Below are 112,663 nucleotides of genomic sequence, written 5' to 3' on the forward strand. Positions count from 1 at the left end.
TCAAGCAGCCCCCCCCCCTACACACACACACTTCAGTCAGGTATTGTGAGACTTTAAGTGGGCATCCCTGTTAAGGACAGGGCATAGGGCCAGGTGTGGACTCAGTTCCCTGCGGGGTCAGGGGCTACCTATCCATCATCCTTGCTCTCGCTCACATTCGCGCGGCCCTGCTGCCAGGGTATTCTTACAGTTTTTCTCTCACTGTCACAGACAGTAAATCCAAGAGACCTAAGGACCGCCGCTTCTCCCCTGACCCCCCAGGGCTAGGGGCGAGCGATCGGATTAAAAGCGACTGGCACGCCCGCGGTTCGCAGACACCCAGGGGGATGGGCAACCCCCATTGAACCCATTTCGGAGATGGAGAGCTCGAGGAGGCTGCTTGGGTGCCTGGGTTTAGAGTCGCCAGGCCCCGGCGCGGGGGGCGGAGCGCTCCGTCCCGCCGGGCGCGGGGACAAAGGCCCGCGGGCGGACGTGGCCAGGCCCGGCCGGGCGGGCCTTTAAGCCCGGTGGGCGGGCGGCGCGGGGCGGGCAGGGCGGGGCGCGGAGGGCGGTGGCGGCGGCCGCAAGTGCTCGGCGGCAGGATCGCTTTGGCCCGGCCTGGCCCGCACGGCGCTGGGCGCGGAGAACCGCCATGCCGCCGCGGCGCAGTATCGTGGAGGTGAAGGTGCTGGACGTGCAGAAGAGGCGCGTGCCCAACAAGCATTATGTGAGTCGGCGTCCGCGCCACGCGGCGACCCCAGCCCCGCGCAGAACTTGTGCCCCGCGCCCTCACCGCCATCTCCCCACGCGCCCCGGGTCCCCGCGCTCTCCCTGCGGTCTGTCTCCCCACGCGCCCATGCTCCCTGCGCCTTCCCCGCCATCTCCTCACTCGCCCCCTGGTCCCCGCCATCTCCTCGCGAGCTCTCGCCTTGCCCACCCGTGCAAAAGTCTGGCCCCAGCCGCTGCTGGAGACGAAGACAGAAACCAGGAGAGAAACCCACGGAGGCGTGGGTCTCAGGCCACCGTCCTACCCAGAGGCGCCCAGCCTCATAAGACCAGCCAACCAAGCCCCTCATCCTTCTGGGTATGGGTCATTTGAGCGCCCCTTTCCTGTAACTTCCGCTTAACAATGTGGGAAAGTTTCCCAGGAGTAACCCCCCTCTGTGAAATGAGAATTTTGTTTGGAGCTGCCAAGGTGTGGAGAAAAATGGGTCCTGACATCCTTTTGCAGATGGGAAGGTTGAGGCCCAGAGGCTGAGGGTTCTAAAATGTGGAAGGTGAGCCTGGGGCCCACGGTGACCCTCAGGTGGGAAGTGGCCTCCCAGGCTGCTTGGGGACGTCGTCTGAGGTTGAGGTAGCTCTAGTTCCACCCCAGAGGTTCTGGGTTGTAGGACAGTGGATTTAGAAGAGGCCCTGGGGACTTCGCTCCAGGCGTAAGGAGGGGGATGGTATCCCTGGCTGGAAGAAGCTGGCTGTGGCAATCTTGGAGAAGTTAACCAGGAAGGAAAAAAAAAGCAAGAGGGAGGGAAAAAAAAAAACCTAACAAAGAAGTGTGGAACAATGACTTGAAAGGGCGTTGGCTGGAGGAAGGCTGGCCAGGGGCTTCTCTGGAAGCCCCTTTCGGATCTATTTGTTTAAGAGAACTATCCTTACAAGGCAGACCGCTATACATGCCTGCCCTGAGTCGCCCATAAAATTCTGGAAGGAGATGGCCGTGTATCCACTGCACTCTACAAGAAAGGGTGTGCTGTGTTCCAATGTATTGTTATTGGCTAGGCCTTCGGTAACTCAGCCCTGGGCCAGCCAGCGGGGGCTGCTTCCTGGACCTGTGGTATCTTTAAATAGAGCTAAGTTTTCCTTGCTTCGGAGCTCAGCTAAATTGTCTTGGTTTCCCCACACCCCGCCCCCTTTTTCCCCCCTTAAGTATTTCAAATGCTGCCAAGTCTGGTTTCTTGTTGGAGCCTGTTGAGTTGCTTCTTGGGTATGGGACAGTTTTCAGCAACACCCCAACTGGAAGAAGTCTGAAATTCTCCTTGCAGCCTTCCGACACCAGATGCACCAAACCAGAGTAGAATGAGCCACCAAGGACTGGGCACCATCTTCCACTCTCTTGTGGTGTCACACACGTTTAGTGGTGGTTTTCTCAAGTCTGGTTTAAGGATGAGACAGCTCGCAGTGAGGAGCAGGGCAGGCATGTACATCCAGGCCCGTTGGACCAAAGAAGTTGGTCCGTCAGGCCACGCCTCTTCCCACATCTCACACACCCACAAAGTGGACAAAGTGCTCTTAAAACCTGGGAATCTGCTCAGGTCCATCCTCCCTGGCAGACTTCTGCAGCTTTGACGGGGGTACCCCTGAGGTTCCAGCCAGTTGTTAGGGGTTCCCTGAGCCAGATCTGTGTAGCCTCCTAGCCTGGGGCTCAGCTCTGAGCTCCCAAGTTGCTGTTCCCTCTCTTGGTCTCTGTGTCCTCATTTGTAAGATGTGGTGATGATGCCTCCTCCCAGGGGGAGCAACCATGTGACTGACGTGGGGTTTCTTAACTGCAGCCCTGTGGTGTCCATGCCTCTCTGATTGAAAACGTGCCGACATCATGTGGGAGCCTGTTCCGAGAACTTGTTCCTCTGTTTGTGGGCTGAGTCACTGCTGTGACAAGGGGCCTTCTCCCTGACATCCAGCCTTTGGTTCCCCAAATTGGGGGAGGGGGAAGATGGATGAATGCAGCCTGAGTCATCCAGAGGAGCAGATAATTTGGTTCTCATAGTGGCATTGTCCCAAAGCCAACAGCAGCAGACTGGACTGCGGTACCTGTCGCCAAGCTCCGTACACGGAAAGGAGTGGGTGTGGAGACAGGTGTTGGAGGCCTGGCTGAAGTTACCTTGCTTCTGCCCTCTACCCAGCAACTTTCTTTTCCTCGGTTGTAACGACAAAAATACAGCCAGATATTGAGCGTGACATGTCCCCTTGGGGACCATCTTAGCCTGTTTGTTTGTTTGTTTGTTTGTTTTTTTAATTGTATAGTCTAGTAACTGAGGCTGGGTACTTTGTAAGATAAAATAAAAGCCACCTGGGAAGCCGGAAGCCCAAGGTTGGGCTGTCCCATCATCTTGGCCTCTAGAAAGGGTGTCTTGTCCACATCAGAGTTGTAGGTGACATCACGGTGGGAACATGTTTAGAGGGAAAGATTGTGAACTTCGAGACTAGAAGCCAGAAAGGTGGGGGAGGAGGGCACTTTGCTCTTTTGTAATACGAACCCTTTTGGAACTACCTAGGAGAGCTACCTTAATCTATTTTAAGACCATATAACCAATGACCTAACTACCTTCCCCTAGGCCCCGCCTCTTAGGTCCTGCCACTTCTCCCAGCATGACAATGGGAGCAAGCTTCTACCACATAATAACCCTTGGGTGTGGACAGATCCTATGCAGTCCTTAACAGGGGTGACAGCATGTGCTTCTGCCCCAGTCACGGCACCACAGTGCAGTGTGCACCTCCGTTTGGAGCTGCTGTGCCATCCCCCTCCCCGATTCCATGCCTGGAAGGGAATCCAAGTCACAGCTTCTGAGGCTGCAGTTAGACAGCCTGGGGTGCCTGGGGCTCAGGGCTGGGTCCCCTGCTCCACCTCCATGTCAAATTAGCAGTCTCTTCTCAAAGGCCACCTTCTCCTGTGGACAAGGCTGGTGTTGTCACTGTGCAGCCTCTGCTGTGCCTGTCCCACTCAGAGTCTGGGCTTCAGAATGGATGTGAAGGGAGCTTCTCAAGGTGACACGTCAGGACCACCCTCCCTAACTGGAGTGTTTTCTAGCAACCTGTCTGCTCTGGGAGTCTTGTCGGTTGCCCTCCCCTGTACTAACAAAGAGTGGTACCCTGAACAGGGTCTGATGAGGCAGCTGTCAGGGTCAAAGGCACTTGTTTTGTTCTCTGAGACAGGGTTTCTCTGTGTAATACTCCTCCTGGCTCTTCTGGCACTCACTCTGTAGACTAGGCTGGCCTCGAACTCATAGATTTGCCTGTCTCTGCCCCCCAAATACCGGGATAAAAGGCATGCTCTGTCACACCCCAGCTGTCACGACCGCTCTTTAAGGGTGGTAGACTCCCATCATGTGACGCCAGTGTTCAGGGAGACAGAGACTAAAGACCATCCCTGTCCATAGACTTCTACTCCTGTCAGGCTCTACTTCTGTATGTGCTTCAGAGCTTTTCTGTCTTTATATTGAAAATAAATCACAGGTGCAGAGTGCCCTGGATCTCGTCCCAGTCACATCTTTCCCCAACCCACTGCCCAGCCTTTGTTATCTTTCACAACACACACACACACACACACACACACACACACACACACACACACACACACATATACAGGCACACAGTTATCACAAACACTCATACACATATACAGGCACGCACACGGGCACACACACTCATACACAGACACAGACACAGACACACACGCACACACACACACACATGCTTGTTTTGTTCGTGGAGACTAGGTCTCACTATGTAGCCTAGGCTGACCTTGAACTCACGGAGATCTATCTGCCTCTACCTCCAGAGTGCTAGGATTAAAGACCCCGGTGCTTGGACCTCACTCACTTTTAAATACTGATTCACAGGCTGGAGAATGGCTCAGCGGTTAAGAGCCAGTTTTGCTCTTGCAGAGGACCTGGGTTTGATCCCCAGTACCCATGGAGTCCTTTACAACCAGGGGATCTGGTGTCCTCTTCTGACCTCCACAGGCACCAGGCACATGTGGTACACATACATTCAGGCAAAACCCACATAAAATAAAATATGGGTTAGTAGGATAATTTTTTTTTTATTTAGCTGCCTTCCCCAGGTGTCATTTACACACCACCATGGTGACCCATTATAACCGCAGAGGTCACTGGCATTTGTAGTAATTGAATAAGGCTGAAAGCCCTCACCCTAGTCCAGTTTTATTACCCTTCTATTACCCCATTTGCCATCAGTGTCCTCCACTCCTTTCCCTTCACATGTTTTACCTGATAACCCTCCCCCTCAGTCCGGTCTTCAATGTTTCGAAACTATAAAAATCTTGCCACGTTCAGATCTATGTTAATACCAAAGCCCCAGTCCATTTTAACTGCCGCATAGTATTCCATTCGAGCCACTTTCCCTCCGTCATCTGTAAAGTCCTCTCTTACTGGGGACTCGGGGCTGCTTTTCCCATAGTTAACCTGGCAGGAACTGTTCCTGTGTATAGCCCCAAGAAGGATATGTTGGGTCTTGGAGTGCATGTTCAGCCCTGACGTTACCCTAGGAGCTGTGTCCCTGGGCTCCCTCTGCTCTCAGTCAGTCACTCTATTATCAGACTTTCTACTTGATGTCAGTCTGCGTGCTGCACAGCAGTGTCCCTGACGGTTGTTAGCCCTTCCCTGCTTGCTAAGGAGGCCGGGTGGCCTTTTGTGCCTTCGTTGGCCAGCTGAGATTCCCCCTCTGAATTGCCTGTGTATCATTTGCTCCTGGCCCAGTGTGCTTTGCCTTTTTTCTTCCCTTGCTGTGGAAAGTTTATACGCTTGGAAAGCTAATCTTTCGGGTAGTTAGATTAGTGTCCTCCGTTTCCCTTCGAGGAGACTGTAGGCTCAGAGAATCCCAAGGATGTGCGTGAGGTCACACAGCCCGGAGACGCCGCATGGGTGCTTGTCCAAGTGATACAGGCAGCCTTGTGATCCCACCCCGAAGCTGGGTGACCTCAGGTGACTCACCGATGTCCCCCTTTCTGAGATGCCAGGCTCATCCTAGGCCCTCTGTTCATTCAGTCCGCCGCCATTGAGCCATCAACCCTGGTTGCTTACTCCGAAGAAGCGCCAAGTGGATCGCCCTTAGAATGAGAGGTTGGCAGGGCTTCCCTCCTGAACTGATCAGGTGCCAGGAGCCCGGGAGGGACCGTGCCCGCTGAGTCAGTGTGGATCGTGCCCATATCCTGTGAAGTTAGAGCTGTCCTCTGTGTTGTGTGGTGGTTTCCAGACACTGAGCTGTGCAGATTGGAGACCTGCTACCGATGTACCTCCACAGCCACGTCCCTCCTCCGTCACCCCTGGCAGCCCTTTAATGGAAACCCTCAGAGGAGGGCAGCCAGTGTGTGTGTTAGAAAGAAACCAACCTGTGCACATGCAAGCTCTGTGTGGCAGTGGGCCACCCTGCCTGATGCTGGCTTCTAGCTTTGTGAGCGAGGCAGCTCGTCCTCCTGAGAAGACAGTGTGAGAATTCAAAGGCGCTAGGATTCTACTGGAGGAAACAGCCAGCGACTAGCACATTTCTTACCGACTTATCCCTGCCTCGGTTCAGACAAAGCCTGGCTTTGAAGCTCGTTCCCTGCTCGGCTTGGGGACTTGGTGGTGGCACTTCCTGTGGCATCTGAACGACGTGGGTCTCAGGCCTGACCCTCAGTGCTGAGCTTGCTGACATGGTGGCCACGAAGACCCACAGCATGTGGTTTGGAACCGCTGTCGCTCTGAGGATGTGCTGTGCCTGCCTTAACTCTTCTACCCTGTCCTGCGCCACCTGCCCAGGCTGCGGCCTGAAGAGCCACTCCAGTCTCCTTCCTCTACAGACGGCTCTGCACTTCGCCATGTCTGTTGCACACCTTACAGAATTTTTAAGAAGATACTTCTCTTTTTAAATCTATTTTCTGTTTCTATTTTTATCTATGCGTGCAAGTGCGTGTCTGTGTGAGCGAATGTGCTGGTGCCCTCGGGGGACCAGAAGAGGGTGTTCGGGCCTCTGGGACTAGAGTTACTAACAGTTTTGAACCTGGGTCCTGGGAACTGAGCTTGGGTCATCTGGAAGGGCAACAAATGCTCTTAGATAACGAACCATCTCTCCAGCCCCTGAGTAGGACTTAAAAAAAAAAAAAAAAAAAAAAGTCTGTTGCTTTCTTGAGGCCGAAAGAAAAATGTAGCTGGATGCCCGTCATACAAGCAAGCATGCCAAGGAGGAGGCAAGCAAGAGGGCTTCAGGATGTCCTGCTGGGGAGCTTGACAGCTGTGCTCACCAGTCCAGTTCCCTCACTCCCCGGAGCGGGCACTAGGCCCTCCCCTCACAGACAGGCCTGCTCCAAGGGAAGTATTTCTGCTACTCCTTTTACACTCTGGGTCCTGCAGGTAGAAGGAGGCTGCTCTAGCCTAGGTCTGAATGATTTCAACACCCACTGGGTGCAGACTTTGAATCTGTGCCCTTCTAGGCCTCTAGTGAGTGGAGAAAGTCCGCCAGGCAGGTGGGTTCAGATTTCTGCTGTTATTTCCCTCTCTGTGCTCAGTGCCCATGGGGTTGTTAGTGGTTTCAGTTTGAGGAGGTCAGTATGAGGATTATAGGGGACTCAGGCCCTGGTCCAGGCCTGACCACAGCAAGCCTCACTAGAAGCATCCGTGTATACTGTCACCACAGTTGTATGCTGGAGGCCGCTTCCATGCCCATCAGTAGAGAACAGGATCCAGACGACACACGCGCATGCAGAATTCCAGGAGGGTCATACACATGTGCCCAGCCTCTGCCAGGGCGTCCCAGTCACGCTGGCTCCGAGCACATGCTCAGGCCTTTCTCAGCAGATTGCCGGTGGAAGTGGCCCTCCACAGAGACCCAGAAATAGAGCTGATAAAATATGTTGCACTTTTTTTTTTTGCTTGTCTGTGCTTTTTTTCTGTTTTCCAAATATTCTGCAGAGTACACATAGCCCTGTTTTTAGTGAAAATAAAAACCAGCGACTGCTCATTCCAAAAAAGAGGCTGTGCCAAACTGAGGTGGCTCCAGCAAGGTCCCCACATCCTGCTGTCGGCCTCCGGAGTCGCCCTGGATTCCCCTGATAGCAGGGCCTTCTCAGATGGGCTTCTGCTGGCCCCAGACACCCCCTCCCATTCCTGCCACACAAGAAGGGCTGGCACGTGGCTTTCCAAACCATGAGCTCAAGAAGCAGCAGCAACCAGTGTGGCATCCCACCGGGTGGTCAGGGCTGTGCTTTCCTGGCTACGGTGTGCCTTGCCCAGGGAGTCCAGTCCCTCACGGTGTCTGCAGCTAAGGAGGGGCTCAGAACCATGCAGCCGAGTAGACCCTCTGGGGTGATCCCAGAGGTCATAGGGTACTGGAAAAGTCCTTCAGCTAGAGGCGTACCCCAATTCCCACTCCTGAGGTGTTTCATACATCTGAGGGCTCGGCACCCCAGGTGCCCACACTGAGTAAGTGGCACAGTTGCTGCACTAAAAGTGACCAACTGGGGACACTCCTGTTGAGCTACGTATCCCATGCCTGGACTCTGCTTGCAAATACTCCTCTGCCTTAGTTAGGGTCATTATTGCTGTGATGAAACACCATGACCAAAGCAACTTGGGGAAGAAAATGCTGTATTTGGCTCACATAACCTGAGTCACAGTCCACCGAGTAAAGCCAAGGCAGGAACTCAAACAGGGCAAGAACCTGGAGGCAGGAGCTGATGTAATGGCCATGGAGGGGTGCTGCTTACTGGCCTGGTCCCCACAGCTTGATCAGCCTGCTTTCCTTTAGAATTCAGGACCACCAGCCCAGGGATGGCCCCATCCACAACGGGCTGGACCCTCCCCCATCAATCACTAATTAATTAAATGATAGCCAGATCTTATGGAAGCATTTTCTCGATTGAGTTTCCTTCCTCTCCGATGACTTCAGCTTGTGTCAAGCTCGGCTGACATAAATTAGCCAATGGAGCCTCCTTTTTCCCGGGAGGAAAACTGATGAGTGGTTCTTCCTTCTCAAGACTCAGTTGCCCCCTTCCCTTTCACAGTCGTCCCTGGGTAGCCCGTGTGTCGGTGGGTATTGGTAGTAAGGCAGATGACAGGAAACGAGGCTTGTTCAGACGGCCGCAAGTGGCATCTAGAACTGGGCTTTGGTCTGGTGCTGTCCTTTGCTACCGCTGCCCGAAAGATGTCTCTTCTTTAAAGCTGGTTGCTTTGCCAGGATTCAAAAGCTTTAGTGCAGAGTCCCTTGGAACACAAGATGCTGGGATGTTTGTCCTTGGTGTTTTCCTATCCTTGGAGCAGTGTCCCCAAACCCAGCCTCTGTGGTCCCTTTTCTAGAACCCAGAGTGGTAAAGTTGTCCAGGCTTTGCACCAAGTTGGCGTTCCTTATCTCCTGGCTGATCTTGGTAGCTCAGTGGCTCAGCAGTGGCTCAGCAGTGGTACCACGGATGGCACTCTGTCCCTTCCAGGCTCATGCAAGCTGAGTTTCACTAGAAGCTGCGGTCGCTCTCCACCATGCTTGAGCTGCAAGGCTCTTCCCTCTTGTTTGCTGGCCCAAGCCTTCTTCTCGTGCTACAGGGAGAAGGGTGTGGAGGGAATGGACTCCACCATCAGTGCCTGCAGCCCTGTCTTGGCCCATCCTGATTGAGCAAGTGAAAACCCAGTACACCCAGTACAATGTGAATTCCAATAAATACGCAGTATCTGGGCTGTACTGGTACTCACCCCTGATTCATCACCTAGAGGAAATTAAGTTTTACTGAACACCGTGCTTCATACACCCGACTCTGAAAACACAGCGCTCCGGAACCTTCCTTACTGGGAAGTCCGATGTGTCTTGAGAATTCATGGACAAGACACCCAGGGGCCAGGAACTCTAAAACTCAAGGACAAGGTTCAGATAAACAAAGGGGCCTCCAGGAAAGAGGGCAGGCACACAGGTCATCTTGGGTTACTTCTGGAACCTGGCCCTGGACTCCCAAGGAGGCCAGCATTGAGGAGGTAATCTGAGGCTGAGCACCCAGCATGGTGAGAGTGTGCCCAGAGGTCAAGGGTAAGAAACGGTAAGCAGAGAAGAGGACGGAGACTGGTCGAACAGAAGAGATGTGAGGAGTGGAGCCATAGAGAGGAGGAAACAAGGAGACCTAGGCTTCTGGGACCACAGATGTGCCTGGGGCCAGGACTTTGCAGAGACCATGTGCACAGTGGAAGAAGCCACTGAGCAGAGAGTAGCTGATCCTAGGAGAGAAGCTGATCTTTGGACCTCCTGCTTGCATCCCCGGAGCAGGACGAGCATAAAGCCCACGTGGACAGAGGAGTCAAAGCTTGCTCTTCAGGGGACACAGTGTGCAAGCCCCTGAGATTCTGACGTTTGAGCTGTGTGCTAATAACCGATCCTGTTTTGCTTTCAGAGTCTAATGATATTTGTCGCTAATTATTATCAGACACTAGCTGTCATTGATCTGAGTGCTTTCTCACGTGCTTCTGGATCTCACACCAAATACCATGGCTGCATGGCACTGTTCTGGAATAAAGAGCCAATCCTATGCATTATTGGGTCGCAGGTGATAGGGGAAAAGAAACCGACCAACTTCAGCCAGAGAGACATCTACAGAACCAGAGGGATCCCATTTCCCCCCATCTCTGACTGAATAGGAAGTGACATTAGCACCCCGCCAGAAGCATCTGTTTCCACAGCTTTAAGTGGGATTCCAATTGGCCAGATCACCTGTCCGTCGGCCAGCTGGAGGTGGGATATCCTGCGTGACAGTCCCACTCTTATTTCAAGCAGTGGGCAGTAAAGGTCAAAGGGCGCTGGGGGGTTGGAAGGAGGAGGCACGGACTGGGGAGGCAACACAACACATGAGCGACGTGTGGGTACTGCCCTAACCCACTTCACACGTGTGGAAACTGAGGCAGTTTACCCAGCATCACACTTGGCTGAAACTATGGGTACCAACAGCTTTTCGCCCTCGCTGGAGGGAGCTGCCCCTAAGGCACAGCGGGTTGGTGTGTTCAGTTCTGCTTAATTAAGCAGAATCGCACGGACCTCCGCCCACAGCTGGCCCACCAGCCAGAACCCACGAGGTAGCGTCACTGTTTCCTCCTCTCCGGCCAAGGTGTGAATCAGCAACTGTGGCTTTGGGCCACCCTTGGCTTCCAGTCAGTTCCACAGATGTGGTTTTAATGTCTGCCCTGGGCCAGCTGTGGCTCAAGGCCAGAGAGAGAGGCAGCAATGAGCGGACACAGAACAGTCCTGGAAGAGGTCACCTCTACCGAAGTGCATCTGTGAGGCAGAGGGGACAGGGCTGGGATCAGAGCCCCAGGCATCCGGTTCTCTGTGAGGGAGGCCAAATGGGACTGGGCGCTTGGAGACTGACGAGCCTATGCCGTCTGGATGAGGGTCTTCAGCATGGGCTAGATCTCAGTCTTCACAGCTCAGATAGTCTTCCATTCTGTCACGACGGGGTGACTGTATATCCGATTAAATTCACTGTACTTCCGTTATACTTTTAATAATCCCCTGCTCTTCATTGTTGCTTGAAATCACGGTATCACCTATTGGTAGATTTTTTTTAAAAAATCAGTAAACACATGTCTATTCACAATTTTGCTTTTTATTGTAATAAGTAACATTTAACTCCATTCATTTGGAATTGTATGTGTTTTGTTGATTTCTAAATCATCTCAAGATGGAGCTGTAAATTTCCTGAGTTTGCCAAACGAGCTCCCCAGAAGGACGAACAGTCCCTGGTAGAATCCTCAGAGGTCGAGAGCCAGGTGGTCTGGACTTCATCCGGCTCTGTGACCCAGCGTCAGTGGCTTAGCCTCTCTGTTCCCTCTTCTGGGAAATGGGAGTAGGATAACGTCTGAGGTAGCTTAGTCACGGAAAGGGTTTAGATCACTTCCTGGCATATAGAAGTACTGAAGAAACGGTTCCCTGTTTTCTTTTTAAGGATAAACAGTTTGAGAACACAGTGTGAGGGAGGCGGGCTGGGGAGTGAGTGGAGAGAGTCCTGCCTGCAGCCAGTTCCCTTTTATGCCTTCACCAACACGGCCAGCCTTCTGACCAGGGATGTGTTTTTCCCTTTGTTTGTTTGTTTCTTTTTAGACAGGGTCTCACTCTGTAGCCTGGCTGTCGGCCTCCCAAGTGCTGGGATTAAAGGCTTGGGTTTTTTAGTCGGCAGCCCCAAGGACACAGCCAGTCTAGAAAGACCACACAGGGGTCCATGCTCTGGACAGAGAGAGGGTGCAGTTCACTGAAGTCCAGATTGACCAGCGTCCGAGAGGCCTGCCAGGCTCAGACATTCAACTTTAAAGCGGTTTGAAATAGCTTAAGTATCTGCCCCTATATACCGTGCCGCTGCGGACTAAGGAACTTTTAAAAGGGGGTTGTCTGGAGCATGTTTAACAAAACGGAATGGGGCTAGCCCTCATACATGGTTTTTCTCACGAATTAAACACATAAGTTGTCCACTTGGCCTCTGCCCACAGTTCTGTCCACAAGCTGGAACCAACCATAGTTTGAAAATATTGAGGGGGGAAGAAAGAAAAGAAAGAAAGAAAGAAAGAAAGAAAGAAAGAAAAAAGAAAGAAAAAAAGAAAGAAAGAAAGAAAGAATTGGGGAGGGAGGGAGGAGGGAGGAGGGAGGGAGGAGGAGGGAATATTGGTGATGGGGGTGGAGGGTTGTTGCAGAAGTTTTCTGTGTGGCTGCTGGTTGCATCTGTATTGAAGGTGTACGACCACTGTTTACACAGTGTTCGTGTCAGATTAGGTGTCCACGTCACCTAGAGATGCTCTGAAGTGGAGGGGAGGGTTGGAGGGAGCCCAGAGCCACACCTTGAAGATAGTGAGGGATGGCCACGTACGGCGTGATCTTCATTAGCAAAGCATTTTGGGCAGGGATAGGGTCTGGGGAGTGTGCCAAGAGTGTTGTCTCAGTGGGCGGGAATGTGGTGGTTTTAAGGCCCCAGCCCGACTCTGCAGCTACTAGGCCTGCTTATTGCCGGCTCGAAGGAGTGAGTTCTTTCGCTGCCCGCATATCCTCGCTATGAAGTAGAACCTGCAGCCTGTACACCTCCCTGCAGGGCCAAGCAGTAGTGACGGACTCTGGCATATGGTCAGCAGTGCGATGACATTGTCTGGTTTTGTATATTACCCAGTTTTCCCTAGAGAGGGGAGGACAGGGTAGGATGGCATAGGAGTCCACACAGACCCCTAACTGGGATGGGAGCCCTTTGTGTCCACCGGGTTACAAGCGGGCAAGGCTGGGTATGAGTGACCAGTTGTACTCGCAGAGCCTGGCCTTTGAGAGCCACATACACTTACTTGATACAGGAAAGGAGGTTTCCTAGGACGGCTGAGATGGACGCTCATTGTGTATCTCTTCATTCAGCACAGGATCTGACTAACCCTAGAGTCTTGTTCATTGAATATGAACCCGTGGTGTTTAATGTTGGGTTTTGCTTTTTAAAGGAGCCATGCAGGGTCCCTACAGAAGAGAGAAACTAGCTTAGGTGCTGTATGTATTAGTTTTCTGTTTCTATGACAAAATGCCAGAGTCTGAGTAACTTAAAAAGAAAAAAAGTTTCTTTAGTTCACAGGTATGAAAACAGAAAAAGTACAGATAGTATTGGCAGCCCTGTCAAGAGCCCTCAGCTGTCCCTCCCTACTGTCCTGACAGTAGATGCCAGGAGCTGTCATGGGTACAGGACAGGATGCCTGAGAACAGGGATTGTTCTTTTTTAACTGTTTGTTCTTATAGAATTAATGGAGTCCTGGCAGAACCAGTAAATCCCGTAGAGACTTGGAACTGGGCCCCAGCTCCAAAAGGTCTCATAGTGGCAAATTGGTGAGCATACTTCTAACATAGGAACCCTCGGGGGACAAACCACAGCTCTGTTTTAGAAAGGCCTCTGCCTGGATGACCGCTGGTGGACATCAGGCTGGTCCTAAGTAAGGCCAGGTGGAGGGGATGGCCAAGTAGGCCATGAGCAGCAGGCTTTGCTGTCTCCCTGCCACCCCAGCCTGCATCTCCCCAGTGATATCCTTGTCAGGTCCCATTGCCCTTCTTGTTTTGGGAGATGCCAGGCGCCTGGCAGGATGGGGACCTCTGAGCTCAGTTCTGTGGATTTCCAGGCCACTCTGGTAGCTGAGTGGAACGGAGCAATGGAATTGAGCGCTCCCTGTGTGCTGGTCGCTGGCACCATGCATACGGAAGGCTAGACATCATCTTGTGTTACAGAGGTGGAACCAAGACTGAGGTAGGACTTGCCCAAGGCAAGAGGGCAGCCAGAGGGCAGGATTTGGACTTACATGGTGAGGGGGGCTGGCAACTGTAGAGTTCTGGTGTCTTAAGCACAGCCATGTTACCTGAGCAGTCATTTTTGACACACTTTATAGCTCAGGTTAGCCTGAAACTCACTGCCTAGCCTCGTCTGGCCTTGAATTAGTTATCCTCCTGCTTCAGCCTCCCAGATGCTGGAATTAGAGGCACATACCAGCATGCCCCACTCTGACGGGTCACTTTTGACAGTAAGGATGGTCAGACCGTGGCCGGCTCGTTTTCTCTGGACATTAATCCTACAGGCCATGCCTGTTCACCAGCGCTGCGCCCAGCTGTCCACGGTGATGTTGGTCACCTCTCCCACACCATCTGGCCACACGTGTTCGTGGGGCACATGTGGACATCTGAACATGCATGCGTGTGATGACCAGGTCAGGGTGCTACTATGCCCATCACTTCAGTCATCATTGCTTTGTGGGAATGTTCCAAATCCTTCCCAGTAGCTTCTTCCAAGTGTACAATTAACTGCCACCCACCATGGTTGCCCTGTGGCATTGTAGAACATTGGACACCCTTCCTCCTGTCCAGTGCTCTTCAGGAACCATCCTGTCTCTACCCATCCCAGCCTCTGAGAAGAGGGAACCTCAATTGAGAAAAGCCTCCATGAGGTCTGGCCGTGGAGACAACCCTGTGGAGGTCATTTTCTTTTTTTTTTTTCTTAATCTTGTCTCAAGTTTATTTTAACAGGACTGGACCTGCAGACTGTGTGTGGGTGGGGTGCCATCCAGTCCGTCTGTCCTCAGTTCTATAAGGGGCCTGGGCAAAGCCTGGGCTGGAGAAGCCTGGGCCTTGGGGGCTTTGGCCTCAGCCACAGGGAGTCAAGCCAGTAAGCAGCACTGGCTGAGTCTCCTGGGGCCCTGGCATCTTGGCCTCTGAGGCTCACGAGGGGCCCAGCTGCCTGCCTCCAGGTTCCTTACCTTGTTTGAGTTCCTGCCCTGTGCCATTTGGGACTGGTTGTGTGTGGTGTCCATGTCTTCAGGGAAGCGCCTGGGCTGTTACCAGGGGTGGACCCAGACCGTGGTGGGTGCCATCCGTCCCTAAGGCTGAAGTAAACCCTGGCCTCCTTCTCAAGGTTTACCCTGTTTGGTTCCTTACTTCCTTCAGGGTAACTCACCACAGTGATGGTAAGCCTTTGGTTAGGTAACTCACCACACCCTAGCCAAGACACCTGCCAAAAACATGGCATGTACCTGGCTGTGCCTGACTCAGTCCCCACGACATAATGTCATCCATCCGGCTCCACCGAGGCCGTCATGTGCACAGCCCCGTTTTCTCACCCATTCGTTCGTCTGCTGCAGTGCTGTTTCCTGGCCACCGTGAATAGTGCTGCAGAGAGCACGGGGGTCCCGCTGTTTCTTCAACACACTGATTTCACCTCTGGAGACACTTCCAGGAGCAGGCTTCTGGGTCACAGAGTAGTTCTATTTCTGGAGTGTGGGGGAACCACCGTAGTATTTTCCACAATCTTGCACTGGTTTACGTCCCCACAAGCCAGGCAGGAACCGTCTCCTTCCGCATCTGGCCAGCGTTTTTTATCTCTTGGTAGTCGCCTGGCTGGCTGGGGCGAGATGGTACCTCACTGCGATGTGACTTTGCTTTTCTGTTTTGAAGGAATCCAGACCCTGGCCTCTGACAGCTCCCTAATCATCAGTTCCTGTGTGACTTTGGACAAGTGGTGCTGTCACCTCTCTGAATGCCATGTTTGTCTACTAGGAATGTGGCAGATAATATACATGTACCACCCCACAGGGTTGGTTTCCTAGGAAGATCGATTGTTAGTGTGGTTGACAGATAGAAGACCCTATCACCCCTTAAGAACTAGAGCAATTGTTTCTGACCTGGGAAGGGTCCCCAGGTGCCATTAGCAGAACTAGCTCCCCTGTGCTCTGCAGAGTACCCAGATGGCCTGTGGTCTCTGAAGGAGCCCTACTAACGCCTTCTCTATTAGACAACCGTTGCACTCTAGATATTGTGCTAGGCCCTTTATGTGTCTGACTGCATCCTAAAGATGTTGTTTCCTGTATTACACAAGGCTGAGCACCATTCCCAGATCTGTCACATGTGGCTGTATGGCTGTGGGCAAACTAGTTACCCTCTCTTGAGTCCAAAGCCAGTGGCATATCATAAAGGAAATGGTTGTGTGGTACACTTAGTGGGTGTTGTCAGCAGCTCCATTGCTCCGGGCAGCCCTGTCAACACGGGGCAGCCCCAACTGTCTTCAGCCTCTCTCACACGGCCCAGGCACCTGGGCAGTCTTCAAGATCTCAGCAAGGCCCGCGTGCCCGCCCTGGAGTTGTTCCTAGAAAGCTAGCCTGCAGGTCGGTGTCTTGAGCCTGGGCTTTGGCGTCAGCCTCACTGCTGGCCATTGGAAAGTTCCTACGGCGCTCCGGCCAGATGTGTGCAGGGATGTGTGAGTTGGCAGCCGAGGCCCGGCTGGAGCCGCAGGCCCAGGCCAGCGGTGTTTCCAGCCTTCAGTACCGTGGCAAGTTAAGTGCTTTGCCTGGCCAGTCCAGTAGCAGCCCCAGCCCTGGGCCCTGAATGTCCCCATGACACGAAAGGACACACATCCAAGTGTGAATAGCCCCAGGTGTGTCCATCCTGCACAAAGACCCGTGGGCTGGCTTCCCGGCTCGCCAGTGCTGCCGCTGCTCCTGCTAGCATGACTTTCAGCACAGGGTCCAAGTGTGTCCGAGGGAAGGGACAGGCCATGCTGTGAGCTCCAGCCTTGGGGTGTTATTACCAGGCCTGTGCACTAACTTGTGACCAGACAGAGCACGGGTACCTCTAACCCTTAATCTTCAACCCAGCACTCAGAAGAGTAGAGGACGAAGGGGGAATCAGGGGTTGAAAGCCAGCCTGGGCTGCTTGAGATCCCCATCTCAAAACAACACAAAACAGAACAGGTGACTTTTTAAAATCTATGTTCCTTTTTGAGATAGGGTCTCACCATACATCCTTCGGTAGCCTGAAACTAGCCACATAGACCATGCTGGCCTTGAACTTACAGGGATCCACCTGCCTCTGCCTTCTGAGTTCTGGGATCAAAATACACCACCACACCTGATTGATCTAACGTTCTGTGACCACGGTTCTCAACCTCTGGGTTGTGACCTCTTTGGGAGTTGAATGACCCTTTCACAAGGATCACCTAAGACTGTCGGAAAACACAGAGTTACCCTGTTGTTCGTAACAGCAGCAAAATCACAGTTACAAAAATAGCGAGGAAATAATTCTATGGTTGGGGTCACCACAACATGAGGGGCTGTGTTCAAGGGTCACAGCCATCAGGAAGGTTGAGAAATGCTAGTCTATGCGTTCTTATAATGGCTGCCACAGTCAGGACACTGGATAGTTCATCTCTCCCAAGGAATGCCCGAGTCCTCTCGGACAGCAATGGGATGAAGCTCTTGTGCAGTTTCTATGTCTCAGGGATAATGTTCATCCACTGGTGCTCAGAGCAGCCATGAGAGCACTGCTCTCAACCAGCCTCAGCCCAGGGCTGCATTCTTCTTATCACAAAGCAGTTCTGTTCTGACTGCCCTTGACAGCCGAGCTACTCACTCGACCATTGCAGGAGCCTTGTGACTGTCCAGGCCCAGAGCCTGAGAAAGGCCACTGTGATCTTTGACCGTGGAGCCCTCTTTGGGCTTTTCATCTCTCTTCTATTGAATGTTCTTAAAAGCTCACAGTTCCCAGGCCCTGGCAGAACAGTGGTAAAACAGACTAGACCCTGCTGCTGGAGGGTCCTGTGAGAATGAGTGACAGCCATTCACATGGCTTGGGGCTCTCTGGTGCCTTGCTGAGATGGTGGCCCTGACATCTAGGGAACCCAGAGAATTGAGACTGACACAGGCTATCTGTTGAGGCTCCAGTGGGAGGGAGGGGACTTAATGACTAAGCGTGAGAGGTCGGCGAAAGTGTTCCCAAGAGAGACAGTCACATGTGCTCCTGGGGAGGAGGGATGGATGGCTGAGGTCCTACACCCTCACCATCATGTGACATTCTCTGGTCTGCATGGCCATGTCCCCAGTCGCCACATAGCAGGTCTGTGTGTATCTGCCTCGTGACCAGATGACGCTCAGTAGCATGTTGGGCAAAGGACTGAGCTTTCCCTTTAGAGTGCTCCCCACCTCCTGCACACAGGTGTAACCACAGCCCTCAGTCACCAGCCGCTGCCCCACAGGCTGCTGAGCAGACAAAGAACAGCTGGGAGGAACCTAGCCTCAAATCTGGAGCGTCCTAACTGGTTCAGGGCACTGTGGGCTCTGTGTCTGGGCCCCATTCCAGCCATTCACTTAATTGAAAAAAATGGAAAAGAGAGGGAGGGAGGGAGGGAGGGAGGGAGGGAGGGAGGGAGGCAGAGGGAATGGCAGCCTGCCATCTCCAGTGTCTCTATGCAGATGCCACCAAGAGTTGACTGCTACTGACTTCAGGACAGAAATGCTCTGACCTGCAGAACTGGGAGCAAGGACTTCAGAGGCAGGCGGGCTGGGATGGAGCTCACCTCCCTCCCCACTGGTTGACCTCAAGTATGTGTGGTTTCCTCCCTACCCTGCCTCACCCCAAGGTGACCCCGCTTTCCTGCCAGGTGATCTGTGAGGGCTGGGCCTGGTGGTTCCTGACGGTAAATGGGCCCAGATCCAGCTCGGCTCCTACCTGTCCTGCATGCACCTTGACCTGCCTACCTCTTAGCACCCAGCTTCCCCTCTGAGCACCCAGAGTTTTCTCCCAGCACTCAGTACTTTCTCGTAGTACTCGGTACTCCCTCCTAGCACCCAGCACTACCCTCTAGCACCCAGCGTTCCCTCCTGGCATCACGAAGCGTGACAGCATTCCTATCCAGGAGTAAATGGAACGTGTTTTTATTTAAGAGAAATCCACATTTTTCAGCACTTCCTGTGGCAGTCCCGCCGTGGGGGCGCCGGGAAATCAAACAAACTGCATCGTATTGCAGTTTCAGAAAGAGGCCGGAGGCGCTGACCTACATAGGCCAGATGTTGGGCAGACAGCTGGAGAGAGTTGGCAGATCGGAACCAAAGGGAACCCAGGGTCTCCAGGAATCATGTTTCCTATTAGCTCAGGCCCAGATGAGGCCAGCTGCAGCTACCTCACCCCGCTGGTCCTCCACCCGCACCCCGCTGGTCCTCCACCCAGGCTTCTCCCAGCCCCACTCTTTCTCCTTGCCCTCTCTCTCCCTCTCTTTCCTCCTCTATCCCATTTCTTCTCTCTCCCACACTTTCTCTTCACTTTCTGACACCTGTCCCCCCCTAACTCTGCTATCCACATTGGGATACCCTCTTGGCAAGGGTAGAGCACACTGCCTGATGCAGGAGCCCAAACTGGCTCCTCCCTGGACCTCTCAACCTGGAAACACAGCCAGGGTGGGAGCTTTAAGGGGAACCCACCTCCATTTTAGACGTGATTGTCAAGACAGGATTTCTGTATATAGTGCTGGCTATCTTGAAACTTACTGTGTAGACCATGCCGGCCTCGAACTCAGAGATCCACCTATCTCTGCCCCCCCACGTGCTGGGACTGAAGGTGTGGGCTACATCTAAGCACAGCTAGAAATGATTTTTGATGGCTGAGGTCCGTGAACTCCTTAAACACAACACTAGATGCTCCTAACAGGAAGTGGCTTGTTTGGATCACTTTAAGCTGCTTTCGCATACTTTATAGAGTACGCTGTGATATTTGGGTGCATGTTTCATGATCCCATTGGTCAGTGGGGTGTCCACTGCCTTAAATGGTTCCTCTCCATTTTCATTCCCAGTCCTTCTTCTCACTGTTTTAAAATACATGACAACTTGCTGTTAACCACAGCCATCCTGCCACGCGGTAGAAACCCAGACTTCCTCCTCCCATCTCACTGCACCGACGTCCCTTTGGTTAAATCCTCCCTTCCCTATGCTTCCTTCCTTCTGCCTGGGATGGCTCATGGGCTTCCTGGGATGAGGGCTCCCTGGACTATGGCAGAAGCCATAGCCTCTCAATGATGCTCTTTGGGCCCTCTGCACTGTACTCTTCCCTGGGGCCAAGCACAGCATTCCAGAGGAAGACTCCAGCCCTAGACCCTCCCAAGGGGAGCCCTGGCTTCCGGTTCCAACTCTCCTCTTCATAGACTACGTGGCCCTGGACAGGTCCCTTCAACTTTCCCTAGCCATAAAATAAAGGGCAGCCTAAAGCAGGGATTTCCTATACTAAAGTCTTGGAAGCCCCTACAGTCTGCCAAGAGCTCAGGCCTTGGCTGCAGGCTTCAGGATGGCTATCCGTGGCACCACGGACCCACAGTGTCTAACAATTTAGTCTGCGGGCTGCTGGTTACACCCTTCCTACATATAGAAGAGCTAAAAGCAGCCTGTGCTATGGAAACCAGAGCAGACAGCCCAGAGACCCACCCACTTGGCCTCTGCAGAATCCTGGGGCTTCTCACAGGCTGGTTTGACAGCTGGCCTGAGAGTTCTCTTCCCTGAGTAAGCCATTGGGGTGGGGGGTCCAAAGGTTATCACAGAGAACTTGTGAGAAAAGTCCATGTACTGGAAGTAGGAAGAGCCCGCAGCTGAAGTGTGAACCTGAAGACGTTGATCTCTGCATTAGTGTGAGGGCTGAGCCTCTCGGTGAAGTCTGGACCGTAGCGTGCGTTTCACCGTTCAGCCTGCCTTCGTGGCAGACATTGTTAATGAAGAACAGCACCATCTCGCTGCTGTGTCGCCCTCAAACCTCCTGTAGGGAAGCCGCCTCAGTTCCACGTGGCCCTCTTCTTTAGATTTTTCTTCAATCACCCCGGGTCACTGCAGACCACCCACTGACTGGCACAGAAAAGGCAGGGATGTGCCTAACTTCAGAAATGTGTCCGCTGCAGTATGGGCAACAGAACTCCAGCTCCAGAGAGAACGGCACGGAACCCTGGGAACTCAGGACCAGCCTCGTTCTCAGCTCTCCCGACACCCTCAGAGTTTGCTGTGCCCACAGACTGCCTTACTCGCTGCATATTCTTAGCACAGCCTGGCTCCTCAGACGCACTCACTTAAGACAATTGGGCTACTTTTAAAGGGAAACTGTAGCTTCTACCATAAATGGGAAACCAGCAACACTGCTAGAAATAGGACTAAGAAACTCCTGGCCAGTGTGGCCTACTCCTAGAGTGTTGGGTCTGACTGATAGGAGACCAGAACGTGCTGAGGAGTGTGAGGAAGGTCATTAGGCATCCACCTCTGGCCCCCTGCACACCCCAGTGTGGTGACTGTCCTGTGACCAGCACAGTGGCACCACCCAGTCATTGCTCTCAGCCTGGAGTTGGAGCCAGTCCCAGAATCCCCTAGAAAAGCCACCAACAGATCTGCTATTGGAAGCTGCCCAGCGCCTCCAAGGAACAACAGCCTGTGTTTGCAGTTCAGATGCTGAAACCCTTTGACATCCCAGCACCATGTGGGCCAAGTAGCAGTTGCCGGCCATCGAACTGTCCTAGGGAATGGCCTGTCCGTGTGTCCTGGGGCCCTTCCAGGTGCTGCAGCTAGGTGTGGGCTAAGCCAATGGGCAAGCAGAAATGAGGCATGACCATTCATTGACCCGAGCCTCTGGGGTCCCACAGGAATGACTTGACTACCTCTGTCCTAATGCCTACTATTTCCCAAGGGGATACAAGCTGGATGCAGGCTTTAGTCTTTATTCTTGGAAGAACAAACCATTTGGTTTTGAACATTGGAAATGGGCCTAGGTTCCTACATGTTCTGTGGGGTCCTGCAAGGACTTGGTGCTCACAGCCCAGGTGTAGACTTGCCAAGAGTGGTAAGGGTGAAGGATTGAACAACAAACAACACTTAGAGAACATTTCCTGCAAATCCCAGCCCTGGGCTGAGATTTTATTCAGCATGTGTTTCATTTCTGGAGCTTTCCATTGGCTCAGGAGGTAAGAATGGCCAGCATCCTTGGCCCGTTTTGCAGAGAACGCAGAGGTTCCCGAGACAGATGTCACACCTGACCTCACACACTAAGTTCTGGATGCAGATTGCACAGCTCAATCTACCCAGGTCAACACCAGAACCTGCCATCCTGTCCTTGGCATCCCTGTGGCACTAGCCACACTTGGACACAGTGGCCTTGGGGACCAAGTGAGAAGATGCTAGCCTAGGGCTCAAAGCAGAAAGTGCTTTTCAGTCTTCCCAGGAAACAATGTCTTTTTTCTCTCTCTCTCAGACAACACAGAAGCCTCTGACTTGTAGCCGTTTAACTTGTGACTTTAAAGGGCACTTTGGTTTTGAGTTCAGCTCTTTGCCCAGGCCAATGCTGTTCAGTAAAATACTTTTGCGATGCCATGTCCTTATGAAGCCACGACTGCTGACCTATCACAGGGCTGAGGGAAGAGCTGACACCACACAGTGGCTGAGTGGGGTGCTGGGGAGGTCAAGTGCATTTTCTGCTTATGGTGTTTGACTTAGGGGGTTATCAAGATACAACCCACTGTAAATCGGGGAGCATTTGTACAGCGTAAAACATCTGGAAATACGAGAAGGCATTGTAAGCAGAGTTCTTAGACATCCTCCACACTCCTCCTAGCTCAGAGTAACCCCTGGCGTGTGTGTTTACATGAACAGATACACATTTATGTGTAGGTCTGACCTTATTTATATTTATGATTCTTGTGTACTCGATGACATTTATCTGCGGCCCAGATCAGCACTGGAGGCTTTGGGAGGTGTTTACAGGCTTGCCCCAGTGTCAAATTGACATCACCCAGGGACACATGGCATTCGTGACTGGGGTTGAGCAGGGTGACATTCAGATTTCTTATTTTTGCTCTCGCATCTGGAACAAGTGTCCTTTCCTCGCCTCCTTTATACTTTGTGCTTTATGTTGGTGGTTTTACTGTTTTAAATGGGCTCAGGTCTGGGGCTGAGCTACAGCCTGGGACCCTGGGTTGGAAAGGTTTGCTGGGCCTCATATGTGCACATGGGTTAGAAAGCTATGTTTAGGCTTGAGCGATGGCACTCCTGGCCATTGAGTTCAGTATAAATGAGCTGATTATACTTATTAATAAGGTGTCTGTAAACATGAGCATAGACAATGAACTTAGATATTGATCTTATGATAAAAAATACTTGAAAGCATGAAGGACCCTCCCTATCTGTTCCTCCAAGGAGTAACGCTTATGTATTGACTAAGTCACTGCTGCTGGTGACGGCGTAGAACAGAGCTATTGTAAGTGACAGGAAGTAGCTATCCATGTGTGTGAATATGGGTGATGTGGCATGTATGTGTGCACACACACACAGGCATGCATGCATACTCATGTATGACACATATGTGCATATATGGTCTTATGAACCTTGTAGTATAGTATGTATAGCCATCCCTTGCTATCCATGAGGGCTTGGTTGCAGCCCTTCTACCCCCATAGGTATCGAAATCTGTAGATTCGTATGCAAAACAGCACAATATTTACATATAACCTACACACATCCTCCCCTGAGCTTTCTGTATCTCTAGGTCGCTTACAATGCTGATACTTGGTCCCGGCGGAGAAGCCGTGTGAACAGCGTTAGATTGTATTGGTATGACTATGGTATTGGTAATGGCTAGAAGAAAAGATAAATATATATGTTAAGTGCAAACCCACATCATTTTACCATCTCCACCCACACAAACAGAACCTCGGGCACAGAGGCCAACTGTGACTCCCCCTGAAGCTAAGGGACTGACTTCAGTGTAACCATGGAGCTCTGTTAGTTGCACAGATCCCTTTGTCTTGCCAGAAGGGGAAGTGAGAGGGAAAGCCCAGGTCCTACTGTGCAGAGTAGAAGCCAGAGGCCGGGCCTGGAAGCAGGACCCTGAGCCCTGGCCAGATCAAGGTAGGCTCTCCCTCAGTCTCTGTGCTATAGCCACCATCACTGTGTCTCTCTGCAAAGCAGACGTCTGTCCTGTGTGTGGCAGTGCCTCCAGGCTTTGGCTCTTGTGGGGACTGGGCAGCTCAGGTGTTATTCCCTAGCGAGAGGACTGTCCCTGCGAGCCACTCAGCCCTGGCCATGGGGTCAGGCAGGATAGGTGGCCTTACAGGTTACACCTGCTAGAGGGCTGTTGCCACTTTCTTTCCTGCCTCACACAAGTGTTCCAAGTCGTTACAGGACAGGTGGGTAGTCCTCAGAGGAAGGGAGCCATTCTGGTCCAGGCCACAAAACACTTCACACCATACTTGAGCAGCCAGTGACCTCTCAGCGGTAGCTCCCCAGCAGGGTGGGGCTGACCCAGAGCTCCTGGGATGATCTCTAGCCCTACACAGAGGTAAAGCTCTCAGGGATGGGCATTTGGCTCAAGACTCCTTTTGATAAAAAAAATAAATAATTTATTTTATGTATATGAGTGCTCTAACTGCATTTGCACGCATGTGCCAGGAGAGGGCATCAGATCCCATTACAGATGGTTGTGAACCACCATGTGGTTGCTGGGAATTGAACTCAGGACCTCTGCAAGAGCAGCCAGTGCTGTTAACCACTGAGCCATCTCCCCAGCACCCAACTCAAGACTTCTTTCCAGGCAGACTAAGGTCCAGATGTGGGAGGTGTGGGGTGTTACGTCCTGTAAGCACCAGGAAGAAGGAACTGAGCCCAAACTCATTCAGCATCTAGGAACCTGTGCCGAGCCTTGGTGAGGTGTACCAGAGGGACCCACAGAAGCAACTCCCCAGTGGGGCGGGGCCAAAACAGACCTCCTGGGTTGAGAGTCCTGAGGAAGAGAGCAGTGTGATGAGGTGAGGTAGTCCTTTGGAGGGGCAGGCCCACTTGCTCTCACCATCTGTACCTATGCTCGCTATGATGACCAAGATGGCGCCCGTTCCTTGTAACCGTCAGCTTGAGCTATTGGATTGAGTAGCACCTAGGAGATCAGCATCACCTTTGGATGTTTGGATGCTGTTTCCATAGAGGACACTGGCCAAGGGGTGCATTACATCCGTTGATGGATTTACAATGCTGTGGTAATCTGAGGCGGGCCTATGTGAAAATGGGCCGTCATCTGTGTGCCTCAGAGGCTGCATTTGCTTTGAACCCTTCCTGTTGTCCCTTCTCTGCATCCTGCCACAGAGCAAGCTGCTCTGATCCTCTGTGTCCCCCTCCCTCTGTGAAAGGCTCACACCTCTGAAGCCTGAGTCCAGTCAGACATTCTGTCACAGGGATGGGAAAGCTGACACGGTGACAATTAGGATGGGGTCTCGTTCTGTAGCCCAGGCTGGCCGAATCTTCCTGCTTCACCTTGCAAGTGCTGGGATCAGACAGCACTGTCATGCCCGACATACAGCACTTCATCCATGCTGATCCATTCACGACCGTGCCTCTCTTCGGTTACTATGACCAAGTGCTGGGGGTAACTTACAGGAAGGGAAAGGTTCATGTTTTCAGAGGTCAAGAGTAGTCACCTCCTTTACATTCGTATCCATGACGACAACATATATCATGGCAGGAGTGTATGGTGGAACATGTCGACCATGAAACCCAAAGAAAGACAGGAAGAGACAGGGGTCCCAGCATGTGCTTCAAGGGCCTGCCCCAAAGACCTAACTGCCTCCTTCTGGTCTCCACCTACTGATGGTTTCACCGCAGGCTGGTGACCAGGCCTGTCACACATGGTCCCTGTGTGGGCGCTCACCAAACGGTAGCACTGTCTCTCATCACTGTTTAGTCTCCTTTTCTCCAAAGGCTGGTGGCACTGCTGCCTCCTCACTGGCTTTCCTGCCATCCATCTGTTTGCTCCAGTGATGCGTCCGGTCAGGGCTTTTACACGTCTTTGTAATTGAATTGTTTGTCTGCTGGTGAGTTTTGAGGCTTTTAAAAATGCATCCCGTATAGAACATCATGTCTTTGCTTGGCTTTCTTCCATACAGCAAGGGCTTATCATGGAGTAATTTCTTGCATGGTGTTCTCCCACCAGGGCATTTCAGAGGGAAAGAATCTTATGATGCCATCAGAGATCCTGAATCCTGTCAGCCTGGCTCGGCCCCCTTTTATGGCCAGGGCCAGGCAGTGCTGTATTTGAAAAGGTGTGGGAAACATGCCTCCCTGTAACAAAACAGTGAGAAAGGAGGGAGGTAATTGTCCAAGAGAAACTGGTACTGAAGCCAAAGAACGGGGGAAGGGTACCAGACGGGAGCATGGGGCCCACAGCACGGGAGGAGCTAACTGAGCGCTCCTAATGTGTGCCAGGAGCCAGACAAGGCCCATAGCTGTTGGCTGTCATGCTCGATCCCCAAGGAGGCTGCTGTGTCCATTCTAGAGTAAGGGCTAGCACCTGGTGAGCGTCCCATAGCTGCAGTGCTGGTGTGTGCCATCTTCCAATCCTGAGCCCTCAGGGCCAAGCGTAGGACAAGCCTGTGATGAGCGTGCGACAGAGTCTGGCCTGTGCCTACAAGCACTGCATCAGATACGCTCAGGGGTTCATTCCCATGAAGCAGTTTGGCCTGCCGCGGTCCAACAGCTTCAGAATGGGAGCAGGAGGCCAGGAGTGAGTTGTACGAGAGAAGGCTTTCCATGAGTGGGAAGCTGCTCTGTGTTGGTTTTAAGACAACAAAATATTTGGCGGTCTTTCTTAATATCTTTTCTTTTTCTTTTTTCTTTTATTTTCGGCGCTGGGGACCGAACCCAGGGCCTTGTGCTTACTAGGCAAGTGCTCTACCACTGAGCTAAATCCCCAACCCCTTCTTTTTCTTTTAAACTTCGATGGTCATGTCTTTCACATCCAGATGCTTGGGCATCTCCAGGGACAGGGGACCTTTGATGGCGTGTTTGTTCTCTCTAGGCCTCAGTTTACCCAACTTGAAGGTCAAGTCACTAGCTTATCCGAGTTCTACAGTTTCTTTCAGTTTCCAACCCTAGCACCATTATGTATGCATATGCGTGTATATATGTGTAGTATATAAGTATGCATATGCACATTTATTTATCATGTGTCTATCATATATATCAATCATATATCGCGCACACGTGGATTTTATCACTACACATGGTATGCATACATCAGATGATCATACCATTCCCCATAAATATGCATAAGTAAAAAATGATAATTAAGCTATTTTATTATAATTACACAGATTTATTATAATTATGCATAGCTCTCCGAGGACCACATGGTAATTATTGGCCCAGAAAGCAGGTGTCTGTAGACTTAGCTTCAAGCTGAAATAGATACGTCAGATCGTATCCTTAGTCTCCTGACGTGAAGGGTAAAGTCCCATGGCTGACTCTTACCGACCCCAATTGGCCCTGTTCAGTCACATGTCACCCCTTCTGGGTCACCATGGATTGTGCCTCCTCTGTTTCTAAGGGGCTATTCGGGATGGAGAAGAGATTCCCTGGAGAAAAGTCGAGGTGTTGTGGTAATCAATGCTAGCCAAAGCCAGCAGGGGCAACTGCAGTCCCCACTGAGGTATATGCCTGCCTGCCAGCAGGTACCTCAGTTTCCCCACACTGGTGATATGTGGCCAAGGTGAGAGACATGACCTTGATTTTGTTAGACGCTTGTATAGCCTGCGAAGCAGAGGAAGCAGGTGCTGTTCACCCAGTTTACAGATAGAGAAACTGAGACTCAAGGGAGTCCTCACTGGCGGAAACATCAGGATGGGGCAGCACTCGGGCCATAGAAGGGGTTGAGGATTCAGGCGCCCTGACTTCTCTGGAGAAATGGGAAGGTTTTAAGAATTACTCTGGCAAGAAGAGCCACATGGACAGCAGGCAGACATCTTTACAGTGCTGGGAGTAGCAGTGGCCGGAGCTGACCTGCCGTACCCTGACACAGCTCTGCAGGCAAGAGCTATTGTTCCCCTTCTATTGAGGAGGGAGGGAGCTACGGCTTCGAGACAGCAAGGGGCTGACTGGTCCAGCTGGTCTTTGGCCAAACTGAGATTGAAACACACGGGTTTTCTGGCTCAAACTCCTCCCCAGTCTCAGAGATGAAAGATTCCCTTAGTCTGCTTGGTGTTGCGATAATTGAGTGGCACAGGTGAATAATTGGTAAAGAATAGAGGTTTGTTTCTTAGAACTTGGAAGATCACAATCAAGGGGCTGGCATCTGGCAGGGGCCTTTAGAATGCTTAACTCAGGGCAGAAGAGGGAAGGTGGATAAGAGTGCAGGAGAGAAGATGGCTGGATTAAACTTGCTTTTCTAACAAACCCACTGGTCATCAGGAACCCACCCCTGAGCTACTACTGCTCATGACCCACTCAACACCCCTCAAAGGTTTGCCTCCCTGCTCTGTCCCATGGGGATGAAATTCCCGGAACCTGGGCTGGAGAGAGAGTGCTCCAACCATATTGTCCCCTGGTGGTTTAATACTTGTCTCCTTGCTCTCTCCCTGCAGGTCTACATCATCCGAGTCACGTGGTCCAGTGGCGCCACGGAGGCCATCTACCGGCGCTACAGCAAGTTCTTTGACCTCCAGGTAGGCATCTGTGGTGGGAGAGGAGGTTAATTGGACTTTTCATACATGTGACTTTAGAGCCTCGTCTTTCCATGTTCTAGACTTTAAAATGACATCCATGTTTAAGGTATAAGTAAGGTCTTGTCTGCCTTGTGCTTTGACCTATTTGAATCACGTCCTCTTCCTCCTTTATTTCCTTAATATTTTAATTCAAGGCCCAGCACATACCACTGTTCACTTAGTGATTGGTGCATGTTTGCATGTGTGAGTATGTGAATGAATGAATGGATGGTTGAATGGATGGATGGTGGAGGGATGAATGGATGAGTGGATGAATGGATGAATGAATGAACAGATGGATAGATGGATGAATGGATGGGTGAGTGGATGGCTGAATGAATGAATGAATGAATGAATATGTGGATGGATGAATGAATGAATGAATGAATGAATGAATGAGTGAACCAATGAACAAGCATGCACTGCCAGTTTCACTGTGAGCTGTGTAACTCAGCAGGAACTCGCAGCTAGGTAGGAACCATTTCCTTTGCTAATCCTGGGCTGATAACTTCATGTCAGTATCTCCAAAAGTAGGCAGCTCCAAGGAGACTGGAGAAGTCAATGTCCTTCAGGAGATGACCTGGCAAAGTTCTTTACATGACATCTGCCACAGACACTAAGGGACATTCCTGGCTTTCTGAACTCCCTACTGTGTAAGTGAGGTCTAGTGTGAGCCTCCATCCACGATGGCTGAGTGGCATCTGCCCTACTCGTGACAGGACCAACTCAGAATTCCTTGAGTATCCCAAGAGGAGAAGGCTCCCAGGCTTCCGGCACAAGGCAGTGCAAGCTTTTCATTCTGCCGTCTGCCCTGACTTCTCCTTCTATGTCCCCACAAGTGGTATTGGCTATATCCCTAGTCCCACTTGATTGCAGATGGCTCTGGCAACCCTGGGTTCACATTCTGAGTACCAATGACTTCTGTCTTATTACGTGCTTTGGAGAACCACCATGACCATGGCAACTCCTATAAAGAAAAGCATTTCATTGGGGCTGGCTTACAGGTTCATAGATTTAGTCCATTATGGTTATAGAGAGAAACACGGCAGTGTGCAGGCAGATGTGGTGCTGGAGGAGCTGAAAATTTTGTATCTTGATCAGCAATAGACTGTGTGTCACACTGGGCTTAGCTTGAGCATAGGAGATGTCTAAGCCCACTCCCTCAGTGATATTCTTCCTCTGACAAGACCACACCTCCTAATAGTGCTACTCCCTATGGGCCGAGCATTTAAATACATGAGTCTATGGAGGCCATACCTACTCAAACCTCCACAACTTCTTGTGTCCTGGCAGACGCTTTGCATGTCATAGGCTTAGCTCTGTGCCAATCACTATGACAGCCAATGAATGGGCTTCCCTGAGTTGCTCTTCCACCATGGTATCAAGGGCATTGGGGGCTGGGTAATGTTAACTGCAGGCTTCCTTGACTACATAAACCCAAGCACTTCCTGCCAATGTGAACAGGAGAATGTTCAGAGCCTGTGTACAGCCCACTGCTGTAAAGGAGGAGAGCAGACAGCAATAAGCTCCCAATTGATTTCTCTAGTGCAGTTAAAACAGTCTCTCATGCCTCCCCGACACACAGCCAGGAGTCGCGGCTTCGTGGAAAGCCATTGAGACACCAGTCACTTAATTATTTAAAACATAATGAGCTCATCTGGGACGCTTTGTGTTCCATAGCATGTGGCCGCATCGAGCAGTGTCACGTACACCTATAATCTTCTGCTGCTCTGCTGCAAACGAGCTGAGGATAAATAAACAGCAGGGCTCTCCGTAAAACATGCCGTGGGGTGGGATGCTGCCACGTGGGAAAGTGCGAGCCTCGCACACACAAGACCAGGAGGTTGAGCCCAGCCACGCGTAAGTAAGCGCTAGCCACCGTGTAGAATGAACAGACGGGGGAGAAGAGAACATGGGGGAAGGGGAGACACGGGGCAGCGGTGATACTGGAACCCTCCAGTGCCCTGAGCAAGTGACACACAGAAGCCCCGTGTGGGAGAGCATCCAGGGCTGCCCTGCCCTTTCACACGAATGAGTGATAATGTAGATGACCTACAGGTTTTGCCCATTGCTAGGTGCTGCTGTTCTAGGCAGTGGTGTCTACCTTGGGAGCTCTGCCTTGGCGTGTGTTCAGGGACTTCTTGCCAGCCTGGCACCTCCAACAAGGAACAGTGGGGCTAAGGAACAAGAACAATATGGTTGTCATCCAAGGTGTTATTCTCCTCTGCAGAGCAGAACCCACTCCACCAGTTGGCACACGAAGAGAGGACTTGGGTGGATTCACGGGCAGAGCACATTGTTCCCTAGAACCCAGAGCAAACACGGCTGTGGCCTTGAAAGGACCCAGTATCCACTGGCAGCTCCCGCCCATCTGTCTTGTGGCCTCGGGACCCCCTCACCAACCTGCTTTTTGTTCCCACGGATGCATTTAGAACAGCCTCTTCAACTGCCCATTGGCCAACACCCTAGGCGTCCTCAAGTCGGCCATTTTAGCCTCTGTCAGCTGTCTTTCCCTACTGTCAGCAACCGGAAGTCCCCGGGTGCCAGACTCTGGGGGAGAGACTCTAGTGATGGCCAAGATCCTGGGACAGACACCACAGCAGCCTGTCGGCTGCGGTGGGGAGCAGGTGATACTGGCCCAGCATACCAACTGGAGGAACTGCAAGAGAGCGGGGGGAGGGAGCCCTGTGAACGGGAACGTGTTGAATCGCTGGCGTGTTGGAGCGTGTGGCTAGACTGTTCCTTGAAGTCCTTATTCCAGCCTGGCCCAAGGATAAAGGCAAATCCAAGTTCAAGGCTCAGCCTTCTCTTTTCAGGCCTTAGCTGTCTGTCTGTCTGTTCTCTGTCTCTCTGTCTCTGTCTCTGTCTCTGTCTCTGTCTCTGTCTGTCTCTGTCTCTGTCTCTCTCTCTCTGTCTCTCTCTCTCTCTCTCTCTCTCTCTCCCTCTCCCTCTCTCTCCCTCTCTCTCCTCCTCTCTCTCTCTCCTCTCTTTCTTCTCTCATCTCCAAGTGCATCCCAACCCCGGACTTGTTAAGACTCTGAAATGAGGGGTTGGGATTTAGCTCAGTGGTAGAGCGCTTGCCTAGGGAAGGCAAAGGCCCTGGGTTGGGTCCCCAGTTCAAAAAAAAAGAAAAAAAAAAAAAAAAAAAACGAAATGAGAGGGACCTGGCTCAGTGTGTTAAGGGTGAGCTGTCTCTCTCCACAGACGTGTCAACCATGGTGACCTCCTTTGCAAAGTCCGGTCACAAGTCTTTTCCAGCCCAAATCCTGTGCTTATTACACTGTGTTCTTACTGACCTTGCTTCTACCATAGCTTAAGTTTTCTTCCCAGCTCTGTGTAGTAATGACCTGGGCTTTACCAGAACAGAATGGTCTGTTCCCGGTGGCCACCCCTGGCATGGTGAAGCTGTTCAGAGGCCCGGCCTCATCCAGTTCTAAGGAGTCCCAGATGGCATGGTGGCAGAGTGGGAAAGTCATGTGATTCCAGGGGTCTGGCTCAAGCTAGAAGTAGCCTTCTCTTCCCCATATTAACCTCAGAGGGGTAGGAGAGGTTGGGCGACCCAACTCAGCGGTCCCCAAGGACTGGGCAAGGAGACCAGCCCATGTGGGACTGTGACACCCCACATTAGATCATTTCATGATTTCCATGACCCATTTGGCACATGGCCTTGATTTTTTTTTGTTTTGTTTTGTTTATAGAAGTGACTTGGCTCACACTATGAGAGGAGGGCTCAGGCTTGGAGGAGGAGCAGCCGAACTGGTGTAGTGTAACAGAAAAAGCAGAGAGCTCAGAAGACCTGGACCCAGCCATGCTCAGCTGTGTGGCTTGGGCCCACTCCTTTAATCTTCTGTGTCTGAGCATTCTCATTGGTGATATGGGATCATGTCAGTAAAAGCAGCCAGCATTCCCGAGGCTCTGCTCGTGGTCAGTCTACTCATTTAATCATCACAAGCAGTTCATCTGATTACACAGGTGAAAGAGCCTAGGCTCAGAGAGGTTCGCTCATTTGCCTGAGTCACACAGCTTAGTCTGACAGTACTCAGATTGGAGGCTGTGGTCTATCGGAGTCCATGCTTTTAGCCACTCTGCTCTCTGATGCTGCTTTTGCTACCAGCCGCAAGTTAAAATGGAGCATGTGTCCAGAGAGAGCAGTCCCACAGGGCTTTGGGAAGTGGACAATGGGCAGATGGTGGTTGTAGGTGTTGGGTTTCTTTAGGGGGTAATGAAAAGGTTCTAGAACTAGGTAAATGGCCATGGTTGCTGACTGTGTAAATACACAGAAAACTGCTGAGTGGTACATTTTAGCTAGTGAATTTTGTGGTATGTGAGGTATAGCTTGCCTCCTTCCTTCCTTTCTTCCTTCCTTCCTTCCTTCCTTCCTTCCTTCCTTCCTTCCTTCCTTTCCTTCTTTCCTTTTTTTTTAAGGTGGAAACTGTGAGACCAGCCCTGGGCTGCTGACTGGTAGAATGACTGTCAGACCCAGGCTGCTTGGGATTAAGAAGAACATGGTTCCAGTTTCTCAAGATTCCAGACTTTGGGATCTGAGAGCTGGGGTTCAGTCTAGTTCTTCACTTTCTGGCTCAAGATCTAGTGTCTGTCCGACTGTCATAATTGCAGATAGAAGTCCAACTAGGTTGAATTTTCCCAGATTCACGTTCGTCAGCGGAATGGAGCCCTGAAGACCAGGGACTTTGGCTTTGGATGCAGCTAGAGCCAGGGCTGCCGAGTCAAAGACTTGTCTTTCTTCATGTCTGGGCCCCGTGGTGTGGTACATGGCAGCAGCTACTGCACCAGCCTGCATCTAGCACATCAGCATCATTACTTTGGAGGAAAAAAATTCCTCTGTGGCTGTCTTAGTTAGGGCTCTACTGCTGTGAACAGACACCATGACCAAGACAACTCTTAAAGGGACAACATTTAAGTGGGGCTGGCTTACAGGTTCAGAGGTTCAGTCCGTCATCATCAAGGCAGGAACATGGCAGCATCCAGGAAGGCATGGTACAGGAGGAACTGAGAGTTCCACATCTTGTTCTAAAGGCAAACAGAAGAAGCACTGGGTAGAGGTTCAAAGCCCATCGCCACAGTGACTCACTTCCTTCAATAAGGCCACACCTCCTAACAGTAGCACTCCCTGTGGGCCAAGCATATTCAAACCACCACAGTGGCTTAATTTCATCTTAGACCATAGGATGAGGTGTTCAAGGCACACAGGGACCTCTTTTCTGGAGGGAAACAGAAAAGTTTGGAGTAGGAACACCTGGTGGGAGGTCCTAACCCTTGGACAGGTCACTCAGCCTCCCTGAGCTTCACTTTCTACTTTAGCCTGAGTTAGTGCTGTAGAGTCAATCGGGATGTGATGGAAGGAATGGACATCCAAGCAAGGCCCTGGGGAAGAGTGACTGGGGTGCTCACAGCAGCACCCAGCCAAGAAATTTGGTAGAACTTTGAGATGCCTTTCTTAAATGCCATCTCACTAAACCCCCCTTTACCAGCATGAGGTCAGTATCATGGGCATTTCACAAGTGGAAACATTTAAGCTTAAAGAGGCAGTCACGTGCCCCAAACAGCAGGGATCCAACCACTACCTCCCTGGGACCCAGGTCTGAAGAGATGGACTTGCTCTCAGCATCCAATTCATGGGTTCATTTCCTCCCTACAGCTTGAGCACCACCCGAGCCCTTGACAAATAAGCCTCAGACATGGGTCCACTTCACACTGTGTTCTGCAGCCTTTGTACTCTGAATCCCCCAGGTTCAGTGTGTCCCCCCTGGAGGAGGGTCACAGCTGTCACCGGAGCTACCCAGAGACACCCTATCTCACAAAAACAAAAGACAAAACAAAACAGTTCTGATACTGGCTGTAGTATGATTGACCTGAACACCATGCTCTGAGTAGGATAAGGCCAGAGAGAAAAGGACAGATGTTTCACTCTCCCTGCGCAAGGTACCCAGAGTGATCAACTGAAGCAGATGGGGCATTCACCAGGGAGGGTGGATGAAGAGCTGTCTGGTGCTCTGGCTGATGAAAAGCTCAGAAGACGGTGAAGGAGATGGCTGTCTACATAGTGGGTGCGCAGTTAGACCATGGAACTGTGTACCCACATATGGTTGGAAGATGTATTGTATATTGTGTATGTGTAACACAGTTAAAGAAAAAAAACCTCACAGTCTGCCATGCTACTAAGTTACTCCCAAATCAGTTTCAAAGCAGTGTTACTCACAGTCTCCGACACAATGTCCCTCATTCCCTAAATGGCCATACCGGACAGATGATGGATGTTGCTGGTGGAACTTTCTGCCCCAAGGGGACTTATCTGAGGTTCGACAAGTGGTCTATGAACCACTGTGGACATTTGTTAGCTAATGGAAACATTCATTAGCCAATGTGGACACGCGTTAACAGTGTACTCATTAGCCAGTATGGACGCTGATTAGCCTGTATGGACATTCCTTAGCCCATGTGGATACACAGTAGCCAGTGTAGATACTTGCTAGCCAGTGTAGACATCCAAAGGGGATGCACCAAGGGAACAGAAGTAGCCTTGTCACTGTATTCTTTACAAGTGCTTCCCCTCGGTGATGTTTCAACTTTGTCCTAAAGTTGAGAAGGTAAAGGGGATAACATTAGTCAAACCTATAAACATCAGAGCCTGTGCGGCTAAGACTGATGAATTGCTTTTGAAAATGGAATGTTCTGTTCCTATGTGCACAGAATATTGAGCCTGCCTCGTCTCAAGCTGGTTTTCCATATCCACGTAACCCTGAATCCAGCTGAAGAACCATATTAGGAGAATGTGACTAGACGAAGGTGTTGGGACTGGTCATGCCCCTGCCCTTCTGTGTGGCCTAAGGCAAATTGCTTGTCCTCTCTGATCCCAAGTTCCCTCATCTGAGACTTGGAACTTGTAACATTTGTTTCACAGGTCACTGTAAAGATCTGATGAATTAGAAGACAGTTAACTGTCAACTGCCCTGCACTGTCAACATCGTCATCATTATTGTTGTTGTTGTGTTATATTAGTAATGTGACTGCTATTCTTTAGAGATTTTAACTGTCCTTTGAAGTGATCCCCTTTGTGGGGAGGGGTTCTCTGTTGAATCCACTGACACTTTTCATTAAACTTGTGTTTCCAGTAGTTTTAGCTTCAACATAAAATATCCTGGTGAGTCCAGAACACTCTTGGGTACCACCTGCAGTCCTCAGACTCCCTCACTGTTAGAATTCATTTTGCCAGTGTTTCTTGAAAGCTTGCTATGTGCTGGTATAGAAAAACTCTTCAGAAATGAACCCATCTTCCCAAGGAGGCCCACAGTGGCCTTGGCAGTCAGGACACTGGACCAAGTATTACTGTCCCAACGCAGGATGGAGTAGGGGCCAGTGATGAACAGCCACAAATAACACTGTGGATAATGGAACCCAGGCTACCCCAGTGCTTACAATTGTAGCTCTCTTACCTAGCATGTACAAAGCCCTTGGTTCCATCCCTAGTACTGCACATAATAATAAAGAAAATGCATGAGTGAAGCCTCTTCCCTGGGCTTCTGGAAGCTTACATACTCCAGCCGCCTTGCAAGCCCAGCCACCCTGAAGCCAGCCCACTCCCCATGGTATTGTATAAACTAGCACAGAAGAAGCCAGAAGCTCCAGGCTGATGCACATACCCCCTGCCCTCTCCAGTCTTGGTGGCATTACAGAGAGGAACTCTTGCAATGACAAAGTTCCACTGAACTGCAGGCTCTGGCCTTGCTACACGGCAGGCTGCAGGCACTGGGCCAGATTCTTTGCCTCTCAGACCTTGAGTGCTAATGTCTACAGTAAAGGCAGGGTAGGGATGGGGTGGGGTGGATCCTGCTGAGATGCAGTGCCTGCCTGCTCCTGGGCACGTTTTCTTCTTGTGTGCTTACTCCCTCCTGGTGCTTCATTCCTCCTGGACTTTTCCAAACTTCTTTCCTTCTACCAGAGAGTCTGTGGAATCAGGGTGATGTTTTCCCCCAAAGCATAGTGGTGGGGAGGCTTCTCACCTGTCAGCCATTTGTGGCAGACTCCTCTCTGTCTGCTCTGGCTTCCTGGCTACATGTGGATTAGGATGGGTCAGGATATGCTGCTATAACAAGTAACCTCTGTTAGGCTCCAGAGATGGCTCAGTGGCAGAGTGCTGATTTAGCATGTGGGGAAGCCTTGGGTTCAATCCCTAGCATGAGAGAAAGACACACACACACATACAGAGAGAGAGAGAGAGAGAGACAGAGAGACAGAGAGACAGAGAGACAGAGAGACAGAGAGACAGAGAGACAGAGACAGAGACAGAGACAGACAGAGACAGACAGAGACAGACAGAGATAGACAGAGACAGACAGAGAGACAGAGGGAGATAGATAGAGACAGAGGCCATGATTTACATAGTTGAGCCAGGCACGGTAGTGGCAGCACATGCCTTTAATTCCAGCACTCAGGAGGCAGAGGCAGGCAGATATCTATAAGTTCAAGGCCAGCTTGGTCTACATAGTGAGCTCCAGGATAACCAGAGCTTACACAGTGAGACTGCCTCAAAAACAACAATAAAACAACCCACCAGATAGCAGGGTAGCTTGATCATGGGCAACTAGGCCAAGGGCTGGACCGTGGGCAGGGTTGAAATGCTCTGTGCCCTCCTTCCAGGACTGCAGATGGCAGAGAAGTCGGTGTCAGGGAGTAGGTCCTTCACAACAGAGAGGGCAATAGACAACGGCAAACTATGATGCCGCTGTTAGCCTCTACCCTGAAACGATATGTGTTGCTGATCATTAGATGAGACCCACTTCAGAGGGGTGGAGCTCGTTACAGCAGCATATCCTGACCCATCCTAATGCACATGTGACCAGGAAGCCAGAGCAGACAGAGAGGAGTCCTGAGCCCAGCCCCGTTTTAGATATGCCACAATGCTGTTATTACGGGAACCGAAAGGGAAGACCCTTAAAATTACATCAGAACACACAAGAAGTGAGTGGCAGATTCCTGTGATTTTTGAGTACCAAGCCAGAGATTTCACATTAGTTTCTTCCTTTTTCTAAAATTAATATTTTTTTTTACAAGGTCTCAGTCTATATCCCTGGAACTATGGCCTGGAACTCATTATGTAGACCAGGCTAACCTTGAGCTAGATCCACCTACCCCTGGGATTAAAGATGTGCATCACCGTGTTCAGCCTCACTTTCCTTCTGAAGCTGTCAGAGTCACAGGCTGGTTATACTCGGCCCCCTGCTCCGTCCTCAAACCCTGCCTGTTTTGTGGTATCTGACACACTACTTCACAATCACCAGGCTGTTTTCCAGGCTCTTTTGAGACTACATGTCTTCATGGCTGGCTCATGCATACAACATAGGACCAGGCACTGGGCTCTGCTGGGCAGGTTTGGAGTTTCCGAGTGGATCAGGAATAGAATGATGTCGTAAGCCTAGGCTTAAAAGGTGAAGGGCATTTAAACACACCCATCACTTCCCAGAATGCAGAGCGACCTGGTGTCTGTAAACAGAAGTCCTTAGGCTATGGTTTACATTTCAAGTCCCACAGCTTAAACTCTAGGAGAACCAAGAGTGGTGGCCTGGAGCGACAGCTCCGTGATAAGAGCACGTACAGCTGTTGCTTGTAGAAGAACTATGTTTGGTTACTAATACCATCATCTGGCCAGTTACGACAGCCTGTAAATCCAGTTCCGGGAGCCCTAACATTTCTGGCCTCTGAGGGCACCAGCATGCATGTCGAACATGTACACGCAATTTTTAAAAAATCTTAAAAAAAAACAAACAAACCAGCTAAGAATGGTCTTTTGCAATGTTGAGCTTTCACGGTTTGGAAGCTGTGGATGTAAACAGTTGCCTTCACATAGGCCTCAGATCCAGACCCCATCTCCATAGGCTCAGGTTTCTGAAAAGCTGGACAAAGTGAACTTTTACTATGTCAAATCACAAGTTTCGTTCGGATGTCAGATAATGTGTGTTTTGTATTGTAAAAGGTTTTTGCTTTTATTCCCTCTTCATGTAGATGCAGATGTTGGACAAGTTCCCCGTGGAAGGGGGACAGAAGGACCCCAAGCAGAGGATCATCCCATTTCTGCCAGGTGGGTAAGGTGTACACTCTTTGGTAGGGTAAGCCTGGTCACTTGAAAAGCAGTTCCCAGTCCCCACAAGAGCACATGAGCTCATCCCCACATCACCGTTGGGGGAGGAGTGTTGTTTCTCTCCTGGTTAGCATCTGTTGCTAGGATGAACACCACTGCCAAAGGGGTTCACTTCATCGTCCATGTCTCCGTAACTATCATAGGGAAAGGTAAATTGAGAGCTGATGCTGACACCAAGGAAGAAGCTGGCTCACCCACCATGGCTTGCTCAGCTTGCTTTCTTATATAGTCAAGGACCTCCTGCCCAGAGGTGGCACCATTCACAGTGGGCTGAGCTCTTCCACAACAATTAGCAATTAATAACATCACACACACACACACACACACACACACACACACACACACACACACACACACATACACACGCCAGTCTGATGGAGGCATAGAAATTTTCTGACACTTCAGATCCTTCTAACGTCCCTGTCAGAGAATGCTGTCTGCTTAGAAGGGTCCCTGTGGTTTCCAGGCTGATCCTGGATAGTATAAGGCATGGACTAGCCTACTCTGCGGAGTACGGCAGGACAGGTTGGGATCGTGATTACTAAGCACCTCGAATACCAGCTGTTAAACCAGCTGCTGCAAAGGGTACAATGCAGTCTTGGCTCGCACTTGTGTGCACACCCAGCTCGCCCCACCCCCAGCCCCAGCCCTACCAAAGAATAACGTGAAGACTTTAGATGAAAAAGAGGAAGTATGCAGAACAGAACCTGCTCCAAGTTCCAACAACTGCTGCTTACAGCTGTCACTGGATGCTGGCACCACCAAGCGATTTGCATTACACCCCAGCTCCAGTTAGTTTCCCGCTCTACAGGTAGTCAGCTCCACGCTCCCGTCACAGAGGAGGAGCTAGGGCCCAGAGAAACTGCAAACATGTGCACAGATGGCAGATGTGGGATATAAACAGGGATGGTGGCTCTGACTACATGCCCAGAGTCACTTCCAACTTTGTCACCTTAGGCGCACACACACACCTCACCTCGGCAAATGATTCAGTAGTATTTGTTTGATTTCCTTTCTTGCAAATTGGGGGTGAGAATGGTTCTGTAAAGATGGCGCCGATGAAGACTGTGTAAGTGTCTGACGGGTCCCTGAGGCCGTCGCTCACTTGATGTTGTTACACATGTTTGACTGTCAGTATAGTCACCCCAGATATCCATGGCGTGGAGAGCTCACAATCTTCCTCCTTTCCTGGGTCCCTGTAAATGCACCTTTTATTCACCTGATGCAATTGTCATCTCTGAGGCTTACTACCTCAGTCTGCTAACCTAGGCCTAGCCCTGGGAGCCTCTAGCCTCCATACATTGTAATCTACGCCTAAAATGTTTTCAGCCTCTGAGGCTTACTGCTGAACCCTTTCTAGTTCTTTCTGGGTTCTGGATGGCTCAAACTCCTCTCTACACTGACTGACTCAATCTGGCTTCTCTTGGGTTCTCCTGAATTGCTCTGCTTGGCCTCTAACTTTGCCAACCTGTCCTAATCTTCTGGCTCCTTCTCGTTCTCTGGTTCATTCTGTCTTCACCCGTGTCTAGCTTGTTCTCTCTTGTACCTGCCGCCGTACAACTGTCCCAGCAAAACTGTCTCCTCCCTCTCTGTCCTGCTCTTAAGTAGCCTCCTCTTCCTCTCTCTTCCCCTGAGAGTTGCATCCTATTCAGTCAGATCTTTCTCTGATTACTTATTTTGTCTGCCACTGAATTAGACAACACTTTCAAACGTGAGTGCTTCCTTCTGCAAAATAACTTTACCTTCATTGTTTGGGGTTAAAGGTGTATCCTCCCAAGGGCTGAGCCACCACAACTAGAAACAGATTGTGTTTTTGTTTTTGTTTTGCTTTTTTTTCCCCAGTAAATAATCCAATCTCAGCTTTTACAGTGTGATCAAATATCCTGCAACAGGTCTCTGTCACACCCGTGCCCACCCGGTGTGTTCTCAGGCACTATCAGCCTGGCTCAGTTAGGCCCCCTCTGCTGAGAGAATCCTTTGCAAAACAAAAATCAAAAAAACAACAACAAAAAAAAAAAAAAAAACCTAATGATTTTTAGTCACTCCACTGGGAAAACCTCAGCCACACTGGAATTTTTCCCCCAGTGGAGAGAACCCCATGTGCCAGCTACAATAGCCAAAACCCAGGGCTGCAAAGCACACACTTTGGAGCCAGACCTCTTCAGCCCCGTGATTTTAATCACCACCCGAAGCCTCCCGCCCTCCCCTGCCCCTCTATTTCCACATCTGTTAAATAAGACAGTGACTCTGCTTCCCAAAGTTCAGTTCCTAGCACAGAATAGGCTCTCGGCAAAGGCAGCAAAAGAGGAGAGTTGGGGGGCTTCCTTTGGGGGTTCTCAGTTTTGTATTTTGAAGTCATTCTGGAATGAGCAGAATGTTCAAGTTCAGCCAGGTTCTAAAAAACAGGATTTCTTCAAGAGAGAGAGAGGGAGCAGTAAGATGTAGCCGTAGCTTTCTTCTGGATGAAAGAAAAGTCAGCTCTGGAAAACTTCCCAAGGCAGAGAACTTGAGCCCGACCCCTCTCCCCAGCTCTTAAAAGCCTTTGTGGTTACGTAATTCTTTTCCAGCAAGAATTCGAGAAAATGCTGCTCTCAGGACTTAGCTCCTTTGTCCCTGTGCCCACTTCCAGCCTAGGATTCCCAGGGGCTCCAGGACCTGTGACCCATCCCTTCTGAGCCCCACCTCTCAGCTATTCCCCAGGCCAAAGCAGTGGGCAGGAAGTGGGTCTCCTCTCCTGAGGTCAATTCTCTAGCCAGACTGCCTTGTCAGCAAGACAAAGGCAAGTTTCATGTTAGCACAAAGGCGGGGGAGGGGGCCAGCCTGCGCGGACTTTCCATCCCAGCAAGGGCTGGGGAGGCCAACTTGGCAGAGGATGGGACCTGAGAACTAAGAATTACAGTTTGGCCTTCTTCCCCTGTGGAAAACAAAAGCCGCCCGTTCCCACCAAAGCTGTTCTCCCTCCTGAACACCCTTTCCACTCCAGTATGGAGGTAGCCCCACTGTCCTTCCTCACCCTCCCATCCTCCCCCCACCCCCGGACTCACCGTCCCCACACTTCACCAGAGAGGCACCACTAACAAGTAGGGGCCACTGTGAGCGCTGGCCAGGCTGCCTCGAGCCTGGCCTGAGCGTAACCTGCCTCAGGGTTGGCTGGCCCCAGAGAGCTGCACATGGGAGAAAGGATTAGCGTGTTCTTAACTACAGTGTCACACGCATGCTGACGCTTGGGGGGCACACAGGAATTACTCCTTCATAAGATCTACCATGGGCCAGGTTCCAGGTATGTTGTGGAGGAGACCTCAAGACAACAAAACAAAGCCCTATTCTTCCTGGTCACGGGCTCCAGAGTTGATTGGCTGCTAGGCACACAGTAGGAGGCATTGGCCATAACCACCTAGTGAGCTTTCCTCCTGCCTCAGTGTCCCAAGGTCCCTCCAAGCCCAGGGAGGAGTTTCCGCCCACTAAGCTTCTGGGTGAAGCCTTGAGCTCCCTTTGCTTTCTATTACTATGTTGAAACACCGCGACCAAACATGAGTAGGAGAAAAAAGGGCTTGTTTGACTCACATGTCCATGTCACAGTCTACCGCCGAGGGAAGTTGAGGCAGCGCCATGGAGGAATGCAGCTCATTGGCTTGCTCCTGGCTCACCCGGCCACCTGACCCCGGGTGACTCCACCCACAGTGGATTGGACCCTCCCAAATTAATTGTTATCCAAGACAATACTGTAGGTTTGCCTACGGCCTGTCTTATGGAGACATTTTCTTAGGCGATGTTTCCTTTTAACTCAAGTTTGTATCAATTTGACCAAACAACAGAAACAATAACAATAGTAGTAAATTAACCAAAACAGACTGGCTGTGTGGTGGTTTTGAGACAAGTCTGTTCCTTGCAGTGTAAGTTGGCAATGGCTCCATGCTCGTTGTAAATACTTTGAACCCACTTACTTTTACAGTAAGAAACCTGTATACCGTATACTGCTCTCCTCCCTGATGTACAGAAGGACCTGCCACCAAAAGGGAACACGTTAGTTTTAGGGTTGGGGTAAGGGGACAGTTCTCTCCCACTTTGAGAAACGGATGAATGCAGAGAGAATTTGCTGCCCAGAGCTGCTCCTTCTTAATCATGGAGGCTCAGAGACTGTGACACTTCGGTGGAGTGTAGATTGCCAACAGCCTTACCTGCTGAGTGAGGCCCGCTAAAGTGAGAAGTGTGGCTATTTGATTGGCTGGGGCTGGGAAGGCCGCCAGCTTGATGTGGATTTGAATTGGTGATGTCAGCATCTTTGCAGGGTTGGGGACAGTCCTGCCCTGGGAAGGTTGCCCACCCAGATTCTCAGCAGGGTCTTTCCATATTAGGACAATCAGCAGAGCCTGCTGCCCCCACCTCCAGGTTCCCATGGGGACCCATTGAGGAAAACAGGCTCTCAACACCGGCTCCTCTTCTGTGGGAGAATGTCTTTATGTTTCTGAAAGCAGTAAATATGGGAAAGCTTAGAAGAAAAGAAGATGATCTGTCTCTCAGAAGACAAAGCTCTTCAAACCCTTTGATGTATCTGCTAGATCTTTCTTTTTAGCAAGCAGGGCTAGATCAGAAAGACACAGAATCATTAGTCAAATAGCACAAGAGTTTAGTGGACCCGTAGACAGGGTAGACAGGAGCAGAGACATGAATGAGGGGAGGGAGAGAGGGAGTCTGCGGCCCAGGATGAGCTTGGAGGAGCTCTTCCTGCAGGGACTCTTCCACCTGATTTCACAGAGATGCAGAAGCTAGAAAAGGGGCCTCATGAAAGGAACAAGGAGAAGCGTGGTCACCAGAGCCTGGTGGAAAATGTTGTAAGAGGATGGGGCAGGGGTTGGGGATTTAGCTCAGCGGTAGAGCGCTTGCCTAGTGAGCGCAAGGCCCTGGGTTCGGTCCCCAGCTCCAGAAAAAAAAAAAAAAAAAAAAAAAGAGGATGGGGCAGAATGGTTTAACAGCAGGTGAGAGAATGGCTTGCCAACACTACATCACAGTGTGCCCCTGCTCCTGGCTGCTACTAACTGGGTGTTTTAGAATAGCTGGTAGAGATGTGTCTTAGGGTTTTACTGCTGTGAACAGACACCATGACCAAGACAAGTCTTACAAAGAGAACATTTAATTGAGACTGGCCTACAGGTTCAGAGGTTCAGTCCATTATCATCAAGATGGGAACATGGCAGCATCCAGGCAGGCATGGTGCAGCAGGAGCTGAGAGTTCTGCATCTTCATCTGAAGGCTGCTAGCAGAATATTGACTTCCAGGCAGCTAGGATGATGGTCTTGAAGCCCACGTCCACAGTGACACACCTACTCCAAAAGGGCCACACCTAATAGTGCCGAGCACATACAATCATAAGAGGCTTGTGCATGTTTCCAACACATGAAATGCTGGAAGTGAGTCCCCATCAGTCGCATTAATTGCCCATATCGTACTTACACAGTGCAGCCCATATGTATGTATAGTGGCTGTAGTAGCTACCATGATTAACCTGCTCCTGGGTTGGCCGGTGTGTGATTCCATCACAGAGCATATGCATAGCATGAATAAGGCTGTGAGCTCGATCCTCATAAAACACTTACCCATTAGGTTCACTCTCCCCAGTCATGATGCTAGAGGGATGTGGCTTTGAGAAGTTTAGCTTGGGCGTGGCTACCTGTGTACCCAGGTCCAGCCTGGAAACACTGAGGGCAGCTAGGAACGTCGGTACCACTCAGGTCCACCCTCGGACAGCCACTGCAGGGGTTGGGGGGTGGGCCACCAGTCCCTGCTGTGCTGAGTGTGTTCTCATCCCCTGCAGGCAAAATCCTCTTTCGCCGCAGCCACATCCGGGATGTAGCCGTCAAACGCCTGATACCAATAGATGAGTATTGTAAGGTAAGCTGAGATGCCAACATCATCTTTCCTTGTGGGTGTTCTGTTTTGTTTTCCTTTCCGAGTGCCAAATGTTCACTCGAGGGTAGGAGACAAAACAGAGCAAAACATACAAATCCCCACCCCCATGGGACTATGGAATCAACCTGAACCCACTTTCAGTGGCTGTGTGGTGTTGCCCTGGGCATGAATGTTCCAGTCAGCATTCAGCTCCTGCTATTGATGGAGCAGCTGGCCTCTCGCCCCTTGAAAGTTCCAACAGAGGGAGGCCTGCCTGTGGGCGCTGTTTGATGGGACTGGTTGGGAAGGAAGCACGCCGTCACTTCTGTTATTGTCTCTGGTACGTGAGCATAGTAAGATCACAGGATGCAGGTGCCGTGTGTAGTCACCAGTTGTCTCTATATCCAGAAAGGAAATTAAGAACACACTTCCACTCGTGCTAAGAAGATGATCTGATCAATAAAGAGCTTGCCACACCTAGTAGAATGCACTGAGTGACTGTGAACCTAGAGTCTAGGAGTGCACACAGGAAGGTCTTGACAGTTCACTGCCTGACCAGTTCAGCCAGCCAGCAAGCTCTGGGTTCTGTAAGAGACCCTGTCTCAAAACACAGTGGAGAAAGGCTCCCAATACCAATGGCTGGCTTTTATCTGCGTCCATACACTTGTGTACCTAACATTACCACAGAGACAGAGACACACATAGAGACACAGAGAGAGACAGGAGAGTTCTTTCTACTCACACCAGCTCCAAAAAAAACCCACATAAAACCCTTAAAAACGTACTTAACCAAAAGTGCAGGACTTATACACTGGACCACAAAGCATGGTCAAGAGAAGTCCAGAGAGCTCTGGATAGGGCTGGCTGAGGTAGCGATTGCCTTCAGTCGCACTCTGGGGCAGACGTACAACTCTGTGAGTTTGAGGTGAACTTGATCTACACAATGAGTTCTAGGTAGCCAGGGTTACATATACGGTGAAACCCTATCTCAAAAACAAACTTAACTAAACTCTAAATAAATGACTATGGGCTTTGGTGGAGTTGCAGCGCCAGCAAAAAGAACATTTTTCTATGAATGGCAAAACAGACAAAAAAAAAAATCTTTTTCAGATATCTGGATTTAACTTCTTAATCCTATAGAAATCCAGTGGGCGAATTCTTTAATGGTGGGCCCTTTTGACAAAGATCTTTTTTTGGTCATATTGGAGCCAAGACTTGAAAGCAAGAACATTTTTTTCTAAAACAGAAAAAAAACTTTCTATCTGGATTTAATCCTAGAAATCCAGTGCTTCTCAATGTGCTGACAAGTGTGTGTGTGTGTGTGTGTGTGTGTGTGTGTGTGTGTGTGTCTACATCTGTGTCTGTGTCTGTGTCTGTGTCTGTGTAAATTCAAAGGACCTTAAAAGGTTAGTCTCACTTGCTATTTCCTGGACTCCCTACAAGGCTCCTTCCTCCCTCCTTATAGTAATTCAGACTCCGTAGTGCTATACTAGGACCCATGCACAGATCAGTGGACAATGTTATGAGCCAGGAGTAATGGCTTCCACATGCCAGGCTAACTGATGCTCACTGAGGTGCCAAACAGTTCAGCGAGGATTTTTTTCTTTGTATGAAAAATCAACTCAAAAGGGTTTTTAATAAACAGGTGGGACAGCTACTCACTGCCTAGTTCATCAGGGCCACAAATGACCACCGATTTGGTGATTTCCACAGCAGGACTTAGTTTTCTGTCACTTCTGGAAGCTAAAATGCAAGCAGCAGGGTCTTGGGCCTTCTCTGTGACTTTCAGTTAACTGTCTGTAAGTGTACAGGACATGATGTCTCTATGTGTCCATACCCTAATCCAAAAGGACGCCATTCGTGTTGATTAAGGCTCACCCCTGGTGATTTTCTTTAATCTTCAGTTACTGCTACAAAGACCCTTCTCTAGCTAGCTGTGCCCTGAGGGGTTAGAGCTAAACTGTGCTCTCCTTCACCTCAGATACACCACAGCATCGGTACACATGCCAAATGCAATGGACTTGAGTCCTTTTTTCACACTGTATGAAAATCAACTCAAAAGGGGTCACAGGAGCTGCGAGATGACTCAGTGGGGAATATGTTTTCTTCTGGAACATGAAAACCCGAGTTTGGATCCCACGTATATGGCCAGATGTGATAGCCCACATGTGTAATCCCTGTGCTGGGAGAAGGGGAGAAGAGAACCGCAGGGGTTCCGCGACCATCTAGTTTATCGGAATGACTGATACCTAGGTTCACTAAGACAGCGGCTCAACACATAGGGTAAATGGTGACAGAGGAAGGCAGCAGTGTAGGCGTCTCACCTCCACATATGCGCACATCTGTACACAGGAACATGTCGCGCACATCCTTACGCACACACGTGGACATGTATGTGCACACATATACAGACCGGGCCACAGCCCTAAATAAAAGAGCCAAAGCTGGAAAACTTTCAGAAGAAAATGTGGAGGAGACCTTCATGACCCTGGGTTAAACTATGAGGTTTTTACTGTGATACCAAAAGTGACAGTCCTTGAAAATATTTGGTCAAGTTCAGCTTCAGCAAGCCTACTTAGAAAGTTCTCTGCAAAAAAAACAAAACAAAAAAACAAAACAAAAAAAAAAAACCACTACACTAGGAAATGGGAAAGATAGGTCCCAGAGATTCACAGACGGGATAAAATATTTGTAAATAACGTTTTAAAGGACTTTCTAAGAAGGCATAAAGAACTCCTACCAGGTGCTGGCACACACCTTTAGTCCCAGCACTCAGGCAAGTAGATCTCTCTGAGTTTGAGGCCAGCCTGGTCTACAGAGTGAGTTCCAGGACAGCCAAGGCTACATAGTGAAACCTTGTCTTGAAAATAACAAAGCAAAAAAAGAAGAATTTCGACAACAACCTACACAACTCCAGAATTAAAAGACTTTAAGACAAGAAAAAAAAAACTGTAATAGCACCGTCACCCAAGAGGAGACTGGGTTTACAATAAACATGTCAGTGGGGCATGGTGGTGCCCACTTTAATTCCAACACTCAGGAGGTAGAGGCAGGATGAACCCTGTGATTTCAAGGCCAGCCTGGTCTGCAAATGGGTTCAAGACCAGCCAGGATTACACAGTGAGAGGTCTCTTTAAAAAAGAAATAACTAGAACAAACACATGAAGAAATGTTTAGCATTGTGAATCACTGGGGTCATGCAGATGGGGACTGAACATTGGTATTAATCATGGGACAGTTGTGCCAGATGTTAGTGAGGATCTGGCAAATACTGGGGCAGTTTCTGGAAGGCTGAGACACAAAGATCACAAAATTTCAGGCCAGTCTAGGTACATAGCAAGAACCTGTTTCGACACATCCCCTGAAGCTCATCACACAGTCAGCCATGGGTCTACACAAAGATGAAGCTATGTCCGCACAGAGGCTTGTGCAAACCTTCCTAGCAACAGTAAGTTATAACAGCCAAATGGAAGGGGCAGTCTACAGTGTGATGATACCAAGCGGTTAAATTTGGGTAAATTATATGACCCAGATGAATCAGAGAAACGTGATGCTAAGTGAAAGAAACCAGATGCAGGAGATGACCGGCCAGTGCAATGGCCAGACAGGGAGTTTACGAGCACAGAACACAGATGAGCTGTCTCCTGGTCCCTGGGACTCTGGGCAGGAAGATGGATTGCAAATTGGATGTTTGCATGATGGAAAAGTTCTAAAACTGAATTGTGGGGGTGAGGATAGAACTCTATAATTTACTAAATACTGAACTGGGTACTTGCAGTAAGTTTATGGCATATGGTATTGCAGTAAGTAAATTATACTGTAATCTGAATTTTTTTATATATACAAAAGGGGGCAGTGTTGGGACAAATGGCTCCTCTTGGTCAGAAGGCATCTAGGAAAGGCTGAAAATTGTTCCTTGATGGAGTCGTTTGCTCCTGGTCAGGCTGACCTCTTTGCATCCTTCCAGTGACTGTGGAAGGTGGATTTCTGTACTCCTACTGTGTAGAAGAGGTAATGAAGCCACACGGCTATTCATGACAACCCTCTCAGAGGGCTTGCAAGTTGAACCCAGACTCAACCATTTACCGCCATTTACTTCCTCCATAGAAATAAAAATGCAAGAGGTGCAGTGTGTGGGCCTGCACTTTGTCACAGTGCTATGGTCTGAATGTGGACGGAGACTGTCCCTCAAGAGGTTTTTATGTTGGATGTTTGACCTTCAGTGTGACAGAGTTCATCTTGCAGAACCAGCAAGACCTGGACTTAATGCTGGTCTCAAGTGACTGTTTTCTTGAGAGCTTGCTGTTATAAAAACCAAGGCTGTCCGGTGCTCTTGGCCTCTTCTGTATTTCTTCACCATGGTGTGACACAGTCATGAACTCTAGCCATCTAGTTGTGGGCCAAATAAAGCTTTATCTTATAAAGGGCCCAGCCTGGGTTTGCTTTGGTATAGCGACAGAAAACAGATTAACCCCTCCTCTCATCTTCAGAAGGGTTGAGGGCAGGGACAAGCTCTTGGCTACTACCTTCCAACTCCCAGAGGAAGGTTCTCCATCTCCCATGTCCCTTTTTAAAACTATAAGTCTTGAAATTGCTATTCCGAAGGTAGCATCCCTCTGTCCAGGCCCTGTTGGCAAGACCTTTAGGTCCGTAGGGTCACCTTGTCCTGCTGGACAATTCCACTGCCCACATCACTCCTGCCCTGTTTTCTCCATAGCACACCCAATTCTCTCCAGATCAGGCTACATTCATGTCGAGGGATTCCCCAACCTCCGGACATTTTATTCTGAAAAGGGGATTTTTAGAGCTTGGAGCTGTAAGAGACACCAGCTGCCTGCAGCTGCTTGCGAAACGGGATGTCACAGAGACGGTGAATTAACCGCAAGGAAGAAACTGCTTAGGTTAGGCCAGCCTTGCAATGAATCAGAACAAAGCCAGTCATTTGACACTTGGGTTGCCCAGGTTCCCTGGGTCAGTATCATAGGACCTATACTCCTCAAAGGAGAGCTTCAGTCCTAGATGCATAAGCTATCCCTAACATTTAGACGTCTGTTTAGGACATCGTAAACTAACTTAAGGCAATGGGTTCCTTCAGACTGAGCTGAATTCTAGTGGAAACTGGTAATCCCCAACAGGTAGAAATAGGCAAGGACTGGTCACACCCTGGCTGCCAGGTGTGTAGTAAAAAGCAAGAAAGGGCTCTGCCAGACCTAGAGTAAAGTTAGCAATTGGCACCGCATAGAAAAGCTATTGGAGAGCCCTGAAACAGACCCGTGCATATTGGACAGGTTGGCACTGACGGAAGCAGCCTTGCAGATCATCAGGAAAGATTGGCTTCCTGGGTAAAGGGTCTTCATGTGGGAAGGAGGTACGGGAGATGAGTAACCTCAGCCGCACAGCACAGTTCATCTCCAGGAACTTGAAAGCCGTTGCTGTAAGAGTCAGGGCTATAAAGATTTTAGAAAACAAAAGCTTCCTGTCTCTAGGAATGTAGGGACTATTAAAGACACAAAAAGTCCAGACCACAAAGAAGATGTGTTTATTTGGCCACAGTCCGTCTAAGAACTTCTGTTTCTAGGAAGACACAATGAGACACACGTGACTCCTGGACTGCCACCAAGATGAGTGTCTATTGTCACACAGCCTTATAAACAGCTACTCAGCTTGCTGTGGGGCTGCGGAGATACCAGCTGTCTTTCCGGCAGCACTTGGCACGAGCGCTGCCCGAAACAGATGCAGCACATTCTGGGGGAAGCCCAGATATGCCCAGCCATAAAACCCTCAGGGAGAGTCCCAGCCCATGGCACCACTGTGAAGGATGTGAGGGAGACATGGTCTCACTAGCTTCTGTTCACGCAGGGGCCAGAGGATCAGACTACCTCTAGAACATGCCTCACCTCATTTCTCCAGCAGAGAACAAAAAAGGATCATTTCTAAGAGCTGCCATGCTGCTGAGTTTCGGTACTGGGAGTTTTTGTTTAATTTGGTTTGGTGTTTTGCTTTGTTGTTTTCTAGACAGGGTCTTACTGTATAGCTCTGGATATCCTGGAACTCGCTATGTACATAAGGCTGGCCTCGAACTCACAGAGACCTGCCTGCTTCTGTGACTCACTGGTTCTGTGAATGAACCTCAGGGTCTCTTGGATGCTAAACAAGTGCTCTATCACTGAGCTATACCTCCAGCTCCAGGACATCTGAGTACAGCCTCAGCCAGCTCAGACAGCAGAATATGGTAGATAAAGATGGAATGAATGGAATTCACACAGTTACTGAAAACATCACTTTCCAAAATAGCATGTGTAATATGGGCTGGATTGTCTGCATAGGAACATGTAATGTTTACACGTATGCCAGCAGAATGTATTGTTGCCTTACATCTGGGAGTGTGTGTGTGTGTGTGTGTGTGTGTGTGTGTGTGTGTTTGTGTGTGTGTGTTTTATCCAAGTCAAAGCCATCAGCATTACAAGAAGCTTGTTAAAAATCCCTGGTTTCAGTCCTCACCAAAGGCCTGCTAAAGCTCCAGTCTATGCATTAGGAATGCCCCTGTACAATCCCGAGGTCTGCCTGAGTTTGAGAACGGCTGACAACAGTATTCTTGACACCCTCTCCTTCCTTGGACTCACCCCTGTCTCTGCTTTAGGCCCTGATCCAGCTGCCCCCCTACATCTCTCAGTGCGATGAGGTGCTGCAGTTTTTTGAGACAAGACCTGAGGACCTGAATCCCCCTAAAGAGTAAGTCGGTCTGTGGACTTCCCCAGGTGACAACTCCCTTCCTCATCCTCTCCTGCCATCCTTAGGGACCCACAGGGACCCAGAGTCAGCAAACTGCAGACTAATCCAGAGGTCATTGCCTCTGCCCTGCAAGGCCTCACTGCCTGTGGCTTCATAGTCACTGTAAGTGGGCAAGGCTGGTCCTATTTAACAGGCAATGGGACCTGACGAAGCGTGCCTAATCTGAAATTGTTTTACTTCCACCACGCTTATCAAAGACTGTGATAGCTGGGTAGACTGAGAATCTTTCCTTCAGTCTCCACCCCCCAAATGCATAGAAACCTTGATCCAAGGATCCAGAACACTTACCAGATAAAGGCACAACTGAAGGGGGGGCTCTTTTTTGGAAGAAGCCAGTGTTTCTGGAGTGGGCTTGGATCCATCCACTCCCTGAGGATGCTGTGGGGTGGAGACTGTCACTGTCCTAATGGGAACTTAACTCAATACTTAACAAGGACTGACTGGCTCTTTCTCACCTGTCTCCTACACAGGGAGCATATCGGGAAGAAGAAATCAGGTAAGCATACACTCCATTTTCTTCCTTTGGTTCCTGCCATGTGCCTGGGGACACAGCAGTGCAGTGGATGGATAGACAGAGGGATAGATGGACAGATGGATGGTGATTGGATATGTAGTTGGATGGATGAATGGATGGACAAACAGGCAGAGGGATGAGTGAGTGATGGATGAGTAGTTTCATGTGGCGATGATCAGCAGAATGAATGGATGAGCCAGTGATTGATTGATGGGGCCTATTTCATCCTTTGCCAAAACTACTATGAAGTGGATGAGATGAGAGTACCTTTGTGGGTGGGAAGACAGGCGTCTTCCTAACCGTGCCGCAGAGGGTTCTGGGTCTCCATGCCACTTTGTACAAAGCAACGTGGACACTCAGGGCCTTCTCCAGTTCTGTAAGGGTGAGAGGATGGAGGAGGGGTGAGATAGGGGCCCTGAGTCATGGGGACTGAGGATGCACTTTCCAAAGAGCGAAGGGAATGCCAGACTGAGAAGTCACCATTCACTCGGGTTGCAAGGTGGACTCAACTGCAGATCTGGGCCCCCCGTTCTTTGACAGCCTCAGGCCTGGCTAGCCTCTAAGCTTCCTTCAGCCTACTGTCGTGGGTCACAAGCCCTGCCGGGCTCCTTTCATACAGGAAGCTTGCTTCCACCAGCCTTTCTATTCTTGGGATGATGCCACTCTTCTAGCAGAGGTGGTCATGGAGAAGAGAAGGTGCGTTCTAAAGATAATGGTCACCAGTCCAGCTCTTCTCACTACCCATGCTCCTTCTGACCCCACAGCTTCTGGGGCCCTGGCCTCTACTCTCTTTGAACTCCAGGAAGTTTGAGGGGCTCCATGCATGAGGAGGAAAGGGCATAGGCAGGTGTGTGTGTGTGTATGTGGTGTGTGTATGGTGTATGTGTATGTGTGTATGTGATATCATGACGGTGCCTCAGTTTCCTCATGTGTGACATCCAGGTCTGGGGAGTGGATCAGTGGTAGAGCACTTACATAACAAGCACAAGGCCCTGGTTTCCATTTAAATACATGCTCACACATGCGCACATACACATACATACACACATACACACGCACACACATAAACATGCGCACACACACCATACACACACCATACCACACACACACACACACACACACACATACACACACATAAACATGCACACACACCACACACACACACACACACACATACACACACACACACACGCATGCATGAGATGTTTTATAAGATTGTCAGAGGTGCTCGCTTCGGCAGCACATATACTAAAATAAGATTGTCAGAGGGTCTACAATAGTAAAAGTAAAACCCTTCAATAGTAATATCTGGTTGATGCTGTTTGATTATCTCCCGTGACTCAAGCCTGTAGATGTCCCGATAGCACCGAGAACAGGTTCACACATCAGGCCTGTGATCTCCCTCTCCTCCTGGGAGCAAGCCTGGGTCAGTTTTACGGCCCTCTAGTCTGATCATGGCGGAAAGTGAGGACAGAAATCATACCTCATTCCTCTTTCCTCTGCCCCAGTCTGCTTTGCTTTGCTCTCTGACTACATCTGGCTCTCCTTTGGGGTTTAGTGGTCACTGGCCACACCGTGGCCTCCTGCTAAAGCTGCAAATGATCCTCAGCCAGGATAATGACCCATTTCTTTTCTTAGCAAAGATTAGTGAGCAGCTGCCTCTCAGGGCTGGTCACGGAGGTTCTGGCTTTGCTTATACAGAGTCTCCCCTGGAACGAGCTGAAGAGGAGAGTAGAGGGAAGAGACAGCCCTGGTTGGTGAAAATAAGAGTGTCCAGTTGGAACAGGCTTGATGAGGGACCTGTCTGGAAAAGAGAGCAGAGGCTCTAATTTGTGGTGACCATGGTTGACATCACTCACCTGCCGTGCTGGGGCCAGGTTTATTTATAGCCCCACTGGCTGGAACGCGGCACCTCTCTTTAGTCAGACTCCATGGACTCCTATTTATCTGACTGGTGGACACTGCTTTGATTTGAGAGCCGGTTTTCTTGACCGAATTTAAAGATATTTAAATTAAAAACAGACCTTACCCCTGCATTTTCTATGCCAAACCCTGGATGGGAGAAGGCTCGTCTGTCCCCAGCACCGCCCAGTCAGTCAGCTGGCTTCTGCAGACCTGGCTTATGAGGTTCCAAATTCTGCTCATCCCACAGGGGGAAAAACATCTCACCACAATTGAGAAGATTGTTGATGGCTTGCAAGAGCATTTATTCTTGAGTTTTGCTTATTTACAGATTCTTCCAAGACGCCTGGCAATTTAGTGAGCTTATGGAAGGAAAAGTCTCATTTTGGCGTTACTCATAATTTCAAAAAATTCAAGACATGTCATCAGGAAGAGAAAAACACCTAACTCAAAAGTTTCTCTGGTAGAGTAGGCAACTGTGTGGCTTGAGAATTCATTTTTAGCATTAATGACAAAAATAATTCTTCTACCATTCATTCCTTGTAGGACATGTAACATAGGGGTTTGGGTTGTTTTTGGGGGGGACACGGGGGGAGGATGGTGTTCATTTGTTTTGTAGTTTTTCAAAACAGGCTTTGTCTGTGTGGCCTGGCTGTCCTAGAACTCACTCTGTAGAGCAGGCTGGCCTTGAACTCAGAGATCTGCCTGCCTCTGTCTCTCAAGTGTTTGATTGCATCTGCAGCAACATCTAGAACCTATTTACCTCAATTATGAGGTTTCTGGGACCATGCGTTAATAGGACTTAGTTGCAATATCACACTCCACCAATAGGGGTCTCTACATGGCACCTGAATGGTCTGAAGCCTTTTTGTTTATTTTTATTTTATTTTTTATTTTATATATGTGAGTACACTGTTGCTCTCTTCAAACACACCAGAAGAAGACATTGGATTACAGATGGTTGTGAGCCACCATGTGGTTGTTGGGAATTGAACTCAGGACCTCTGGAAGAGCAGTCAGTGCTCTTAGCCACTGAGCCATCTCTCCAGCCCCTTGAAGCTGCATTTAAGTCTCCTTAAGGAGGAGGCTTAAATCTCATGCTATTCCTGTCTAATCACCTGAAACCGTACATTTTTGTCAGCAGTGTTGATAAGTGGGGTATTCCGGGGAAAAGGTAGACAACTTGCCCTGGAAGCAGCACTTGGAAGCCGTTCCCTGCTCTGGCCTCTGCACCATACCTTGGCGGGGGACTGCAGCCTGAAGCCCAAAACCAGAGCCATAAACCCCGCCCGTGCTCATGTAACCAAAGGCCAGCATTCTGCCCTCTGCTTGTGGCTTCCTATCTCATGGTTTCTTATTCTGTCACTCAGTATTTACTAAGCTTCTACTGTGTGTTTTGCATTGCTAGGCTCCCAGGCTGTATATGAGACAGGAAGTCCCTTAAATTTGTTTTACAATATTCTGTTTGGGTATTTATTGCGCTCCATTAGGTTCCACTCATGGTCTAGACTGTGAGGGGACATACTTTTTTTCTAATAATGTATAGATAATTTACACATTACAGGTCACATTGCAGTCTGTCGCTAACAATAATATTATAGTATTCCTCTGTCTCCTCCTCCTCTTCCTCTTTCTCCTTTCCTTCCTCCTTGTCCTCAAACACTTTTAAAACACTTCAAAGTAGATGGGACTGGAGAGATGGCTCGGCAGTTAGGAGCACCAAATGCTCTTGTAGAGGACCCAGTTGAGTTCCCAGGATCCACACCATGGTGCGGAACTGTCTGTAGCTCCAGTTCCAGGGGTCAGGTGCCCTCTTCTGACCTTCAGGCATTAGGCTGGCACTTGGTACACACACATATAGACAAAATACTCATACACGTAACAATAAATACATAAATAAATATTTTTAGAAGCCTGCAAACCAGAGACAAGTCCATGGATTCCTGCTAGAACATGGACATCTGAGCCAGAACAGGGGAACATACAAGGAGAGGCAAAGAGACGCATGGAATCGATGTTTTCTTCAGTAACCTGGAGGGGCCAGTGGGACGGCTCAGCAGTTAAGAGCACTGGTGCTCTTGCCGCAGGGCCAAGTTCAGTTCCAGCCCCCGTGCCAGGCTGCCCACAACCTGCATGTCGCTTCAGCTCTGGGCAGCCCTCTGACTTCCTCGGGAGCCTGCACATGTGTGCACATACCCACCCATTTACACATAACTCAAATTGATTCTTAAAATATTTTTTTAATTACAACACAAAATGGAAAGAAAGGAAAGTCAGTGGGGCAATGCCAGGCTGTCAGAGAGGTCACCACAGATGCCCTTGAGGAAGCCAGGGAGGCCAATGGCTGGTGGAAACTGTCTCTTACAAAGAGAACACCATGTGCTTTCAACTCTAAGAAATGGGGAGTACTAGGGCTGCTGGCTCTACATGGCTACATAGGGTGTACAAATGCGAGAGAGATTTGACTGCTGGCGGCAGAAACGTCTTAAGAATTTTAGTGGAACGATCCAATAGTGTTTCTTCTTTCTCAAAAGATAGCCAAGAGTAGTGTGGTGTTTGATGGTAAAAGATCGGAGGCCTGCCTTATGGCTTTGCCATTCAGGGCCAGTGTTCTCAAGGTTACCTTCTGGCCCAAGATGGCTGCCGGAGCACCAGCCATTACATCCCCATTTAAGCCAGGAGAGATGAACAGGTGAAACTGGGCAAGCCTCTTTCCATAAGGACACCAAGAAGTTGCACATACCTCTATTTAGACCCATTGAATCTATATCTCATGCTACTCCCAAGTGGAAAGGTGTCTTCCCAAAGGCTCAGCGCAGCCAGCCGCGAATCAGCAGTCTTGTTAGTGTAGACTAATAAGAACTGGAGATAAGTTGCCTTCTGGGGTGGGGCGGGGCGATGTGTTCTGATTGGTTACCAGGCAGATGGGGCAGAGCTTAGCATTCCTTACGGGAGGGGAGAGCCACAATAGCGGCAGCGCGTTGGCTGTGGAGGATGATGGAGCCAAGCGATCTTCGTCGTCTACCCGAAGAATCATGAACAACATGGTGGATTGAGGCTGGCAGCGGAGACCAGTCAGGGGACCAAGAGTAGGCGGCTCCCATTAGCACGAGAGAGGCCCCCAGGCAGGTTCCACTCAGTGTGGACTCTGGTTTGCGCTGTTGAACTTAAAAGAACCTTCGTTTCTAGTGGCCAGGAAGTCCAGGGAGCCAGTACCTTAGACTCACTGGTTCCTTGCATCGTCGGGTCCTGCAGGAGCAGAACTTGCCAGCTCAGCCTGGCGGGAGGGGAGGTTCTCTTCAGTAGGATCGGACCAGCCTTGTCTCAGTCCCCAGCCTATGTAGCTGTCTGGCTTTGGTGGACTGTTGACCTTTGAGGGGGAGTGGATGACAGAGAACTAGGAATAGTGATGATAACCTCTGCGAAATATAAAGAAAGGACACGTCACATTGTGACTGGATCCTGAGGCAGACCTAGGAACTGCCAAGGAAAGAAAACCAGAAGGCCCCAGACATGACTCTTCCCTATCTATCTATTGTCCACCGTCCATTGCCACGCCCGTAGCCAGCTATGTGGTAAAGAACACTTCACTTACTGTCCTCAGTGTATTTTTATATCTGTAACAGGCAGTGCCCACCTCAAGCACAATGATGCTGGAGAGGTTTGCAGCCCACGGGGGGTGGGGGGGGTCATTCTTTTCCACCCCCTCCACCCCCCATCCAGCCTTCTTTGGCATCTCCATCCTACATCCCTCCTCTCTCTCTCTCCTTCCCCTCCTGTTCTCTCCACTCAGGTGCAGGTGGTTAGGGTATACACTGCTCAGATGCCTTCCTAGAAGGGTCCACGACCAGAACCTGCCCACAGAGCCGAGAAGCAGCCCGCCTCCCCACGCACCACGCTGCCTCCTTCTCTTTGACGTCTCTGAATGGAGATGCTCCTTTTAAGTCTTTGTGGTGCATCTTTGTGAGCACTCCCATCTGTCTTGGTGGGTAGCAGGGCTTCACAGCTCCGGGGTGTGACGCACACACACACTGCTCACCAGGGAAGCCGCCTGCCTGGGCGCTCTTCCCACACTTTCCCCCTCCTGGGACCACTGCCCAGCTCCAGTGCCATGATCTCCTCTTGCCTAACAACTTCACACCCTCAGTCTGGGGTGCTCTCTCCCCTGCCAGCCTCTGTCTCGCTCCACATGGCAGCCAGAGACACTTGTCCAGCTGTGCATCTTCCCATTCCCTTCCTAGAAACCTTGAGTGACTCCTCAGGATGTAAAATTCCAAACTTACCAAGTCCTCAGCCTCAGACCAATGCTTTCCCTGGGGACGTCTCTCAGTACCATGGCTACCACCTGGCAGAAATCTGCCTCCCAACCTCATTCTACTCCTGAAGGCTCCCGGCCCTTCCCTATCACAGAAGAGCCCACCTGCTCCAGTCCTCCCTCGTGGGATACCCAGGACACCTTCCTCGTGGGTCTCTGCTTTTTGCTTGGCACTCATTTGGTACAGTTTTGCCTATCCCGTTCATTCTCTGGCGTCCCGGGTATCCAAGCTGATATAATTTGACCTCTCATTCATGTGTGTGTGTGTGTGTGTGTGTGTGTGTGTGTACGTGTACATGTACGTGTACATATCTCCCATGTGTTTATCTCCCCTATAACCTTGAGTTATTTGAGACGGGAAGGCATCCATTTTGTCTACTTTTGTGTCACTGGTCCCCAACAAAGGTAGGTAGAGCATCGTGGGAGACCTATGAGTTCGTAGGTGGGCTTAGGATGAGTTTGGATGGATGAGACAGGCTGGGTGGTGACCTCAAACTTAAACCGTCCCCCTTGAGCTCCCCGCAGGCAGCCAGCTTCCAGGCAAATGCTACATCTAACTTACTTGGAACCTCTCGGAACCTTGAGTGCTCTTGGTAAACTTTGGTGCCTGCGTAAGAAAATGAACGAGAGGATGCAAGGGTAAAGAGTCGGGGCATGGGGATGGGAATTTAGCTCAGTGGTAGAGCGCTTGCCTAGCAAGCACAAGGCCCTGGGTTCAGTCCTCAGCTCCAGAAAAAAAAAAAGAAAAAAAAAGAGTCAGGGCATGAGACAAATCCTGTCTCAGAGACTGTTGGGGCTAATGGGATGTCTGATAGCATTTGCTGTCCTCAGGGAGTGACCCGACCTCAGTGGACCCTATGGTCCTGGAGCAGTATGTGGTGGTAGCAAACTATCAGAAGCAGGAGAGCTCAGAGATCAGCCTCAGTGTGGGCCAAGTCGTGGACATCATCGAGAAGAATGAATCAGGTAAGGACCTAGACCACCTTCCCCGTACCCTGGACCATCACCAAGCCCCACAAACCAGAAGCATGTGGGGACTCCAAAGCAAAGAACCAGACTAGGGGTTGGGGATTTACATCAGTGGTAGAGCGCTTGCCTAGCAAGCGCAAGGCCCTGGGTTCGGTCCCCAGCTCCTAAAAAAAAAAAAAAAAAAGAAGCAGAGTAGCCTGGCTAGCATGGCTCCTCAGAGCCACTGAGGACTCATAGCCAGGGTCTCAGGAGCCTGTTGGGTCAGGCGTTACCATTGTTTGAGGCCTGCTCCCATAAATAGTCCTGGTTTTCAAATGCTCATCAACAGCCTCAAGCGCTCCTTGGTGAATTTTCATGTTGATTTCCCTTGGGAGTCCCCAAGAAAGCTGCAGATCCAAGAGAGGGGCCCCTTAGAGACTGTGTCTCAAAAACAAATTAGAAGAAACTCTTCAGAGGAAATGGGCATCTGCCTGTCTCTCAAGCCACCTGTCCATCCTAGGGCCACTGACCACATCCACCGGCAGTGAGGTGACTGAGATGGGACCTGGATGCCAGCAGGCATCGTTAGTTTTGTCATCCTCAAGACACAGAAAACCGTCAGGGAACTGTGGAAAGAGTAAATGGTAAACCACAGGAAGGGCACCTAAACCTGAGCTTGGCGCACAACACAGTCTTTAGAAACGCAGGTTCCCTTCCCTGTTACAGAGCAGCCATCACACCGTGCAGGGAAAGCAAGGGGTGAGCAACCCCTCTCCCCCATGGGTTCCCAGTGGCTCATCATGTTCTCAGAGGCCTTCATGCTTTCAGGGTTGTTGTCAAGGATACAGGAGAAGGATGCACAGGCAGGTTGCGGGAGATGTACTGTGATCCATGGTCTATGATAGCCTGATGGCCGGTTAAGTCGGCGTGACTATGGGAGGACAGTGTTTCCAGCATCCTTCGGGTTATGTTACCATGATTCCTGTGATTCATGATATCAGCGTTTGCCAAGCAGACCCCAACTGTGCAATCTAGGAAGGATCCCTGCTTCCAAGAATACAGGAAGACAGTGTTTCCGGCATCCTCCCAGTCTGGTTGCCTTTAGTCATGAGGCTGGTGTTAGCCAACAAAACTCCATAATTGTGCAAACTAGAAGCCATTGGCTCTGCTGGCCTTGGAAGGAAGGGCTCCTCTGATGTCATCTCAGTGTGCTGTGCTCCAACTCTTTCAAGGTCACTTCTGTGAGTGGAAAAGCTGGGAGGGCTTACCTCACAGCGGGCAGCACTCACTTCTGCAGGGGACATCAGCTGAAGGTCCGTCAGGGCAATTCTGTTCTGATACTGCACACCTAGTGGTGTGTTGGATCCCTGGGCTCGGTCTCCCAGGCCACCCCTCATTGGTTCGGACCAGTTGTTCTGCCTGCACTTTCCGCAGCTAGCTATCAAGCATGCTCTGCACAGCCCCTCTCTGGCACCATTAAGTAGATCACATGACCAAGAGAACCATGCTTTCAGGGTCATTGTCAAGGATACACTGAAGGATACAGGTGAAGGGATGCACAAGCATGTTGTGAGAGACATCCTGTGCCTCCACAATCTCTGCGGATGCTGCCTTACAGGAATTTGCATGCTCAGCAAGCCCTATAGACCCCTGGGGTTCTCAGCAGATTTTATCGAAGAGGCACAATTGACAGCTGTGTTGACCTGTGACTAAATAAAAGGGGTCAGATCAAATGCTAACAGACAGTGAGGAAGCCAGCCAGGCCTGCTTAGCCAGGTTCCTTTTAGCAACTGTTTATTCCAGAGTATGGGGTAGGAACCCTTCCAATATGGGATTTTGTAATCTATTATCAAAGTGGGTCAGATAATTTAATTTCTTTATAGCCAGGAGCTCCGAGGTGGAGAAGATTAGAACCTATTTTTAGCTTCTATGACTTCCCCTGGGAGAGGGAAATCCTCGCTTCCGTGCCTGCCTTGAGGAGAAAAAGCAGATGCAAGGGGCAGGCAGCAGAGGACACAGAGGAACTGCATCCCAGTCTTCTGAGGCCTAAAGTGCCACTGAAGTCATGAGAGCTATGGGACTAGTGACCCGTGGTGACAACTGAAAACTACATGTCATCTCGCTCCAATCCCTGTGCTGTGACTGAATGAACGAGACTCCGAGTGACTCACTATTTGCCCCCAGGTCTCTACAGAGTTAGATTTCTGCTGTTCCCAAGAGTGATGCCTACAAGTTATACAGCAAGGAGATACCAGGGGCACGAAGGAAGAAATACCTATTCCCTGGGCCACCAGGGAGGGGTGCTAGGAAGGATGTGAGGAGGGAAGATACATTGGACAGATCGTGCTCCGGTCCCTTATATAAACAGGTGGAGTGTTTGCTGCTGACCTGTCCACACTTTACGTCCTCTCTAGGTGACAGTGCACTTCCTGTAATGTAGGTACCACGTGAATAGTTATTTTACTGTTTGTTTAGAGCAGCGTGGGCCGTGGCCCCTTCGGGGTCGCATATCATATATCCTGCTTATCAGATATTTACCTTACAATCCACAACAGTAGCAAAGTTACAGTTATTCAAGTAGCAATGAAATAATCTTATGATTGGGAGTCACCGCGACACAGGAACTGCATTAAAAGGTCGCAGCATTAGGAAGGTTGAGAGCCACTGGTTGTGGAGAGTAGGATTAAGGGTCTATGTATTCAGTACACCTAGAGGGATTTTTAGGTGGGTTTTTTTTTTTAAATATTATTTCATGGTTGGTAAACACAATATAAAAACCATAGACACTGAGGGATTAGATCATGGGCATCTTTAGGTAGCGGCACTGGGCCCACACTAGCAGGTCCTCGGAGACACAAGGGTATGAATGAAAAGCCTGCCGAGGTTCCACTTGACGTGCACCGAGTACCTTTCGAGGCCTGTGCCTGTAGGATCAAACACAGACCACGGCTGTGCCGTACGTCTGATCTATTATCCTCTTGGTGGCTCGGTTTTTTCATTGGGCAATGAGGACGATAATGTGACAGTGACATCAAATAACACAAGTACAGCGGGCAGCCCATTGCATACTCTACTGACGGCAAATGTGCTGTGGTCTCCTTGCTCAGGGCAACCACCCTCCACTCTGTCCCGGGCTCGGGAGCAAGTTTCTCTTCTTGCTAGCTTCTTGTTTTCTTTTCTTCAATTTGTAGCTACTCTTCACTACTCTTGCCTTCTACCCAGCGAACTAGGAATTTGTCTAGCCTAACCTGAACACTAACTGTTGAGTGGCAGAATACACAGCTCTCATGGCACCTTTGGGACAGTCCCTTAGGTGCCAAAGGACAGCTGGATTATTGCTTTCCCACTTTGCCCCACTGACAGCACCCTGACTCTTCTTGCTTACAGGTTGGTGGTTTGTCAGCACTGCTGAAGAGCAGGGCTGGGTCCCTGCAACCTGCCTCGAGGGCCAGGATGGTGTGCAAGATGAGTTTTCCCTTCAGCCTGAGGAAGGTAAGAGGGAGCTTCCTCCTCACCCCTTCGTGGCAGCCTCTCTTGGGGATTGATAGCCCCCTAGTTCAGGATCTAAAGCCTGTGAACAGGGTGGGATTAGACCTGTAGGGCAAACCTGTACTTCCTCATGGGCTTGTGGGAGCTACCTTTGGTGAGCCTTGCCAAAGCTGGGCCCTCATCCCTTGATGAGACCCCCTCCCCAGCCTGACTGCTGGCACCCCACTACTCTCTAACATTGCTTTGGTGACCACAATACCAAACCCTATTTACTCACTTGCAAAACTTTCAACTCCATGTGTTTAAACACGTCTGATTTTTCTGCTGGTTTAAGTGTCCCCTTCTGTCTCCCGTATACTTTCTTTTCCTGGGGACATTTCATGGTAGATGTTCTTTGTAGTGATGCCTTACACTCCAGCAATGCCCAAGGCCTAAGACTTCCTCTCCCTGGAAGCTTCCTAAAGCAGAGGCCCTCAGTGCCTCTGATAGTACACAGAGAGTGTGAGAGCCAGACAGCCTGAGTGTGACTCTTACCTCTGCCACATACATGGGCCAGAACGCAATCTTTGGCCAGAGTCACCTAAGCTCCAGCCTTCTCTGCTGAACGAGGGAGTGGTGGAGGTCTGTGTCCCTGTCCTGCCTGGGGAGTGACCGTTGTTGGGTTTAAGTTGGATTACGGTGACACTCTACAGAGCATGCACACTGTGCTTCAGTGGACCTCTAGGAGCTGGGGGCCAAGCTAGCACAGGTTACCACAGAGTGAGCTCAGATTAAAGGTAGGGGGTACAGTGCAGGCAGCCTGTGTCCCCTTACAGTCTGTGATAGCACTCCTGAGAAGTGGATCTAATGTTTCACAGGCGTGGGATCTCAGGAAGGCTGAGATTTCCCTACACAGGCAACAGCACATTTTCCTGCAGGTTTAGCATTTTCTTTCCTGCTATTCTCACGGTGTCTCAATATCATTCTGGGAATAGAATGACTACTGGCACCTCTTCGCTCACACTGAAGCTCATTCCCCGGGCATCGGTCCTCTCTAGGATGGCTGGGGCTGGGAGTAGACTCAGGTAGATTCCTCCTCAGAGAACACTACTAGGTGCTCCCAGGCCTACAGCCCCTGGGAGTATGTTCCTCTTAACTCTGCCTTCTGCCCTCCCTCCACATGCTACCTGGCCAGTTTCCTGGAGGTACTGCTCTCTGCCCCGGTCTGTGGGTCGCCGCCGGACTCTGGGGGACTTGTATGCCATCAGCTGGCGTCAAGGTGCCTACCCTCGGAGATTCCCCTGCATTTGGTGCTTGGAGCCAAGTCCCTGCATCTGCATGAGCTCCCTGCTCTGGGACTGCCCATGCCTGCTGCATGTCAAAACATGGTCTTGTCAATCTTGTGTGTACAAGCATGCAGGATGGGGAGGAGTGGGCCTGGGGTATTTGATGGCCTTGGAAGCTAGGAGGTGTCCCAGTTAACAAAGGTGCCTGGGTTTTCTAGGATGGTGACTGGGCAGCCCCGTTACTTTTACCAGACTTGTAAAAGCCACATCAACCAGATAAAGTCGGGCCATTACAGTGGCTCACACCTGTAATCCTAGCACTTGAAGGCTACTCTTAAAGGGACAAGAGGACCATGAGGTGGAGGACAGCTTTTTTTTTTTTTTTTTTTTTTTTTTTTTTTTTTCGGAGCTGGGGGAACAGGGCCTTGCGCTTCCTAGGTAAGCGCTCTACCACTGAGCTAAATCCCCCAGCCCCTAGGAGGACAGACAGATGAGAGAGAGAGAGAGAGAGAGAGAGAGAGAGAGAGAGAGAGAGAGAGAGGAGACACTTATATCACCAAAAAAGCCAGAACTAGCTCCAAGCAGGATCTGGATGTCCCCTGCCACCTCTGCTCTATTCCATTGCATTTACACATTGATTCCTTGAGACACTGGTCCCAGGTACCTATCAGGGTTTCAGGGACAGTCACCAAAAACTCAGCTTCTTCTTCAACACAGGCACTAGGACTGTTCCTCCCCACCACCACCCCCAGAGTCCTCTCACCATATGCCATCCCTAAACCATTCACAGCAGCCAGGCCTTGCAGTGCTGTGACTTCAGGGTCACATGCCGGGGCTCAGCCACCCCTATGGCACATGGACAAGCCACAGCAGAACAGACTGTGTTTGTGCAGCCCTGAGCTCAGGCTAGAGTCTCTCAGCAGCTCTAACATCCCAGAGCTTGAGAAGCCTCCCAGCTGGAGACAGAGGAGACCCAGGGCTCATGGGTTTGAATGCACTGAGGATCCAGGTAGTTCCCCTTCCCACCTGGACCACACAAAATTACTATGCTAGGCTGGCAGAATCTATCCATCCATCCTTCCTTCCTTCCTTCCTTCCTTCCTTCCTTCCTTCCTTCCTTCCCCCTATCCCAGTCGGGTGCCTGCTGATTCAGCACAAGAGGAAATAGCTGACCATGCTGAATACAGGATGTGTGCCACACGTCAGCACAGCCCCCTCAGAGCTGGTCAGCAGGCCATTTCAATAAATAAATAAATGCCTGTGTGCTTCCACTTCCTCTGCGGCAGCTGGCTGGTAACGAAAGGCCCAAGCGTTTTCCCGAGAACCATGAGCACTAAGCCATGGACTGAAATGTCACCTAAGAACAGCCCTCTCATCTCCTCCCTGGGCCCCTCTCGGTCATGTGTCCGTGTTTCTCTGTGACACTGAGGATGGGAGCTGCTCCCTCACTTCACTCTCCCAAGCACTGTTGCGAATGAGCAGGGTCTCTGGGCTGCTGTAGTAACACAGTGGGAGTCAGCTCTGAAGGAGGAGGGTGTGCTGTAAGGATGGGGCCGACTTGTGGGGACAGTGAGATCAGAAGCAACCCAGCCACGCAGGCAATAAGCAAGGTTGGATCGGGGCTGCAACCCGGCCAATAAACAGTCATTGTCTAGGTAACGAGAAGTGCTCTCTGTCCCTTCCTTGGTGGCGATTTCAACTTTATCTCTGAACGCTTAGTCTCCAGCAATAAGAACTAGGAGGAGCCCAAGGGGCTTCAACTCACTGTGTGAACAAGGTGTACCCCGCATGGTGGGACTTCAGAATACGCCTCTGATCTAAACAGAGGCTCATTCACGAAACAATTACTAGCTTTTCCAGGCATGGTCTAGTGCTGGAGACAAAGACATGACCGAGATAGACCAATCCCTGTCTTCATTGGAGCCTGTAAACCTGAGCAAGGGAGATGAGGATGCTGTGGGTCAGAGTGTTGCATGAAGTCATGGGCCATGACCTTGAGGCACAGACTGACTGGCTACAAGGGCAGTTCTTCAATGCTGAGGGTGTCAGAGGGACTGGGCCCTCTAAGAGCTCGGGGGTGGGTAAGGACCTCAGAAATCACAAAGAGAATTTCCCTCTGTGTGATTCCAGTTCACAGCCAGCCTCCTGGCTCCTCCTATCCGTGCCTCACCCCATCACCCTTTGTCCCTGCAGAGGAGAAGTATACGGTCATCTACCCGTACACAGCCCGTGACCAGGACGAAATGAACCTGGAGCGAGGGGTTGTGGTGGAGGTCATCCAGAAGAACCTGGAGGGCTGGTGGAAGATCAGGTACCTGCCTGGGCCTCTCCCTGTGCTTGGGTGGGCTCTGCATCTCTCATGAGCGAGCAGCTACAGACAGGTGACATTGTGTCAGCCATGAGTGCACTCTGGTGCAGTTTGGGCTCCCTCCCTGCCCATACCTGTCCTGTAAAGTCCAAACAAACAAGACCTCTAAGCTCCCCCAAGCCTCAGAGAGTAAAGTGCTACCGGATGTTTTACAGCAAAGCCTGGGCGCATAGTGGGCCACTGGGTCCCGTCTGTGTAAGCACACTGTGGGGTTGGCAGAAGTCACCCAATAAAGCCTTTCTCAGAAGTCGCCCATCATTAAATGGCGTGCGGCTGTCAGTCACAGTGCCATAGTACAGACTAACACACCCTGCAACCTCACGGCTCTGGAGTTCAGGACGGTCTCCACCTGGCTCGGACTTGGAGGCAGTTGTCAGGATGAGTGTAAGGGTCATCTGAGGCGGGAGGTATTGGAACCCATGCCTCCTCACCCCCGAGCCGGCCCATCCTCCATTTTGTACTCCCTGTGCTGTGGCTTTGCGCCACCAATGGTGGCCCGAGGAGGCCGGTCGTGCTGCATTTGCAACCAGCTTTTTCCACTTAAAGCAAGACTTATATAGGGGTTCTTTTGAGTTTGACAAGTGCTTGATTGTGTAGATTCCGATCTCCTTGTAAATTTGCCTCCAGTTACAAATGACCCGTTTTTCACAGAAACCCAGGCCATTTCGTTTTTAAAGTAGTTCCTTCTTTCTCTTTTCTTTTCCTTCCTTCCTTTTCATTTTGAAAGGGGACCACTGTACACAGAGTGCCTGTTCTGGAGCTCACTCTGTAGACCAGGCTAGCCTCAAATTTGCAGAGATCTTCCTGCCTCTGTACTGGAATTAAAGGTGTATGCCACCGTGCCTGCTCTTTACCTGGTTCTTTTTTTTCTTTTTCTTTGCCTTTTTTCGTTTTTGAGACAGGGTTTTAGTGTAGCCTTGGCTGTCCTAGAACTCACTCTGTAGACTTGGATGGCCTGAAACTCAGAGGTCTGCCTGCCTCTGCCTCTCAAGGGCTGGGATCACAGGTGTGCACCCCCGCTGCCCGACTTCTTTGATTCTTAATGAGATTTGGCTCTGCCATGTTTCATGAGTAGTCAGCTGGGTTTATTCCTCTTTCCCCAAAGGTGTGGGCACCTGTTTGAAGAGGTACTTGGTACTTGTAGCTCCTAGTGGGGTTGGCTGATCTCCATGGTGTAAATACCTATCTTGTGATCACTTTCAAGTACCCAGTGAGATGCCACTACCTGTGGAGTTCCGAAGATACCTGTGCAGTGGGCTCTCATGAGCCAGCGGGCACTTGCTCTAGCATTTCTCAGGTCCAAACAGGCCTCTCTAGTTATTGTTTTGAAACCCAAGTTTAATCATGTGAGAATTAAGTGGCCATTTCCCTCACTGATACCCTTTTTAGGGACAGTGAGCTGGTGTGTCAGAGTCCCTGTCATTCTTCAGTGCAGTGGCAGCCAACACGGAACTACTGCACCATTCATGTCTCAGTATCTTTGTGTCAGCTGTCCTGTCAGGGCGAGGCTTTGCACCAGGAGTGGCAGCTGCAAGGAAAGGGCCAGGAAGAACAAGTTAGAGAGCTGAGTCCATTCCTGCCACAGATTTCCTTGTAAAGCTGGGTGAGGTATTTAATACCAATGGGTCCCAGACTTCTTACCTTCAAAACAGATCCCAATTCCAGATGAAAATCCCTTACCTGAAATGCATGGGACCAGAAATCTGGAATCTGGGATGTTTTCATCATTGGGAATGTTGCCTATGTGTAACTCGATGTCTTGGATTTGAGGAAGGGTATTGGTAAACCCAGATTCACTGTGTTGCATAGATGGCCTATACACAGCCAGATGAGTTCATGCGAGTCTAATGCAGCTGCATTTTGGCAGTAATTCATCCCATGATGTCAAGTGTGGAATTTTCCATTTGCGGTGGCACATTGGTGCCAAAGAAGCTTCACTGGGAGGTGGGGGCCATCTTGCCGAGGTCGGCTGGGTTCAAACACATATGAGCTGTAAAGTGCTTAGGGCAGGACTGACAAAGTAGGTGCCAAGAGTGCTGGCTGTCACTGTCATGACCATCACCATCACAGTGGTACCTCAAGAGGACAGCTCTGACAGAGCTTTACTGCAGTTCGCCCATGATATGATACACCCATTGGTAGCCTGTCCCCTTGGCCTTTCATTTCTTCACTGAATTCACCAATACCCAGTTGCTCACACCCAGTGAGTTGTGTTCAAACTAGGAGACAGGGAATCCACAGCCAGATGCACTTTGCAGATGCAGGGATTACAGAGTGTGCAGAAGCCAGAGGGCCATCATGGAGATTGGGCCTCACTGAGGGTTAGAAGACTCAAAGACATCAAGTAAAACCTGGGGAGAGGAACAGGTGCCACTGGGAGGGAGAGCAAGTAGCTCGCTAGGTAGAGACCCACCAAGAACAGCGCTGTGGCGAGGTGACTAGTGGTGGTGCATTTTGGAGACTTCAAGAGGAAGGGGTGTGTGAGACATGGTGGTTGTTGAGAGGGGCAAATGGAGAGTAGGTAGGGAGGGCCTGGAAGTTCAGGCCTGGCTTGGACATCATCAGAGGGCAATGAATTGCATAGAGCCTTTGGCCCACAACAGTGAGAAATCACTGTCCACCATCCTGGACCAAATGTATAGAGGCATGGCTTCATCCCACCCCTCCAACCCCCAAAAGCCCCACAGACCAACCTGACTAGAATCCTTCCCCTTCCTCCCAGGTTCCAGGGCAAAGAGGGCTGGGCCCCTGCTTCCTACCTAAAGAAGAGCAGTGGGGAGCCCTTGCCTCCAAAGCTGGGCCCCAGCTCATCCGCTCACTCAGGGGCCCTTGACCTGGATGGTGTTTCCCGGCAACAGAATGCTGTGGGCAGGGAGAAGGAGCCGCTCAACAACCAGAGGGATGGCCGGTTTGAAGGTCGCCTGGCGCCAGACGGTGACGTTAAACAGAGTGAGTGACGCCCACCCTTGCTCAGCTGAGTTCTATCTGAGCTTAGGACAGCTCCCTTCTTCCTTGGAGCATCCCTGCCATCTGATGATATCCTGAAGATAACAATAAAAGTTTGGGGACTTTGGGTATCTCACTGAGACCATCAGACCAGCAGATCACAGAATCTAAACAGTGTGCTGGTCCTTCCTTAGACTGTTACGGTGTGTCGTGACGATCAAGCGCCTGCTGTGTGTCAGGAGTCTCCCTGGCTCCTCCTTTGAGGGACTGCTTTTTGTTTGACAGATAATAATCAGAGAAATAAGACCAAGGCTACTCACCTGGTAACAGTGGGCCTGGGGGTTGAACCAAGATCTACACCCCTCTAGTGTTCTCCATGGCCTCCTATGTGAACCGGAGGGAGAAAGGCTGCCCCCAATTTGGGTTTGCTTCACCCATTTTGCTTTTCGGAGTTTCCCTATTTGTATTTTACTACTACATTATAATACTGATATAATTTTACTACACACTGAAAGCAGGGTTACCCATAGCTGTCTGTATTGTGCCTGGAACTGTGTCCCCACTATCCTGGGCCGGCCCTGAGGGCAGTGAGAATCTGTGGAGAAAGGACTCTACTCCTCACAGCGATGAGAGCTGAATTTCATGCTCCCTGCATGAGCCTAAGTGATAAGAGCTTCGTGACTGCTGCAGGCAGTGGCAGGGGCTGTGGCCAGTCCCAAGTTCTGTGACTCTGGTCTCTCACGGTCAAGAGCACAGTCCACTAATAGTAGGGGACCAAATGAAAATCTGAAGTGACGTGACTTTGTTAGGATGTTTACATGTTAAATCAAGGTCTCCTCCCCCAAGGAGGAGACACACACACACACACACACACACACACACACACACACACACACACACACACACACCCCTTGATTCACAGTGGCTCATTTGATCTAGACACTCATTCCCATTCCACACAGCAGAGGAAGTTTGTGTCTACAGCTGAGATGATACTTCCACACAGTCAAGAATCTTGGTCTCCAACATCTGTTTTGTGTTGCCCTCCTCATCCAATGTGGCCCTTCATGGTCTAGCCAGTGGGGTGGGAGGGGTGAAATAGCATAAATTCTCCACCTTCCCTCACGTTCCGCTGGACTTATTCAGTGGCAAGGAAGTCTAGAAACGGTTGACCTTATGGTGGTTCTAAATGTCTTAGCTAAGACCAGGTACTTTCTTTTTTTTTCTTTTTTTTTTTTTTTTTGGTTTTTTTTTTTCGGAGCTGGGGATCGAACCCAGGGCCTTGTGCTTCCTAGGTAAGCTCTACCACTGAGCTAAATCCCCAGCCCCGACCAGGTACTTTCTAATATTATACAAGACGAGGAAATAGGGTATTTCACGTTACTCCTGCTGCCAGGCAGAGGTGGGTATCCAATTAGACTGTTCCACAGAAAAGGACCTATGGCCCAGAGTCAAACAGTAATTTTGCCCTGTACTGGGAGCCCATGAGTCTGGGCCTAGCCCTGTATAGCTCTGAGTTCATGTTTTATGCCTTGAGTGAACAGCCTCCTGTTACTTGATGATCGGTGCCGATCATCTATTGTTCCCATTTAGAAAAAGTCCAGGGGAGGTTGTGATTCTGGTCTCTCACGGTCAACAGCACAGTCCACTAGTATAGTAGGGGACCAAATGGAGGTCCCGAGACAAGCACGAGGAGAGCAGAGCCAGGCTGTCCTCACATGTGGCTCCTGGACAGAGGCGGGAGGGATAAGATCCCACCTGACTCCCACAGCTGGGAATCTATCTGTGGAGCTCTGCATGTGATTGAAATGGAGTCTGGTTTCCCCCATAGGATCACCAAAGATGAGGCAAAGACCCCCTCCTCGCCGGGACATGACCATTGTAAGTACCCTTGCCCTAGAGCTCATCTCCTTGGCCTAGGGCTTATCTGGGGCACCCACTAGACCTCACACACTCCAGTTCTTTTCAAGGAGTTCTTCTTGAAGACAAAGCAACCTATGTGTAACAGGCCAAGGTTAGACAAGGCACAGGTTCACCTGTGGTGACATTCTGTTACTCTGATCCATTTTTAACTCTAAAGATATATTTACTTACTTATATATAAACTAGAGTCTCACTATATAGCCATGATTAGCCTGGAATTCTCTATGTAGACCAAGTTGGCCTCCAACTCACAGAGCTTCTCCTGCTCTGCCTCCTGGATGCTGGAATAAATGGTTTTTTGCCTCCATGCCCTACCTATAGGTACCTTTTTAACCAATATAGACTGAGCATCCTTAATCCAAAAATCCAAAATGCTCCCAAATCTTAACACTTTGAGCACCAATGTGGAAAGCTCAAAAGTAGAAAGAAAATTCCATACCTGAGCTCACGTGACAGATCACAGCCAAAACACAGGCACACTAAAAATATTGTAAAATGCTCTACCCTGGCTAGATACACGTGGAGCATCCGTGTATCTGGTGTTTGAACTTGGGTCCTATCACCACGATGACTCACTGTGTATACAGATATTCAGACTATAAAACACTGGTGATCACAATCAATTTGGAAAGGGAGTGCCCTGGGGAGGGGCTCTCTGAAAATATCTGCCATTTCTTGGGTATCTGCCCAGAACCATAAATATGCCAGGTGAGTCACCCGGTAGCATATCTACTGGTCATAGCAGATGTACCAAGCCAGGATACCCATTCTACAGGAGGTAAGGCAGAGGCTTGGCATGGCCCTTCGTCAGCATTCCAGCCCACCTGGGTCTGATTTGAAGACCCGAGGTCTTCCCACAGCCTCGCTGCCTCTTACATCCAGACCCTTTTGTGCCTTCCCAAGTTCTCACATGTGCCCGGATGTTGCTTGTAACCATAAAGTTGAAGGGCCAGGGGGTCCTCGACTAGGAGGTGACAGTCAAGTCCTCTTCGTTTTGCCCTTTAGAAGCTAATTGGGCTTCCTAGCACCGCTCGATGTTGTGTACCCCTAGTCCCTAAATGCCACCCTGACTCAGTCAGCCCTGTGTGTAATCCTGCCAGCCTCGAGGCCTCAACCTGCCGAAGCCTCCCATTCCACCCCAGGTGGAAGAAGAATATTACACCATTGCCGAGTTCCAGACCACCATCCCGGATGGCATCAGCTTCCAGGCCGGCCTAAAGGTGGAGGTGAGCATCTGGTGCTATTCTTCCTTCTCCGTTGGCTTCTCTCATCTTACCTCCTGCTGTGGGGGAGGGGAGAGGAGGTTAGCGGCTTTATTAAGCTATGCTTCTATCTTCATAATCACATCCCAAACGGTCTGCCACTTCGAGCGTACAAGTCATTGGTTTCTTTTCTTGGAGTTGTGTAACCATCATCACATTCTGATTCCAAAGCCCTTAGCAGGAACCCTGTCCCTGGTTTCTCTTTTCACATCAACCCACCCTGGTCCTTCAGACTAGAAGTGGAATTATACAATATATGGTTGTCTTAGGTTGGGTTTTATTGCCATGAAGAGACAGCATGACCAAGGCATGCTTCTAAAGGCAAACATTTCATTGGGGCTGCCTTAACCGTTTCAGAGGTTCAGTCCATTATCATCAGCAGGAAGCATGGCATCATGCATACAGGCATGGTGCTGGAGAAAGAGCTGTGAGTTCTGCATTCTGATCTGAAGGTAGCCAGGAAGAGACTCCTTCTGACAGACTTGAGCATATATATGAGACCTCAAAGCCAACCCTCCCAGTGACACACCCCCTCCAACAAGGCCACACCTCCTAATACTGTCAAACATTCAAACACAATCTATGGGGGACCAAACCTATTGAAACTACTGCAATAGCCCTGTGGGGTTGGCTTGTACTTTCTTTTCTTTTTTCCAATTTTATTTATTTTTATGTGTATGGATGTTTTGCCTGCATGTATGTCTGTATATCACGTGCCTAATGTCTGTGGAGGCCAGAAAAGAGCATCAGATTCCTGGGGACTGGGATTATAGACAGTTGTGGGTTGCTATGTGGGTGCTGGAACTGAACCTGGGTCCTCTGGTGAAATGGCCAGTGCTCTTACCCTCTGAGCTATGCCTCCAGCCCCTCTCTAACTTCTTTTTTTAAAGATTTATTTATGTATTATATATAAGTACACTGTAGCTGTCTTCAGACACACCAGAAGAGGGCATCCGATCTCATTACAGATGGTTGTGAGCCACCATGTGGTTGCTGGGATTTGAACTCAGGACCCCTGGGAGAGCAGTCAGTGCTCTTAACCACTGAGCCATCTCTCCAGCCCCTCTCTAACTTTTTTTTTTTTTTTTTGGTTCTTTTTTTCTCTAACTTTTTAAGAAGATTTGTGTATCAAGTGCATGGCACTCACTGCTTGCAGAGGACAGGGGACACTTTTTGCACAGGTCTCTCCTTGTTTTGAGACAGAGTCTCTGGTTATTTCTGCTGCTGTACTTCCTAGGTGAGCTTCTGGCTAGTACTTCTGTCTCCAGCTCCCATTTTGCCGTAGGACTGCTGAGGCTGGGGTTACTGAGCCAGCCAGCGGTCCAAGGATCAAACTTGGGTCATTAGTGTTACAAAAATATTCTTACCCACGGAACCAACCCTTGGGTGATATCCTATGTTCCTCTTTCTGCCACCATCTGCTTCCCCTCTCTCTTCTGTCCTGTCCTTCCCATACTCTGTCTGTATACTCTGATCCCTAGGTAACCAAGGTAAGTCCTTCCTATCTTCTATGTTTCTTTTATGTTCTCAAACACAGGGATGAAAGATGTTTCCTGTGCTCTCAAGAAAGCCTGCAGGTAACACAGCAGCAGCGAAGAACAGGGACTAGAGATCTAGCAAAGATGCCTCCTGACAGGACAGATGATCTGGCCCCTGGCACCCCTACCTCCATCATGAGTAAATTTGGCCAGAAGCTTCCTAACCCACTTCAGGAGGCAGAGATTAAATCCGCTCGTCTCTGTGAGACCTATAATCCCGTCACCACATGTTCCCAGGATCATGACATCATCCCATGATTTTGATGAGCACTAAAAGGAAAATTAGCAGAGCAGTGGTGGCACACACCATGGATCTCAGCCCTCAGGAGGCAGAGTGATCTCGGTCAGTTCGAAGCTAGCCTAGTGTAGAGAACAAGTCCTAGGACAGCCAAGGCGACACAGAAAAACCCTATCTTGGTGGGGGAGGGCGGGGAGATTACATGTCTGTGGATCATGCAGAGACTTTTTGGCTTGTCATTTTTCCCAAAAACAATGCAATATAACTTCAACCTACAATACAATATATATTCTGCCTATAGAATATATACATGCATACATGTATGTGTGTATATTATATATTGTATATTATATATAGAGATTCTGCCTATAGAATATATACATACATATATAAATATATAATATATTATATATTATATATATTGTGTATGTATGTATATATACATATATATGTGTATGTCTATATATATAGAGAATATATATATGTACATATATATATATATAGAGAGAGAGAGAGAGAGAGAGAGAGAGAGAGAGAGGGAGGGAGAGAGAGAGAGAGAGCGCACAGTCTATGGTGAATGGTTCACCTTAGGGCATCTTGCTCAGTATCTTAGCTCACTAACTTGTTCCTCAGCTGTTCAGTTTGTTCCCCATTTTTCTTCAATGGTTGTAATGCCCATTACTGTGCATTGTTGGTTCCTTCTCACAGCTGCCTGTTCTGCTCTCACCCGGCCTTTTGAGTTCTTCTCTGTCTAAGGACGGCCGTTTAACTCAGTCCTGTTGCCATCACTGACTCTCTTTTCCTCAGTCATCAGTTCTCGGTGTTGTTACTGATCTTTACTGCCCTTCCTCCATTGCCTGTGTTTGGCTGCAGGGGCCAGAGCTAGGAAATAGATTAGTTGCTTAGCATATGTGAGAGCCTGAGTCCCGTTGTCAAGCATCATAGAGTGAAGGAGAGGACCCGGCGTCTGCGAGTCAGTCCGTGGAAAGTCACACAGAGGTTAGTCGGCTTCTAGAGACTCCTGAGCGAGCCACAGAGCAGCGTCAAGTCTCTGTGACCCCAGCCTGCATGCTCACGGTTGCTATCTGCAGTCTCCCCTACGAGAACAGGACCAAGGACAGAAGCCAGGCAGAATGGCTGTTTGTGTGGTGTCTTCACAGTTACTCCCCAGTCAGGTGCTTGCTCCCTCCCACACGCCCCCCTCAGTGCTACGCCCAATGTCTCTTACCCTTTGTAGAACTCTGTGCCACCCCACCAAGGAACTGGGGAGTCACCCCTTGCCTCTGTTTCCCTCTGAGCTGGGCTGCAGACCCACAGCTTTCTTCCTTGCATGCGTTACATAAAGACAACTGTCCGTTCCATCTTGAAACCAGAAACCCACACTGTAGGCTAGGAAGGGCTTCTTCCCTGGAGAGCTAAATAAGCACTGTGCGGTTTTAAGACATAGCTTTTGTGGGCTGGGGGACAGCTCTGTAGTAGAGCCCAGGTCGGGTGTGCCCACACAGACTCTGGATGCGATTCGAGAAAGGAAGCCAGAGATTCTTTGACAGCGTCTCTCCTGCAGTTCTACTAACGCACAGGGCTGAGCAGCAAGCACTGCCACACAGGCTCAGGATGCAGCTCAGATGCTGCCAGAGATCCTTGGGATCTCAGCAACGCATCGGAGGCACTGGGACCTGGTGTGGCCGCGTGTGGCGGGGTGCGACCCTTCTCTGTTCTTGCTTGGGCTGGCCCAGTGACAAATTCATATCCAGCACTCCCACCCCCATCAGTGCAGCCCTTGCTGTCCTGGAACTCACTGTGTAAAACCAGACCAGCCTAGAACCCACAATGCTTGCCTCTGCCTCCCAAGATCTGAGCGCACGCACCACCATACCCAGCATGTCAAGCATTCTCTAACAAAATCATAGCCACCACCCACCTCGAGACTTCTGCTTTACTCTGCTAAGATGTTGACGGTCCCCACTGGGTTTTTGAGGGAACGGTTGTCACGAGAGCTTGGGACTTAATGAGTTGCTCTTTAATGTGATGATTCATATGATGAGCTCTGTACGCCAGTTTCCTGTTTCCTCTTTTGCTGTCCAGTTCATATCTACGTCATCTCAGGCCTCCATCCTCTTCACAGAGGCTCCTGCCAGCCAGGCGTGGTGAGTGCCAGCTCACTGTCTGCACTACTCACCCTTCAAACACCTCTTCAGATGGCAGTGTGGTGGCAGCCGGTACTGATGGGATAGGCGATGCTTTGGCGTTTTGCCTACTTGTTGACTAAGCCTGACAGGAGGCCTGGAAGATCAATATCGGCCTGTCTTACAGATGAGACTCAGGGGTGGTGGGTAAATGCTTGTCTAAGGGTAGAGCCAGTCAGGGATGGGGCAGGGACTTGAACTGTGGTCTGTCTAGTTTTAAAGCCCAGGTTCTTCCTCTTCTCTCGTTCCTGTGACTTTGCATCTGTCACAGCATGTGGCTTCTCTCTATAAACAAAATCGTGATTAAGGACCCACACGGGAGGTAGGTTCACCTTTAATCCCTGCCCTCAGTAGGCAGAAGCAGTCCAATCTCTGTGAGCGCTGCTAGCCTTGTTTTCATAGACAGCTGCAGACCAGCCAGGGCTGCACAGTGAAATCTGTCTCAAAAGAAAAAACAAAACTAAACTAAACAAAATCTGAATGGCAAGAGTTTCTGCCACCACCACCATCCTTTCCCTTGGGCATGAGGGTGACAAAGTCACACTGATGACGTCTGTTCACTATCATCCGTGTGCCCTCCCTCACGGTGTCTCAGTGTTGGAGTTGAACTGCTGATGAAGGCCGTGAGCCAGGGACTGTGCCCAGCACTTGTTATAACAGACTGGTCACCCGTCTGTCACTCCTGCTAGCCTCACTCTGTCCTGCCTGTCCACCACATCCTCTTCTCAGCCGCCATCCCTCTAGCCTGCTAACGTAGCACGTAATGAGCGCACTCACGTGCTCTCGAGAGGACAGTGCGATTTTGCTTGTTTGAACATTAGCAAATCTTGCTGCCGCTGTCATCATTCAGGTGGCAGAGCGCTGAGCTGGTACCCAGGACTTCAGGTTCCGGAGTTGGGTCTCCTGGTGCTGAGTCTGTGACTGCTGTCCTTCCTGTCAGGTCCCTATGGCCCCTGTGGAAGTTCCTCAGGCCAGGCACTGCTCTTCCTGAGGGGCAGCAGCAGGCAGTACTCAGAGCCCAGCTGCCTGCCCTCCCCCTTTCACGCCCCCTCAGAACCCTCTGCCCAGTCCTCCGCTCTCCTGAGGTTCTGCTCTGCCTCTGTGGAATGGGACGGCTATCCCTGGATCACGGGGAGATCGTGAACATTAGCTTTCCTGTGGGAACCACAGGTGTGAGTTTTCTAGGACTGCCATGTTTCAAAATACACACTTGGGGCTGGATTAGACACAGTGATTTACCCTTTTATGACACTGGAGCTGAAGTCCAAGGTCAGGTGCCTGGTGGGTATCTCCTGTGGCTTCTTTCCTTGGCCTACAGACAGCCACCTTCTTGTTATGTCTCCATACCCATGATCCCTGCTCTGTATTTATAAATCTCAGGCCTGCTTTCATGACCCATTCCTACCTGGTTACCTCTCTAAAGACCTTATCCAGATGCAAGGGCCTCTGGAGTACTGAGGGTGAACGCTTCATGTAGGGAACCTGAGAGCACACTTCAGCCTGTCTCGCACAGTTTACGTAACCGTTCATCTCCAATAATTCACTTGGATGATACTGGACCCAAGAGACACGGGAGACATCATGTCTTAAACATCATCAATTTCGGTTCAAAGGGCGTCCACCATTCAGCTCAGTGGGTGTAGGCACCAGGAGGAGATGCAGATAGGGGGTGAAACCCATTTCATTCACCAGCCTCAGTTCCCCTGAACGTAAGCAGGGCACATCATGGACCTGAAGGCTTTCCCTGTGTTAAAGATTCCATTTTTTCATATGGCATAGCCGCTATAAACACCAAGCGCTATGAACACTAAGTGCTTTCCCTGTCCCCCTTTCTAGGTGATTGAGAAGAGCCTGAGTGGTTGGTGGTACATTCAGATGGAGGATAAGGAGGGCTGGGCCCCAGCCACCTTCATTGACAAATACAAGAAGACCAGCAGTGCCTCAAGGCCCAACTTCCTGGCCCCGTTGCCCCATGAGATGACCCAGCTCCGGCTTGGAGATGCAGCTGCGACGGAGAACAATACAGGTCCCGAAGCAGTGGGGCCCTCCAGACCCCTGCCTGAGGCACCACACGGAGCTGTGGACTCTGGGATGCTGTGGTCCAAAGACTGGAAGGGAGGAAAGGAGGCCCCAAGAAAGGCATCTTCAGATCTGTCTGCGTCAACAGGATATGAGGAGATCTCGGACCCCACACAGGAGGAGAAGCCTAGCCTCCCTCCACGCAAAGAGTCTATCATCAAGTCTGAAGAAGAGTTGCTGGAGAGGGAGAGACAGAAGATGGAGCCGCACCGGGGCTCCTCCCCCAAACCCCCTGGCATGATTTTGCCGATGATTCCAGCCAAGCATGCCCCGCTGGCCCGGGACAGCAAGAAACCAGAGCCCAAACCTGACAAGAGCAAGTTCCCACTGAGAAATGACATGGGGTTAGAGTGTGGCCACAAGGTGCTGGCCAAGGAAGTAAAAAAGCCCAACCTCCGTCCCATCTCCAGGTCCAAAGCTGAGCTGCCCGAGGAGAAGGTGGAACCCAACCCCCAGAATCTGTTCTTGAAGTCAAGACCTCAGGTTAGGCCCAAACCAACTCCTTCCCCCAAGACAGAGCCAGCTCAGGGTGAAGACCAAGTGGACATCTACAACCTCAGGAGCAAGCTCCGACCTGCCAAGTCTCAAGAGAAAGCCTTATTGGACGGAGAAAGCCACCATGCTGCGGGAGGCCATGACACAGCCCTCGGCCGAAGCTTCCTTCCCGGGGAGGGACCTGGCCGTGGCCAGGACAGGTCTGGCAGACAGGATGGGCTGAGTCCAAAGGAGACGCCTTGCCGAGCCCCTCCCAGGCCTGCCAAGACCACAGACCCTGGGCCCAAGAATGTGCCTGTGCCTGTCCAAGAAGCAACCCAGCAAAGACCTGTGGTCCCACCTCGGAGACCCCCACCCCCCAAGAAAACCTCCTCATCGCCATTGTCGTGCAGGCCCCTCCCAGATGTCAGAGGGTCACAGCGTGAAGAAAGCAGAGCCATTCCCGCTTCAGGCCGGGCCCTCCTTGTCCCTCCGAAAGCCAAACCCTTCCTTTCCAACTCCTCAGTGGGTCAAGACGACATTCGAGGCAAAGGTGGTCTGGGGCCACGCATAGCTGGCAAGGTGGGAGAAACCAGAGAGAAAGCAGCTTCCTTCCTCAATGCCGATGGCCCAAAGGACTCGCTGTATGTGGCCGTGGCCAACTTTGAAGGAGACGAAGACACCAGCAGCTTCCAGGAAGGGACAGTGTTTGAAGTCCGGGAGAAGAACAGCAGTGGCTGGTGGTTCTGCCGGGTCCTCAGCGGGGCACCTTCCTGGGAGGGCTGGATCCCTTCCAACTACCTCCGGAAGAAACCCTAACTTCCCTGCCCTTCCCGGAGACCCCGCTGTCCCTGCCGGCCTCCCCACTGTATTTAAGACGCATCTTAATTTATCAATCTCCACACCATTTCAAGGAAGGCGGCCATTGAGGTGCTGGTGGCCCCTTCCCTCTCAGGGTGGAGAGTGCTTGGTGCAGAGACATCCTGTAGCCTGGGGTCTGGTTCTCCTGTTGTGGCATCTCCAGAAGTCTCAAAAGCCACAGCCTTCGCTAGGTAGAAACCATGTGACCGTCCTTGTCTGTAGTAGAACCCATCCTCCTAGACAACGTCTTGTCACCCAGAGAAGCAGGACAGTGACACTCGCAGACCTCCAGAACTGACGCCGGTCACCTGGAGAACTTCCAGACCACACCTCAGTGCTCAGTCGTAGCACAGAGGGACGGCCCACACAGCCTGTGACAGCTCGCTCTAACTTCTCCATGTTACTAGAAGCCCAGTAATGGCTTTGTTCACAGTTCCCAGAATAGCTGGTACCAGGAAGAACCGAGTCCTGAGAGAATCATCTTCTAAGTGCCGAGGAGGTACCGCTGCCCTGAGGTGGTCCCAAAGATTCGCTTGGTTATCCTGCCTCCCGAATACTGACCGTGATCAGTCCTAAAGGAGCATGCTTCACTCCTGAAGCCTCTGGTCCATCCAGGGCTTTTAAATCCCAATTCCTGCCCACCTTCCTCCATCCCTAGTTAACAAGCGTCTCCACATTTGTTTAAGTAAGGGGGCCAGCCCTTCACAAGGCACACACATGAGTGCTTCTTTGCCCAGTAGGTGCCAAACTGCCCTTGGCCTTCTGCCTTCTTGTTCTAACCGGCAACTGGCCTCCCCTGTTCTATCGCACCCATTTTCTAGATGAGGAAACTGAGGCTCTACAGGCCCCAGGACATGCTAGGAAGGAAGTGGCTAGAGGAGGCTTGAGTCCAGGCCTGCCTGATCCCAACACCCATGCTCTTCTCCCTGCAAGAACAAACCAGTGAGGGAAGAGATGGGGGTTGACCGGGTATCAGGGCAGGTGGCCTGGGGGCTTCCTTACGTTATGAGCAAAGGGACAGTAGTGACTGCCCTGGACTCACAGCTGCTTCTGCAGGACGGGGCATACCCTGGATCCTCAGTAGCTGGTACAGAATTTCTAGCCTGGTACCCCGTGTGTGGAAGAGGAATAAAGGAAGCTGAGGCACTGCTCCTCGGTGGCTTGAAGTGGACTCTGGTGGCTAAGAACCAGAAGCTGGATCTGTGCCAAACTAAGAACAAAAGTAGCCAGGGGCCCGCAGTCTCCTGCCTCAGCAGCTGCAGCTTCCTGTAGAACAGTTTGCTCTTTAGCGTCCTCTTTCCCTGGGAGAAGCCCAGGGTAGCTCTCCCTATTTTGACCAATGGACAACTAAGGCCTCGAGAGGTCCACTTAGTTATTGCAGAGTTAAATCAGGACACAGATTTCTAGCTCCCAGCCCAGACCAACTTGTACCTATGAACGGGCTTCGGGTAAAAGAGGGGTGGGGTTGAGAGGGCAGAGCTCCATCCCATCCCACAGTTCCTGCAGAAGAAGAGACACCCCTGCCCTGCCCTGCCCTGCCCTGCCCTGCCCTGCAACTCTCCAGGGCTAAGTTTTACTGTGGTTTGGGAACCACGAAGCCCCCTTTCCCAAGATGCTTGCATTTTACTTGCAGTGCCAAAGATTCTGTGCAAGCAGATCCCTTCTGCACCCACCCCTTTCCAGCCCGCACTCTCTTCCTCTGCTCAGCCTGCAGTCCCCCAACACCCCCACCACTGGGCCAGGGTAGGAGGCACCTGAAGGACATTCCTCCTTAGCCCAGGGCCTCAGGGGAAAGTGGCAGATAGGGAGAGGGGAGGCTGAGAGTCTTCAGAGCCTTGTGCACACCCCCACACTGTGCAGGAAGCCTCATGGCCTTTTTTTTTTTTTTTTTTTTTTTGTAGTGGTGATGGTTTTTGAGTTTCAACACATTTCCTTGAACAGCTTTTTGAAGCTGTTTTGCAGACCTTTGAAGAGGCAAAGGGGTTTTTCGTTGTTGCTGTTGCTGGTTTATTTGGTTTATCTTGTTTGCACTTGGCTCTCTGTAACCTTCTCAAGAATTCTACAAGTCCCTGCTATGTCTAGGTAGACCAGGGAGTGGGGAGGGGGCATCACCCTGGGCTGAAGAACTGAGCTCTGCCTACCAACTCCACAGGAGAAATCATCTGCCTCCTTCCCTCCTCCCTGGGGTCAGCTGAAGAGGAGCAGACAGGCCTGCCTTCCGTGGGCAATGGGAGAATTTGCCTTTTGTCCTATCCTTGTGCTGACGTCAACTGTAGGTGTGTCTGTTGGGTGCCTTCTCTGCTCACTGCTTTTCTTGGGTCACACTCACAGCCTGAAGATTTCTATGGGAAGACCCATAGGCCATAGTGCTTACCACTGCCCTGGGCGACTGGAAGCAAGTGGGTCTGCAGAGCCAAGTCACTCACCCAGTTTCCCTTGCCTGGGACGTAGTTTTTCAACATCCAGGACTGTGGTCACTCCTTTGGGAGGGGGGGGTAGTATATGCCAAGGCCATCATAGCAATGTCTGGGCCAATCAATCACAGATCAGATCACCAACACAAACCTGTGCCCCTCCCCCCCACTGCCACTAACCTTCACATTGACTCTGTTGATGTGATGACAGGGACCACCCCAATATATGTAATGGGAAAGTTAAGGTGTGGAGAGTGAAGTCACTTCCCGCCTTGTCCAGGTACGGGCCACCAGCAGAGAAATGTTACAGTCCCTGCTGGCGATCAAGTGGCCCAGTCTATGAATTTAGATGTCTCTCCCACAATCCCCTGGCCAAACATTAGTCATAGGCCAGATGGCCCCTTTTGACTGGGCTCTGCTCTCTGACTCCATGACTACTCTGTGTCTTTCTGAGAGTAATTATAGTACCCTGGCCTCTGGAAACTTAGGCTTGATGACATCCACTTGCTAGATCAAGACTTTGCTTATATTTTTCTGGCCAGAGCCACTCTTGGCCGTTTATGCTTATACCATGGCCGCAAGCTGAGGAGGGGAGGTCTGTGCTCCAGCTACTTCATGTCCTGCCTGGAAATGGTGAGAGTCATACCAGGCGCTCTCGGTCATTTTCAAGCCTCTGCCACCAGACTGCCCCATGGAGTTGATTTCCACGGCACAGTTCCTGACCTTAAACTGTTTCTGAACCCACTGGGGACTTGGGTAGTGGGTGGAAAGTGAGGACACACACTCCTCAGTAAAGAACAGGTGCCAAATCTCTGCAAGAACTTAGGACAGTCTAGTGTTCGTCACCAAATCCTGCCGTTAGCGAGAGGAAGAAGCCGCCCCTACCTTCTAAGAGCCAGCTGGAGGTGCAGTGCAGCCAGAACGCACTGGCCGCGTGTGTGGGGCCCCAGGCTCCATCCCAGCATCCCAGATAAACAAGCACCTTAAAGGCTTAGCTCCTGTCCTCCCACTGAGCCCAGGGCTCTGCAGTGTCCACACAGACTGTACCCCGGGGAGGCCTTGCCATCTCTGAACAGTGTGGCAATCTCGCCCCCTTCACCGGCTGTCTAAACTTTCCTTCAGGGTTTTTCTGTATATACCGACAGACAGCCATACCCTACCACAGGCCAAAGATTCCCTGAAGTCAGAGGGGCGTGGACTGAATGGGTAGGAAATTAATTTTTATCAAGGCCCCAGGGTCTGCCTTTGCCTGGAAGAGCTGTTCCTAACTTGCTAAGGTTCTAGCGGCAGGATTGACCTGACCCCAAACACAGCTGTACAGTTAAGACAATGGTTCACACTCCTCACCTGCTCATGGGCCACTTGCTGAGCGGCCACCCCCACAGACCACATCTCCCTGCTCTGGGGAGTGATGCCTGGTCCCCGGTGCTATCTAGTCGAGGTACCGAGCCCCTCATATGTGAGTGTCCCATCTTCTTCCCCATCTCCGCACTCCTCCCCCAAGTAAACCCCCTTAGCTCCCGTCAGAATGAGGGCTTAGCTTTTGTCCTTCAAAAGACCAGACCCGGTGTCATCATCGCCAGTGGCCTTCACCCTCACTTCTATGCTTTTAAGAGCAAAGGTGCCCCACCAGGCTTACTACAGCAATAAGCAATTCTAATGCAATGGAGGTGCCCATACTATGCCTGCAATGCCTTTATGCCCTGTAATTATGAGCAGCGCCTCTCTTACATACCAGGGAGTGTGATAAACTGTGGCCACCTTAGCCATATATGGCTCCTGTTTCGGGGCCACCGAGGAGCTAGGTTGCTTCTAACCCCTCCAGAAACAGTGGGCTCTAGGCAGTGCGTGGTCCATTGTATTTGTGTGCCCACGGCTGGTGCTGGGGACCCCTGGGTTCTCAGTTCTTCTCACACCCCCTAGGTCAACTGACAGGTCCTGGTGGTGGCTTTTATTTCCCGTGAGTGTTTAATGTGAGGGGGCAGGGGGTAAACACCTAGCCGTAGCATGTAGAGACTATATACCATTAGACTTTTCTTTTTTTAAAAATAATAAACATGCTTGACTGGTTTCAAGCTTCGTTGTAAGATGGAGCGTTTGTGGGTTTGTTTGTTTTTTGGGGCTTTTTTTAAGGATTTTATGTATGTGAATACACTATCATTATCTTCAGACACACCACAAGGGGGCATCAGATCTCATTGCAGATGGTTGTAAACCACCATGTGGTTGCTGGGAATTGAACTCAGGTCCTCTGGAAGAGCAGTCGGTGCTCTTAACCACTGAGCCATCTCTCCAGCCCTTGTGGGTTTTATCTGACTGAAAAAGAGATGCATGCCCGGGGGTTGGGGTGTCTGGCGCTTGCCTAAGGTCTTTGCATCTGAAGAAGAGAAACAAACGGAAGCTGTTCGGGATTGTCCAGAAGACTCTTCCCTGGGCCTTGGTAAAAGACTGAGAGTCTTTCATATATGCTGGAGGGGGTGGGTAAACCCACAAGGGAAAGCCACCTCGTATTTGGGGAGTGTCTCAATTCTTCCTAAAGAGTAGAAACGTCACATGTCCAGGGAGCCGTGCTCCTACTGGCACTGTCTTCTGGTGAACAAAAGTGCAGGAAAGTAGAGAAAGGAGGCAGCCATAGTCGGACTACTGGACTGCCCAGGTTCTCTGTTCACAAGAGAGATTTATTAATTTCTCAAAGGCAGAACCAAGGCGGTCTTGGGAGGAAACCCAAGGTCATTTGCCACCCTCCGGCCTAGTATTTATGGACCTCCCATTTTATCATTTTTCATAGCACTGTACCAAAGTGTGTTCGTGGAATACCTACCTCACAACGTGACATGAAAGGGGTTCTGTGGTCAAATCTCTTTGGTTATCCTTGCATGCGGAGCCTTCCATGTCCCCTGGGCACACAAAAGCTCTAGCAATGGAAGATGAAGATGCATCAAATGAATGCTTGGTGAAATTTAACCCGTTGTTCCCAAAGCATATCTGAGAGTCCTGCTGTTGGCGAGACATTTTAGAATGCCAAACAGCGCATAGTCTGCTGCAGAGCCTAAGTGTTAACCATTTGCAATGTCATGGTACCCTGTCGCCCCCTTACTCCTGTCTGAAGCCTCTGACCTTCATGTTCATATCCTACCCAGCAAAGCGACCTGGACGGGTGAGAGGGAAGAGCAGATTCACTGATTCTTCTCAGAACCCTCTGAGGGCTCACCTGGAGAGCTCTGTACAAGTCCCTCAGAGAAGGTTCTAGAGGCCTGAAAGCCCTTACCTTGGAAGTTTGTAGTGACCTAATGATCCTGGAGAGCTGGGGGCTGGGCTGTGCTCAGGCTGCTGCCAGCATGGACTTCCTGGATCCCCATCCCCTGTGTTTACTGTGGCACATTTCACTTAAAAGTTACCGTCGTGGCTGCTTCCGCTGTAGCTCCATGGCATTATGCACATTGTTACCCAGCCATTACCATCTGCCCACAAAGCTTTTCCATGCAACTGAAATCCCAAAACATGACTCTCTGTTCTTCCCTCCCCACACTCCCAGCCCCCACTCTACCTTCTGCTTTGCACACCAACTCTAGGTACTTCACATAGCTGGGGCCATACCGTTGTCCTTTTCTGACTGGCTTACTTCACTTAACAGTGCCCTTGTGGTCTATCTACTTGTAGTATGTACCAGAATCCCTTTATGCATCATAACTCCAGCTCCAAGGTGCTCATCTTTGATTTCTATTACAGCACAAGGAGGACATTTTCACCTGCTTTGCTTATACACATATTATGTATTGGCACCATAATTAGAATAGTGTAAATCTAAATACCAGGGGTGTATAAGAACTCTGCTATCTCTAGGTGGGTACAAGCTCAAGTTTCCTGTAGCCATTCATCAGTGAGTGGCTTCTATCTTTTGGCCATTGTGAATAACGCTGCTGTGGACGGAGAGAACCAGTTCCACAGTTGTCCTCTGACATTCACAAGGGCACTGTGGTACACACAACAACAACGATAGCGGTTACGTTTTTAAAATAGGCAAATGCCTGTTGAAGTCTTCGCTCTTGTAGAGTCATTGGGTCGCATGGTGATTCCATGTGTGTATGTGGTTTATACTGCTGGGTGCAATGTGCAGATGACATCAGGCATCTTCCTCTACCCTCTCCCTCTTCTGTGATGAGACAGCGCCTCTCATTAATACTGGAATTCACCCACTTGGCTAAGTCTGGAGCCACTGAGCCCTCGGGATCTGCCTCTTTCCATCCCACAGTGCTGGGGTTACAGGCACTAAAGGTCATGCGAGATGTCTGTGCAGAGCCTGGGAGTTTGAACTCAGGACCTCTTGCTTTCACAGCAGGCATTGCTTCTCACTCAGCTACAACCCCCACCCCTATGTTGAAGCATTTGAAGGACCACCATAATGTTTCCATAGCTCCCCGTTGTTAGTTTCCGCCCACATTCTTGAATGAAAATGGTTGATCAAACTTGAGCTTGTACCCACCTCGAGATAGCAGAGTTCTTATACACCCCTGGTATTTAGATTTACACTATTCTAATTATGGTGCCAATACATAATATGTGTATAAGCAAAGCAGGTGGAAATGTCCTCCTTGTGCTGTAATAAAAATCAAAGATGAGCACCTTGGAGCTGGAGTTATAACCCAGCAGCTAAGAGCACTGGCTGTTCCTCCAGAGAACTTGAGTTTGATTCCCAGCATCCAGATGGCCACGACAAATCTCTGTGACTCCAGTTTAAGGGGATCCGATGTCATCTTCTGACCTCTTAAGACACCAGGCATACACATGGTGCCTTGACACATAGGTAGACACGATACCCATACACATGAATAAAGTACTTTTTAAAAATATGACCGCCTTCAGAAGCCACTCACAGCTTCCAAGATTGTACCTAAGCAACACTAACAACATCAGTGTTACACCATCTCCAACATGTGTGTATTGTAACCATGTACATGTATTTACATATGTGTGTGCATACATTATGCCCACCCAGCCTTGCTGCAGTTACCTCTCTGCACACTGACAGATGGAGCCTTAGTGGGGCAGGTGTTTGGAGCCTTCCTAGATACGCTGTACCATGAGACTCACCTTACTCTAATGGTGATGCAGGAGAAGCTTTGGTCAGGCAGAATCCATTTCACCCTCATTGGGCACAAATAGATCACTTTGGTATGAAGTCACACTTGCGTCTTTTCTCCTCAGCCTGGGAAGTTGGAAGTGCCAGAATGAACAAACTCCCCAGCTGGGAACTTTTTGAGGAACCCCCCCCCTCCTTTCTGGGGTGCCCTTTCTGCAGGGCAGAGGAAAGAACAAAAGCTTGTGCAAGCTCCGGGTGATGCAGAAATTCCATGGAAGATTCACTTTGGACTAGAACTGGCACCCCAGTGACACGTGGCAACAGTGTGGCAGGACAGACAGACACAAGGCTCCTGTAGTTTCCTTCTCACCCCTAAATAGACAGAAATAGAATGGTCAGTAGGAAGTTGGGCAATTTAATCAATAATTTACTTCATATATCTCCATATGAAAACAAAAAAGAGTGTGTCGTGCAACAAATACAAAGTGACCTAAATTTTTTCACCCTGCCCCCTTGACCTAAATTTTAAGATAAAATTTCAGAGATAAGGACTTCAGATAAATAGTTGGCTTTGGTGGGCTGCTTCGGGGCAAGCACCAGCACCAGGCTCAGAAGGGAAAGTGAGACAGGAAAGAGGGCCAAGCATTCTGTCACTAGGGCAGACATGCTCTCTGGGTATGTGCAACTGGCTAGGTGCACTGTCAGCTCACACTAGATTCCACCTAACATGCTCAGGAAGCAGAGGGCCCTCACAAGAGCTCCTGGCTTTCCTGGTCGGTGAAGGAATGGTATCTTAGTCAGGGTTTTACTGCTGTGAACAGACACCATGACCAAGGTGAGTCTTATAAGGACAACATTTAGCTGGGGCTGGCTTACAGGTTCAGAGGTTCAGTCTGTCATCATCCAGGTGGGAGCATGGCCGCATCCAGGCAGGCATGGAGCAGGAGGAGCTGCGAGTTCTACATCTTCCTCTGAAGGCTGCTAGCAGAAGACTGACTCTTCCACACTGGGCAGAGCTTCAAAGCCCACCCCCACAATGACACACTTCCTCCAACAAGGCTACACTCACTCCAATAAGGCCACACCTCCAAAGAGTGCAACTTCCTGGGCCAAGTATATTCAAACCACCACAAAGGGTTTGTTTATGAAAGTAAATTCTTCCCAGAATTGGAGCTTTTCAGAACTTTTTCAGCTAAGGGCTGAGGAGATGACTCAGTCACTTAAACGCCTGCTATATCAGCGTGAGGAGATCAGCTCAGATCTCCAGCGCACATCTTCAGATGGATATGTTGGCATGTGCCTGTAGTCCCAGCACCCAGGAGGCAGAGGCAGAGTTCCTGCAAGTTTGAAGTTAGCCTTTTTTATGTACATATTGAGTTCCCGGCTAGGCAGAGCTACAGCAGGAGATACCCCCTCAAAACAAAGACGCTTCAGCTCTTCCCCACAGCAGGAGAATGAGGCCTGCACCTTATTAAGTGTCTGTATTTAACTGCCTTTTATTTTAACCCTTGGCAGGTTTTTAGTTAAGGAATGCATGTTTTAGAAGGAAGAGTCCCTGGGAATTTCTCTATCCCCAGGACATACTTCAACTATTCAAAACCAGGACAGGAATGGAAAAGACCATCAGAGACTAGGACTAATACCCATTTCCTCTTTCCTTTCTTCTTCCTTCCTTCCTTTGGTCCTTCCTTCCTCCCTCCTACTCTCTCTCTCTCCTCTCTCCTCTCTCTCCTCTCTCCCTCTCCCTCCCTCTCCCTCTCCCTCTCCTCTCCCTCCCCTCCCTCTCCCCTCCTCTCCCTTCCCTTCCCTTCTCCACCCCCTCCTTCTCCCTTCCCTCCCCTCCCTCCCCCTTCCTCCCTCCCTCCGTGTGTGTGTGTGTGTGTGTGTGTGTGTGTGTGTGTGTGTGTGTGTCCCTGGCTGGTCCAATCTGGAACTTCTGCGTAGGCAAGACTAGCCTTGAGCTTGAGAGACCTGCCTGCCTCTGCCTCCCCAGCTCTGAGATTAAAGGTTTGACACCCACTCAAGTCTTTTCTCGATCACTTTTTATTTTTTGAGACAAAGTTTCTCTCTGAACCTAAATACAAATCCATTGAGCTAGGCAGGCTGGCCAATGAGCTTCAGGGACCTACCTGTCTCCAACCTCCTGGGGTTTCAAGCAGGGCGGACATGCCTGACTCTTGCCTTGGGTCTGGAGATCTGACCTCAGGTCCTTGTCTTTGTGCAGCAAGCACTGTGTTGGTGCAGCCATAGCCCCCATCTAGGGTTCTCCATCTTATATCTGAAGACACATTCTGGAAGGTGTGGGTACCAGACCACAGGCTCACATGGCTAGTACATACCCTCACTCTTCAGATATTCATCCTCAGCTAGAGTATCGACCTACTGCGCTGAAGACAGACTCTGTGGAAACAGCAAAGCGCTCTGCAGACAGGAAGACCAGTATAGAAGCTTCCCTCTAAAAACAATCTCTGCCCATGGAGGTGGGGGGGGTTGGTACTGAGTCCATCAGAGGCAGAGCTTACCCCTCCCCTCCAACAGGGAGTCAGTAACATCTGCAGAGAACATGCTCTTGGCTGGGCATTTCCCTTGTACACACATCAGCTAGGAATGCAGGCCCCTTGAGCGGGCCCCTCCTTTATGGCCCAGACTCAAGGCAAACAGATTTCCTGGAGCAGGGCTGCCTTGGAAAGAAGAGCCCAGGCCTGGAGCCTGTGTGGACGACCCTGGGACTTCCATTTGTGTCTGAGAGTGCAGGATACCCATCTCCTTTCTGGAGTCTACTCTAAGTCAGGCGTGTTCGGGGAAAGAAGGGTGTGTTTATAGCATAACCAGGACACTCCCTCATGAAGGGCAGGCGACGCTGTGGTAGGTTATAGTAGAACAGCTGCAGAAAATAAAAAATAAAAAACAAGGGCTGAGGGGCACAAAGCAGGAAAGAGGGGTCTGTTTGTACAATCCTAGAAAGGCCAAAGCCCTCAGTGTGACAGCATCGTTATTAAAACTTGACCCGAGTGGCTCTGTATCCATCACTGCTGTCCCCACACCCCACCTGTACCAGCATTTTTTCAATATTGTATTATAAATAAAATGACTTAGGCATTAAATGTGTCCCTTTAACGGGAGGCTTTATCTCTGTGACAATAATTGGAAAGCTTTGTACAGTTTGGGAAAAAAAAAAGTTCGGAGAAAATGAACTGGCAACCTGTTCCAGCTGGGCAATTAGTCACATGGTGAGGATCCTGACTCTCAGGCCTGCCCATTCGCTACCGTCAGGAGACAGGGACGTTAGCACACTCTAGGAGGCATTAAAGGCAACACCAAATACAGGTTGTACGGTCATTAGCACAAAAGAGATCACTGGAAAGCCCCAAGTGCACAGAACTCAGCGCCAAACATGCGTTTGACCTGCACACATTCACCTGCTCATACTTTAAAACATGATGGATTCGTTGCCACGCCTTGTCAGGTCTCAAGAGCAACAGCATTGCAACCAGAAGACGGATGTGGTAAGAAAGGAGAACAATGGAAGTGGTTCTCTGAAAGTCAGCAGGACAGCCGGGGACAACAGGTATATTTCAGACTCTCCAAGTGACAGGTGAACGGGACCAACCCCCTTAAGTCACCTTTTAAGTATTCAGTGGAGTCTATGGCTGAAATGATTTTGATTGTAATTAAAATTATCTGATCACCCTTTCATAATCCCACCTAAAATCAAAATAAGTTTCTTTTTCAACTCGCCGTGTCCAAGGAAACAAGAGTTCTCTACAGAGACCGTAGCTTTATCATGTTAGTTACACTGCGTTGTGATCTGCTGTTTATGTGACTGTCACCTCCACCAGACTGAGTGAAGCCTCTAGGCAAAGGTCTTCTGCTACTCCTTCTCTCCATTCCCAGAGTCTCTGGGGGAGACCTGGCTTCTCATCTCACACAGCGTTCGCTGCGTGAACAGGCCCAGATGGGACGGAGTGGAAGAGGGAGGAAAAGAGTCAAGAAAAACCCAAATTGCTTCTGATTTGTTTTCTTGGTGTGACACAAAAGTCAAACAGATTAAGAGACCTGAGATGTTCGCCAGCAGGCCACAGGCAGTGACAGTACCTGGGGCATGGGGTTCGTGTCAAGATTACACCTCTTAGCAGGGCTGGAGTGGTTCATGCAGCTCTGGGACTCAGTTGACGGCAGTGCTGTTACTGTCCTTACTGTGTGACAGATGGTAAATGACTTACCGTGTTCAGTACAATTAATAAAATCAACCTGTACAGAAGTAGCCTGTGAGGACATATATGACCCACACAGGATGACTATCTTAGGGCCCAGAATCACTTTGGAGTTTAGATCTTGAAATATTTGCACATTGCACAAATGAGATATGTTAGGGAAGAGACCAAGCCTAATACGAAATTGACTCATGGCTCACTGATAGCCTGACAGTGGGAATTTTATTTTAATTTTTTTAAAACTTTGTTTATTTTTGTTTTTTAATTATTTTTATTTGTGTGTGTGTACTTATATGATGTGTGTATGTGATATGTGTGCGCACATGTGCTGGAAGGTATACACCCTAAGGATGTTGAGTGTCCGTTTCTTCTTTTCAGTGCCTAATTCCTTTGAGAGAGGGTCTATCTTAGTTTCATCCCTGTTGCTGTGATAAAAATACCATGGCAAAGCAACTTAAGGGGAAAAGCATTATTCGGCTCATAATTCAGGTACAGCTCATCACTGCAGGTAATGAAATTTGCAACAACTGGTCATCCACAGTGCATCCAGAGTCAAGAACAGTAAATTAAACTATGCACGGTGCTCAGCCCCTTACACAGCCTGGGACCCCTAATGTTATAATTTCGTTCTGCTGCTGTAAACAAACAAACAAATACACTCTAAGAAATATTTGGGGGAGGAAAGGGGTTATTTGGCTTACACTTCTAGGTCACAGGGTCCATCATTAGGGAAAGCCAGGGCAGGGACGCATGGAGAAACACTGCTTACTGGCTAGCTCTCTTAGGAAGCTTTGTTATACAACCCATGACCACCCACCTAGGGATGGCGCCTCCCATAGTAGGCTGAGCCCTTGTGTATTAACTAAAACAATCCCCCAAAGGCCAATCTGATCTAGGCAGTTCCTCAGAGACTTTCATACACACTCTATGTATGTATGAGTGTTGTATGGAGTTGACAAAGCTAACAAGAATACCCAAGCCCATAGACTGGTATAGCCCACAGTGGGTGAACCTTCCCACATTAATTAATGTGATTAAGATAATCTCTCACAGACATTCTCAGAGGCCCTTCTCCCAGGTGAACCTCGATTGTTTGAGTCGACGATTGAAACGTAACTGTTACCAGGTTTTTCTCACTGAACCTGGAGCGAGGCAGGCAGCTGGAAGACCCCAGTGATCATCGTGCTTCCCCACCAGCAGCCCTGCCCTCTACGCCCAGTTTTTAAGTAGGTGGTGGGAACTTGAACTCAGGGTCTCATGCTGGCCCAGCAAAGGCTCTTACCCATGAAGTCTTCTCCCCGATGCCTCCTGGAAACATGGACAATGTTATCCTGTGGAATTTCCCACTGTGGCATCATGTCAATGCTCAACAAGTTTGTGACTTTAGAATAGTTCAGGTTTCAGACTTCACATGAGGATCATTAAGGTGCTACACTTGTACTTGTACACATGTACATACGTGTGCACACATACAATGAGTGAGCTATTGTTTGTATTGCATGGACATTTGTTGAGTTTTGGCTTCTTATGACCTATTTTTTTTTCCTTTCTTCATGTAGCATCACCCCCGTTTGCCTTTAAGGAACCACTTTCCCCTCAGTCATTTAGATGGGACCAGCTCCATTCCTTGGTAGGCACGAGCACATGTGACCTAGATCTAGCCAATAAGTGTAGCTTGGTTTACAGAATTCAAGCATGCTGGTAGGACTGGATCCCAGGACCTTTGCTGCAAAGTTTGATGGTGATGGTGGAAAAGACTTGTTATTTTCTCCTTTTTCCTATCAGTGTCTGGAGTTTTTGCTTCCAGGTCTGCCAAGCAGGCAAGATTCAGTCTGCATGCTGTTACATTGTCGTTTCAAGGATGGAGCTTGCCAGACAAAAGAAATGAAAAGTAGACCCAAATGGTAGCATTGGAGTGACACTGTGTAAAACACTGGCCCAGCAGTGCCTGAGAGTCAGTCAATGAACCCCTGGCAAGTTGCTCTTTATTTAGTCAATTTGAGTTGAGTTTCAGTCACTGGTTTTCAAAGAACCACAATACATACAGAGATTTACATTATCTTCAATCTTCTGTTTTGTTTTGTTTTCAGCCAGACCCATTTTGAGATTGTTGCCCCAATTCAGCTCAACAGTTGAGCAGTAAGGGTGTCATGGGGATATGTGGAGGAGATGGAGACCACGAGATGAACAGGATGGTCTCTGTCCTCGTTGATAAGGCCTGCTTCTTTTAACATAACTGTAGCCATTTTATATTTACTCTCCATTTTGCTCATAAGGTAAAATAAAGTTCAGGTTCTCAGATTCCACTTCCCAGAAGGTCACATTGCTATGAGTGTATCACTCATGCTCTGTTATCTCAGAACTCTGGAAAACCCCCTAACCATCACCTCACCTCGCTTAGGACTAATCAGCTTAAAGGTCAGCTGGTAATACTTCGTCTAGTTAGCTAGAATGCAATCCCGCTCCCCCTTGTCTTCTGTGCTTGGTTTTCCTATAAAAAGCCTACCCTAAGAGCAAACCAGTGTCACAGTCTTGCTTCTGGGTCCTCCGTGTGACCCTGATTGATCAGCCTGAATTAATCATTCGATAAACCTTTATCCTGAGATCAGTGTCCAAGTAAGTGGTCAGTGTGCAGCTATTCCAGACCCCAACATTTTGGGGGCTCACCGGGGTAGCTGTCTACCCTTGAAGCCATCCATCAGATATTATTCAATACCAGAAAAGCCAGTCAGCACCTCCATGAAGGAGGTAAGTTACTCTTTCCTGTTTTGGGTTTGTTACTGGTGTGGTCTAAACTCTGGGACTCATAAAAGAGAAGCTGGACACATTCCTCTTGTAGCCAGAGGACAGAGGATGCTCCATTTTCCCTCTGGGTAGAGGGGGACTAACTACTATCCAATCCCCTTTGGACTTGGTCAAAACTCTCATCTGGGAGTCCCAATGCCCATTGCTGGGTTCGTTTTTAAAACCAGTTCTGTCAGTGTCTGTCTTTTGCTTTCAGGTTGTTCCTTGGCACCGTTCTCCTCTGTATAACCTCCATTTCTATTACAGTGCAATCCTTTTACCCTTGCCATCCATCTTGAAGCAATTTTGTGCCATTTCCAAGACTTTCAGAGGGGCCACCAACCTGTCTGGTGACAAAGTCTTTCTTGGTAAACTCAGGGCTCTTTGTGAACTCTAATGGCTGTCCTTCAGCATCTGAGAAGAATATACATTTTAAGATCCCCTGGTTTCCCTCCTGATCCAGGTCATTGTTCCCAGGGTCATCTGGGTCACTAGGATATTCCTGATCAGAGTCCAGGGTCAGTCCATGTATATGTCTTATTGCCTGGCATTGGTATCTATTAGCTCTTCCAGATCCTCCATTGGTCCCATGGAATTCCTCCAGGTCATTGTTCCTGTTCTGGGAAAGGCTCCTGCATACCTATCGCAGCTACACCCCAATTGACAATGATGGAGATTGCCCAAAAGACTTTTAATAATAGAGAGAGTCAAAAGGTCAAACAAAGAAACTGGCAAGAATTCCAGTCACAGCCCAGAAGCCACAAGGAGGTTATACAAGAGGTGCAGGCCTTCAAAGACCCCTAAATGACAAGAGAAAAACCAACCAATTTAGCCAATCCCAACCTTGCCCAAGGCTTCGAAAAAAAAAAAAATCAATGTGCCTACTGTGTGGAAATGGGCCATTGGAAGAATATATGCCCTCCCCCCAAAACAAAAACAAGAACCTAAAGCCATCATGAAACTGACAGACTGAGGCCATCAAGGCTCCACGTCCCATCCCTGGCCTAAGATAACTGTTTAACAGTGGGGATCAGCCAGTAAACTTTCTCATTGACTCAGTCCTGCAAAAGCCTCTAGGACCCGGGGAAAACCACTCTGGTCCAAGGCACCATAGGCACTAAATCTTACCCAGGGACCACCAAGCAGTAAGTAGACTTGGGCAAAACAGATTATCACTCATTCCTTCTTGCTGATTCCTGAATGTCCTTATCCCTTACTGGGGAGGGACCTCCTGAAATGAAAGAGAGCTCACATTCATTCCTCCCAAGAAGGAGGAATAGATACCAGAGTATATCCGTCCAATGAGATTCAACCTTGGTCTGCATCCTCTCGTTAGAAGATGAATACCACTTTAAACCAGAAGCAAACTTCTCGTTACCCCTACTAAAAGAACTCATCAACCAGATACACTAGATATGGGCAGAAAATAACCCTCCAGGTTTGACCTCTCACTTGCCTCCTGTTGTGGTAGATTTAAAAGCCATGGCTAGCCCTATCATGGTGAGGCAAATACTCCTTGTCACCAGAGGCCCTCCAGGGTATCAGGCCCCATATCAACTGCCTCTGTGATCATGGCATCCTGATTCCATAACATTCTTCCTTCTGCTGGTTAGGAAACCCATAGGAGAAGAGTATAGACTAGTATAAGACTGAAGGGAGGTAAACAAAAGGGTGGAAGATAACTTCTCAACAGTTCAAATCTGTATATACTATTGAGTACCCTATTATCTGTTAGACAAAATTACACAGTCCTGGACTTAAATGATGCCTTCTTTAGCATTCCCCTGCTTAAGAACAGCCAGAAACTTTTTGCCTTTAAATAGCAAGATCCAGAAAAACGGGTTCAGTGGGCAGCTGACTTGGACGAGACTACCACAAGTATTTAAAAATTTGCCCACCATCTTTGATGAGCCATCCACCGGAACCTACATGAGTACAGGCAGACTATGCCCAAGTGTCATTACTCCAATATGTGGATGACTTACTTTGGGTGGCTGCTGAGGCTGACTCTTGTATGGAGGCGACAGAGGTTCTCCTAAAAAACCTACAAGAACTGGAATATAGGGTCTTGCCCCAAAGGGCTTTGTATCTGAGGTAATCTACTTGGGTTTCCAGCTCAAGAGTGCTGAATGGAGCCTCTCTCAAGCCCATAAAGAGACAATCCTAGACATTCAGACACCTAAGACCAGGCACCAAATATGGGATATTCCTGGGATCAACTGGTTTCTGTAGACCCCGGACACCCAGCTTTGCTCAGAAGGCTAAACAGCTCTAGAAGCCACTAGAGGCAGGAATGGACAAAAGAAAGCGAGAAGGCTTTCAAAGATCTGAAGTCATCATTGTTGTCTTCCTTGACTTTAGCCCTACTCGACATAACCAAGCCCTTCCATTTGTTGGTGGATGAAAACCAAGGCATTGCTAAAGGGGTGCTAACACAAAATGTGGGCTCCTAGTGACAGCCAGTGGCCTATATGTCTAAGAAATTGGATCCAGTAGCAGCAGGATGGTCAAACTGCCTGAGGATCATAGTGGTCACTACCCTTCTGAAAATGCACACAAATTAACCTTAGGACAACATCTGACCATAACTGCCCCTCGTGCTATAGAGAGAGAGCTCTCAAAAGTCTCAAATGCCTGGCTAACTCACTCTGAGTCTCTGTTGCTTAACCATCCCCAAGTGTCCTTTGACCCCAGTACCTCACTGAACCCTGCCACCTTGTTACCTAATCTGTACTTGGAAAATCCACTGATACACGTCTGCTTGGAAACCCTGCAACATATATATGGGACCCAGTCAGATCTGACCATGCAGCCCTGGCCTAACTTGAACTTCATTGTGTACATGGATGGAAGCAGCTACATAGAAGATGGTATGCAAGAGCAGCAATGGTAGACTTGAACCAAACATCATGGCTGTCTCTGCTCCCAAGCAGGAAGTCAGCCCAAAGGGCAGAACTAATAGCCCACCTTGTGGCTGTGAAACTGGGCACACACAAGGTGGTTAACATCCACACTGATAGTCGATATTCATTTGCCACTACTCATGTTCACAGGGCAATATACCATGAAAGGGGTCTCTGAACTGCTGAAGGAAAAACAATGGAAAACAAACAAGAGATCCTAGACCTCGTCCATAAGAAACTGGCCATCAGACATTGCCCAGGACACCAAAAAGGACACACTTCGGAAGCCGTTGGTAACCATAAGGCATACCTGATGGCTCAAGAGGCAGCCAAATGGCCTCTCCCACATTTACCAGTAACTCTTCTAGACCCTGGCCTGCCCAACAGCCAACCTATCCTTGAAAGATGATCAGGGTTACCAACTCATACCATATACACATATTAAGGATGGATGGAGACACATCACAGATGGAAGAAAAATTCTGCCAAAGACTTTGGGACCTTAATTAAAGAATTCCACACCAGTGGACACCTAGGAGTAAACAGACTAAAAAGAATTAATTTTTCCCATGTTTATATTCCAGGTTTGACCAAAAACAAACAAACAAAAAAAAAATACAGGACATTGTCACTACATGCCAAGCTTGCCAAATGACAAGCCCTGCCCCAAAGATCACATGTGCAAAGAGAGAAAGAGGAACCTTGCTAGGAGTCTACTGGGAAATAGACTTTACAGAGGTAAAACCAGGAAAGTTGGGTTACGAATGTTTTAGTGTTTATCGATACCCTCTCAAGATGGACTGAGGCATTCCCAACCACGAAAGAGACTGCTCAAACTGTAAGTAAAAATCTACTGAGGAAATAATACCTCAATTTGAGACTTCTATGGCCTTGGACTCTGATAGTGGACCAGCCTTCATCTCTCAGGTTAGTCAAACATTACCAAAAGCATTGTGGGTAAGTTGGCAACTACGTTGGGCATATAATCCCTGAAGTTCAAGACAGACAGAAAGGATGAATCGGACCTTGAAGAAGGTTAACCCTAAATTAACCCTAGAAACTGGTGATGACTAGATGACCTTCCTCCCTTCCCTTTGTCATCTTGAGAGTCAGAAACATGCCTTCCATAGAGGGAGTGACTCCATCCACATGAAATAATGTTGGTTAACATAATTATAGCCCTACTATACCCTCTATGTATGTTACTGTTAATTCTAACCCATGGGCCATGCCTTATCAATACCCTCATGTCCTTCAGCTGGAAAAGAATGCTTTGTGGGGATGGTACAACCCTCATCAGCAGAGACTGAGAACGCTGGAAGACTACAAGGGCTGGACATGTAGTTCAGAGGAACCATGCTTGCTTTGCACGCACAAGCCCTGTCCAGTCTCAACACTGCCAAAAAACAAAAACCCAAAAACAAAACAACAAAAAACATCCCAAAGTGAACAGCAGGTGTGACAGCCTACACCTATAATTCCAGCAATGGGAGGCGGAGCCTGGAGACCCGTCTCACTACATAGTGAGTTTGAAGGTGTTGTGGACTGTATGAGACCCTATCTCAAAATAAAAGGACAAAACCAGGAGGAAGGAAGAACATGTCTGCTATGGTATCATTTAGCTGTATGTGAGTGAGTGTGCTTTAAATATTCAATAATTTGCATTTAATGGTGTTCTCCAGCCTGGATTCTACAAGCCATTCTCAGGACTCCTTCTAGAACTGGATCACGTTCAGCCGGTGTATTCCAGTGTTGCCTGTTTAGAACAGGACGGGTTTCCTGCCAACTTAGGGTATGTGCTGGCCTGTCGTATAGATACACTAGCAATTTTCCTCAGGGAGCAGGGCACACAGTGGGTGCAGGTAGAAGACCCTGTCCCTTGCATACCTAGAGAGACTATGGGACTCAGCTGAGGCTCTGTCCTATCGTCAGAGGGTGTGTGACTTCAGATGAGCAAGCCCTGAGGTACACGTTGGCCTTACTTGCTGTTTGTTCTTTTGGTTTTTTGTTGTTCCTGTCGTTGTTTTTGAGACAGAGTTTCCTCTGTGTAGCCCTGGCTGTCCTGGACTCCCTCTGTAGATCAGGCTGGCTTCAAAGTCTGAGATCCACCTGCCTCTGCCTTCCAAGTGTTGAGATTAAAGACATTCGAGCTATAATTTTATGGTATTTTCAACATGCCAAAAATAAAAATAAAAATAATAGTTTCTCCTTTTTCAAGAAATGAAAAATTGGCAACCACCAATCTGCTTTTTGACCATTTACAGTTGACTGTTTTCAAACACTACTCATCAATGGAGTCATTTGGGAAGTGGTCTTAGGTATGTATAGTGTAAGGTCAGCAGGCTGAAGGAAGCAGGAAGATCACAAGTTCAAGACCAGCCTGAACTACAAAGCAAGTCCCGTCTCAAAAGGGTTAACTTTTGTGACTCACTCCACAGTGGCAGTGTGCAGCAGCGGTGGCGGTGGCGGTGGCAGGATACTTTGGGTTTTGGTGTGTACAGCTGGTGTTACTGGCCAGACCATGTTTGGTTGCCTCTCATCTTTGAAGGGCGTTTGGGTGGTTTCCACCCCTTGGATATTCTGAGTATAGCTGCTATGAATATTCATGCGTAAGTTATTGTGTAGATCCATGTTTTTTTTTCAGTTGTCTTGGATATATATACATAGGAATGGAATTGCTGGTTCATGCAGCAACTATAAATATAACTTTTTGAGGGATTAACAAACTCTTTTGCAAAGAAACTTTACCCACTTTCATTAATGTCAGTGATGTGTTGAGGGGGAGGGGGGTCCCAACCTATATTATCCATTTATCTTTTTAATTTTAGCCGTCATGGTCCATCTGAAATGGTATCTCATTGTGGTTTTGATTTACACTTTTCTTTTTAAAAAAAAGATTTATTTTGATTCTGTATATGAGTGTTTTGCAACTATGTATATCTATGTACCACATACCCAACTATGGTCTCAGAGACCAAAAAGTGTCTGATCTTCTGGAACTGGAATAACATATGGTTGTGAGCTACCAAATAGGTGCTGGGAAGGGAACCAGATCCCCAGGAAGATCAGCCAGTGCTCTTAGCTACTAAGTCATTTCTCCAGCCCCTGATTTGTATTTTTCTAACAGGTAATGATGTTGAATAACTGTTCAACTGTTTTTTGGGCCATTCATATACCTTCTTTGAAGAAGTATTTATTAATCAAATCCAACAATTTATGATCAATATTTGGGAGGGGAAAGTGGGAGGAAAAGGAGAAGTTCACCTACATAGGGAACTTGAGGCTAGCCTTGGCTACATGGGATCCTGCCTTAAAAGCAAAATGAGCAGATTGTGGTGGCACATGCTGTTAGGATTTGCTGAAGGAGGAAGAGGCAGGAGGATCATGAGTGGGCCAGCTTGGGCTACACATTTTGGGTTTGGGGATTTAGGTCAGTGGTAGAGAGCTTGCCCAGCAAGCACAAGGCCCTGGGTTTGGTCCTCAGCTCTGAGAAAAAAAAAAAAAAAAAAAAAAAGAAAAAGAAATCCTCAATATTTCAATTAGGTTGTCTTTTTGTAGAAATTCTTGATATATTATGGGCATCAAATCTTCATTGGTTATACAATTTGCATATTTTCTCCTATTGTGTTGCCACTTATAATTTTTTGTATAGGTGTGTAATGTATGTACTCAGTGTGGATATGTGCCTGCTGGTTGCAATGTACATGTGTGCTTACATGTGTGTAGGCCAGAGATCAACCCTGGGTGTCTTCCTTTTTTTACTGTTTGGTTTGGTTTGAGACAGGGCTTCTCTGTGTATCCCTGGTTGTGCTGGGACTTTCTAGGATTCAAGGCGTGCACCACCACCTCCTGCTTTCTGCCTTAACTGCTCTCTGCCTTAATTTTTGAGACAAGGTTTCTCACTGACCCTGAAGCTCAATGGCTAGACTCCTCTTTGCCTTCCCAGCACTGGAACTACAGACCTAGGGCTTTTTGTGCAGGTGCTAGGTCGTCATTCTTTCTCAGCGAGCACTCTACCGGCTGAGCCTCCTTTCCAGCCTCCCTCCCCCCATTGAGACAGAGTCTCTCTGTTTTGTAGCCTGGGCTGTCCTGGAACTCCATAAGTAGACCAGGCTGGCCTTGAACTCCCAGAGATCTGTCTGCCTTTGCCTCTCATGTGCTAAGATTAAAGGCATTTGCTACCATGCCCAGGGTTCTGTTGTCCCTTTTTGATGCTGTCAAATCGTGTTTGTTGAATCCTTTCTGCATTTTTCACCTCCTTTGCACTTGGAGTTGAACCCACTGTTCCCCTTGCTTTTTATGTAGTATCTAAGAAAGCGTTCCCCAGCCGTGGGTCACAGGGAGTGGCCCCTGTGTTTCTTCTAAGACTCTTATCGGTTTAGCTTTTATTTTCAGATTTTTAATTCCTTTTGGATTAATTTTTATCTATGATGTGATACAGGAATTCAACTCCATCCTTTTGCATAAGGAAATCCAATTATCCTGTTATTTGTTGAGAAGGCTACTCATTCCCCTGCTGAATTGTCTTGGCTCCTTTGTGGATGCTCAACTGACCACGAACAACAGGGCTTTCTTCCTCCCGTCCAACTCTTAGTGTGGTTTTAATTAACTTGAATTTCTTTTACTTTCGAGTTATATGTTTAAAGCTTATTTTAGTTTTGTTGTGTACGTGAGTTTTCTGTTGCTTTTGTCAATTTTTTAAATTTTTTTTAAAGATTTATTAATTTATTTTATGTGAGTACACTGTCGCTGTCTTCAGACACACCAGAAGAGGGCATTGGATTCCATTACAGACGGTTGTGAGCCACCATGTGGTTGCTGGGATTTGAACTCAGGGCCTCTAGAAGAGCAGTCAGTGCTCTTAACCACTGAGCCATCTCTCCAGCCCTTGCCAAATTTTTAACAGGAAGCCTTTGGACCCCTCTTCCCTCTGATTTTGAAGGCTTTCAACTATTAGAAAAATCTATCGTTTTTCTGTGACTCAAAGAGAAAGTCGTTTCTCCCTGGGGGTCACCTGTCTTCTGATTTAGATTGTGATGAGTTTTAGTCATGTGAGAAGCTTTACTTTAATTTTTTTCTTTTAGTCAAGCGAATCAAAGACTTCTGCTATACCTGGCATTTTTGTTGCCTTGAGCACAGCCACTTAAACTTAAAACATATGCACACGGAGTGAGAATTCCAGCTGGGCCTGGTGGCTCACAACTGTAATCCCAGCACTTGGGAGACTGAGGGAGGAAATTGGGAGAGGACAGCCTGGGCTACCAAGTGAGACCAAAAGATAAAGCAAGGCACAAAGCCCCATCTTTACCATGTGCAGTGCAGTATGTGCAGTGCAGCACTGATCTACCTATCTCACTTTAAAACATTGGTAGCTTTAGTTGGGTTGGGGTTAACTTTATCCGCTAATCTGGTGAGAAAGAAGAATGATCCAGTCAGAGAACAAGGGTGTCTTCTCCTCCGAGAAATCTCTTCTCTGTCTTTGAACGTTTTCCTCCTATACGTACCCCTGTGTTTTATTATCATAAACTACTTTCCTATGTTGCTAGTTTTTCTTGTATTAAAGCTGTTGAATTTACTGTGCTGATTGTGTACACCGGACACCGTAGAAGACTTTTGCTGGTTTGTTTTGCTATTTGCTTTGATTTTTCTAAGGATTACTGGGTACAGACATGGTGTTGAGGAAGAGAGGTAATTTTATCTATTTTTTCCCAATTGTTTTTACATTTTTTTTCTTGACACAGGGTCTCATGTAGCCCAGTGTGTCTTTGCACTCCAGCATCTCCTGTCTCTGCTTCCCCAATGCTGGGATCACAGGCATGCATGTACTACTAAGAATGTTTTTTTTTTTTATTTCCTAATTCTTTATTTTATCTTTTTTTTTTTTTCAAGACAAGGTCTCACTATATAGATGAGGCTGGTCTTGAACTCACAGAGATCAGTCTGCCTCTGTCTGAGCAAATGTTGGGATTAAAGGTATGTGCCATCCTCTATATCTGGATAATCTTGTTTTTCAATTAGCTTAAAAAGTAGCAAACTGGGCAGTGGTAGTGAATGCCTTTAATCTTGGCACTTGGAAGGCAGATCTCTGTGAGTTCCAGGCCACCATGATCTACAAAGTGAGTTCTAGGACACCCAGGGCTATAGAAAAAAAACCCTGTGTCAAAAAACAAGTAAGTGAAAGATCTATATGACAAGAACTTCAGGTATCTGAAGAAATAAATTGTTGAAGATCTCAGAAGATGGAAAGATCTCCCATGTTCATGGATTGGCAGGATTAATATAAAAAAATAGCCATCTTGTTGAAAGCAATCTATAGACTCAATACAATCCCCATCAAAATTCCAACTCAATTCTTCAGAGTTCATAAGGGCAATTTGCAGATTCATTTGAAATAACAAAAAACCCAAGATAGCAAAAACTATTCTCAACAATAAAAGAACTTCTGGGGGAATCACCATCTTTAACCTTCAGCTGTATTACAAAGCAATAGTGATAAAAACTGAATTGTATTGGTACAGAGACAGGCAGATAGACTAGTGGAATAGAATCGAAGACCCAGAAATGAACCTACACACCTATTTCACTTGATTTTTTTGACAAAGGAGCTAAAACCATCCAATGGAAAAATGACATCATTTTCAATAAATGGCGCTGGTTTAACTGGAGGTCAGCATGTAGAAGAATGCAAATCGATCCATTCTTAATGCCTTGTACAAAACTCAAGTCCAAGTGGATCAAGGACCTCCACATAAAACCAGATACACTGAAGCTAATAGAAGAGAAAGTGGGGGAAGAGTCTCAAACACATGGGCATAGGGGAACCAGAACAGAATACCAATGGCTTATGCTCTAAGATCAAGAATCATCAAGTGGGACCTCATAAAATTGCAAAGCTTCTGTAAGGTAAAGGACATTGTCATTAGGACAAAACAGCAACCAACAGATTGGGAAAATATCTTTACTAATCCTACATCTGATAGAAGGCTAATACCCAATACATGCAAAGAACTCAAGAAGTTAGACTCCAGAGAATCAAATGACCCTATTAAAAATTGGGTTACAGAGCTGAACAAAGAATTTTCAGCTGAGGAATATTGAATGGCCAAGAAGCACCTGAAGAAATGTTCAACATCCTTAGTCATCAAGGAAATGCAAATCAAAACAACCCTGAGATTCCACCTCACACCACTCAGAATGACTAAGATCAAAAACTCAGGCGACAGCAGATGCTGGTGAGAATGTGGAGAAAGAGGAACACTCCTCCATTGTTGATGGGATTGCAAGCTGGTACAACCACTCTGGAAATCAGTCTGGAGGTTCCTCAGAAAATTGGACATTGAACTACCTGAGGACCCAGCTATACCTCTCCTGGACATATAATGCTCCAACATATAACAAGGACACATGCTCTACTATGTTCATCGCAGCCTTACTTATAATAGCCAGAAGCTGGAAAGAACCCAGATGCCCTTCAACAGAGGAATGGATACAGAAAACGTGGTACATTTACACAGTGGAGTACTACTGAGCTATCAAAAACAATGACTTCATGAAATTCTTAGGCAAATGGATGAAACTAGAAAATATCATCCTGAGTGAGGTAACCCAATCACAAAACAACAACAACAACAACAACAACAACAACAACAACAACAACAAACACATGGCATGCACTTCACTGATAAGTGGATAAATAGCCCAAAAGCTTAGAATACCCAAGAAACAATTCACAGATCATATGAAGCTTAAGAAGAAGAAAGACCAAATTGTGGATGCATCAATTCTTCTAAGAAGGGGGAACAAAATACTCACAGGAGAAAATACAGGGACAAAAAGTGGAGCAGAGACTGAAGGAAAGGCCATCCAGAGACTGCCCCACCTGGGGATCCATCCTACATACAGCCACCAAACCCAGACAATATTGCTGATGCCGAGAGGTGCATGCTGACAGGAGCCTGATATAGCTGTCTCTTGAGAGGCTCTGCCAAAGCTTGACAAATGGTGGGATGCTCGCAGCCAACCATTGAACTGAGAATGGGGTCCCCAATGGAGGAGTTAGAGAAAGGATTAAAGGAGCTGAAGGGGTTTGCAACCCCATAAGAAGAACAATATCAACCAATCAGACCCACCCCCCAGAGCTCCCTGGGACTAAACCACCATCCCAAGAGTACACAGGTATGGGCCTATGGCTCCAGTTGCATATGTAGCAGAGGATGGCCTTGTCCAGCATCAATGGGAGGAGAGGCCCTTGGTCTTGTCAAGGCTTGATGCCCCAGTGTAGGAGAGTGTCAAGGCTGGAAGGTGAGAGGGAATAGAAGCAGGGGGAGATAGGAGGTTTCTGGAGGGGAAACTGGGAAAGGGGGTTAACATTTGAAATGTAAATTTTAAAAATCCAATTAAAAATGTTTAAAAAATACGACAAAAAGTAGTACCCATCTCCTACTCCTATCCTAATGATTTTTCTATACTAACCCTGACTCCTCTGCTCTTCCTTTATCTCCTGTTTCTGTCTCTGTCTCTCTGTCTCTATGTCTCTGTCTCTCTCTCTCTCTCTCTGTGTGTGTGTGTGTGTGTGTGTGTGTGTGTGTGTGTGTGAGAGAGAGAGAGAGAGAGAGAGAGAGAGAGAGAGAGAGAGAGAGTTTTTGCATTCTCATGCCAACTTAACTTTCTAAAAAAATTACTTTAAGTGTGTGGATGGTCTGCCTACATGTATGTTTGTGTGCATGGGCATACCTGGTGCCCACAAAGGTAGAAGGTGTTGGATCCCCTGGAACTGGAGTTACAGTTGTGAGCTACCATGAGGTTCTGGGACCCAAGCTTGGTCCTCTGGAAGAGCAGCATCGGTCTTCACCTCTGAGCCATCTCTCCAGTCCCCAGCTTAACCATTCTTGTTTAATTGTGTTAATTTATATCTCCAGCACAAAGCTAAATAGTAATGGAGTTGAATGTGCCCTTGCTTTACTACCGGCCTGTCACTGTCATGTTTTTGGTTAAGACACTGATTTGGAGACTATGATTTATGTTATGGAATTGTCTTTCCATTTCTCTTCTTGAAGAGATTTTTGTTTGTTTGCATGGAATGTAACTTCTGTCAAGGCTAGTGATAACCATGATTTTTCTTCTTTGATGTATAAATATATAGATGTCTACTAGACCATTCTTGAGTCCCTACTAGAACCCTACAACTTAGTTATAATTTATCATTTTCTGGATATGGTTTCTGGGTGTGTTACCAATATTTTATTATATTTGGGGTTTAAAGTTGATATTCTGAATGGTGTTGGCCTAGAATGTTTGTTCCTACCATTTTTGATAGCTTGAAATGTTAGTGTCTACCAAGTTCAAAAGAATTTGGTCCAAGACAGCCAGATCAACCCTGTCTGGGAATAAAAGGGGGGGGGGCAATTTGGAAATTTCCTCTGGTTTGCTCTGTTCCAGAAACTTTATATAGTGATATGACTTTCAGTGAGTGGTCACAGCTCTCCTGTGAGTGTTGCACTCTGGTATATGGCATGGGGATTCCCTCAGTAATGATACTGTTCATTTGCTACATTGAGTGATACATCAGTCCTTTGAAATGGATTCAACTTTCCATCTTTGGTGAGGTCAAGTCTTGTCAACTACATTTCCCTAAGGCATTCATCTCATCTATTTTTCTTTCCAGTGTTTTCCTTTTACCATTCCGATAGGTTTTCACAAATGTTGTGCAGGGTGACAGTATTAGGGAATGAGACCTATGGGGTGGTGATCTGCTCAGAGGGCTGACTTCCTCAATGGGACTAGTGACCTTATAAAAAAGACCCATCCATGGCCAGATGTGACCCATAACTGCTGTAACTGGGAGGCAGAGGCAGGAGGATCTGAAAGTTCAAGGCCAGCTGGTCTACAAAGGAAGTTCGAGGTCTCATCTGTGAACCAGAGATTGGTCCACTCTGAATCCATAACAGCTAGGAATCTGTAAATTCCCCAGGTCGGAGGATTTTGATACAGTATCCAAATGGAAAGTTGCTGTGTACAATGATGTCAACTTCCTGGCTTCCTCAGCACTAACGGCATCTTCTCTGGCCATTTCCTACTCTGTGTATTTGTACTTTATCCTGCCCTCCCCCCACACACACTTTTAAGGTTGAATTATCTAGTACATTGACTATTTTGTGATATTCAAAGAACCACAATTTTGCTTTATTTGAGCTGCCGGGCTCCATTCCCCCCCCCCTCCAGTTCTTTCTTTTCCCTTTTTTCTTTGTTACTTTGTTTATACTTTCTTTCGCACTTTAAGAATTCAACTAATTAGGGGTTGGGGATTTAGCTCAGCGGTAGAGCGCTTGCCTAGCTAGCACAAGGCCCTGGGTTCGGTCCCCAGCTCCGAATAAAAAGAAAAAAGAAAAAAAAAAGAATTCAACTAATTAAAATTTAATTCACTTTAATTATTACTGCTGTATGTTTTAGGGCCATAAATTATACTCGGGTGTGGAAGTGTTCTTGGGTTAGCTCATGGATTCCAATACACAACAATCCTGTGGTTTCTGCGCTTCTCTATAACCAAGAATTGTGAGATGTAAAGTTTCTCCATTTTTCTGGTTGAAAAATATACCCAGCCAGAAGAAAGATACCCAAGCGCCCACCTCGGTGCCACTATGATGTGTAAACGCGTGATGGAGAGATGAGAAGATGGAGTGTGGGATGGAGGGACAGGACGGAGAGTGAAGTGGAGGGGCTCGTACGGTGGAGAACATTCACCTCATTTATGAACTGCAGGGACATGTGAAAGTGCCGTTGTTCCTGCAGACCCAAAGCTGTAGGACCTTCATGGCACAGGATAGCCCAGAGGAGTCCTGGTGAGGATTCAGTATTGATGGTGTAGCAGAAAGCCAGAGGCCTCAAACCAGACCTATGACTCGCTGCAGTAGACATCTGCAAGTAAAGGGTGTACTGTGTGACACACCGTCATACCCTACAGCTTCCACCACAAGATTTTGTTGTCGTTATTGTTGTTGTTTTTTTCTATCTTATTTCCTTTTGGGGCAGAGGTTGCCAGGGCGGATACAAAAGGACACAGGGATGAGTGGGACTGGGAGACGTGATGTGAAATTCACAGAAAGTCAATTAAAAAAAAAAAAAGCTAAAAAGAAGCAAAGGAAAAAACAAAGACTGGCTATGAAGCTCTTGTGAGGTCTGAATTCACTCTTGATTGTCTGCTCGGTGGACACAGACATGTCCAGCTTTGACAGTAGAGGGCACTATAGAGACACTGCAGGAGGCTGTCCCCTTTGCTCTCTTTCCAGGCTCCCCTGCTTCTGCAGCAAGGGTGGCTTCTCTGCTTCCAGGTTCCTAGATATGGACAGCCTCTCCAGAGCTGCCTCATGGCTGAGAGAGCTTCTCTGCTGAGCAGTTGATGGGGCTGCTTCAGTGCTGGCTCATTGGCAATGGCAGCCGCTAGGAGCTTGACCTATCCCATCGAAAGCTGCTCCGTATTCACAAGGCAGCTCTCCAGCCAGTCCGGAGGTATGGATTTCCAACGACTTCCGCTGGTATAGCTCACTAGGAACTTCTCTGCTCGTCACCAAACCATTAGACAAGATCTGGCTCTTCTTTCAGGGGCCTCCTTCTCAAGCTGGCTCAGACCTGCACAATGATGACTTTCTTTCTTTCTTTCTTTCTTTCTTTCTTTCTTTCTTTCCTTCTTTCTTTCTTTCTTTCTTTCTTTCTCTTTCTTCCTTCCTTCCTTCCTTTCTTTCCTTCCTTCTTTCTTTCTTTCCTTTTCTTTCTTCTCCCTTTTCTTTTCATTTCTTTTCTTTCTTCTCCTTTTCTCCTCCTCCTCTTTTTCTCTTCTTCCTTTTTTTTTTTTTTTTTTTTTCCAGAGCTGAGGACCAAACCCAGGGCCTTGGGCTTGCTAGGCAAGCACTCTACCACTGAGCTAAATCCCCAACCCCTTTCCTTCCTTTTCTTTTTCTTCTTTCCTCCTCCTCTTCCTTCTCTTCCTCCTCCTCCCCCTCTTTTTCTTCCTTTTTTTTCCAAGAAAGGTTTTCTTCTTGGCTGTCCTGGAACTCCCTTTTGAACTCGCTCTTGTAGTGCAAGCTAGCCTCCAACTCAGAGATCCTACTGACTGCCATCCAAGCACTGGGATTAAAAGCATGTACCACCATGCCTAGCTCACAGTGACTGTCTTATTCTCTGCCATTCTTCTGCTATTTGGAGACCTCTTTTGTCTTCCATAAAGTCCATATTGCAGGAGGAGGCAGGAAGGAGCTAAGCCAGAACAAGTGGCGATTCAGTATTATGTTTTATGTCTAGAGGAAAGGGCTTGACTGTGGCTTGGGTGTGGGAAACAACTGGGGTGGAGAAATGGCCCGCAACTTGTAGATTTGGGACATACAGAAATGAAGGAATGGTGGAGAGAGAAATGTCTCAAACAAAACACAGTCTGGCATGGAGGGTGAGGACTAAATTTTGTTCTAGACAAAAAAGTCCATCTGTGGACCAAACTCCAAGAAGAAATGACTGCCGTGTGGGTTAAAGACAGTGGTGGTTCCTGGGATCCATTCCAGATCAAGTGAATCAGAACCTCTGGGAAAGAAAGCCTGTCCCAAGCTGCCCACAAAGCTGATGCCTTTCCAATGCTTGCCACCATGGCACCTCATTCTCCGTCACTTCCTCCCCCTCTCCGATCTCCATGCACTGTTGCTGGTTCTCCCTGGAAATGGCAGCAGTCTTAAACACACCACAACACAGATGCCCCAAATACACGACTCAGAGATGACTAGAATAGGTAAGTTGTACCACACCGCAACATCCGTGACCCAAATGCAAAAGTCAACAGCATTTCTGTATACTTGCCATGAATGTAATTGGCAGATCCATCTACAGCAGCATGGAAAAGGAAATCGAGAGGTAAGTACGACAAACCCCAAGATGCAACACTGAAAACCACAACTATGGAAAAGAATTGAAGACACAAGTGAGGGGGAAATACCCACATTTCAAACTGAAGGCGTCATGCTGACAAAATGGCAGTACTTGGGCACTCACCATCCACAGACTCAACACATTTCCCATCGAAACCCCAGCTGCTGCTTTTCCAGAAATGGGCAAGCTGATCCCAAAATTCATACAGAAATCCAAGGCACCCAGAATAAACAAAACAAGCCATGTGGGGTAGCAAATGTAAGTGGTTCCAGCTTCTCTGCAGGCTGGGGGTGGGGCTATGATGGTTTGAGCCTGGGAATTTGAGGTTAGCCTGAGAAACGCAGCTCAAAGACCCGCATCTCAAAAAAAAAGGGGGGGAGGAGGGGGATTTTAAAAAAAGGAACAAATTTGAAACTTAATGGAAAGCTATAGCAATCAAGTCCACTGAACTTGAATCATCATGGCCTAAAGATCAATGACTTAAAACTGAGAGCTCAGGGCTGGTTGTGGGGTATAAGCGTAGATGGCGTCCGAAACCAGCAACAATCGAGAGTCCAGAAAAAAATACACTTTTAACACATGTGGCCATGGACTTAATTTTTAAAATTTTTATTACTTTTAAAAGTCATGGGGTTGGGGATTTAACTCAGTGGTAGAGCGCTTGCCTAGCAAGCACAAGGCCCTGGGTTCGGTCCCCAGCTCCGAAAAAAAGAAAAGAAAAAAAAAAGTCATGGGGGGGTGTATGTTGTGCATTGTTTCTGAAAGTTATTACAGAGCGTTATTAGGTGGGTATGTGCCGTGTACATTGCTTGTGTGTGCACATGCAGGACAGAGGTTGGCATTGGGTGTCTTTTCTCCATTGATAGTCGTCATTTTTTCTTTTTTTTGACTGGGCATCAAGGTGGAGAGAGATTGGCCCCTACAGGCACTCGCATGTACCCGTACACACAGAACTCAGTAGACAACCCTTAAAGAATGACACCCAAGGTTGTTTTCTAGTCTCCACAGACATGCACATATACATATGCACATACACATAGTTGGGCATGATGATTCATGCCATTAATTCCAGCACTCAGCAAGCAAGAGGAAGGCAGGCAGATCTCTGTGTGAAATCAGCCAAAGATTCACATCTCAAAGGAAAAAAAAAAAGGAGAGTATGAGTATATACAACAGTCATTTATCCACAGAGGAAGATGTGTGTGTGTGTGTGTGTGTGTGTGTGTGTGTGTGTGTAATCACAGAGATATAAATGTATGGACAGGTTTCATGTTAGATAGATTGGGCCAGGCAATGACTTCAGATAGGTGAGGCTAGATATGGAGTTAATACGGTGCCCCTGCAGAGCTTGGAGCATTGCTGTTGGCCCTGTTTTACAGGCAAGGAGAAATCTGGGCTCTAGAGAAAGTTAAAGTCAGACAGGGAGTACAGAATGGAAGCCAGATTCCAACCCAGGAAGCTAATAGCAGGGCTGAGGCCGTGTTACGGCTACACGACTCTGCTCCTGGGAACATGGAAGTCTGCTCTAGGATATGGGAGAGCAAGTGCCGCTAAGAATCTTTCCACTAGATTGCTCTCTCTTGCTGGCTGGCGCCAGTGTACTGCTCAGCAGAAAGCCCTTAGCATTTGGGTGCCTACCATCTGTTTAATAGACATCGTAGAAGTCTTGGTTGCTGCAATTTCTGGAGTGAAATTCGGGACAAAGCAATCTCTTTGCAAATACTCAGGCAGCCTCTCTCCTTCAGGGAAGTGATAAAATGACTAGCATCTGACAACGTGAGCATTCAGCTGGGAAGGATCAGATAGACGGCTCTGTGACATGGCCCTTACGAAGCCCTTATGGAAAAGCAATCTTTGAAAATCCACAACATCTAACTGTATACTGCTTTTTTTTTTTTTTTTCACTGCTCAGGACTACAGTGAGGGTAAAGCTAATCCTTCAGCATTAAGTCCAAAACAGTGGACTTCTATTTCTGAGACACTTCTGTGATTTCATATAAACTCAGAGCTTTGTTTGTTTAACCTTCGTTTTTGCCTGCCGATCAAATGAATACCAGGCCTCAAATTTTAATTTGGACCGTTTCTGAGAGCTAGATTCCCAGATGTGAAATAACCCCCACTCAAATGGTACGAACATTTTTAAAGCTGTTGATTGGCACTGCCAAACCTCTGCAAAAAGATTGAACCAATTTACACTCCCACCAGCAGTGCTCAAGAATACATTTAAATGCAAATCCAAAGAAGCAGAGTGTCTCCTTCTTAGGTATTTCACTTAAAAAAAAATTTTTTTTTTAATGCTAAGCAAAAGCTGACCAAGGTCTTTATAAAAGGAAAGTCTGGCATAAAAGTGGAACCTAGTTATAACTGATTAGGAAAAAGAAAAAAACAAAGCTTTCAAAGACCCAAGCAGCCCGATAAAAATGTTAAGGCGCCACGGCAAGAAAGCACAACTCCAAAGGGTGCATTAGCTGTTTGGCTTAGGTTGGGATGGTAACCGCCAAGAATATTGGGCGTGGTCAGTGTATCAAATTCTAGTTTATAAAATGCAAAATATTAATACTTCACTTTGTTCTAAAAACGACTTAAGATGTCTAACGCCAGGATCTAGAGTAGTAGCATTGTCTGTAAAACGAAGCCTGTGGGAACGACACACACAAACCGGTGCTCTTTCGCTCCGGGCACGGGACAGCAGGCCTGCGCAATC

The 112,663-nt window shown here is 48.9% G+C and overlaps 1 protein-coding gene across 1 annotated transcript; it reads left to right on the top strand.

Moving 5' to 3' along the window:
* The first annotated feature begins 554 nt into the window (after window positions 1-554).
* Window positions 555-80,829, top strand: Sh3pxd2b (SH3 and PX domains 2B). Its single transcript, XM_032912152.1, has 13 exons — window positions 555-706; window positions 28,397-28,477; window positions 38,537-38,612; window positions 44,485-44,561; window positions 51,199-51,290; window positions 51,821-51,846; window positions 58,913-59,047; window positions 62,417-62,521; window positions 65,977-66,094; window positions 68,874-69,100; window positions 70,929-70,978; window positions 72,121-72,246; window positions 78,081-80,829. Exons 1-13 carry the CDS (start codon window positions 632-634, stop codon window positions 79,614-79,616), a joined length of 2,724 nt encoding a protein of 907 aa, XP_032768043.1. The 5' UTR covers window positions 555-631; the 3' UTR covers window positions 79,617-80,829.
* The last annotated feature ends 31,834 nt before the right edge of the window (window positions 80,830-112,663 follow it).

Source organism: Rattus rattus, chromosome 9, assembly GCF_011064425.1.
Source record: "Rattus rattus isolate New Zealand chromosome 9, Rrattus_CSIRO_v1, whole genome shotgun sequence".
Taxonomy (NCBI): Eukaryota; Metazoa; Chordata; class Mammalia; order Rodentia; family Muridae; genus Rattus; species Rattus rattus.

What these genes read in the sequence shown, in the direction of transcription:
- Sh3pxd2b (XM_032912152.1), top strand. Translation starts at nt 632, where the DNA reads ATGCCGCCGCGGCGCAGTATCGTGGAGGTGAAGGTGCTGGACGTGCAG. An exon ending in GACCTGAATCCCCCTAAAGA is followed by an intron (nt 51,291 to 51,820) that starts GTAAGTCGGTCT and finishes TCTCCTACACAG; the next exon opens with GGAGCATATCGGGAAGAAGA. An exon ending in TTCCCTTCAGCCTGAGGAAG is followed by an intron (nt 62,522 to 65,976) that starts GTAAGAGGGAGC and finishes TTGTCCCTGCAG; the next exon opens with AGGAGAAGTATACGGTCATC.